Source organism: Photinus pyralis, unplaced genomic scaffold (genome assembly GCF_008802855.1).
Source record: "Photinus pyralis isolate 1611_PpyrPB1 unplaced genomic scaffold, Ppyr1.3 Ppyr1.4_LG10, whole genome shotgun sequence".
Taxonomy (NCBI): Eukaryota; Metazoa; Arthropoda; class Insecta; order Coleoptera; family Lampyridae; genus Photinus; species Photinus pyralis.
The window spans coordinates 20,522,319-20,666,497 of NW_022170250.1; the positions used below are offsets into that span (position 1 = coordinate 20,522,319).

At 35.8% G+C, this 144,179-nt stretch overlaps 2 protein-coding genes and 1 long non-coding RNA gene across 7 annotated transcripts; 2 read left to right on the plus strand and 1 right to left on the minus strand.

Annotated features, from left to right (window-relative positions):
• Nucleotides 1-4,937: 4,937 nt before the first annotated feature.
• Nucleotides 4,938-5,706, minus strand: LOC116161377. The gene is made up of 2 exons (XR_004143396.1): nt 5,442-5,706; nt 4,938-5,380 (listed from the first exon to the last, which is right to left on the minus strand). It is a non-coding gene; the product is annotated as an uncharacterized LOC116161377 (long non-coding RNA).
• Nucleotides 5,707-7,378: 1,672 nt separating this feature from the next.
• On the plus strand, nt 7,379-91,203 carry LOC116161903 (hemicentin-2-like). 5 transcript variants are annotated; one of them, XM_031475393.1, is made up of 8 exons: nt 7,379-7,666; nt 7,913-8,145; nt 19,873-19,917; nt 77,870-78,081; nt 78,493-78,594; nt 78,660-78,768; nt 89,798-90,082; nt 90,315-91,203. In XM_031475393.1, exons 2-8 carry the CDS (start codon nt 8,070-8,072, stop codon nt 90,428-90,430), a joined length of 945 nt encoding a protein of 314 aa, XP_031331253.1. In that variant the 5' UTR covers nt 7,379-7,666; nt 7,913-8,069; the 3' UTR covers nt 90,431-91,203. The 5 variants fall into 5 exon arrangements, with proteins under 5 accessions (XP_031331253.1, XP_031331255.1, XP_031331257.1 ...); XM_031475395.1 differs by having other exon boundaries at nt 7,944-8,145; XM_031475397.1 differs by lacking the exons at nt 89,798-90,082; nt 90,315-91,203 and adding exons at nt 83,695-83,734; nt 83,797-84,273.
• A 21,499-nt stretch (nt 91,204-112,702) lies between these two features.
• On the plus strand, nt 112,703-114,111 carry LOC116162329. Its single transcript, XM_031475940.1, has one exon. The coding sequence runs from the start codon at nt 112,835-112,837 to the stop codon at nt 113,942-113,944; it is 1,110 nt and encodes a 369-aa protein (XP_031331800.1). The 5' UTR covers nt 112,703-112,834; the 3' UTR covers nt 113,945-114,111.
• The last annotated feature ends 30,068 nt before the right edge of the window (nt 114,112-144,179 follow it).

Below are 144,179 nucleotides of genomic sequence, written 5' to 3' on the forward strand. Positions count from 1 at the left end.
TCTTTAACCTTACATAAAACAAATTTTGGTGTAAGTTTACTCGAAAAGTTTTTACTGGCGTCCGACAGCACCATATTTTTCCGCCAAACCTTTTCACCTACTTTAAAAACATACTCGCGCTTCCTCAAATTATAGTGACGCAAGTTGCGTTCATAGCTAGTTTGTAATTTATCTTTAATATGTACATATATTTTTGATAAATTTTTGATGCGGGACACATAATCTTCCACATTTCCTTCTACCGGCATGGTACCGTTATAATAATTACCAGATATTGGTACGTAACGACCAAACACAAGGAATGACGGACTGTACTTTGTTACTTCATGCTTAGCCGAATTTATAGCGAATTGTATTTTTGCTAGCTCTTTATCCCAATGCTTGTGGTTCCCTTTAATGTAACTTCTAATTGCAGTTCCCACTGTGCGATTGGTTCGCTCAATAAAGTCACATTGTGGAGAATACTTTGGAGTAAACAAAATTTTTTGGACACTATATTTTTCTGCCATGTCGCGAAAAACTGATCCGGCAAATTGAGACCCGTTGTCACAAATAATGTATTTAGGAACTCCATAAATTAAAAACAAATTTTCCTCCATATGCATTACAATTTCGTTAGCTGTCGCTTTTCTAAGGGGGAACAACAACGTATATTTGGTGAACCAGTCGCCAACTACAAGCAAATATGAGAAACCCTTAGTGGACCTGGGTAAAGGGCCGATAATGTCTGCAGCTACGATCTCAAAAGGATATTCCGCTCTTTTAGGTGCACCCATCTTTCCCATTCGCCCTTTCGACGAAACTTTCTGAGACCCACAAATGTCACATTTCCTAATATAATTCAAAATATCGTACCTCATTTGTGGCCAGTAATACAACTCCGAAACACGACCAAGTGTCTTATAAAAACCAAAATGACCACTAGTTGGAGGACTATGACATTTATCAATTGTACCGACTCTCTGAGCTTTTGGAACCAAAAGTTTCCACTCTCTAATGTTTGATTTAAAAGGCAATTTTGAGGGAACGAACTTATAGACTAGATTTTCGATCACTTTCCACTGAGGATACTGTTCTGGGGATGCGGATATTTTATTTCTAAGGTTCAAGTACCAACAGTCTAAAGTTTCATTGACGATGTTGAGGTCATCATCTACGGTTGTACTAGTACTACCGCTTAAACAGTTGATTTCTGCAGGATCGCCTTCCTCAGGAATAGCTCGAGATAAGGCATCTGGGACTATATGGTCTTTACCCTTCCTATGAATTAAATTAACTGTATGTTGACGTAATCTCACCGCCCATCGCGCAAGTTTTCCAGATGGATTTTTCATGTTGTTAAGCCATAGAAGACTATAGTGGTCTGTGATCACATCGAAACTGACACCTTCAATGTAAGGCCGAAATTTATCTATACTAAACAACACTGCCAAGCATTCTTTCTCAGTTGTGGTGTAATTACGCTCCGCACTAGATAATGATCGACTTGCGTATGCTATAACACGTTCTTCTCCATTAACAATTTGGGTTAAAACACCGCCTAAACCGGTATCTGAAGCATCACACTGTATGGTAAATTTTTCTGAAAAGTCGGGCTGCGATAAAATTGGTGCTGAAGTTAGAGCCTCTTTGATTTGAATGAATGCACGTTCTGCTTGCTCAGACCATAAAATCTTTTCTTTCTTTTTGCGCCCCTTTAGAAGATCATTCAACGGAGAAACTAGCGAAGAAAAGTTTTCGATGAACCGCCTGTACCACCCACACATGCCAATAAATCGTTTTATTTCAGTTGTGGTACGAGGACGAGGATAATTAATCATTGCGGTGATTTTGTCAGGATCAGCTCGTAGAGAATTCTCTCCCACAATAAAACCAAGGTATTTCAAGGAAGATCTGAAGAACTTACATTTATTTAAATTCACCGTTAAGTGCGCATCTTTTAACCGACTGTAAACTAATTTTAACAACCTAACGTGTTCATCGAAGGTCTGGGATATGACAATGATGTCGTCAATGTATGGAAAAATAAAAGGTTCAAACTCAGGACCGAACATGCTATCAACCAATCTTTGTTGAACTTGAGCAGCATTGCGCAAACCAAATGGTAAAACTGTAAATTGAAAGAGTCCTCTTCCCGTAATCGCGAATGCCGTCTTTTCCTTCGAAGACTCCTCGAGAGGGATTTGCCAAAAACTTTTGCGTAGATCTATAGACGAAATGTACCTAGCATTTCGAAGACTACTAAGAATCCTATCGACGTTCTGAAGGGGGTAGCTATCGTGCTTTGTGACTTCATTGAGTCGACGACCATCAAAGCAAAAACGATACTGGCCATCCGACTTTTTCACCAACAAAACAGGGCTACAATAGGGGCTGTTGGAGGGTTCAATAACACCTAATCTTAACATATCGTCTAGTTCCTTATTCAAGATTTCCATCATATATGGAGAAAGTACATACTGCTTTTCCTTGAAGGGTTTGGAATCTCCGGTGTCTATAGAATAACGAATTTTGTTCGTCCTACCTAACACTACTTCATCCCCGATTTCATTAAATTCGTTAATTACCTTTTTTGCAACTCTGATTTGATCTGCATTTAAATTACTGAGTTCCTTTCCGTCACTAGCGAGGAAAGAAAACTTCGGTTTATCATCATATACCATCAAGATTTTATTTGAATCTTGAACTTCCCACTTGTTATTTTTAAAATCAATTTTTAACTGAAAATTTCGACAAAAGTCACTACCAAGTATGATTTCATGATGAAGTGATGGAACGACCAGTGCTTTAATAATATGAAATTGGTCATGCAAATAAAGGGGGAGGTCAACGGCGCCTGACACCCTACGTTTCGACCCATCTGCAGTTACAATAAATTTCATTTTATACGGAGGTGCAAACAGTTTGAGTGCTTTGATAAATCTTAAACCATCTCTACCTATAACAGTGGTAGTAGCTCCACTATCTAGGAGACATGCCACTTCCTGATCAAATATTTTAATTGGGATGTAAGGGCGATTGTCATGATGTTGCGTAACGAAAAAAGGAGCAATTTCCCCATAATTATTTCCCCTATCGGTATTATAAAAAGATTTCACCTTTTGTAGCCAATTGTTCCAATCACCTGGATTAAACATACTTTTAGAATTAACTGGAAACTTAAAGGCCATTTTGGATATACGCATGGAATCAGTTCGGCCAGGCAACCGATTCCAGCGACCTAGTTTTTTGGATTGTTACACTTGGGACAATTGGTTGACAAAAAGTCCCTTTCTCCGCAACGATAACAGAAGGTGCTCCGTTTGGCTTTACAAGAAGTGTAAGTATGATTTGGTAATCCGCAATTCCAACATACTATCTCTGAATTATGGAAGACCTTAGTTCTGTTCGTTTGAGCTGAAGAGGCGTTATTGCTGCACGAAACTGTTGACACCCGATTAGGTTTAAATTTAAAGTTAATTTTATTGGTAGCTGTCGGAAACTCTTTAGAATTGGGACCCTTATCGATACTTAATTGACTACTGTATAATAATTCGGGTTCTAAAAACGAAAAGCTATTGATTTTATCTTGGTTTTGACTCTTGTTTTTAAGATACGAGGCGTTTTCAATTTTTTCGCAACAATTAACCAACTGATCTAGATTATTAATTTCAGTTAATGCTAAGTGTGTGACATATTGAGGTAGCAAATTCTGTCTAATGTATTTGATCTTCGTTGCCTCCGCGGGAGATCTATCCAAACGACTAAACAGTGTCTCCATAACAGCAATAAAAATTGTGGTTGATTCTGCTTTGCCCTGCTTTCTAGCTTTTATGTCATTCCAAATTTCTTCCTCAAAATCTGGAGGTAAAAACTTTTGCTTTAATAATTTGACTAAATCATCCCACTCGGTAACTTTTGATTTGATTGTACGATACCACACAAAAGCTTTATCAACAAAAAGGTCACCGGCAGAAGCAACCAGATCTTTTTCTGATACTCCACGCGATTGGTGTAATGCCAAGACTTTTTCTAAAAAAGGATGCAATTGCCGCGGATCACCATTAAATTTCAAATTCCATTTATAAACCGGAATTACCTTATTACTAGTATGTATTACGGGTGGCACTGTAGGTTGGGCCATAATGGTGTTATTTAAGTTCACGATTTCAGGAAAGGTATTGGTTGCATTACCAACGGTCGCCTTATCGGATAAATCCGCTTCTAACGCAAGGCAAGTCGCATATGATTCATTTTTAAATTTTTGGATTTTTTCCAGTTGATCGTCATCATCATCTGGAATTAGAATGCGCGAAATCCTACCAGAAACATGATTGAGACGTGATATGCCGCGCTTAAATGCGGAATCAATCTCATTCCCCTCAAATTCAGTTACTAAATTAGAAATGGATTCTAGCGTTTTATTAATCGCATCCTGCTCACGACCAAAATCATAAAATGGATCAATATGAGTTAAGTGACGACCTCTTTCTTTAGCCAACAATTTGTTTAGAATTTTTCGCTTGTCGTCTACTGGACGATCTGTAACTACTCCTCTAATTCTTAATTCATATTTTATTTCATCAATTAACAAATGTGAGGGCTTAAAGTCCTCCATGCCTATTGTTGCACAATTTCTTTTTTTTTTTTTTGCGATTTCAACACTGAACAATAAATGGACACATTAACGAAACCTCAAAAAAAATTTTTACACGACGCATCAACAATCTCAAAAATATCAGCGGGTATTTTGCTAAATTGGTTATCTACAAACTTGGTTTACAGGAATTTCCAATAACATAAATTATTTAATACATATAAACCGCCACCTGCGTTCAAGGCCCCACGTTGGGCGCCATTTGTAACATTTTAATTTTTAGTTGAATTTTTAGTCCAAAAAAAAAAGGAATTGTTACGTGCGCCGGCAGCTATCGTCGGTCTTGGGCTTATCGGTTCCCTTGAACACTGGGGCGTCTGGGCGCCACTCAACCTTAATGATAATAACAAATTTACGGGGTTGAGACCGTAACACAAAAACCAGTTTATTTACATCAATTAGAGTAGTATAAAAATGTGAAATTTTTTAATACTAAGAAGAGTGTTAGTAGATTGGTGATACTATTTACTATTGTACAGAAAAAGAAAAAAAAGGGGCCAATTTAGCAAACGATACCGTCTAAAAAAATGGAACGAACTCGCCTTATTTTTGAGTCGCTATCTTATCTTCTGTGAAGTTGGAGTTGAACCATCCGCAATGTTGGCGTGAGATTCGGTGATTGGAAATTAGACAGTGTTGAAAAGAAACGCTGCTGTTTCTGTCGCAGTAAAAATCTGGATTCTCTAATTATTCTTGTGCAGGATATAGGCTCAATTCAATTTCTTATAGTACAAAAAAAAAACCCTGAAATAACGTATATTTGTAGTTGAATGCATTGTTAGTGAAAAAGAGGATCGCAACTCACCTCGATGAGGGTTTTTTCAAACACAAAAAAAATTACTACAAAATGTGGGCAGCTTGCGGCCAATAAAATCGGTATCAATCTGGTACGCCAAATACAATATTCGATCTCGTTCTCGTGGATCGCTCGCATTCCTTTTTCATTTCCACTTCTTATCGAAGTATATGCGCACAGTTTCATAAATTGATTTAACGTTATTTGTGGTAAGGGTACCATTGGTATAGGCAACCAAACTTACATAAAATTAATTATATTTAAAAATAAATACTACAACATCACGCTAAGAATATTGGTATCATTCAACCTGCATTATTTAGTGTTCGGAATACTTGGATACGTATACGTCAACAGTGCCGAACTTGATGCGCCCAAAATATTTATAAGGCTTATGTATAGTAATGTGTGACTGACTAAGTATGGTTCACTGACGAATCGGGATTGGACTAATTGTGGAATTAAATTATTATAACCGACATAAATTTATAATCGAATTTTACAAACTGGAAAGGCGGCTACTGCATTAAAAATTAAGAGCAATTCGTATCATATACCTATAGTAGGGGAGCTAACACGAAATCCACTGAACGAGAATGATCAAAATTTTAACCGATGCAGTTCCATTTTGCCCTATCAGAGTATGCTAAAATCGATCGTCTGCCACCTCAGGTCATACGACTTAAGGCGCTGCGGGTACTTTTTGTGGTACCAATTCTGAAAGGTTGTTTTTCGAGAAAATAAGTTATACACCAAATGAAAACGTTGATAATAGCTCTTAAAAAAATATTTAAAAAAATCGCGCACACTTGATAACTCCGTAAAAAAACAATTCTTAGTCGGTTTTTCACGAAATTTCTACGGATATAACAAGGTTACGGTTGGAAGAATGAAGCTGATTTTTTTTACAAACTGATGATAGGTACTACTAATGACTTAACGGTGTTTCGTTTTTAAATTTTTTCTCTAAGTACAAGATTATCTTATTATCTTAACATTATAAGATATCTTATAATTAGAGAAAAAATTTAAAAAAGAAACACTCTCGTAGTCATTGGCTGTACCTATCATTAGTCTGTAAAAAAATCTCCTACTACTACTGTTGCCATTATTATTAATCTTAAAAATTACGAATCAAATCTCTTTTAATAACGCTACCAGGTGTAACGCAACTCAAGCGAAGTAATGATGCATATTCTCTAATCATATGATCTTGTTCACATAGAAGATGGTACAAACTAATATGGCTTTTCTATGCTGTTTATGTCTGATTTCGGAGCATGTGTCTTTATAGTAGGCCTACTTGTTCCGAGTAAAGGATACTAGAGATCGTGAAAGCCATTAATGACGTTATGCTTTACCATAAGCAAGTATGCCAATTTTAATATAAGCTATTAGCACTTACACATTATTCGAATTCTTGTCGTATTCGCACAAACGTACGGATTTCAATGCTCCGAATTGCCCCTATATCAGGAAGCTGACAGGACAGTCTTTGCAATTGCAGTGAAGTTAGATTTATTTGTTGTCACAAAGAACCGTAAGGAATTTCCCCTTTCGAGTTGGGCCAATATACTTGACATACTGACATCAGAATTCCTGCTGGTGTAGATTTTATCTTGTAAAACACATAACCTAACTTTATAAAGCTATATTGTCTTTTAGACCGTAATTGGTCTCTACTTCTACAAGTGACGACGTGTTACATTTTCCAAAGGATAAAGAGAAGCCGTTCTACCTTGTAAGTCGCTAACGCTTTAAATAAATATTGCGTTGAGATCCCCGCGCGCTTTTCCTCTTTGATTATCCCTGATAAGAGTCTTTTCCACGTAATTATATATAAATGAGATACATCCAGAAAAATTCGACGCAATTTAAACGAATCTTCATGTGATTCCCGCAAGCGCAGGGCTGCGATGCTTTACTAGTCGTCTCGACGCCGCGCTACTGTAAGCGTGTTTATTAAATGCCCTAGTGAACGATTATCGTAATACCGTTAGTCGACATACTGTAACGCTGTTTTACAGATATTAGTTAAAAGTACAGAATTCGCGTGTTATTCCAATCCACTTGGAATTTCCGATCCAAAGCACCTTTGCGGTGTGGAATTAGTGTTATTAGTAAAATTTCCATAGCTTCTCGCGTTGACATGACAACTTCTATCTGAATTTGCCTTCCTCAAAAATAATTACGAAGCATAAAAAAAGCAAAACGTCCTTAGCTAAAGAGAACAGGTTGTTACATGCTTTCAATTTATATTCTCTGTTGAAATATCGGTATTGAAATTGTCCTTTTTAATTAAATCTGCAAATGCACGTTTCTTTTCCATACAACGCTACACGAATGGTCTTTGTAACATATTATTGCCTTTTTTTATTATCTCGGCTTGATGCGCCACACTTCAACATGCAATCTGCACGTTAGTGCATTTTGCTGATATGAATTACAGAAAAAAGTAATTTTACGAAACTTGTTTTTAGATTCGGCGGCTTATATAAATAACTCGTTTAGATATGTGACCCCCTGATAATAGAATCTCGACATGTGATCCTTGAAGGAAATAACTGCAAAGTGATCTGTGATGGCGCAACCCAATTTTAGGTTTCTGCATCAAGTGTAGTTGAAATCCTTCTCACAATGAAGATCAAGTTCGTACTTCTGATTGCTATGGTGATTTTGTACGTCGTTGGAGACGACCACTTCATCCACACAGGTGACTAGATTTTTCTTTATTGGTAACGTGTGTGACATTGTGCTACTGTTGAAGCCGGAATTAATCAGAAAGCTGCTGATTTGCTGTAGGTTGGCAGAACACGACCCGTCAGAATTATTTATCTCCCACTTGAAGATAATAATGATTGATTATCGTGTCTCTTTCTTGTGCCGCCTTAAGAAAGTTTTTGACAATTTTTCTTCTTTCTTAGGGCAATTTCGTGAACGAACACTATTTACACACCAATTAAGACAGATGCATTTATCTATACGTACATGTATAAAAGCTCTTTGGGATTTTACTTTTGACCCCACCTTATACTGACATTTTCCTTTAATGCTTATCCCCTAACTCCCTCGGTGAACGTATTTCCCGTAATCATTTCTGTAAATATAGAAATACATCAATTACCGCAAAATACCACCTGAAAGTTTCTAAACGTCAAAGTTTGCGTTTAAAGTTATTTACCTAAAGCTGTTAAACCCGGATAATCTGCAATAATTCAAAAATGCTTTGGAATAACTCAGAAACGGCTAATGTTCCTCTGTTGTTAATTAGTAAGTTTACGCAAATATGTTTGAGATAATGACTACACAAAACTGCTTTCAAACGGAATTTTTTTGTTTCTGAGTTGCAGTGAAAAGGAAAGAAATGTATTTTATGTGAATTGCGAAACGCAGCTCCAAAGCTACACCCTAATTAAAGATAGATACTTTTGTTTCTTCTAGCTCATCTCAAATTATTTGTTTTTTTCGGTAGGTGAACTGAGGTTCTGCGTGTAGTTAAATAAAAACCACCGCTGACTGGTGCCAAGCGGTAGTGTATAGATTCCACGGGGAGCGTTTTATGCAATTTCAAATTTAACACGTCCTTTTACACTTACCGGATATTAAGAAATTAGGACTTTTTCGATCGGCTCGACTATTAGCATCTACCTGCCGATACTACCAATAGAAATGCCTTGCTTTTTATTTGACGTTGATGGATAGCACAAAGTAGCGAAATTACCACAACGACGCTTGTTCCCTGTCATATTTAATCTTTTAGGCATTAGAAGTAAATTGAATGCGAAAGGCGCAAATAAATTGTATATTTCAAACTTTATAATCAAACTCTGAAATATTCAGTTTGAAAGGTCTGCTTTCAAAAACATAAATTCGTGAGCTAAATCAAGTTTATATACAACTAGAGTGTAAAATGTAACCATAATTACCATTCGTTGCTTGGTAATTGTCATTTAGAAATCTCGAGTTAACCGAGTAGTTTTTGTTGATGTATAGTAAAAGCATTATGTTATTGACAAGTACAATCAGGTACCTACAGGTGTTTTCACAAAACGGGTAATAGTAACTTTGGTATTTATTATAAATAATAGAAATTGCTTGAGAGCTCTCCACTTTATTTAATTTAAACATAAGCCAAAATTAAACATTTTATCCATAATGTTTTGTTGAATTTTGTACATTGAATGTAGTTCACATAAAGTTTACAAGATATACACTGCAAATGAAAATTCAGATTGTTTTTCAAAGGAATTTTGTTGCTAATTGGTCGCACAGAAAAAAATGTATATCCCTCTACCATATTGTTTAAACACTGATCTTATATAATGATCTTTAACTAGAAAGAGTGGATGTCGTTGGGGCTATTGGGGAGTAAGTTATCCTGTGGTAAAATTAGACGACAGCTCAAATACTGATGTAATCGGGACATTTGAAGGGATGCAGTCTCACATTAAAACAAAGAATAACTTACTCTCCTAGTCTTCATGAGCTTAGCTTAATAAAATGAAACTGATTGTAGAGATTGTTGTCTGTTTCTCATTTTTGAAAAATCGTTATTCCATACTGTGTAGTAAAATAATCACGTACGTCGATTATTCAATAATCGAATCGTCGACAATCTAGAACAAAATTGGGCCCAACTACATATTCCTACGACGTGATCGAATTGCCATCAGTATAGTTGCTTATCTTGTTGCGAATTTACCATTGCGACGAACTTCGGTAGTTCACACACCAACGGTGAGCTTTAGAATTTAAGGGAAAGTTAATAAATAATGAACTTTTATTAAGAAGAAAAAAAGAATCAATAAACTTGGGTGCCACCAAGGGATGCGGTAACCTTGCCCCTGGAATAGTGTGGTGATGCGGTCTGGGAAGCCTCCAGCAAACTTAATTAGACTAAACAACAGGAAAGCGAAATAATATCCCCCTTTCCCCTATAATTTATGAAACAGAAAGTAACAAAAAGCTTACCTTGCCATTAAACGGAGCCTTAAAAATTACTATGCCAAAAAGCGCGGCAAACTGTAAAAGCAAAAATTAAACGATATTAATGCAAAATAAATTGTTACGGCTCTTGAAGCCGACACAGCATGTTCGGTTAATACTGACCAAAAATGTAAACTTCTTTTAATTAATTATGCGGCCTGCTAACGGCCTAAAAAACTATGATTTGTCACAAAATTCAAATTAATTAAGGGCGTTTTTTTTGAGACCCCCTCACGACTTCATCAGAAGTGTACTGCAACACAGCACAATAATTTAGCTACTGTTAATGGCACTTACTTAATTAGCCGGCACCTCTATTACTACTTTTTTGTTTGATATTTTACAGTTAGTAAAGACTAAAGCAAAAAATCCAAAAGTTACTATTATAAAATATGAAGGAATCTGGTGATAAAATGTGAACTTATGGCGCTGATGGTGTTCGCTTTTTGGTCCTTAATATTATTGTCGTATTTTTGAAAGATGTGCCCTCATCTCATTCTCAAGGGTCTTTCTCTCTTCTTTGTTGAAGTGAGTACTTCTTATTGCTCGGTTTGCACTATGGGGATTTACGATAATTCAACCGGTTAAACCGAGTTGGTAGATTTTGCTATGGTTACAATTATTGCCACAATTGTTTCTATGGTGATTTCTACCAATCCGGTTAAAACGGTTGAATTATCGTAAATCCCCTCTATGTTTTGGATGGGAATAAAATCAACTTATGCGTAACGCCACAGAATATAGCGTACGAGTCTATATTCTGTGGTCGTCACGCGTAACGCATACCTCACAATTGTTTAAAACACATTTCTCTATTTAAAAGAAAATATAGCATTAAAACCGTCGACGTGTCTTCAAAATTGACTAATATACAGATTAAATCGTATAGATTCGGATTAAACATGCATTAAGATTATTGTTCATTATACGTATTAGTTTGTCGCTTACAAACGTTATTTTAGTTATTAAGGTATCAAGGGCGTTATGAACTAAATAACGCCCCAGGTCAACAGTGTAGAACCCGAGGGCCTTCGGCCCGAGGGTTATACGTTGACCGTGGGCGTTGTGTTCATAACGCCCGTGGTGCCTTCAACGTTTTATGTCATACTTGATGATTTTCCAAGAATTAGCGGTGCCAGATGATTAAAAGAGAAGATAATGAGAATCATCAAAATTAAGTTATCCATGGTCGTAACCGAGGTCGTAACTATGGAGATAGATATTATATTTGTCAAAGTCAAACATTCTAAAAACTGTCTGAAAAATGACAGACGAAGCGTCTCATTTACCGGCACACGTTCTTGCGCGAGCCGCAAAAGCGAATGAAGCCATAGTGCCACAAAAATCGAAATCCTCTTATGAAAAAGAGTACGCTATTTTTGCAAAATGGATGGTGAGTAATTCTGTGGAGACAATAAACGAAACCGTTATATTGGGTTACTTCCAAGAGTCGGTATGTTTAAGTAATTTTATTAGTCATGAAACGGAAAGGTGATTTACACTCAGAGTCATTTTCTCCCAATTCGCTTTGGACGAAATTTTCAATGCTATACGTATAAAGAGTTAATGGTAAAGAAGAAGATTAAGAGTTTCGAAAAATTTGTGCATCTACAAAGGGTATTTAAAACAAGTTCAGGAAAGCTATCGTCCAAAAAAATCAAAAATCCTTACTTGCGAACAGATAGTCGCCTTCCTTACAGAAGCACCTGATCCGCAGTATCTGATCTACAAAGAGGAAAGAAAATGTATGGGTCTGGGCCAAGCTGGTGCGGTGTTCCCTGGACAGTCCCAGAATTGTTCTTTTTTACTTCAAAATAACAGTAGGATAATGCGACATCAACACAGTTCGTTTTATTCAGTTGTTGAAAATAAAAAGTGTGTACAGATTCATTATTCCATATTTATAGGATTTACAGAAATAACGCCCTTGGGCGTTATAGAAATAACGCCCGTTGCTACGTATAATTGGGGTTGTCATGGTGGAGTGCATTATTTGTCATTTAATGTATCTTGATTTAGGATTATTATAACTGAATAATAATCAAGTATGACATAAAATATTTAATAGGCCGAAGCATGGCGCAATTGCAAGGCCGCCACTTTTCGATTATGATGACATGAAATTTTGTTTGCAAAACTGGAAAGGACATACCCCAAAACCCATTCAATGACGTGTCACTAGTCTTTCTAACTCTTATATATTTCTGACAAAAAAATTAAAGAGGAAATGTAAATTTCATTTTTTTAGGGTGGCTTCCAAACGAAACACGTTGGAACCTTTGGAAAAAGTGCTTGTTTCGATCCCCTCTACCACCCAATTTTTTTTCATCCTTATATGTGACACCCTGTATATTAAGATCTTATATATCAAGATTAGTGGAAACAACAGGTGCAACAGCGCACATCCACAGAATGAACAATTTCGCTATTCGTGCATGTTTTAAATTACTTTCGTAAGTATTCGAGTGAAAAGAATATAATTATGTATTAGGTACTTCATTGACCAACGTAATATACATAAAAAAGAAAATTTATCTTCAAAAATTGATATGAACTCAAAAAGCCAGATGAATTCGCACATAAAAACGTGTTTCATACAAATTACTGTGGAGAACGCTTTTCCAAATACAAAAACATAGCAAAAGCAATTCCCTGTACAAACTTATAAACCTCGCCCATATATATTCGTTAATTAGTAATTTTCACCCTGCCTTTTCTTTCTTTAGATCTGGGGAGCGTGGAGATTTATAAATATGCATATAAATCATCTTTATCACTTAATACACAATGTATTATTCATCGTAACAACGTTTTATTTGAACGGGTACTAATATTAATGGTGTGCTGAACAATACTATCTGCACCTGTGTGCATTTCATGCAAGGTGATTTGTCATCGCGTGGCCGAGATATAAATTATAGAGAGTTTTTTTGTCTAATTGGTTTACTGAAATTAGAGTATAATTATCGTCTTTCGCTGCTGATTACAAAGTCTTTATGAATCTACGTGCACTTGAATTCTTACCACTGCGCTATAAAATGAATGGCATTTCCATTTGGCTGTTGTTCGTTGAATCCATTTTACAATCGACTATGCGTTCAGTAAATAAGGTCGATGTTCATTAGGTATAATTTTCTGCGATAAGAAACGAACTGGGTTTGCGTAGCTTAAAACCACAACCACTTTAGAAAGTCCCCAAAAGAAAATCGTAGATAAGGGTATAGAGGTAATATCAAACGGATACGGAAATTAATTTAAAATAGTAGGGCCGTGTAGTAAATTGATTTGTCTTATTTGCGAGACTTAAATCTATATCAGCGTAAGCCTAACATTCGAATATTCAAATTGGATTCTTCGCTGAAACTGATGTAATTTAGTAGAGTTCGGCTTCAATAATGTTAAAGGCTATATTTAAATACCCATTGCGCTCAGGAGGGTTATTTACTTGAAATCACTGGAAACGGTCTAAATCATAAAACGTATTGAGGTATTAGCTTTATAGTTTACAGCCGGCTATTACCGTCATGACTCATGATGTTACTCACTAATGGAAAATTAATTTTAATTATCTAATCCACGAAAGCGTAAGATTAGTGCGCGTATCATCTGAAATTGTGTTGTATATGTTACAAGGTAATAAATGACCGGGAAATTGCTTCTTTTCAGAGAAGCGGTTATGTGAATACTATATCTATAAAATCGAGTTTATAGTCTGAAAATCATGACGCTTTTCTAACTTATTCGCAGCCCTCAAGTTTCGAGAAGTTTCTAACTAGTCCATCGGGCATGAGATGAATACGAATGCCGAAAAGCCTTTGACCAAATAATGATATACCCAATTCCGGTTTTCCAGGACCAGAATCCAATATTTTCCCGTGATTTTATTCTTGAACTGTTTTAGAGTTTTAGAATGTTCCATGGATTGTTAGGAGACGTTTGTTTAGATAGCGTCGAGAATTCCATTTACAGAAGTATACGGTTTCCGTTGATTAAAATATCTTTTATTCTAGTCACAGTTGAACTTTTATATTCTCAACTTAGTTATTGATACGCGCTGTTGCATTAAAAGTAAATGTGGCTTCTACCGCCTTTTTAAAGGGAAGCTTTGTTAGACTAACAATTTTTATTAGTTCTTATTATTAGAAATACCTAATATTGAGTTTCCCGTTCGCTATGCGAGAGATTTGCTTACGTTTGCTGGTTCTAAATTTTACGCTATTTATATTCCACATGTTACCTGACTGTTTCAAAGGATTATAGCAATATTTATATAACTTATTTATCGAATACCTACAGAAAGGGTATTAGAAAAAGCCCTTGGTGGCGATACTGTAATTAGATCACTAATTTTAGAAAAAGGAAGGGCTTCCTTTTAGCTTAGGTATCGGAAAGGAATATTTGTTGCTCCAATAACACCTAATGAACTCGTACTGATATCGACAAACGAAAAATGGGTGTTCCATTAGAAAAAAGTTCGTTTTTGTCGATAGTTCGAGTATGCGACTGGCAATTGTTGTTCTGTTTTCACAATTTTAATCAGCGTAAAAAAAGCCCCCCTAATAACCGACCTTGTATCTCTTATAATTACCAAGTTCGCAATAGTACATAGATACGATGTGTACTTATGTACCATTCGTATATGCGGTATTGTGACAGTCGGACGTGATACGGTTGCAAAATGGACAATGCGCAATTTGTTCCAAAGATCTACCCTTGGAAGGGAATTTTATAACTTGCAGTCCATGTGGTGGGTAAATTCTGTTGTATAAACTACGACATGCCGACGATTCATTTACTTGCAGTAATGTTGGGTCATCCTGTATGTGTCTAATTTCAATTAATTAATTTGAGTTGAATACAATCCCGATCATTTAGTATGAATTTGAAGTCATTGTTGATTTTATTTAGAATTATTTACTTAATGATGTCTAATTTTGTATAAATAATAGAATTTTGGTTTTATTTTATTCTTCATTTAGAAAAAAAAATGCACGTTTGGAAATTTGTTGTCGCTGCATAAGCTAATTAGTTTGAAGATAAGCACGTTTCGGCGGAAAGAAAACGCAGATATTTAATTTCGAAAACGCAAATTCAAGTAGAGGAGAGACGGATACTGGGAGAGGGAAGAATGTTTTATATAGCAGAGAAAGACATGCACCGTTGCTTTTTTTATGGTGGACGCTGAAATTTAGCCGCTTATGATTTTGATGTTTTGCGCACTTTTTTACTGTAATTTTTTCGGATATATCATTCTTTATTCTCTCTGCGTTTGCTAATGTTGCCTGTATCATATTCTTTAACTTTCCGCTTATTTCCAACTCCGTGAGTGCTTCGTACATTTCTTTTCTTTATCGTAGGCTTTTTTAAAGTCAATTTTAGCTTTTACGAAATCGATAAACGGTATATATCCACCTATCGGTAACTGATTTCTACATCAAACGCTTTATTCGAAATAATTTAGTTCAATGCACTGAAAAATTAAATTTTAATTTACAAGTTCTACATAAAACGTAAAACGTAATCAATGGTCAATTGAAACAAATATTTACAGAAATATATTGGTTTTACCTTTATTTATTTCAAATGCTGAAATTGCTTTTCAGTCCTCAATACTAGCTATAAGCCGAGGGTAAATCACTAATTGCGTCCCTAGTTACAATACGAGTCTGTAATAGGTAACTATGTCATATTATATTGAGCATCGTGTGAATTACCGAAACCGAAATCGGTAGTGGTTCTAAGTGAATGGTCTTGTAATAAAAGTAAGGATTTAATTCACGTTAACTTATTAATATGCAAATTTTGAGAGCTTCTCTTGAACAACCCAATACAGGCAAAACAACACTCACCCCGAATTTAATAAACAACATTTCGCTGTACTTGAAAAATATGGAAGGCACAGGCCTAAACTCATTTCGTGTTCAAAGTTAGGTATGCGTAAACCTCTTTCTATTATGTGTATGTTATTGTGTACAATTTCTAAGCTCTAATTTTTCTGTTTTTAGTGAGGCAACTTTGTCGAAACTATTAGTAACGTTTCATTGCAAAAATTTTCTTCCTTTCAACAAGCAGTAGTTATTAACTTTATTAGCCAACGTCTGTTAAATTTTAAAGAAATTTGGGGTGCCTATAGGGTGATATGGGGAAGCGAAAACGTCCTATTTTGGTTTTGCTTCATAACCATCTTCATGGTTGTTGAATGTTGATAGTGTCAAAAGTTTAAAATAGCCATAACGGCTTGACAAAATTTGTTTTAGTTTTTTTCGCATACATTGGCCAAAATGGCTTAAAAAACTCTACAAAAAAGTTCATTACAATTTTTTGAGAGTTCCTTTGTTTTTGAGAAGTTGAATTACAAAAAAGATGTGTCTTGATGAGATCTAAAAAAAAGGCTTCTATACTTTTTTAGTCGGCTTCAAAATAAAGGCGGTAGAGAGCACTTTCTAAATGTTATACTATGACCAAGGATAATTGCAATGTCTATTAAAAGTAGTCCGAAAGTCAAGGAGTTTACCTGACAACTAGTTTCTAATCAGTCATTATTTTTAAGTAAACTTTTACTGCCCAAAAAATTGTTTTATGGTTTCAGGTAACAAGTTGCTCCTGGGATCCAAATTTTGGAACCATCGAATTCAACTGTACTTGGTGCACCTCTCACTAGTGAAGCAATTAAAACAATCCTTCGGAAGAAAGCACAAGATTTCAAAACACTGCCTTTTTTGGGGCCCGAAAAAAAAATTGTCTCAGATCGACTCGGAAAATAATTTTCTTATAGAATGTGGCCTGTAGAATCCATAATTTCAAACAGTTCCAAGAGGGGGTACTAGTTTGAAAGTTACAGCCCTTTGAACTTTCTTTCGAAATTGGTTTCTAGCCTATAACTTTTGATTGAGAAGTCTAATCGAAAAAGTACGAATTGTTTTGGATTCTACGCACCAAAATTAATAAGAAAAAGTGTTTTCCCGAGAAATTTTGGTGTAGTCGATTTTTGGTAAAAAAGGAAGGTTTATACACTGATTTTCAACTGACTCTCATCACGTCTTTTCTTACTCCCTTCGGACTGCGCTTTCTTCTTACTTCGAGCATCCATATCCTTACTTTCTTCGATGTTCACCTTCTTGGAAACCCACAAACACCTTGAAGAATTATGATAAAACTCTCTTGAAGAAATCCTAAATATTCGCCTTTCCGATAATATTTGGCTACAAAGTGGATTACCTGTAATAGATGACGGATCAGGAGTTCCATATGCCATTGATATGGTATTTAAGTTTCTCCTGCGCATCAATCCTGAGGAAAATAATTCCACCGCACACTGACATTATAGACACAGATGTTAACAATACTATTGACTGTCTTTAAATGTCACTTTACTGACGAGTTTTGTATTAAATTTGACCGGAAATCGTATTTTAATATAAAATTTCAATCTTTATATATAACTTTTGGTTAATGTCAATCTGTCAGTGATGACAAGAGTCGCTATAGACGTTTAGCAATGTCACAGATGCGGCCGGTAAAGTGACAGGTGGCGGAAAAGTAGTCTGATCTGTCTCTGTCATGGAAACCAAACTTTCCTGACAGAAAGTAGGCATGAAAATGAAGGTTTCAGGACGATTTTGGGTAAAAGTTTATTTTTATAAACAATAGTGATATGACGTGACGACACGTTGACAATTAGCAAATCTCTCTATATTTTTTTTAACCAAATGCCATCTTTAATTACATTCTACATTCATAACAATGTAGCAACGTCTCTTTCATCATAAAATTTGATCCGTTATACAAATCATCTTCAAAATCTAGCATGGCGTTTGTGTAAATGGGGTTGAATCTCGTTTGTAATTCTAACTTTCAAATTTGATGCAAAAACGTTATATTGCACACCAAGTACCTTTATACTTCTTGCATTTCACCCTGTCTCTATTTTTGTTCTCGCCTCCATATTTCCATAGTGACTGCGGTATTATAATTGCTCGTTCAACATTTTTCCCTTGTTCCCTTGTTAATAACTTAATAACGTCTACTGAATATAAAGGTAAAGAGGGTTAAAAGTACCTAAATCGTTCATCATGCCCCCTTTTTATTAAACAATTGTATTAACAAATCCAGACACCGTTTTAACACTTTATTAACTGAAGATAAAAGGAACATATAAATTAGGAACGCCATAAAATTTGGTTATAAATTCTCCTTATTCTCTAGAAGAACTAATAAACCAAATCTTTAAAATGATAAAGTGCCTGAGAGTTTGATATGGTACTACGCTGATAACATCTTAAATAATTTCTCTTTGGTGCTCCGCTTTAGATCAAGGAACAACATTGCAACGTACCCAAAGATAATAAATTTTTGTTAAGATAAGATTGAACTAACGGGCACTGTGTCTCTTAAAGAAACACCCTATAAATAAGGGGAATAATATCCAACAAAATAAAATAAATTGCCCTATAAAACGGAATCTCTAACCGGAAATATTTTACTCTTGTACAAACTGAGAATTATGCCATAAATTTTAATAGCATATGGTCTTGTGCAAATTGAGCTTTAGAGGAAAATTGAAATGGGAAAAAGATGGCCCATTAGAAAACGATAACTCATTAAAGTTGTAGAATTATTTTAAAAACTGACATTTACTCAAAATCCGCATTGATTGAACCTCTAACGCACCTTGTAAGTTTTATCATTGAGTAAGAGCTTTCGGTGGTTTTATCTTAACTTGGGAAACTGTCTAGGCATTGCTATAAAGGGGTGGATGAAGAATGCGATAGTTTTGACTACATGACACTTAATGAGCCCTAAAGTTTGATTACTCCCTCACTGTGAACATTTCCCCACCATTTTCGGTGACAGTTGGGTAAGTGCAATTAAACATGAAACGCGTGATTGGTCGGAAATACGCATACATCTACCTAATTATCGTCAAAATTGAATCAACTGTAAACGCTTGAAGGCTCACACGACGAAATATAAATTAGAAATTTCGAACCTCCTTTCCTTTATTTCAGTACCTAGCGTTAATTAACATTTGTTTTGAATCATAGAGCCATCCATTAATTGCACCCTTTAGAAGACAATTGATCCACCCTAGGCGGAATTGAAAGAAAGAAGTTTAACTAATAACATAAAAACCTCATTCGCACTTTTAATCCTACAAGCAGGCAAAAGCAGAATATAAGAACAGCACGTAATCCAACCCACTACATAAAAATGTTAAGAATACGCCGAAAACTCTTTTAAGCTAAAACAAAATTGTATACTGCATCCCTTTACACGTTGAAGTGGATGAAATTGGTTTCATAAAAGTTAAACTGCTCAACTACCTACGTTAGGAAACATAAGCCCTTCTGTTTAATTAATTTCGGAACGTGCTTTTATGACAGTAGCGCAACTTTTTTTGGATATACCGATACCAACAGGGATTGTTTTCCTAAAATTATTTTTCTTATTTCAGATCACCACAGAAGACGTAAACATCGGGTGGCGAGCGGAAAAAGAGGTAAAGTTTATTTTTCATTATATTAGGTTTTGTGGTGGGGGGTCTGTATTTAGAAAGGAAGGAAGAGTAAAGATAAACGATCCTACAAAAAGAAATTAGCCAGTCATAATAATTGGTTGTTCACGTGGTGATTGTGCACATTAGACATGTTAAGCTCTACGTCAGGTCAACAATTTTGGTTTCGTTTGATTCTCCATCGCAAATTACGTGGTCGGTAATTTCAAAGAAGCAGCTTTTAATCTCGTTAATACTATTTAATTCGAGTCGTCCATCATAACTAGCAAAGGCACTTTAGGCTGATAGGAACAAGCACAAAGCTCGACCTTTCACAATTAAAGATCCCAAGATAAACTCACATTTGTTTCCACTAATGGCCGAAATAGAGAAAAATGTTCTTTTTTGTTTGAAAGTTAACGTTAAAGTTCTAATTGGAGTTTAATAACTTGTATAATTTTCAAATATTGCTAATTATTTGATTATCTTAAAAGCGTAATTTGTCTACGGAGTGCTTAGGTACATTACGTAACTTGTAAACTTTCCTTCTTTCGAGATTATAGTCGCAAACTTTCTGTATTTGCAAATAATTACCAAAATCTGTCGACGATCTGAGAGCACGACATCAAGGACTTTTGCAACTTTAAGTATTATTACAAACAAAATTTAATTACGGGTTTTTAATAGGTATGTATTACTTCTAAAAGATATGTAGGTACCTATTTTTCAAGAATGCCTGGACTACATTTACTTATAAAGGCAAAGTAGTAGCAATGTTGCCAGGAATATTTTAAATGAATATAGTAGTATAATGGAACGATTCTATGGGCGCCCACCGAACCGACTGCATTCTATCCTATCCTATCTTTTATTGGATTTTATTGGATCTTTTTGTGCTGAATTTTTTGATTAACAAATAATATCCAACTAAATTTTGTGGCCGTATCTGTAAAGTTTAATCTACTTCAGTTCGTCAAAATATTTCTTTGCCACGTCGAGACTCTGAAGTAAGACATTATTTTCGATTAACGGGAAAATTTCTTAAATTTAAATTCTCAATGGTTCTATACACCTCCGGATGGGAAAAAAATATTCTACGAGTTCACTTCATTTTTATATACCTACCTATATCCTGAACTTTTATCCATGCGCTTAAGTTTGAAAGTTGTTGGGGCTTTTGTATGACGATTTATTAATTGAACTTCTTTTCTGATTTCCTTCACTTCTGTCCGTACTTACCAAGTGCCACTTTAGAATGTTTTTCTTTTTTTGTATTCAATCATGAATCATATTCTAGAAAATATGGAGTAGAACCCTTCCTTATATAGTTTAACGTAATCTTCAGTTGCAGTAACTACATATTTTGATTGTAAATAATAATTCTTTATACTTATTTCTGTTTTCAAAGATGCAAAAAAAATATTTAATAATACCAATGCGTTATACATTTTCAAAATTATTATTTTTTTGTAATCATAAGTTGGTAATACAATATTTTTGGTTGGCAATATTAGTGTGTAACGATACCAACTAAAATAGCACTGGACACATATTAAACATTTGACATCTTGTGTAGTTTTTAAAGAATTACGTACAAAAGTCAACAATTGTAAATTAGTTGTTTTTCTAATCATGAGGTGGTAACACAATAATACGTTTCGTTGGTAACATAATTTTGTTACTACTTCTCACTTCTGAAAAATAATTTGATTACATTATACAGGGTGGTGACTTGCGTAACGCATCATATGGATTTCAATGTAAAATTCATAACATGCGATTATTGGCTCCCCAAATTATTTTAGAGCAAAAATGTATTCAAGTTTTTTGTAGAAGAATTTTTTTTACGCCAATCAACCGTATTAGTTTTCAATTTTTTTCATATAAAGACGGAAAATTGGAAAAATACAACCCGCATCTTTTTCAATAATCTGCTATGCCATACGATCTAGATACCCCGGATATATGTCTCAATTTTAAATGTCATTATTAAGATTAACCCAGTAATTGTTTTTTACTTTCCTTACTAGGGAGGAAAATTACATTTTCTTCACCCTTTTTCGAGACAAAAGTAGTTTTTTGCTAAAGTAGTTTCAGAAAAAAACGTTTTCGCGTGCATCGAGAATACATGCGGGAACATTATCTTTTCACACAATGAGTACAAAAAAACTACGTTGCACAGAACCGATAGGTTATCGTCCGCCTTTTACATTAATATACTATCTTTGGAAAAGAAAATTAGCTTTCTACAACAGAGCCAGTTTTTCATTCAGTGGATTGTCTAAAATGATTACCCGGTTCACATAAAAATTGGTAAATATATTGTATAGAGGAATTATTCATTTATATTTTTATATTGTACCCTTATTCGACTCTCCGGTTTTAACCATATTTAAAAGTAGAAGCTGTAGATTATTTTTGAATTTTTCAGAATTGTATATATCTAAAGTCAAAATTTTCACGTAAAAGACTTTGTTAGTATCCGAGTTTAATTGAGCTATTTGGACAGGTCTTTATTTGGGTGGCTTAGTTACCATTTGCAATATATAATATATTTTATATAATATATGATATATAATATCCTATCTTAATAAATGTACTTAGTTTATACTTCCATCATTCTCTCAACTCTTATTTAGATCGTACACAGTGTGTTGTAAAAACTGCGTATAGACTTGCATGTCTCCTAATGATACAGAGTCAACTTAATTTTACCAGAAATTAGATTTTACAGAACTGTTTCTGCCGAAGCAAAATACCTATCACGATGATTAACTGACATATACGGATATAACGGTCTACTAATTCAAATGGAATGCGTTTCGTTATCATGTTTCTCCTTTAAAACCAGAACCATAAACAAATTTTCATTTCAATGGTTTTGCAACGAAATGAAATGGAGATATTTATTAAGAGAATTAGATCACTTTCGGTATTGTATAATGTGATAAATGATGGCTATGTGTTGTACGTTCTCGAAAAAGTCACCTAAGCGACAACGGGAGCCGACGCAAAACTCCGCAAAGATAAATGAATCCAATGTGTATATTAATGACCACAGGATCTATCACCCGGAACCGTTATTTCACCGTATAAAATTCGAATATTTCCTTCACGAAAGGTAACGTAAAGATTTGTGATTTCTATGTCTATCACGTTCAGAAATTTGGCTTTTTTCTCTCGCACTCAAACCCTCGTCATATGAATACGAGTCATTGTACAAGGTATGAATTTGAGAGTGTGGAGACACACTAAAGGCTATAAAATTATGCCTATGGTACGTCAGGACATCATTTTTTAAAGGCGAAGGAAAAATACTAGCAAATTGGACAGCAAGCATGACGTTTACCGAAAAAGTACATTAGGAGCAAGCAGCGGAAGATTAATGAAACGTATAGCATAAGAAGATTATACATTCTTGGAGCAATATACCTTTCAAAAACGCAAAGAAATTGAGTTCGTTTAATGCTAAATAAACCGTACTAAAATTCTGTTTGTATGCACATTTTTGTCTTTATTGCCCGGGTGGTTGTAATTAGAGCACTTCGCATTTATAATTGCAAGAACAAGTGGGAGATAATACTCGTATAATTCAACACCCAATTTCTGGTTTTAAAATTACTGTGGTTACTGTTTTTTCTGAAAACCCGCCGCGTAAACGGCCATCTATCTCAGGGATGATAACGTATAACAGAGCATTAGATACTCCACCGTTACTAGTTTGTGGGGCATATAAAATCTCCGTAAGCTTCCTCGGGTCTAACTAAAAAATGGAGCGCCACTCAGTTTCTGATTGGAGCTTCCTCGTATGAAACTGAGAAGTATTCGAGGAGCGACAAAATACAAAAGTTCCATTTTCCCGCAACAAAATAATTGAGTGATTTAATTAAAATTCCCAAAAAATGTACAATAATTAGTCAACTTGTTACAAAATTAAACTTGACATCCCTATTTAATTCGTGACAAATAGAATTCCTCGAAATGTAAAATTATTACGACAAAATGGCGGTGATAATGAAAGTACCCCATACACTAAAAGAAGAAATTGCCAGCATAGGAAGATGGCTCTGTTCCGACGCTTCCAGCAATCCACATTATACAAAGAAAATAAACGAGAAACCACTCGGTAATTAAAATGATGTTTGGTTGGGGAGCCAAAATACTTGTACTCCGACCTACGACGATTGCGTTAATTACGTGTTGCAATCCTTGACGGAGAAGGCACAGTCAAATTTATACACCACCAAAATCAATTCAATCATCCATCAATAGGGTAGTGAAACTAAGTACTCTCCTTTCACTAATGACTTTGAGAATTCAAAGAAAATTAGCATTAGTGTTGTGGTGAAGAGGAATTACCCACTAGTTAACCTACTTAATTGATTGAAAGAAAGAAAAGTTAACATAAATAACCCAATTTCGTTATCTCCGTTGAAAGTCCTGTTGTCTCTAAAGTGCGGTCATTCTACACACGTCTACATTCCTCAAATTATTATACGCCGGATAGGATAAAATGCAATGAACATGTGCCAATGATAAATAAAATAAAGTATTTGAAAACCAAAACTAGATCTGAAACCCTCCAAATTAATAAGAGGGTTATTTAGGAAACAATAATACTAATACAGCAACGGTTGAAAATTAAACTTTACTAATGGAGAAGTAAAATATTAAGAAATGGAAAGCATCACAATAACTGTTTAATTGTGCAAATTTTCCCTAAACCATCGTCATATCTTCTATGGGTTTCCGAGATCCCCAGGACAGACAGTCTTATCTTGGTCACAATACATACAAAACGGACGTTTCACCCCAAAGAAGATGAAAAGGGATGGAGATTAAAGCTAGCTCTAAAATTGGCACATCTCCTCAATTCTTTAGGTTGTTACCTATTTACCTCATGTTAAGCCGATAATTGTTGATTGTTGACTGGAACGAACGTAATTTGTTGATATAATTATTCACATCTACTAGTAGATACCACGGAGATTTTATATGGTCAAAATATCAGAACCCTATTCAGACTCAATCCACGGTGAGGAGTTTAAACTACTTTACTAGGATTATTTTGAAAATTTATTATTATTATGTGCTTCAAGCTGTTTCGAAAACATCTTTAATAAGGGAGGCAGGAGTTTTAGATCAACTTTCGATTTTGTTTTCATGGAAATCTGTTATAGCAACAAATTTCCTTAGATTGTACATACAGGAACTGAAATGTTTCGATACTAATATTCAAACGAGTGTGAATTACAAGTCTTCCAAGAAATGGAAAACATTTTGCCACTTTTATTTGATGCGCCATCCCACCATTCAAAGAACTGATTACGAGTCAGAAAGAGCCGACATTAATAAAATTCGCCTTCAGCTGTCACTTTGTGCATTAACTTTTCTAATGCGACCGCTAATGTATGTGCCTATCGACTGGTTCTTAAAACGAAATAAGTTCCTCATGTTATATAGAAACAGAAAACCTCCCCCGAAAGAAACATTTGATGGCAAAACTTTTGATTAAATTTATAAGAGGAACTATTGTTTGAGAGTTATGGCGTACGAACAAAAGGTAACAATTAAAATCGAATCACGCTATCAACATACAATATATCGTCCATTACGAAGGGGAAATTATTTTTTAAAAATACTATCTCATTTATTAAACCTGTGTATACAAAAAATATTTTGAATTACCTAAACATAATCCAAAAAGGACTGAAGATCGTATTTCAAACAAGCAAAGTATATTATTTATGTATTTTAGCGCGAATATTGCGGAAAAAAGAATTTTGCTGCATCCCTTTATCGATTTTCTATTGGAGAATGTAGGTAATATAAATTGTGAAAGACAAAATGGTCCATTATCTTAATATCGCCTGTAACAGCATTTATGTACCAATAATAGATTCGTACTTTTATCTATTATCCATAAAATGCGATAAAGAGGAGTAGCGTAAATTATTGCACGAATAACAAGGAACGGGTCACGTTGACTAATTTTAACCCAAAGTTTCGATTATCTCTTCCGTTAATGAATGTAAATTTTAGTCAATAGTCAGCACCTTAGCAAGCAAGAAAAAATGAGATAAAAGGAATGGAAGGCGTGGGACAGTACCCATCCATTTTCGCTAATACTTGCTTTTAAATTGTAATTAGATGTACATTTAAGTTCAAGAAAATGTTCGTTTAATGAAAATTTTAAAATTCGATTAATTAAAGGCAGAAGATCGTGTCCTGTATCATTTTAGGCGTGGCAGCAGTTCCAACGAGAAATTGGAGAGGATAAATAAGATTGCTTAAATAAATAATAATGATTTAATGTAGAAATTTACCTCTTTGTGTATTGGATCGATACTATCATTAATATCAAAGAAAATGTTTATTTTCTGTTTCTTTTTTATTTATTTACCTACTGTAGAAGTTTTGCTTACGTTTATTTTGTGAATGTCAAGTTGGTAAACATTGATTCAATAAAAATTCATTTCTTTAGTATTTATCTTTGTTCATTTAGTTCTATATTACATTGCTCTAATTGGTAATTACGGTCCCTTCTGTGACGGGCTCAAGACGCACTAATAGTCACGGAGCGATAAATTCTGTTGAAAAGGTGGTGAAAAATGATCTAGTTATCAGAATAGCATAATATTTGCCCAATCGTTGCTACGTTTTTCCCTTGCAGGACTGGATCCTGTATGTGGACATCTTTTCAGTTAGTCTTTGAACCCTGAAAGGTGTAGTTTTTTAACTATACCTGTAACCTGTGTACGGAAAGGGTTAAAGGTGCGTAATTTCATGTAAATATAACTTTCGAATAATTTAACGACGATCTAAATTTTAATGACATGAACATTTATATTATGATTATACTACTTGCAAATATTATCTCTATTTGAATTAAACAATATTAATTGAAAGGAATTTACCTTGGAGTGCAGTATTCCGATACTGAGTTCGCACTTTGTATCGATTTTTAGAAACGGTCCACTCATTATAAGACCGAAGTGTACCTTTCTTTTACTAAGTAAAAGTTTCCCGCTTAAGTTGCATATTTCTACATATTTCCTCTGTCAAGAGATATCTTTGACTCCACGCCAGAACGCTTTCTTTACAAGTTAAAAACTAACCTTTCCTTTCGACCCCTCATTAAGCGATTTGCCACGCATTACTATTAGTGTTTTTGTTGCACATCAAATTCTGTGTATTTAGTCATGATATGCATTAAAATAATTTATGGCTTCGAAACCGTCAACGCCAATATTTTTTTCCTTAGAAAAACTGGTTTACATTTCAACTACAGGATCGGCAATTTTTTACCATACTGTAGGAGGTAATAGTTATTTGTTTCATTAGTACAAAAAATGACAGTTTTCGCTGACACATAGAACATATGATTTCAAGAAAGTGTTTGCAAACTAATTTTTCGATAGCGGTTAAGGTAATGTCGAAAGTAAATTTGGTCATTTAGGTACATTAATGAATGAAGCAGGTACACAAATACTTTGGGCTTTTGGTACATTGAATTTTTAAGATGATTGATATTAATAATTTGGTGATTTTGCCAAAACAGTAGGAGTACAATGGAAGAAAGTTTTCGGAGATGTACATTGATTTATGAAGAAAGCTATTCCGAAAACGGCAAGGGTACAATAACAATAAAAAACTTTGGTTATGGAGTACATACAGAGCGTAAAAACGGTTTACACGCTATAGGAATTTCAACGCTAATTTTTATTTATATNAATAATTAGGGGGGAAAATATTTCAATATAAAGAAATTACCATTGAGATACTCATGTAGAAAAAACCAATTCTGCACCCTGTAAAATTGAGAACCATACACATTCGTTCACTTTTCGAAAAATACATTTCGACAATAAACCTGCCATCATCAACGACCAACTTTATCTTCTTTTAAATAAGGTTATATTTCCTAGAAAATCGATGATATTGGTAAAAGTTTACACGTGTTTTTAGCAGCTCGATAAATGGATTGTTAACTTGGTATATCAACAGAAACACAAAAAGGTGTAAAAAATATTTGATCAGTAGAGTACCTGAGTTATGATTCTTAAAATACTTGTTTTATTGGCAGAGTGGTGTATGTCCAGTATTCTTGTATGACCTTTAATTCCGAAGTGTTATCCGAATATGATGTGCTACCAAAGTATTAACAAAACTCACAAAACTAAAAATCCCAATTGAGCTAAAATGTTCCATTCAGAAAGCACAAATCTTTATACCACATCCACCATATTCATCATCCTAGTACCCCCCTTATTCACACTTATTCACGTCGATCCGCATTTTAGCAAGGAGATTATTAAATCCCACTTCAATTTTGTATACGTGCCATTCCGTATTTCGCTTAATTGCACGAAATGCATTTACGTATTCGCCTGAAACTTCGACAGTGCCTTTTACGGTAGAACAGAATCCTATAGCGTTATTATTTTGAACTTCTAGCGATCCATCTAGATGCACTCGTAATTGCACGCCCTATTTAATGCACCTACTTTCAATCTTAATTTTAACAAACCAAACTACTGAGATGATTCTATTTGGATTGTTGTCCAAAATCCAATTGAAATTTTAATCTGCAAATCAACATGCGCAAATATGTTGAAATCTGAGCTTCTAGGCATTAGCATTTTGTAACAGTTAAATGAATAGAAAGTATCAAGTGTAATTTTACCCACATAACTATGACAGGTACTTACTAAATATAACTTTATAAAGGAATGACCACTAACACTCTTGATCCCCCTATCCGGACCTATCCGATTATGGTTACGAATTTGCGATGGCAAAGTTACGCTCATGTCATTCTCTTCATCAATTATTCACCTTTCTAGCTTCTCATAAATTATTCTCTTAGTTGTAGATGGCCAAATGTTATCATGATTTGCCATGGGAAACTATTATTGAAAGGCTTAAAAAAATAATCGATCTCGTCTTTATAGCAATTTAGTTTTGGAAACAAAACGGTGACAAAATGAACTTTTGCGGAAATGTAAAGCAAGCAGTTTTACATAGTAACTAGAAGATCCGCTTCCTAATTTTAAGCTAAATCAAGCCAGGAAGCGGCTTCAGAGCGCATAACAATTTGTTAAAAATTAAGGTTTTAGCGCGTTCCTGTTTCCGTGTTCGGTTATTGCTTTTAACACCGAGAACTAGGTTAACGACAGTAACGTCGAAGTAGATAATGCATAAACCACGCCAAACTTTGTATTCTAATTTTTATATTAAAAACAGACTACAAAATTTTGCACTTACACGCCGATAACAGACCTTTAGAGCGTCTATTGTACGGCAGTGATGAAAAATGATTAGCGAACTTACATTTTTCTACCAGAAGGTTCCTTACAAAAGCAAATTAATGTCCGTTGACCCGTTTATAAATGATTGTGTCAACCGGCTGTGGCTTTTCAGAAAACGCGGAGATTCAATTTTCACCCCCGGTTTCTTTTATTTTTATTTACTGCACAAGTGCTTGGTGGACTTGAACGAGCTGTGAAAATGGCATTCCTTCTATCGCATTTGAATTTTCATGGTCCTTTGTATATTTCATGTCCTTGTGATCGCGCAAGCTTTGGCTGGTAATAAATTCCTCTCTCATCAATCGTAAAGAATGGCGGGCAATCTCGCGGTTAGTGGAAATTTCAATTTTATTATCAAATATAGAATATGTCATACAGTTGAGCGCGCCCATTTCTATTCTTATTTGTGGATGGTATACGCGGTTATGCGAGAATATGAAAATTAATTGTGGAAATAAAGCGACAGACAAGTTTGTTGTGGCGAACGTTTAGTGTGTGTTTGTTCAGGCAAGCACATCAACAATGAAAAACTTTCGTTAAGTAGCGACAGCCGAAATACAGTTCATTACACACTTTTTGTCAATTTTGTTTGCAGTATTTAATCACTTGTAAAGAAACTTTCAAAAGTAATTATCCCTGACGTCTGTAGCTCGCCATAAAACTTTTATTAATAGAGAATTTTAATGATTTCTTTTCTGCTCCATCGACCCTCAGGAATTCAGTGTTTGACAGTCCTGTGTGAACCACCTGGTCGTCCTGTATGATTAAACAAGAATACAAAATACTGAAATGTCATGGAGAACTTCAGGGATGACACTTCAAAAGAAATGAGACTGTTACCACACTATTCGTCACTGAAAATAACGCCTACTCTATGACATTCCTCACCCTCCTGCTCTTTCAAAACCTTGCCGTCGGAAAATAAACATATTTCATATTTTCTTGTGTTAATTAAAACCTTGTATTCATCTCTCTTAATTTGACTCTTGTCCTAAAAATACGTCCTCAACATAATTAATCTTTTGAAAACTACTGCTCAACAGAATCCCTAACTTTAACTGTATTACAATTACTTTTGAGGTTTTCCTCTTCCATCTTTCTTACTTTCTATTCTATCAAATTTTCCTTTACATTCCCTAATTTACAAAAACGTTTTTCAAAATACCCGTAACCCGCAACCACCAATAATTCCTGTCCACCATCTAAAATTCCTATCCTAAATTCCATCCAAACTTCCTTTTAATCACAGTAATACGTTTGCTATTTGCTGCACTTAGCTTCACCTCAGTAATTCCCACCGTACATTCTCCCACTTTCCCAAAATTTTCCTTAATTTTTCGTTAGTTCTTTTATCTGCGCATTTGCCGACTTGTTTCTTAGCATTTGGTGCCATAAATATTTAATTTTTTTGACCTCTTCTATTCTTTCCTTCCTACATTTCCATTCTATATTCCTTTCCCTTCCTCCACTCTTTCCCAAATCACATCGTCTTCGATTTTTCTACATTTAGCTCCACTCCTTACCTTTCCCATTCTTCCCATGACCTCCTTCATCCGTTGTACACCTCTTGCAATGATTACTGCGTCGTCCGCGTATGCCAAAGGCCATATCTTTCTTCTTGCCACTACTATCCCTCCACCTTGTCCATATCTTAATACTTTTTCCATGTCTCTTAAGTAGAGATTTAACAAGGTTGAGCGAAATAGGCATCCATCCATGTCCATGTCCACAAAAAAACGTCTCGTTCCCTTTTATTCTTACCCTTGTCTCTCCGTATAGTTCCTCAATTCTGTCCTCTAACGGCCAGTTGCACAAAAAAATAATCGAGGATTATTGTTTAATCCGGTATTAAGACATTTGATTGGCTTTATATTGCAGTAGGCAGCCAATCAAATGTCAAAATTCTTGTTTAAACTCAGATTTGGCTAATAATGTAGGATTTTGATTATAATTCGCTTTCCTGCAACCGGCCGTAAGTTTATTATCAATTTTCCCATATTTCAACATCTTCCATAGTTTTTCTCTTGCCACTCTGTCCAGCGATGCCTTTGAGTCCATAAAAATCGCGGACACCTTTCCGTCATTTTTTCCAATTCCTTTTCCACCAAACTGTGTAATACATATATGCAGTCGGATCACTCCCGTCTCTTTTCTGAAACGCATTCCAATATCCTCTTCTCCTTTTTAGCGCATTTCAACAAAAATAAAAAAAAATGCGCTATTGTGGCCACTTTGTCCGTCCGTCCGTCCGTCCGTCCGTCCGCTCGTTTTGCGACGCATTTCCACAAAAATAAAAAAAAAATGCGCTATTGTGGCCCCTTTGTCCGTCCGTCCGTCCGTCCGTCCGTCCGCTAACTTTGCGACGCTACTAGTTTTTTATCTTAAGAGCTATTGTTCTACTTTTTTCGCTATTTGGCTCGTTATGGTGTCGAGTCTTGTACCAAGGAAGGAATTTTTTCTGTACCGCTTACAAAAAAAGTTATTGTAAAAAAAACAAAAAACCGTTTTTTACATGTTCCATAATTTTACACTTTGCCGTTTATTAACGATCCTAGAGATCGTTTATAATTTTGCATTGCTATCTGTCGCCTGCCGGTTGGTCTCTCCGTCTGTTCCTTTGTCTGTCTGTCCATCTATCTGTCCGTGTGAACGATAACTTTGTTTAAAAATGTTCGATCGCTTTTACATCTCCGTTAGTTATGAACTGAATTGCATGAAATTCAATATGGGCATAGATTTAGCCATATAATACGCAATGCCAAAAGTTGGATCGAATCGATTCAAAATTCACAGTGCCCTTTTCGCATCTCGACCATTTATAAACCGAATTGCAAACTTTTTTTACTTATAAAAGTATTTGAATGAAATTTGATACATAGGCACTTGAAATAAAGGAAAATCAAACGCCAATTTCAAAATTTGGTTTTGCGCATGCGCAGTGCCACCTTTTTTATTTATGGAAGAATTTAAACGAAATTTGATACATAGGCACTTGGGATAAAGGAAAATCAAACGCCAATTTTAAAATTTGGTTTTGCGCATGCGCAGTGCCAACTTTTTTATTTATGGAAGAATTTAAACGAAATTTGATACATAGGCACTTGGGATAAAGGAAAATCAAACGTCAGTTTCAAAATTTGGCTTTGCGCATGCGCAGTGCCAACTTTCTGATTTATGGAAGAATTTAAATGAAATGTGATACATAGGCACTTAGAATAAAGGAAAATCTAGCGCCAGTTTCAAAATTTTATTTTGCGCATGCGCAGTGCCAACTTTTTTATCTATGGAACCATTTAAGTGAAATTTGATACTTAGGCGCTTGGAACAAACGAAAATCTAACATTAGTGTTAAAATTTAGGTTTGCGCATGCGCAGTTCCAACTTTCTTATTTAGAAAAGCATTGAAATGAAATTCTTCTCATAAACTGGAATTGAAGTAGCACGTCAAAAATGGATTGCCCATGTGCAACGCTATCTTTCATATTTGTGGCCGGATTTTTACGATTTTAACAGAAGTTGCATCTTACAGATGGGAAATGAATGCAAGTGGAAATGCGCTTTATGTAAATCGTTTACGATTACTTTTTAACTTGTTTTACTGTTATATTTAATAATTGAACACCTATTTTTGAACGTGAACCTATTAAAGGTGTTATTTGTTTATAATCGAGTATAACTATTAGGTGCTGTATTTTTATCTACATAGTACCGACACTGTAAGAAGTTTTAATAACCTATAACCGTGGCAACTTCGTCAAATCCTGTAACGTAAGATCCGTGGTCTTGTCCCAGAAAGTTATTCCTGTTAATTTCATTTTTGCCTTTCCAAACCGAAGTGTACATTTCCATTGTAAAAGGAAGCGTTACAAAACAAACCACACAAAGCAACACCTAAATTAAACGTACTAATTGCCTTCTCTCTTTTTTTATTGATATACATTTCTCAAACAAATTTCCCTTTAGGCCACACGTGAAAAACACAAAAGCTTCAAATCCCGCCGCATCTATTTGGCTGCCAGAACTAATTATTTTGTGGATCGCCTGGTAGCCCGCGCAGAATTTCAGAGCTAATACCTAATTATTTTGAACAACTATTTTTAAATATGTTGTCTAGTGATGATGTCGCTATACGTTCCGAGTTTGGATTTATTGTGTGGTGGCGCGGGAAGAAGACGCCTCTCTTCGAGTAGTATAAGATAGTTAGCGTAATGAGAATGATGTTTTGTGGGTTAAAGGATTTGATTGTCTAATATTTCACAAGTTTGCAGTTCATTTGTATCATTAACGCATTGAAAGAATATGAAGATATAGATTGAGTATAAAGCGTCATTTCATACTAACGATCGTTGGATAATTAAGATTCTACCAACATGTATTCACATTTGAATGGATGGAACAAGTCTCGTAACGAGCTTTAACTGTTTCAAATACGAGCAAATGATCTGCTATTACCATTCGTATTGACCCCGATGTGCCGAAATATTATACTATAAAATAAGTAACACTATTATGTGATAACGATTCTACAGTTTGGGAAAAACACATTTATCAACCCAGTTGATATTTATAACAATTATACTGTTATGAATGATAGATTCAGATCAGGTGGAAGTTCGATGCTCAATCACATTAAGATTAACGTACAGTACGTACATACGTTCGCTACATGACAGCTTCTATCTAAAAATGAGTCTTTTTAACATTTTTAGACATTGCTATTCTCTCCGAAATGACAGTGTCAACATATGTTTCTTCCGACGCTGGGTTATTGTAAGATGTTCGCCATCAAGATTTTTCATTTTACATGTCCACGTGTTTACTATACTTTCTTGTTTCTGATATTTGTTTTCACACAGAGTTTATAAGAGGTATAGGTGGACAACAGAGCTGTTCAACGCACCCTTGCAGTCTTGAGATCCTTTATCCGAGTTCGCTTCTTTCCTATTGGCACAACACGTAAATATGTGAACTTTGCAAATGTAAATATTCCTTACAAACTTACACCCATATCACATAACATTATACCAAACACATCGAAATAAGGAGAAATTTTACTTTCTGTAATAACATCCCTCCGATAGGCAGTGTACATAAAGAAATCGAATATATGCCATAAGTGAAAACGTCTCAGTACGTGAGAGAGAATATTGGGTTTCGAACGGAATTGTTCTTAGATTGCTTTCGATTTATGTTATAGTTGAGATATTCCACCTATTTCTATTAGATTATTCGAAAATGACTGTTTACGTGCAGTGGATTGGAAAGCTGATGGTTGGGCATGTCATTTAATTCGAATCGTTGAAATAAGCATGAAGCCACTTATCGAATTGTTGTCATGTCTCTGAATAGGGTGGGAAAACAGGATAACACGGTATGTATTTCGAGTGCCTTCAAACTAAAACTAATTTTATTGATTTCTAATTAAGCGAACATTAAAAATGGACGCTTGGGAAGTTTGTTATCGTACGCATAATGCTGTTATTTTTCGGGTAGGGTTTGTTCTGCCACCAAAGTTTACAACCTGCTCGCGACGGTTAATCGGCAAGGTTGATGGCATTGCTAACGTTAATTATGTAATATTGAATAAATGTACGGAAAAGTAGACCCTATCACACATTTGCTCGTTTAAAGGATTGTAGAGCTGCAGGAACTATCATCCGCAGACATAGTTCGGATGATTACATTTGAAGGTGCCTTAGTTTGGTAATATTAGTGGAATGTGTAAAGGCTTCTACACTTAAAATGCCCCCTTCTGCTCTGCTCGGGAATCCATCTGCCCATCTCAGCAGTTACTTGCGAGTGAAAAGTGTTATCGAACTGAAACGGAGGCAACACATTTATTATATTCTCGTGGGACGTGGATGGAAATATGCGTTTTGTCAGTACTTTAAGATTAGAGACACTACCTATTGCTTATTCAGTCAATATGGAAATTGTAATTGAAAGGGATTCCCAATAATCACTAAAAGGAAAATCAATATCTGACCATATCGGGGTACCTTCCATATCTATTCAAAACAATTCTTATTTCAAACATAAAACAGTTAAAATTGGCCGACACTGCAGTAGATTCCAAGCCAGTTCATAACAGCGATCTACCAGCATCTACATTTTAAGAAGAAAATTAGCTACATCAACGCTCTACTGCTAACTACCGGGTGATTCATTAGAAGTGATGATCGCTTGAATTTCGCGCGTAAGGTTTTAGTATTTTTCGCATTATTAGATTGACGGTTTGAATTTCGTTAGTAATTTTTTTCTGTCATGACTGTCATTTAAGAAACTAGTGTCGCCGTTAATTGTTGTGTGCCATTTGCGGTTTATTACTTTTTCCATTTTGAACAATTTTTAGAGTTGATGCACTGATATTTTGGTAAAAAAACTGAAACATTTATACAATTTCAACAACCTGAGCTGCGCCTTAATTGGATCATATTTGAAGGGAAGGTTTCAGTGCGTTTCGTACAATAACACTACTTCCCCAAAAGTCTCCGTGAAATGTGGTGTACCCCAGGGGTCCATCCTAGGGCCCTTGCTATTTCTGATGTATATCAATGATATGCCAAATATATTATCACCAAATATAAATTGCATATTATATGCTGATGATGTCACCTTGACTAGCAGTAGCAAGGACCTTCACACAGCTTACGCCAGCATTACGGAAAACCTTAAAAAATCGAAAGGTGGTGTTTTCTGCATAATTTAAACCTTAATTCTAATAAAACAACAATTATCAATTTTTCATTACGCCAACCAGACGATGGTGCATCCACTAGTGTCCGCTCTACTTACTTTTTGGGGTGTATACTGGATCACCGCCTTAATTTTCATCTACATTGTGAAAACATCTGCAGACATATTAGCAAACTCACATTTTTGTTGAGGAAATTAAAACTCACTGCATCTATCAGAGTTTAAAAAAATGCCTACTTCGGCCTGGTTCATAGTACACTCAGCTATGCGGTTCTCGCATGGGGTCATTGCTCATCTTGGAAACATGTGTTCAAGCTACAGGGCAGGTGTATTAGAATTATAGCAGGCTTAGGTTACCGCGCCGACTGCCGTAAAACATTTGTTGAGCTAAACATTTTAACACTACCATGTGTATACAAATTAGAGGCAGTATGTTATGCTAGGTCAAATCTCTGTAATTATCGTTACCAATCTGACGTGCATTATCACAACACTCGACATCGGAATGATATTAGGAAAAAATTTTGTCGACTCACCATCACTCAAAATGGTTTAATTTACCAATCTCAAAGTTTGTTTAATAGCATTCCGATGTATGTTAGATCTGCAAGTTTAAAAAAATTTAGAACAACAGTAAAAAACTTTCTGATGTCTAGTGCTTTTTACTCCCATGAGGAGTTTCTGGAATCTAGCTATAAGATGCAACTGATATGATTGTATTATTGTGATTTATGTAGTTGGTTATTAATATTAATTGTGTTATGTTTTATATCGTTGTTATCATGTTATATTGTTGACAAGTGTAAATGCCTCCTAAGGCGTAATGCATACAATAAATTCAAATTCAAATTCAAATTCTAAAATATGTAAGAAACGTGACTGCGTTTAGTGTTAGTTTATAATTTGTGGTAAAACAGAAGCAGTATTTGTAGATTATAAATAAGTAAACGATTTACTGAAAGCATGATGATACACCACTGCAATTAAATAAAAGGTTATCAGTTAGTACCAACTTCATAATTTTTTTGATTTGCGGGAAATTCAAATTGTCCTCACTTCTAATGAATCACCCGATATTACCTCGCTATTGTAAAATGTGCAGAGTGTAACGGTTTATGGTTGAAAACTCCACTTGCTTAAAATAAATTTTATTCTCTATGGTGCTGATAAAAATTTTTCTGTAACAATAAATTTTTTGCAATGAAATAATTAAATCCACAACTAGCTCAATAATAGTAAACCCTCATCACCTTGCGCAAAGTTGATTCTTTATTTCCCTTTACAATCTGAAAATCAAAACCTGATTGATCACTTGCAAATAAATATTCATGTAAATTGGATCGTTTGAATATATTAATGAAAATAATATCATAGCAATTCCATTTTTCTTTACATTTTCGTGATTTAAAATATTGATGTAAATCATGCAATAAATATAAAATAAAATTTCGATTCCTGTCTCGTAATTACGTTGAAAATCTAATTAGTTATCTAATTTCCTTCTTCACAAACAAATTTCAAATAATTTGCATTTATCGATTAGTACAAGTTTTCTCCAAATTACGGTCGATGTTCTCCTTTGAAAGGTGGAAAATTGGATGGTGCAATTGTGCAATACAATTGGACCTTTTGTATCGCCTGCTAAAATTTGACTACTCGTTGGTAGTCAATTTTGAAATATGGTTGCCGACTCGAATTAAGAACAAACTGAAAATGTAAATCTTCCCTTTGCAAACTTAGGGTTTAAACACCTAATAAAAGTACTAATTAATCGGCTTTAAACTTTTTACTGGTTGCCGTTGAATCCCGAATCTTATGATCATCCCGTATAGATAAGGTGCACAAATTTGGTTAATAAACTTGTCTTTTTTTGTCGTAACTCGTAACTAACCGTTACACGTATAAACGCAACGATTTCGTGGCAAAATTTTTTTCAACAAAATTTTCTATACAGGCAAATGTGTAAATTCAAAACCTAATCTTTCTAAGCCTAAAGCGACCTCCTGTTCCAAGAGCCAAAGAAAGAGTGAAATATTGTTGTACCAAGAAGTACTTGAGGTAGGAGATCAATTAGAGATATCGATACCTGAACATCCCTTTTCACAGTATAGCAACGTTGGAGTACCCATACCAATATCTGTATAAACGAACAAGAAAAGAAGTTATACTTAATACTTGACATATCAATAGTTAAAGCCCTGAATTTGAAGCCAAATTTATCACCATAAAATTGTGTAATTCCTTTTTTTTTTGTTTAAAGCAGTGTAATTTTATAAACACCACATAATCAATTGTCTTGATAATATTTTTGAAAATCTTAATCCCCTGCCACCCTGAGTACAAGAAACATGCCTGTCGAGTGTGGGATCACATGGGTGTTAGTGCTTGTGACTGAAGAAAGAGCCGGCAAAGGTTGTGATAAAATACAACTGTAATGTGTTTTAATTCCATTTTCATGTAAATTAAAAAAGTGGTGGTTACAGTTAATTTCTGTCAGTAACATTTTAGCGCACTTACTTTGAAACGTTAATGAGCACGATCTAGTATAAAAAAAACCAATAACGCGTACAAAAAGTATGTATATACAATACACATCCCTTTTTTCCAGTAATTTCGAAACAAAATTATGGCTGCCCGTACATTTGAAATACATACATCCTCTGTACATTCCTGTACCGAGTGATTCAAAATTACTGCAGATAGTTTAATATACCTATAAGAATCAGGTGTAACAGTAATTGATTTAATTTCTACAGTTGTGTTTCAGCCGCCGCAGTTACCGTAAACAAAAGCTATAATTAATTCGCCGTTTGCAACCGGTTTTAGTTTTTCTATGGTAATTTAAAACATCCTGAGAATTTCCAAGAAACAATGGGTGTTAATTAGAATTATGGATTTACAAATATTATCCGGCAAATTAAGCAAGCTCAATTAGGGGTAGCTAATTAAATGAGATGCCCTAAACAGCATCCGATTAAGTCGTGAGGGGTCTCAAAAAAAGCTTTCTTAATTAATTTAAATGTTAAGACCAATTACAGATTTTTGGAAAGTCCGTTGGCCAAATAATTAATTAAGGAAGTTGAACCTTTGCCTTTTGCATGTTTGCAGGTCACCTTAGCTTAATCTCTATCACAGTTGCGTTAAATTAAAAGGTAAGCGTTTGACCCTCTTAATTCTGTTAATTATAAAGTGGGTACGGCTATGCGTTTCCTGTATTAGATATCTCGTAATTTCTCTTTATTGCTTGAGTTTCCGTTAGGGCAATCGCTACCGTGTCCATGTGCCGTAACTCTACTTTCTGATCCTTCGCCAGAAATCGGTGAAGTGTCGCAGCCGTTCCGACGCCTTGTCCAGGAACAATCCCTTTATGGCGCTCGAGCCGTCCGTCCCGTTCTGACAGCTTCCTTTTGAGTTGGAAGTGATTCATACTTAATTTAATTGTGAATGTAGTTTATTTATGCTTAATTAAATTTAATATTATGGCAGAATATGCTTGTAACTCCCAAAATAAGGGAGATGAAATTATGGTGCTAATTAATCCTTACTTAGCTACGTAAGTAATACAGTTATAATGAATTCTAAAAATTAGGGTGCAAATTGGCACTTATTTATAGTCTATACAGGTGCCCACTATGTATGGAATATAGTATATATCTCGGTAAATGTCGAATGTATACAAAAATTTTCTATATGAAAGTATTTCCCATAATAAGGCAGCATTCAGTTGTTTTTATTTCAGAAAACAAATGGGTAACGAAAAACAACTGAATTTTTTTAAATGGCAGTGCACCTTTTCATTAGGCTCATTTGATAGAGATGTCTTTCTCTTTTCGATGACGTAACATATTAGAACAAGCAAATTAAAAAAAAATTATTATAATTACATCAATAACATTAATCTAGATATCCTACATCAAAATTAAACAAATGAACGTGTACGTTTCTTATTAAACTTTGAAGACAAAATGAGATTAGCAATAAAATGGTTTTCACCGCAATAATTGTTCAAAATATTTTTGTTATTAACTGCGGAAATGAATGTCTGAGTGTTCTGGGAGAAATTTCTACAGCGATTATTGCTAATTTCGTGTTGTCTCCAAGAAACGTACACGTTCATTTGTTTTATTTTACACGTTCATTTGTTTTATTTCGTTTGTGATGGCGGCTGGTAGTGCGGTCGAATCGAATGCGCTCTCTCTTAAAATAATATGCAAAAGGTGCAACAAAATACCACAATCGTTTCTAAGATGTGTTAAATGTGGTGCAGTGTTTCATCCAAGCTGCGCAAAGCATGCAAAAAATGTACACATAATTGACGACAAGCAGCTAGATTGATGTACTAATGGCAGCACTGCGCAGTCCGAGGATAACTCACCTGAACTGAACAACATATCACAAACATGTAAGTTGTATGAAATTGAAGTATTGTATTTGAAAGAACTCATAAAAGAAAAGGACAAATTAATTAATAGTCAGGCAATTACAATAAGCTCATTACAAAGTCAAGTTCAGCTTTTAAACAATCTGCAAGCAGCAAATGTTGTTAAGGCAGATATTAATGTGACGGATGCGACCTCGACCTCCAATGCTTTATCAAACAAACAAACTTTATCAAATAAGAAGGTAAATAAAAGGATCACCAATTGTAAGGATAAAATGAAAAACCCAAATGATATTACATCAACTGCTACTTCTGGTAACCCTTCATCCCCTGAAGCAGTAGCACAAGAAGCTAAAGTCAGCGGAAACGCCTCCACTCTCGTTGCCAGTGATAAAACCACTTACTCAAACGTAGTTCAGCGCGACTCTGAATGGAAGTTAGTAACGCGGAAGGCTGACAAAAAAGCCAACAAGCCTATTGTGGGTAATAATGATCAAATTCCTTCCTGCAACATTAAGGCGGCTGTACAGAGGGCTTACCTACACGTTTATAAACTAGATCGGTCAACCACCGTTGACATGCTACAGCAGCATCTACGACAAAAGTTCTCGGAAGCTGTATGTGAGCAGCTAGAGTCAAAACACCCCTCATATTATTCTTCTCTTAAAGTTACTGTTCACCTTGCAAACCTTGAACAAATATTAGATCCATCTGTTTGGCCAACAGGTGCATGCGTGAACCGGTTTTTTCTCCGAAGACCGACTCTACCAGCAACCTCGTGACATGGAACGCTTCAAATATCGGTGCAGTAGAGGTGACTCTCAGAATATTCCACATCAATATCCAATCTCTTAACAACAAATTTGACGATCTCGAAGCATTTATTTGTGATAAAACATTTGACCTGATTTGCATTAGCGAACACTGGATCACCAACTCGGACTTTATCCAAGTTGCTCGACTAGGCGATCTGTCGGTACAATGCTACTTCTGCAGAAAATCATCAACTCACGGTGGAGTAGCAATTTTTATGAAGCCTAACGTCCGTACTAAACCTATGAATTTCATCAACGAATTATCTCTTGAGAAACATTTTGAAATATGCTGCACACTGGTGAATAGCGACATCGTAGTGGCTTGCATCTACAGATCACCAGCTGGGGACTTCACTATCTTCTGTAATCGTCTGGAGGAGATGCTCGAAAGATTAGTAAACTACAACGCGGTATTGGTGGGCGACTTCAACGTACACTTCGGCAGCGACAGAAAGTCTCAGTTTCTTTGCGACCTTTTGGAATCAAATGGTTTTATACGTACAATTTTCACCCCAACACGCGGTGTGCACTGTTTAGACAATATATTTGTTAACTTTTCCACTTCTAATTATCGTGCTTCGACACTAAATACAGGTTTATCCGATCATCTAGGTCAACAAATTGAACTTGTAAGTGCATCGAAAGGAAATGTAGTGTGTGCAAAGAACTTGTATCGTCCTTTGACTAGGTCGGGGATGCAGGACTTCTTTAAAAAACTCTCAAACTGTGATTGGAAGACTATTGTTCGTTCAGAACACAAAAATTTTAATAGTACGTTTAAGAACTTTCACGATATTATTTATGATTTTTACATTGCTAGTTTCCCAATTAGAAATACAACTAAAAAAAATGATGGCAAGGTCGTAAACTGGTTTTCGCAAAACCTATCTCGTTTAAGAGATCATTTACAACTCATTAGTGAATTGTATAACAGGTACCGCTCTCAGAACCTTTATGACCTAAAGAAATCCTTATCTTTAACTTATAAAAAGGAAATAAGATCGGCTAAAATGAAAGCAAATGATACGTTTATTAAAAACTCCTGCAATCCCACTAAAGCGATGTGGACAGTAATCAATTCACAACGAAATTGTAATATTGTACCTCAATCCAATTTATCTTGCAATGAATTTAATATGTATTTTGCTAATATCGTAGACAACATTTTAGCCAATTTACCCAGTAGGAACACCGACTCCATGAACTATTGTAAACTAAACTCCTCTCATACGACCTTTGATTTTAAAAATGTATCCCAAGTTGAAATTCGCGACGCAGTAACCAGTCTGAGAAATAGTCACTCCAGGGATATTTACGGTCTAAGCATTCAGTTGATTAAACTCAATATTAATTCCCTTGTCTACCCACTAACCAAGTTAGTCAATACTATCATTAGCACAGGAGTCTTTCCACTTTCCAGATATAATGAAGGTAGCTTTAGTACTTCCTCTCTATAAAAAAGGTTCCAACGATATGAATAATGTAAGTAACTACCGACCGATATCTATTTTACCCATATTCAGTAAAGTTATAGAGAAGATCTTATACAAACAGCTTATAAGCTTTTTTGAAATAAACAATCTGTTCTATCGGCATCAATATGGTTTTAGGAAGGGAAAAAGCACTTCAGATGCAGTTATTACCTTTATCAACAATGCACTAGATTGTTTTGAGGATGGTCGTCACATGGTTGCTGCCTTTGTGGATCTCTCCAAGGCTTTTGATTGTGTGTCTCATAAAATCTTAGTGAGGAAGCTCAAGGAAGCCTACAAATTTGGCAACACCAGTGCACAGCTGGTTAAATCATATGTCACCGATAGGTACCAATGCGTACGTTACGGTCACTCCCTATCTGATAGACTGCCAATAAAACATGGTGTGCCGCAAGGGTCAATCCTTGGCCCCATATTGTTTCTTATCTATATTAATGACATGCCCTTGACCCTACCCGCTGATGTTGGGTGCATACTATATGCTGACGACGCTACTTTGATGTGTAGCAGCCCTGATATCAACTATGCGAAACGTCAAATTCAACTTAGCATTGAACACGTTACAAAATGGTGCACTGATAATAACCTGATGCTCAATACGGATAAGACAGTGATCATGCCGCTAACCCTGAAAAGAGGAATTGAGGTCCTTGTTACCAATAAAATGTCATTATTGGGCTGTACGATAGACAGTAAATTAAATTTTAATTACTACTGTGATCATCTAACAAAAAAAATTAATACAGCTATTTTTTTAATGTTACGATTGCGGAATAGTACATCAACAAGGATTGTCAAAACAGCATACTATGCTCTCATCCAAAGCATCCTCTTATACGCAATATTAGCATGGGGACGTACTTCACATTGGCGATGCATGTTTAGATTGCAGCGCCGAGCCATCAGAATTATAGCTGGGTTGAAATACAGGGAGGATTGCAAGAAGGCTTTTATTGAACTGAACATTCTTACTTTTCCTTGCATGTTCATTTTCGAAGCAATTTGTTATGCTAAGCAGAACTTATCAATGGCAAAAAAACAATGTAACGTACACGATCACGATACTAGGCTTAAGCATAACTTTCGAACTAAGTACTGCAGGTTGTCAAAAACACAGGATGGTGTAGTCCACCAATCTCAACTTCTTTACAACAGCCTTCCTAATAATATAAGATCTATGCCCATTGGAGCTCTTAAGTCACACCTCAAAACATTTCTTTCAAAACATGCTTTTTATTGTCAGGAAGAGTTCATGAAAAACTGTTATGCGATATAATATGTAAAATTGTACTCTGTTATCCTCCTCTGTTAGTTAGTCTCTGAATGTACCTTTGTATTTTGTTTGTAATATTTTTTTTCCAATGGCGACCGTAAGTGTACCCACACGGATAACGGTATAATAAATATTATTATGGTCGGTGTATCTTGTGAGAACTCAGGTCTAGCCTGGTTAACTAATCGCACGGATTAAAATCAAGTAACGATTAGTGTCTGTGTCTGGTGAAGTTAGGTAGGGTCCTAAAAAAAAATAAAAGAAATAAATAAATAAAATTATTATTATTATTATTATTATTTGATTTAGAATATCTAGATTAATGTTATTGATGTAATTCTATTTTTTTTTGAAAAATTTTTTTGTACGTCATCAAAAAGAAAAAAAAATGAGCCTTATGAAAGGATTGCTATTTAAAAAAAATCAATTGTTTTTCGTTGTGATTTATTTTCTGATTGCTGCCTTATTAAGGGAAATAAAATGTTAAACAATTTTGACGTAGAAAAATGTTTATACAGTCGAGTATTTACTAAGATGTATACTATGTTCGATACAGGATGAGCACCCGGTATAGTGATATCTCTGGATATTTCTGGGCCAATAACATCGTAGAACATCTCCTTCGAAGGAGTGCGGATGAAAAATGGTGTAGATACCGTTCGCTTCTTGTAATTACGCATTTTAAATTAAATTGTATACATTTAGTATTAACAGCATCTCAAATAGCTGTATTTATGAATCCCACTCTTAAAAGGGCAAGTTAACCGTTGCAGTGATCATGTCCATAACATAAACGCATCCTAGCTTCTGGTTACCGCCGTCAACTATTTCAAATTAAATTTTAAGCATCCACCACGAGTTAATGAGGTGTAATTTTCGTGTTGAATGCCTGAAAGAATAGCCAGATTGCTTTTAACTTAACCCCGCTGTGGTTACGTTATACGATATAAAAAGTGAACTAAATATTATGAATAAAAGCTCCGGCATATAACTAATTGTGTGTTTCCATCCTTATTGCTAAAAGAACAAAGGTAATTTACACTCTAGTACGAGACTTAAAAATTTAAAAAAACCTTTTGAGAGATTTAAATGGAATTAGCCTGTATAAGTTTGTGCTTTTTGCGTTTGTCGCGGTACATACAGGTTCATAGTTTATGTTTACTGTGATATGCCATGTTTCAATATCTAGGCACGTAATATATCGTACAGATTTTTCTATATTCGTTTCTGAGATTTCACGAATACACGTCTTATTTCTGAGATATAAAATAAAAGCATTTGGCACTGTGGGTTTGTGGTCGATTATTAGGGAAATGCGTTTGCGAAAGGTATGCAACTAATAAAAGTGAAAGAATTTCTGCTAACCCAGGACGAATTCTTTGTACATTTTCAAGTGAACGTGTCGGGTCCCTGTCCGCGAAATTACCGATATGTCAAGGGAAGCGACAGAAATTAATCTGCCCCTCACAGTAATTTATTATTATAATAAATTCGTTCCCTCCATAACATCCCTTAATAAATCTTTATAATACATCTTAACAGACTGTTGCAATTCCGAACGTGCCACGCTAACAGAACTAAAAGTGCGGGTAGAACCACGTCATGCCACCGTAATGATCGCATGGAACCATTGTCGTTAATTGTTTCTGACTTTAGTTATCTCCATCTCAGATTCTTGTCGTCACTAAATTATTTATGACAAAACTCCGATTTGTAACGTTTCTTATTTTCTGTACGAAATCACTTCTGATATATTATTAACCTCACGTGCGTCGCTTATTGATCTCTTTGAAATATTCCGTGTTTGTTTCTTATATTTATTTACGACGCCCTCTTTTTCACAAATGAAAATATACATTGAAATATATTTTGCACATTTTTCTAACGAAACGTGATACTCACGAAAATTGGGATTCGCAAATCGGAAATAATCAGGAATAGAGTGATTACTGCAATACCTAAGTATGAATTTTTCGCACATGCACAAGTATAAAGAGTAGCAGTAACTTATCACTGCTAGAACAAAATCACTAAAACTTTAATAGTACGTTTGCGAAAACTCCAGTCTAAGTTGAAGTGATTTTTTTAATAGTAAAACTCCAACTTCACGTGTATTTTGGCCGATGTAAAATTCGCAATCAATTCGGTTCTCAATTTTGCGGCTATTGCCTGCCGTATTCTACAAATGTTGTGTTCTTATAGTTTTTGAGCGCCCCATTTCCTAATGGGACCCAAATTTAAGGCGTAAATTTAATGCTGTGAAATTTCCAATCTATTCTTCTACTCAGATTTTGCCCAAGTGATACAAAGCTTGTGCCTCTATGGTTTTTTTTAAATTTGAAAAGGTAATGTGAGGATTTGCTGTACCGGATTAGATGTTCAGCTACCTCCAGGAGACTTCATGAATCCGGGTTCGGGAATGTATATTGTGGGACCCGGTCGATAGAGATGTAGGTATCAGTTAAATCTCCATATAAGGTAAAAATTAGAAGAATGGATTCAATTCATTATGATTCTTGAAAAACTTCAATGTTGTCATAGATTCTTTGTAGATTTTTCTGGAATAATTAATTTTTTGCTTTTGCTTTCGTAAAGGGCGATGAAAAATGAGTTGCTGTCGAGTCGCCTTTGGAAGTTCAAGTTAAGTAAAATTCCAAAGGTGACTCGATAGCAACTCATTTTTGATAGCATAGTAGATTTTTAGATATGCTTACGAATCTTTAAAGATTTTTTAGGTGTCTTTCAAGTAGCATGTTTTTTCGTCAGAAATGCTACATTCCCATAATGAATGACAAACAATACAAAATAGAAATATAATTTTCAACGAAATTAATTGGATTGAACTCTCTTTAAAATTATGGAAATAGATCGGTGCAATGCTACAATTGACTTGTAATACTCTTCTGGTAACTTGAACTTCGTGGTGAATGTAAAGCAAATATATCCATGAGTATTGCAAACGCCAACCAACCAGCTCCAAATTCACGAAAGTAAAACACGATATTGTTATTATGCGCCAGAATAAAATGACGATGTTCCACTGTATTGATATTAAAATTTTTCCCAATTAATTGCGCATTATTGTGTGAGTAATTGCAATTTATTTCAAATTTCTTGCCGAATGACGTTGTGTACAGAATTTTATTTGACGCATAAAGCGCTGCACAATGTTTTACACAGTTTTGATCCAACAGTTTTTTAATTAGCCGTTACCTTTAGCGATGCGTATGAAGAAAAATCTCTCACATCATCACATTACATTCATCTACTTCATTCCGTTTGTTTTAGTTAATTGAAATAGGCAAAAATATATCACTTACCTGTCGTCGTTCAATTGCTATTTTTTTTCTTTTTTCTTTTCTGGTACAAGGAGACTATGGCGAGGGAAAGGAAGAAAACAGGATGGAGAAGATTTAATTGATTGACAGATAAGCGAATGCCCAACACTACCAATGACGACGCCAAAAGACCAAAAAACACCTCACACGCAATAGAACTTTACCAACAATAACTATTGAATTGAAAAATGTTATCAGTAATGTATCACAATTTCCCAAACTAAAAATTAAATCAACGTATGCATACTCCATCTACACAAATATAAATAAAACTATTTTAACTGAAATTTATTCAACGGCTTCAACACCGTTTCTACGTGAAGAGCGAGTCTCCAAACCGAAAATGTTCTCTCGCGTAAATTTTTATCGCTCGTAAAATGAATGACCTTGCTACCAATTAGTTTTAGATTTAATAATTTTCCGTCTGTCTTTAAGCAGCATTAGAATTCATACATATTCCCGTCACCGTTGATAATAGTGCCATCTAAAGGAAACTAATTTCAAGGAACCGAAAAGGCGGAGGCGGTTATAATAATATTATTCTATATCTCAGTGGCGACCCCATCTACATAACGATTATGAAAACAATAATAATATATTAATTAATTTTTTCCATGTAAGTGATTGTAACGTACACAAAGGAAGCGCACAGAAAAGTACGTAAACGTAAACAGATTATTTAATTGGTGTAATCAATACTTTCCGCTGTTAATACTTGAGATTCGAATGGATTGCTTGCCAACATGAATTACACATTTAAGTTGCTAATTGATTACCGAAAATATATACTAGTCTTCCCGACTGATATAGTAGCGCAATATCCATTACCTCTTTGATTAAACCAATAGAAAGTAAAGGTACGAAACAGAATTCTAACATAATTGAACGAACTTAAGTTTATTAAGCAGGACTTGAAAGATTCGAGAAACAAAGAAAAAAAAAACAAAAACTGGCACCCAAATAGATTATTGGTCGGATACTCGAGCGCATCAATATTGAAAGCTTTTCAGCGATGTTCGGCTCCGGGAGAGCTTGTAATGTACTTTTGGACGAACACGCTGGAAATGGAATATTGTAAGTGTAATATCCGGATCGTGACACGAAGGATGCTTACTCATCCTTGAGTAGGTTAAAACGATACTTATGGGGAATGTAAACATACGAAAATATGAAGAGATAAAATATGCAGAGCTGTATGCTTTCGCAAGGCGAAATTGGTATTATAAAATTTTAAACATTTCACCACAAGTAAGTAATTTTTAATAAGGGAAACGGTTTAATACTGGGTCTGCTGTGCCTAGAATATGTACTTAAAAACATGTAAAGGTAAGAACTTGTAACTTGAAAGTAAGTGCTTTAATACCCTTTGTCTTGACATGAAATAAACGACTGCTTTGATGATTACGTAAAAGTCTCGTTAAGGTTGTGTGCCTATTTGCTTTTTGCAGCAACCCAATTTCACTCCGTGTGCACAAATACGTTATGCCTTTTATGTTTCAAGGAACGATTGCGTACAGTTATTTAAACATTATTAATTTTACCTTCGCCTTTGTTCTTCTTTCAGGCGTAATTCTTCCTTCCCCTGTACAGTTGCCCTTGAATTTTGGCCTCCTCTTTTGGTGCATAATATGTTCTTCAGCAATATAATTGGTTCTTCAAAAGTGTAGTAGGGTTTTCTATTCTGTTTTGTCTAAGAATTAAGCTGTGGGTGCGGATTTCGTAACGCCGTATAACGTGAGGTTAGTTCGGCGCTGTAAAACTCAAACCCCGCCGCATAAACGGCCAGCTAGCTCAGATTCTTAATTAAAAGAAGGGCTCGAGATGAGAATCTTCCACAGCGGTTTGTTTGTTTGGGCATATAACATAAGTTTTTGATCTTTGGTAGTTACTAGAAATGATTAGTTGAGCGCCACCCAATTTGCACAAATTCTGACCTCTCCTGTATAGAAATTGGGAAAACACAAGAGAGCCAAATAATAAATTCACTACGAGCAATTCTGATTTATTAATCCTGGCAAAAACGGTGCAGGATCGGCAAATAAAATGTATCTTCAATACGACAATAACAAATACTGTAAATGACAAAAATAATCCCCAAATAAATTCATGAACACTTCCTTAATAATTACGTTACCAGACCCCTACAACAATGATCGAGCAAAAATGTAGTTAAGCTTTCAATGGATTCAAAGATTGAATTAAGTTAGCCCGAATAACAACTCATATAGGCAACACTGGGTACAAGTAAATTAAAAATCTTACCTTGAATAACACATACGCTGTCTTCTCCGAAAAAGAGCTCTCCTTCGAAGTTCCAGTTCTGTAACACAAAAACAAACCCCAAGCTACAACGCTCGGAACGATTATATGAGCCGGAAGGGCCAAAAATAGCTTACTCGTAGCCGGCTCGTTTACCCATACGTTAAATACAGGTGCGTTGCTCTTGAAGAGAGCCACGACCTCAAAACACTAGATGCGAACAAAATACAAAGCTCCAATCATAAATCGTCGGAAGGTTACACTAGATTAACGGTATTGAAGCAAATAAAAAAAAGGTTGTGTAAAAGATCGTATCTTCCGAAAATTCCACCATCAGCTGGTCGCTCCCGGTATCGTTTAGGTGTTAGCGCTTATCTACTCGGTGGTACGCCGGATAGCTGCCGGCAATCAACAGGTGTTCGTACTCCGGAATATTCGCAAGATGCAAATTCATTTACATACAAGGATTCGTCTGTACAAGGATTGATCTACTACATGGATTGACCGGTACAAGAATTCGTCTACTACATGGACCCCCTAAAAGTAATGAAGATGTAACACTCCCTTAACGAGATTTTTAATAACATACCTGAAATCGTCAGGAGGGTAATGAAAAATACTTAAATCAATGAAATATGGAAATTATCCAAGAGGTTGTGAATCTGAAAGAATTTTAGATAACATAACGTAAAAGAAAACCAACGCCATTTCACTTACATGTAGGTAGGGCGATGAACTTCAACCAGATATATAGCCTCGCAATGGAGAAAACGGCTTCTGAGTTACACTACTCGACAACGCCAATGAAAAAAGGTAAAATTGCCAGAGATTTCACGTGAATGATGGCAAATATTACCCACTGGTTTAAGAAGAATTCACAATGCCACGCTCTACAACAAGTACAACCTCGTTGGCTTTAAAACGGAAATGAAGTGAAAAATTAACGCGATTCTGCGCGAGGAAAGAAGCACGCGTACAAGTGACGCCATCTCACCTATATCCTGCCTAACGTAGCAAGCGGTAATTTTGAAATTTGAATATGAATAAACTAAACTGTTACAGCCGTTTCGTCTACCATATGAAAAGCCTTTGATCTGAATCGTTTGGATATGAAACGTTCTCGACCCTAAAAAAAGGATAGCGGAGTAGATCACCTATTGCTTGCTCTAAAGACACAATTAATTGGTTAATACACCTAAAAAATAAAGATTGCAAATCAGTGAACCATGTTATCATATTACATAATCAAAGTTAAGAGAAAAACTCAATTAAGGAAGAGGGGTACGAAATATGTTAACTTGAGAACTCTTATCTGAGTCGTAATTGGGGCTCGTTGTTTAACATTTTATTTCCCATAATATGGCCGCATTCCATTTGTTTTTATTTCAAAAAATAGATGAATAACGAAAAACAATTGATTTTTTTAAATAGGAATGCACACTTTCATTAGGCTCATTTGATAGAGATTTTGTTCCCCTTTTCAATGACGTAACACGTTAGCATCCGTGCAGAAGAAATTAATTGTTTTCTGAAATAAAAACAATTGAATGCTGCCATATGATGGGAAATAAAATATTAAGCAGGTTTCATGTATATGCAATGTCTACTCGTATACAGGTAATTGAAATATGGAACCAAATATCACTCACCTGTCGCCGTTCAATCACTATTTTTCTTCGATTGTAAGGATACATAGATCGAGGTAAGGGAGAATAACAGGATGATTAACTTTCTTAATTGATCAATAGATAGGTAAACCACTAATATTAATTAATAAGCTGTAGCGATACACCTCACACGCATCAATACCTTTACCACAATAATTCTATTGAAATTGCATGAAATCTTATCTCCCAAAATTTCCCAAACTAAACTCAAATGAACGGATACACACTCCATCTATATAAATGAAGTAAAACTACATATTAAACTTAAATATTTAACGGTTTCAACTGTTACTATTTACAAATCCACAAAGGTGTACAAAACAAAAGTTATGGACAATTCTATTTCATTTAATAGAAAATGTAAAACAAAACCTTACGATTTGCCTCACCTCCTAAACGTAAGGTCTTTTACACTGTTTACTTTCTAACCATCTTAAACAAGTTTATGAAGTGAAGTAAACTTAGCGCCCAACTTACATACTCCGCAACCACTTTATTGAACGGAATACATCTACTTTAACATGTATACAACTTTACTGAATATCCAGACACTTATTCCTCAAGAGAGTCATAATAAGAACGCCTATTCATTTCAAAGTAAGTGACCACGTATAATATTTCCACACTACACATCTTTTATTTGCAGAGGTAGCAATTTTCGCTAAGGTAATAGACGCCAAGTTCACTCGACTTGGTGCTAGGTAGCGCAATAATTTTAAAAGATTGCATCTCCCCCTAATAATGTGGGAGTAAATGTTCTCCGGCACTAGCATTTCGTTTGTTACGGCGACATCTAAACCTTCTTTGTTCCGCTGACTTAGATCCACTGACCTTTTGTATTTTACTTTTGGTTATGTGGTTCCGCTAGAGCCGCCAACCGCGCGTATTGTGATGAAATGTATCCTTACTCTGAACTAATCTTTCTGGGAGGATTACAGCAGATATACCAATTACAATAACAAAGAAGCGAAAGCTCTCATGTTTTTCCGACTTTGCTCACCTACGAATTCATTCAAGCGACAGACTTAAGCGATCGATCGTCGAAAACGGAATTCGGAAACCTGTATCTCCTGTCGAGCGCCTTTGTGAGTAGTTTCAAGTACATACACAGAAATTTCAGGTTACGAAGCTTTTACTTCTCAATGCTAGACCATTACAGCATGCAAATAGGTCGAAGTTCCCGCAACAAATGGCGCTAAATTAACTTTAAGTCTAAAACTTTTAAACACAACAAGGAATACTTTCCCAAGTGCCCTATTAGGTAAGGAGGAAAAATATCCACGCCTTCGTCACCATAGGTTTGAAGATCTTAGATACTCCCTATTCCCCTACTATTTGAACATTAGGGCTACGACGGCGAAACAATTATTATTTTTGACAAAAACTAACACATACAATTCATTTCATACTGGAAATTTCATTTTAAAACTGAAAATATATCAAATAACGGAAAAGCTCGTCAAACTTTCACTATACACCAATTTAAATGTACTCGAAACTTTCCGTTTCGATTGTAAGAGCTGTTGGTATATATTGCTCCCTAATTTAAACATTTATTCTAATTTATTGGGGGGGGATTAACCTTAAGTAAATATAACGTGGTATTTACCTACAAGTACAAAATTAGAAATATCCTTTTATCTTGTCTTCTCTATCTTCCAATATAATAGTGCGCATTAGTTACGATAGAACACTAGGATAACTCGGGTGAAAATTTGTTTATTTGCTCCCCCCAATCAAATTAGCTTGTTTAATTTAGGCACTTTCCAATTAACGCTATATAATCCCCACTCACCTGCGTAGATACTCGTCTGTATGGCATTTTCAGCCCACGGACCTATGACGAGAATAGGAATTTAATCTGAAATACCGTCAGTGTGTTTAAATAAATCATCATATAAGCTAATCAGCGTGACAAGAATTGCTTAATTGTAGCCGACAACTTTCATGTAGAGTTTGATTAGTGTACTGAACATGTGACGGCAACTTACCTAGTTTCAATTAGAAAACCCAATTATTTATTAACTTCTCTGCATAACTAAGTAATGTTAATTTCGGAAAATTACTTCCATAATAAAAGATTGTACCTTTTTTGATTTCAGTTCATACATTTGATATTCGATTAATCATTTTAACGAAATTTGTAATATTGCCTGTAAACAATCAAGTACTTGAGTACTTGAGGGTATAAAATTTTCTAATCTGAGGTTACAACTTAATGCCTATATGTACTTCAATTTGAAATCAAGTGACAATTTACATGGTGACCTGTATTGGTGTAGTACGCCAACTTCCACGTTTTGTGCATCATAATTAGCAGTGATACGGAGTTACCACTCAATGCTAATTAAAAGTTTATCTTTTATTACTTTAGAATCGCGTACAACAGAATTTCGCATATTCTCTAATACCCAAAGTGAAATAATTTCATTCCAACTCTTGTGATGGAATTAACACATGTAGCGACATGTTAAAATTTTACGCTTTTTACGCTTGAGGGTCCAGAAATTAGTTTTGCATTTTAAGTACCTGTAGCGCACATTTACCGTGTGTGTACTTTGACACAAGCTTTCCACAGATTTGAAATGAGCTCAGTGTGATTACATAAACTATTATAAAATCATTAAAATCTATTTTAAACGCCACCCGTTAAGACAAGTCTCCCAAGGATTTTAAATGTTTCCTGTGTCATTATGAAACTAATATCAGATCCCATTTTGGTCGGCTCATGTTAACACAAAACACTTCAAAGAAATTAAAATGTGTACAGTGTGACTATGTATTCCATTGTTTAATAATTAATGTTGTTAAATATGTACAAGTATATAAATTATAAGTTCGTCTTTTTTAATAAAAAGTTTTTGATCAAATTTTTTCGTACCAGTTATTAAACCAATATGATAAAAAACATTAGAAAATATATTATAATATGTTATTATATAAAATATAATAACGTGTGTATAATACTTTAAAAGTTATACTCATATGATAACTTAGATATATCAAGTGAATATCATAATACTTATACACTGATGTTATCGCATCTATTATACTAATGTTCTAATATACAGTGATATTGATGTAGAAGTGGACATAGGGATTTCCTATGTCTACTTTTATATAATAAAAAGTCATCTGAAAAACGCCTAATTCTATGCAACCAAAATAACAATATTGTTGCTTTAGCTTTACAGAAAATAAATCTATTTAAACTCCTTTCACTGCTATCGGCACTATACCGATTGGAAATATCAACTTTTTCTTTAGTTGAACACATCCTACACGAACCGAAATTATAATACGGAAGTCAAAGCGTTAATATTCAAATTAATTAATATGACAAGCAGATCCTCATTTGTTGCAGGTAGTTACTTTGGTTGCATAAAGTTAGGCGTCCTTAGAAGACTTTTATCGAGCATTTTATCATGTAAAAGTAGACATAGGAAATTCGTATAGGAAATCCCTATGCGTACTTCTACATGAATATCACTGTAAATTAAATATTTTATACAATAATAATAATAATAATAATAATAATAATATTTATTGTGCAGAAAGCTGTACACAAAAGGTAGGAGTTCAGCTTATAGCTGTTCTTCCACTCCACCAAAAGCAACTGTTACAACAAATAGTAATTTGACAAGAGGTTACTTATTAAGCCTACCTATATCTATACAGCATATAGTTGTAGCAAACGACTTTTTAATTTGTTTCTAATTGTGGGTACACTATTTCCACTTTCTAATATGGACTTAAACTCATTTATTAAGCGAGGCGCTAAAATGGCAAATGCACATTGGTACTTAGAAGTAGTATGAGAAGTTATTTATAAATTTCAATAAAGGTGTTCCGCGCTGGTAAAAGGGATTAATAAATGAACGATTAAGTGGACTGTATGATGAAAGGAAATCTTTCTCGTGCCTTGTCTAAAAGGAAATTGAAAAGAAATATACGTAAACAAACTATTTATTACTTTAATTAATGACAAACATGAATGTGTAGTATGAATTATATATTTCTTGGCGGACCGGTAAGCGCGGCTCACTGCAAAACTGAGGTTGACAGGACGAATTAATAAAAGGGAACTTACTTGTGTATCGACAAAGACGAGCGCTGGTGGTTGTTCAATTGTCCACTGCGGTGGCTGGACAGGCGACGAAACGAAGGGGTTGCAAGTACGACGAAATTGTTGATAGGAATTCTTGATTCCAAGTAGTAAATTGTTGAGCGTTGAACGACGACGAATATATATGCGAACGAACACCAGTTGGTGGCTTGTGCCTTTTCTTAATTTCGAACGAACTCTGTGGTTTTCTAACGCGTTGTCCCTACAATCCACCCTTCTCGATTCCCTCCTTTTCCGCGCAGGCTTGCTTTTAAGTAAGTTGGAAAGGGAAAACGGAGGGTAACGAAGTAAAGTGGAAAATAGGACAAACGAAATGTTAAGGAACAATTAAAATTACAATGGGACGAAACAAAAGGTTTAATAAATAATTAATAAAATATATGTAATACTCCGTACTAATAAGTTTTATTGTCTATATACGTATCAAAAAATATGATATGAATCATTAGATTTTTAATACCAAACAATAAATATTTCTCTCCGTGAACCAATTCCAGATCCCAGTAATATCAATATTATAGCACTAAAGTCCAAGACAATAATCAGGACAGCTGTTCCTGTAAGACCTTGTTTCAAGAGAACCAATACAGTAACGAGTAATGAAATTACCTTTGGAATACAATCGATAAATGCAATAGAAAATCTTATATGGACAGTATAGCTTCACACACGGAATACCCGCTACAATAAATACATGCAACGATGCAAGGGCATAAAGATACGCAAAAAATTTAGGCTTAAATTATTGTCATGGAAGAGGGAGGGGCTGTGCAAAAAACGCCGCCTGTAACATAAATACACAAATACGCAATAGCAGTTAAACGCTTAAATCAGTTTATTAAATAAACCGGAGGAGTGCAGGTACACAAATTTGTAAAAAGAGTTGACTTGTCTGCATCATTGACAGGAAAGAGCATTGAAAGCACTAAACTCGAAAAGCAAGAAATGCGAAGTTTTGTTAACAAATTAATGGTATGTAATCAACATTACAGCTATACGCAAAAAATACATAGGCGTTATGCTTCTTCCTTATTCAATGGTGTGGCTTTATAATACCGGTCGTAAGAGTTATAAATAGGTCCAGGCTGATTTCGTTACCAATGATGTCATTTTCAAAATCATTTGGGAATACACGTGACTTCCAGGGTTTTAAAATTTGGTCAGTGTCATTCCTTTTGGTGGCATTTTGAAGGGACGTCTCGTATACAGTTAAATTCTAGGGCCGCCATGGGGACCTCGGAAACTGTAAGAGATAGGTAGGTAGTTTAAATCTGGCAAAGTTGCGTATTTTGATGCTGAAAAAATCCGACTACTTTACTTTCAGAGATATCCGGAAAAAAACGAAATTCTGCAGTCGTTTTTATTTTTATTTCAAAATATATGACACATTATTATGGCTACTTTTTTCCCTCTACCAGTTGCTAGCTTTAAATTTCAAGCTGACGTTTCGTCTCTCGTTAACCATCATCAACTTTGTTTTTTTCTTATGGAAGTCATTTTTACTTTTTGTGTCATTTGATAGACCATTTTATTGTGATTTCAGGAATAAATATCACTATTTTATTAAGAAATGGCGTTATTAATTGCCTCTCTCCGTTAGACGATTAGATTGATAGAAGGAACAGTACATACAGACAGGAGGACAAATCCCAGATAATATCTTCAAGAAAATACGAAAGCGCCGTCTTGTAAGATGACATTATGATAAGTTCCCTAAAATAAATTGAATATAAACATAAAAGCAAGCGACGGGAATCCGAATTCTTTGCACAGGTAAATGATTTATAATGTTTAACTGAGTTTTTTTAGTCTTGATGCGCTAAATCCCCGTTATTTTAAAGGAACATTTTTTGTCCCAATCTATTCATCACTCTCGCGCGTTTCAACTACGTGGATTGCTGGCTCCCAAGTAGCGAGATTTTCCACGATGTGGCTTTGAATGAATGACAGTTATGCCGGAAACCTATATTGTAACAAATTTTAATTACATTTACCACTAAAATGCCTATGTAATTAAAAATGTCCTTGTTACCGCCCACACTTATTTCTCTACATGTTCAAAATACAGGGTGCGGCAAAGCCGACTAAGCAGTTTTGAGGAGCAATAAAAAACAATTCTTTATATTTAGAGACAATGTATTTAAATAATCTGAATTAGTAGTACATACCATTTTACATCCACTTATGTTTTAAAAATAATGTCGCTAAGATGGCGGCCGTTGGCATCAACACATTGTTGTAAGCGATGTCTGAAGTTCTCTGTAGCTCTTGCACAAATGTCTCGGGGTATGGCGTTCACTTCTTCAATAATCCTTTGTCTTAGCTCTGCTATGGTGTGGGGTCGTCTCTTGAACACCTTTTCTTTTAGATACCCCCAAAGAAAGTAATCACAGATGCTCAAATCTGGTGAGCGTGCAGGCCACCCGACATCACCCCTCAAAGAGACGAGACGTTCAGGAAAGATTTCTCTCAAAACATGAAGTGAAGCTCGAGCAGTGTGAGCTGTAGCCCCATCCTGTTGGAACCACAAGTCCCCCAATTCATGTTCTTCAACAATTTCATTCATCCTGGGTTGCAGGAAATTTTGCAACATTGCAACATAACGTGCGGAATTAACAGTCACGGTAACGCCTTCCTCCTCAAAAAAGTAGGGGCCTATCACGCCAAACTGAGATACGGCACACCACACCGTCACTTTGGAAGAATGAAGCGGTCTTTCATGAACAATTTGAGGGTTATTTTCAGACCAGTAGCGAAAATTTTGTTTATTTACATACCCGTTGAGGTGGAAATGAGCCTCGTCGCTACTGAAGAAAGCTGCATTTGGATGGATGGCTGCAAGCATTTGCTCACACAGATTGCGACGGCTGACATAGTCATCTGGGCGCAATTCTTGAGCAAACATTATTTTGTAGGGATGAAACTTCAAATCAAATTTCAGAATCCTCCTCAAACTGCGATCCGACATCCCCAATGCGATAGCATGTCTTCGAGCAGAACGTGTCGGCGAATTTTGAACAGCTGTTCTCACCTGTACAACATTTTCTGGCGTTCTGACGTTTTTGAATCGGCCATGTTTATTTCCTCTTAATGTGTTTCCAGTTTCCTCCAATCGCCGAACCCAAGATCGAATCGTGTTTGCATTTGGAACATTGTCATTGCGCGGAATGTTAAACTGTCGCCGGAAAGCGCGCTGTGTAGCGATCACAGATCGGTTGTTTTCGTAATAAGCCCGCACGGCAAAACCACGATGTACACCGGTCCAAACCATGTTGCCTACTAAATGGGGTCAACAACCAAACAAAGGAATACCGGTTGCAGCTGCCTACCCCCACCACACTCTGAGCGGTAATCGATCGATACTGCGTAGTCGGCTTTGCCGCACCCTGTATAAGCATTGTTTATCGATCGCGTGCTTGAAGGAATCTTCATTACTTTATCTTACTGGCAATGGGACTACGCATCCTACAATGTTAATATCACTTAGAGTTAAACCTGGTTATAATAATATAGATAATAATAAATCGCTTTATGGATGTACTTTAAATTAACAGTAAAATTTTCAAAATGAATTTCGGTTTATGGGTTTGTTGGCTATTTCCCTTCAAATTTTATAACTGCGTAGTTTACTTTAATAGCTATAACCATTTCGGGGCTGCAATCGTAAATTTAAACTTTATAAGCTGGATATTTAGTTCATAGGAGTGCTATTTGCGGTTACTAAGTGCTCAGTTATTATTCTACTCCCTTAGTATTGTTATCGTACAGATAAAGTTGCTGAGAGTACCGAGATGAAATTGGTCACGTTGTTCACTTATTGTGTTAAAAGCAACTACTTGGCTAGTAATTAAAAATAACAAACAATTAAGCTTAATGAATTATTGACAAACACGTACTACTGAAAGTCTTTTGAGTTCGGATTTCGGCTTTCGATTGTATTCTACAGATTAATGGTGTAGTGGTAATTATAATTTCCTTTTTCTTTCAGTAGATCCCACCTGTTGGTTTTCATTGTGATATTGTAAAGTAATTAAATCCTTGTTTTTTTAGGAAATCCTGTATCTAAAACACAAAATTGCTGATGGAGTACAGAATTAAGCGTTGTTGAGAAACTTTGAAAGCTAACTATAACAAAAGTACTTATTGAGGAATAATTTATGCATTTAGCTTTTTCGCTTAGTTGTCTATCAAACCTACCCAAGTGAGGTTGAGTTAGTAATATAAATTCGATATTATCTTACTTATCCGTACAATTGTTATTATATGCAAGATATTAACTTAATATGTAATGTATTCAGTCAATATTGTTATTTAGTCTAACAAGCGCCGCAGTAAAAACAAGATAGCTGTTTATTAATACAGGCTGTTTCACAAAAACCGATACCTAAAAATATTCAGACTCCCATTAAAAATTTCAATCTGAAAATTTGCATGCCAACACAGGTTTTTATGGTCTATCGAAGAAAAATATTATCATGATTATTTGACTTCCGGTTTTGACCTTTCACTGTTTTTCTTTCGCGCCCTGTACATATGGCTCCGTTGACTTAAATTTCAAAGAGTCTTCCAAAATCAACAATACTGACGTGATGCTACATGATTTAAATTTTGATCGCCCTTCGACAGGGTACTTTAAAATTAATGGTCCAGTTTACTAACTTAGAACCTTAAAAAGTTGATTTTTTAATGAAAAAGGCAAAAAGAATTAACTTACTATTCGGTTAAACGCCAAAAGCGAAAGTTGATGATTTAAATACGGTATTACTGTTGCAAAAGAAAAAAAGTTCCAAATTCATAGTGCATTTCCTATTTGTAATTACTGCCACATACACACCGATGCATTCTTGTCGGAGTGGATTTATCAGGCGAATGATAATTAACGCACATGTTTGCGTGCTGATATCGGAAACGCAGAAAAATTGCCCGTTTTATATTGAGAAGTGGGGACGACTGCTGCTGTTAGTTTTCGCGACGCTTGAAAAGCGTGTAGGTCAGAGTAAGGTACTTGTTTTGTTGAAGACGCAGTCCTTTTTTTTTATAATAAATCTGTGCAGAAGCAAGTTCAGCAAAGTTGTGTTAGAAATTTAACGCGTGTTGCTCGGTTATGGAAAAAGGTTTTAGAGTTGAAAAAAAAGCATTGTAGTACATCGAGGCCTTTTGTGAAGATTCAATTTTCAATTTTGATTTGTTTTGAGCTTGACAGGTCACTTTAAACTGTTCTAAGTGAACACAACTCAAAATTAAGCAATAATTCTCGCGCTTTTTTGCGTTACACAAACGTTCATGTCACATCGTATTCACATATGAATTTTGTACTCCAATATTCCAATTTTTTTTACACGGTCATGCAAGAATGAACGACATGGGAATCGTATTTCTTCTGGTTTTAGGTAACTATCAAATACCAACTAAAAGACCTAGACAAAGTACAGCTTAAAAAACAATTTCCCGCATTTCCATAAATGGCTCAGTTTCCATAATCTTTCTAGAAATCTCTTTCTTATAAAGCAATGATAAAAACTAAAGTATAGGCTAGGGCCGTGTACGGAATACTAAGCCTCCCAGGTGTGTACGACAATCGAATTTTAGATTAAACTGAAATAAATTCAGCTCCATTTTCTGGGATTAGTGTAACGATACAACATTCATAAACATTTGCAATTCCAGCACTTATTTTCGTTTTTTTTCTCGATTTCGAGTACTTTGCATTAATTATGCCGCCATTAGTAATCGCATTCAGTCTATTTCGAAGTACCTATAACTCTAAGACACAATTTATCCTATTTAAACAGTTGCGCTCAGAGCTTAGTCGGGAGATTATTTATTCATCCTGTTTATGCTTATTACATAAACTGTGCCGAAAACATAAATAAATCTTGGTGAACCAAGAGATTCATAACCCTCTCCATTTCGTGTCGGACGCTGAAATAGAATAAAGACTATAATCTGTATTCTGCCGGAATTATTCTACTTTTACAATTACAATGCTAGCGTAAATTAGGCGCGAGAACATTTCTGGATCGACCGTGAAGTTGAACACGAAGGATTTTACGCACTGGCAACAAATAAGTTTTCACTTATTTATGTGTCGTTATGCATTTCCCGGGTAATTTTATTCGTGAGGGATTTTAAAAGTTTCTTACTTCAGTACCTCATTGATAAATTGATATTCAACCGTTCGGCATTACTTGCGATCGTTACCATAAACTACAGAACAGTTTACCGGTAAGTGTACCGAGAAAATGCATATCTTACAAGTAGTGAAGCGTTTAGTTAAAATAACATCCCGAAATTGAATTCGAAGTACTTCCTTTGCTAAAGTAGCTATGTTTGTCAAATATAAACGGAACATCAGATAGGAAAACTTATCTGCAACAATATAGCCATTCTGCAATAACCAAACAACTACTGATAAACGAGACGTCCATACTTAGAACAACCGTTACCCAAACAGTAATCAACGTTTGTTTGAAACTATCACAGTGTGCTTCAGTATTTATGAGTTTTGCCTATACCCCATTTTATTACATAAAGTACAGTAACTAATAAGCTATAAGTAGGTATTCATCACACGTAGGTTGCTGAAAAAGTTTTAGGAAACGATATAAAAAAATAAAAAAATAAATATTAGTATTGACCTTTGGAGTTAATACGGTTTTGCATTCGTCAGAATCAATTTTCATTTAATTTGTCGGTTGTTACCTGCAGGGTTACCTGTAATTGTCTCGGCGTAAAAATTCAGTCTGCTTCAGACGGTTAAATATGAAAAGAATATGTGTGTAAGGTCTTATAAATTCAAAACGCAAATCAGAAATTTTCCTTTTTTGTGATGTTTTCAAAACTATTGAAGATATTTTAAGAGAGATCTCTATAGTGACACTAAAAAAATGGACACACTGTATATGCTGATCAAGCAGCTATATTTGGCATATTGAGGAACATCGCGTGCGTCTTTTTTTTTGTACAATGGGTAACCCGTTTGTCTATTCGGGTTACACTTCTTTGAAGAGCATTGCATTAACTCATACCTCTCGGATTTTACGTAAAAGGCTGTCAAAGGTTTGGTGGATTTCTTATAAAGAATCCAAAATTATTAAATATTCTACGGAAAAGTGTAAGTATATTTCACTTAAATCAAAATCAATTATCCTGCAAGGAACATGGCGGTTAAGGGGCCGTTGGTTAGAGGTTGTATTTAAAATATAGCAAAAGATCCTTTAATTTTTGTAATGAAATAAAATCGAGTTGTTTTCCAGTTTTATTTCTGTAGTCGTCTTAACTTTAAAAGATTTCTGTGTTTCAGATTGTACGATTCAATTTCAGAATATTTCAATTCAATTGAGTTTAGTCAATTTAATTTCAGAATGGGTGAATTGTATTTGAGCGCAATCAATTCAATTTTATTTGTATATGGGAATGACTGTATTGTTACACTCTTCATTTAGTAATCAAGAAGATATAAATCGGGAGCAACACAAACTGAAATATTTATTCAAGGAGACAAGTATTATTACGTGTATTGTGTTGCCATTACGGTATTATTTATCTCAGTAAAGTGGAGTTGAAATACATTTGTAATTCGACAATGAATCACAATAATGTACAAAGCCTTGCCTTGTACACACCTTTTATAATAATAGTTATTTATTATACAAGGGAAAAAGTATTAGATTTTAGCTCGAGGCTGTGTTGCGAGCTGTGTGGTCTCCCGACGCGAGACGGAGGGAGACAAAAATCCGAGAGCTAAAATCTAACATTTTTCCCGTGTATAATACACTATTTTTTTCTGTGACGTTTTAAGCTGCAGATAGTGTGTTGTACTTCTCGCGACAATACGAACTGCGTTGCTAAGGAAACCTTCACTCAAATATCTGTCAATTCAGTTTTATCCAGGATTTTGTCATTTGATGCAGTGACAGTAGCATCACAAAAATTGAATATCTATCTTTACTTATGTGTATATGCGAGTATATCCTAATTTCATAAAAAGTGACATTTTGTTACCTGTCAACAAAGATAAAATGTCAAACGTTTTTCCCGTCACAGAAAAAAGGATCTTATGGCCGTTTGCACCGACATATTTAAGCGGAGCTTAGCTTAAGCGTAGCTTAAAATCCATGACAACGATTATTGAGACAATGGTTGCCATGGATTTTAAGCTAAGCTTAAGCTAAGCTCCACTTAAATTTGTCGGTGCAAACGGCCATTAGTCTTTAATTAGTCCTAAATTATACGCATGTTTTTACGCGATTTGGGCAAAGGTGTGGCCAACTTTATCGACCCATATTTAAGAAATTATGAATACGCTTTGAAAAATGTTAAAGAACAGAAACCGATTTCTCCAAAAGTGTGCATTTGAAAGACGAATGGAAATTGTATGCCCTAAACTTGATATCACTGAACATGCAAAGATATTGTGAGGATGAAATAACCTTCAATTCATCTGATAGTAAAAATAAGTCATTGATAGTTTATTCGTCAAAACTAGAGATCTATGAAAATGGCTTTCTGCTCTTTCAAAGCATATTCATATTTTCTTAAATTTCGTCATTGGCGTGGTCATCTTCACTTTCTGATACTTCACTTTACCTTTTCTGCTTCCTCTTTTGCTTTCTAGCAATAGAATAACTTATTCAGTAACCCCTAATTACCACTATTTAAAACCTTTTTACTAATATAACAACCTTTCCACAAGAAAGTTTATTGGAAGAAATTAATTTCTAAAAATAACTTAGAAGAATATTTTACATCTTTGTAAATTGGTCTTTATTTGAGCATACAGTGAACTTTAACTGAACATACAAATGTCCTATGTTCAATTCCTAAATATACGAGTCAATTAATTGATATGCCTGACAGTTATGCAACCCACCTTACAATTTTGACAGTGCTATTCAATGAATTACCAGAATAATTTTGATATGCCCTCCAAAACTGCTACAATCATTGTTAGCCCTTTGGGACCGTATAAATTGTCAACTAACGTTTACTATGCTGCAACTAACGAAAATGCAAGACGCAAGCGTATATTTAGGGGCAGTTCTGGCGACGTAGGGGCTTTTGTGAAATTGGCCCCCTGACTTTCATTTTTTTTATTCGTCATCTTTTACGATCTACTAACGATTACAACTAAAAATATTGTTTTATTTTTTTATGCTGGGGCACAGACGTCATTTATCGTCGTTAAAAAGAGCTTAGCTTACATCTCAGGTGCTCCAAAAATTCAAATGGATATAGTAACTAAATACCGTTTAGTTAACATTTAGGGAAGGTACAAATCTATAACATGCTAAAGAAGCGAGCGAAGGAAGGAACTGTGAATTAACTGAAATTGAAATATCCCACTCGTAATTAAAAAATTCGCCAGGAAAAGAGATATTCCACCCAGTATAAGTCTACCCAGGAAGTTCATCCAATGGAAAAAGAAGGAAAGAAAAGTATCGGAAGTTGAAACAAGAATGAATGGGAAATGTTCGAAAGAGTATTAACGTGAGCAAAAATCTCATGTGGTACTAGGGGAAGAGGTTGACAACATACAGATTCTCCTCATTTGAACCTAATGGACGTTTAAAAACTTCAATCGAGACAAATTGTATAAATCTGGGGAGCTAAATGAAGCATCTCGATTTTCCCCCTACCGTTATTAATACGTCTGTCAAAGTGTAATTCTATTATTATGCTGAAACGTCTTTCAATTTATTTAAATAAAATTCGTTTGCCTTTAAAATAAAACCGTATTCCGCGAATCATTATGAATTTAAATGTTACACAAAATAAAAAATGTATTTCCTAAAACACACCCAGACAACTTTAAAGAAACTTCCCGCACGCCGAGCTTTTGGACATTTTATGTAAATAAAAATTAATTCAAAGCAAATTAACTTTCACGAACACAATTATGTGCGACCTTGTTTTATAAGGAGTGCAGTTGTGTTTTTTAAGAAAATTTTCAGAATTACTGTTTACCAATTGTGCTCGAGGTTTGCCATTTCGACGATACAAATGTAATCAAAAACGGGCAAATGTCGCAATTAATCGTGAACGCGACGGATGGTGTTATAATAATATTCACCGCTTTTCGGTTTTAATAGGAAATAAATTTCTCCTGCGGAAATAAATTTCGCGCGTGTATTGATTGATGAAATTATATCGTGCTCGCGTAAGCTTTTTCGCGAAATTAGCGGTGGAGTGTCGCATGCGATAACAGTAACCTTTTCAAAATTCAGTCATTAAGCTGTATGCACTTAATGCACTTCGCAGGTTTAACGTGCTGGTTACTTGTGGATAAAATACCAAATTTATAAGACATTTGGAGGAATGTCTTGGGGAATTAAACTTTCAGTAATCTGTGAAAATATTTTTGGGCATATTTTGATGTGCAACCACCATAACCAGTATGAATCATATGTGCTTGTGCCTTTTCTCGCTCTTACAATGGTGTTTTATATATCACGGAATTTATACGGTGTTGACAATAGTTATTTGTTTGTACAAATGGGAATCCTTTGTAAGTGATTGGCTTGAAACCTTGCCACACATGATGAAAGGATATGATATGGATATAAGCACAGATTTAAATATACTAAATCTGTGATATAAGGTTAGGATTTTAGAGATTTCCTAATGGCGGGTTGTAGATTTGCAAATTCACGCTTCCTCCACAAACAAATCGGAAATTTGGGGGAATAATGACCCCTAATTCAACGCGGTTCACAAACCCCATGATGTACAGCCGTAGGTATGTATAATAATATATACATTAAAATTCGTTTTCTAATAGGTATTTAAGTACTACCCCCTAGTGGGATTTTGGTGCATGCACTATAATTTTATTTATGCAGTTAGTTAGTTTTTTCGACATAGACACGTAAATACCGTGAATTCCACTCAAAAAGTTAGCAGCTAGTTTCAAACGTAATTACACAAAAGTATGCAACTTTCGTTATTCTAAATTTTATTACATGGGACGGGCAGGATAGGCACTTCCGCCAGTAATTACTACAAGTTGTATGTATTTAACGCGGTCGCATTCCACTGCTACTGATAATAGCAATCCTCAACATTGTTGTCGAGTAATGCGATGTGTGTACCACATTTTTATTGAGCTAGTGAATCCATATCAATCTAATTAGATATATTTCACCGTAATTTTCAAGACACGTTCGTGGGTTACGTGCGGTTATGTTTCATGTTATGTTAATTCTACTGGCGTAAAACACTGTAATAACCCAAAATAATTGTCTTTATTTGAGAGGTTTTTCATTTCTCGGCACACAAAAATGGTTTTAGTGTTGAAAATACTTATAGGATGCTAGTTTCGAAGTTGTATTTAACGAAACGATGAAACGCTCAGATGTCAGCGAGCGGAACATGCGATAGTGGGGAAACGCGAGCAGCATTGGTAGTCCCAAAAACCGTGATTAGTGATATGGTTACTTCTACTAAGTGATTTTCACGTAGAACCGACCAAATTAACGATTTTATTGCATAAATTACTTTTGTAGCGGTAGTTCAATTTTCTACTAACATTGAAATAAGTTGGGAACTACCCAAGTGATTAAATCTTAACAGTGATACAGAGAAGTCGTTGTTACTCCTGCAAATCACCAAATAACTACTTGAAAGTAACTTTTACTGCAAGTCGCGGCTCTAGTTCCCATGAGGTCGGTAGAATCTCACTTAAAAAATTAAAATTACGGAACTTAGTAATCGTGTGCAATTACTCATGTAAACAACTATACAATATTGTTGACTTATTGGCTAGCGTTAAAAGTTACCTTTCAGTTAATTTTACGTTTGAAAACGTCCCTGGCATTGTGACAGCCATTCATGTAAAGATGATGTATAATGGCAAAATTATAATAAACATCGATATATCCGAACTTAAACATGTAAAATTAAAGTATTTGCCAATACTATAATTGTATAACTGCCACTATAGGAGTAAGACACTGAGGCACCCACAATAGATCCAAGGTAGGGTTGCCATATGTCCCGGAAAACCGGAATTGTTACCGGTTTTGCTCTCCATTTCCCAGTGTCCCAAAAAGGCGCATCGGGACACGATATTGACCCGGTTTTGCAAAATCCACGAGAAGAACGAGGTTTCTGAAAAAGGAAATTTTTTCTTTACGCTAAGAATATTTCGTGCGTGGAGCCGTTGCGGGTTGGAAACTAACTAGCGCCTACTGGTACCGTCAATCTGCCGAATTTTGATCTAAAGTGTTTAAAATATTGAAATGTCACATTTAATAGCCCTATGTCCTATACATTTTTGTGGTCTGAGAAAGACGTAAATTAGTCTAAACACGTACAAAGCTACCAAAATTCTACCCCCCCCCCCTTCTCCTGGGGGGTGTTATTAAGTATTTAGTATTAAGTCACTTCATTTACAAAGACTGTGATTTTTATAAGCAAACGTCAAGTGACATTTTCATTGCCATCATGGAATTACGAATAATCAGCTTACTTAATTAGAAATATATTCGAGTATATCGTCAATATGATTTCATTTTATATCTCTTGATTTTAAATTAGATTGCAGTGTAATAAAAAAATACAATAAAAAACGCGTTTAAACTCGTGCGTGCTTTAAAGACTTGATTATACACTTGTTTCATAATATACTATACTTAATTCGCATTGGTGTAATTTTAGAACAATCGACTTTATCAAAGAGCAGTCGACGTTCTTTTCTATGCACTTTGCTGCATTTTCCCTCTTCAATCATTTTTGTTATGGAGTGGAAAACCGAGGTGATTAGGATTATGCATTTTTAGGTCCGGACAAAGAGTACGGGAAAAAAACCGAATCTGATCCTTATATCCACATTATGTCCGTACCTAGTAGCTTTATGAAAAAATTAATTAAACCGCTTATCATCTATAAAAATTCATGTTATGTTTTCGGGGTCTAACTCATTTATTTTCTAGAAAAACGATAGTTGCACAGTTTCCATTTGTTTCCATTGTTTTGTTTTTGGTCTTTTACCCCTCTTTACCCAATAAAATCTACGTTTGTTTTTATGGCGTTAACCACCATATTCTAAAATAACTCTAGTTGTAGGTACTAGTTGCCATTTCAGTAAAAAGTATTAAGGTCACCAACCGTCACTCAAGTCTAAACCAACTTTTGAAATAACCTGCTACAAAGTTAATAAAGAATCCACCGGTAAAATTTTACCGTAATCGGTCGATTCGTTTTCGAGATATCGTGGTAACGGACAGGGGGTCGATTTTTGAAACCAGTCGCATCTATTCGTATACGCTTAGATGCGAAGACTTAAAAACGTATACGTTTTCCAAATGCAATTTTTGACTACTGTTCGTAACTGCCTGGAACCGAAACGTACAGTGCATATGACAACGTCGCCTTTATTGATTGATTAGAACTAAAACGGACTATTTGACGTTTGGGTTTGAGCTTAGGTGGTGAGGTGAAGATATTGCTCAGTCATTTCAAATTAAAGAATATTAATATTTTAGGCACTGATTAGCATGAATACTGAAAACATGATGAACACGCCAAAGCGAGGGTGCAAGTGCAATACCATGCAAAACCAAAAAGGGTGGCTAGTAGAGTTTGCTAAAAACCTCCCCGATATAATAGCAGGGAAACAAACTACGATTTTGACGTGCAAGAAAATGCAAGACTCATGGAAAGAAGTAGCTGATACATTTTGAAAATTGTGCTTCATTTAAGACTTCTATGGGGTTGCAAGGACTATGGTTCCTATTCGGGCGATAATTGCGTTCGGCATTCTCTAAATTGTCTATTACAAACACATTCACAGCTTCATCCATTGTTGTTAGTAGATACCTTTCAAGTCTCAAGAGTCAAAACTTCAACACTAACCAATACATAACCCACAAAACGTCAGTTGCGAGCGTTTGCGAACGCCATTTACCCGCTCGCAGAAAAACGAACACAATTGAACGTATACGCAATATAAACATATAGTCAAAAATTGCAAATATACGTTTCTTTACGAATACGTATATTTTAAGGAAACGTACGGCCAAAAATCGACCCCGTGACACCACAAAATTATGAATTCACTAGGAGCTCGTTAATGAGTACCGCCGTATAATGGTTATACTTGACGATGCGCTACTTTTTGATATATCCTTCTGAATGACAATGCAGAGCAGACACAGAGGGATCACTGGTCACAAAGGTTAACGAAAGCGTATCTTTCCTTTTTTTTCCTACCCTTACTCAACGGTCCTCTATAAGTCAGCATCATCAATAGGTTCACTTTCTACTTAAAAAATGTGGCTATCGGCCCTCCGTTCGGAATATCTTTTCAAGAACGCATTTGTGCCGATCAATGTTTCACGTGATAAGGGTTTATCGATACGTAATTCACACAGACAGAAATTTCTCCCACCAGGCAAATTAACCTCCCCTACTCACTTCATATTATGTAAATTTTATTCTGTAGACGACGATTTAATGTGAAAGCTGTAAAAAAAATTCGCATTGATGCTAATCTCGTTTTTGTCGTCGGGCTTTCTTAAGAAATAAAAAGCACCCTATTCAGAAAGTTTATTTCACAGTCGAAACTCCAAAATAGGTACGTGTAAAACTACGGCGCGTCAGTATAATTATCATAGTCTCTCCCGGAGGCATGGATTTGCATCATCGGATGTCACGTTAGTCACGAAATTACCTACCTATCCCGATCCTGTGGGAAAATTAAATCATTTTCTTGAAATGCAATATAATTCAATTGTATTTCCAACAAAAATTCGTCATTAGTCTACATTCACGACTCATATTTCTGTTTGAATGTTCACCTGGTTTCGTAACCATTTCGAAATTAGTTGAAGTGTGGTGGAATTATGGTCGTGTGGCATACGAATAAGTTCCTTCTACACCCTAATTTGACAAATTGTAATAACGTTTGTGAATTGCGAATTAAATTTAACCAAGTGCGGATTAGTATTAAATACGCAAAGGTCGCGTCTGAAGCAACTGCGGAAATGTGGGTGGGCACATTTTTTCAATTTTTAAATCTAATTTTGATATATGTGTGGCTTTTGGGATAGTTGCCAGCTTGAAACCACAAAAAAGATAGGGACGCAACCCTACCTCTCTGATGAATGAAAATAATACGGACATGTTTATTAAAAAATGCCTATGTGAAATTAGGGCACGTTATCGGAAACAGTCTATCCCTTTCTCCAAACGAAAAATGTTGGCTTGTTCAAACGTAATTGGGTTTAGAGAAATTATGCTCGTGGTATTCCATTACACTCGAAACTTAATTACCTAATTCTAAACTTTAATACAGCTCTCCGAACTAATATTTCTGGTAACTGGGGCAGCACATGTCCAAGTGAAAGTCATTTTAGGCATATCCAAAATTACGCAAATTTATTTTATATGATACAGCAGAAATGTGGCCCAGATGTTTCCCAATTATAGCACCACATTTCGCGCCTTAAGTAGAGTAAAAGTGGGAAAATTAAATTAACCTACATGCAGTGGATAAAAATTTAGCTGTTTCCAATTATTTAAAGTAGATTATATTCAACACTGTTTAAATCCTCTCTTATACAGGAACCTTTGGAGTGCGGGTAGTTGCTAGACATCCCTTAATATTTTACGGAGTATTTTAGTATATACTCGTACATAGTTATGGTAAAAAAAACCTTTCATTTTTCTTCATGTTATTTTCTCGAAACTCGCTATAGTCATACGAATTCGCACCATCAAAAAGTGGGGAAAAAATTGATATGTCAATGCACCATAAAAATAAAGTGGTCTTAATCCACTTCTCTAGGGATTAGCGGCAACAGGTCTAAATGGTTTTCGAAAGGAAATAAATAAGGAGTCCTCACTAGCGCGGATGTTGGAGTTCCTTTCCAGGTATGTTTCTAGTGCTGAAGCGGGAAAAATATTTTTTTCAGAAAAAGGGTAACTTGTTTTTTCCTGATGACGTTTTGATTCTATCTTGAATTTTAATTTGAAAATAACCTATTGATTTTTTGGGAATAAGTGAGCTTTTATTAAGGTTCAATGTTTGGAGTTTATGTGCCGTTACCAAAGCCAATAGGGCGGCGAACTTGTTAGGAAGGTTTACCAAGGGTAAATCTTTGATGGATCTAAGATCATACAAAAATTGTACAACGATACTAAGGTCCCAAGTTTGAACCCTTTAAAAAATCCTCTAATACAAGAGTCATTCCCAACCTGACCGAATTAAGAGTTCCTACTGAAGCTCCTTTGTTAAAATGGAATGAAAAAGGACAAAATATTTCATCGTCGAGAGATGGATAGGTTAATACCACAACCACAACAACCGCAAAATCACTGACACATCGCCACTCTCCGCCCTGGTTGTTGTGCTTTTCCTTCCCTCCGTGCTCTGTGCCCATTGGCCCGTCTCTGCTAAATGTCGTTACACATGAAGCAAGCTGTCTCTTCTTTGAAGTCCCTAACTTAGTGCCCAACTTTGGCACAGTTATAGCATTTGTTGTTGATGTGGTACCCCTTGCAGTCGTTGACCATGTGCCCCATCTGCCCGCAACGCTTGTATCACAGAAAGTCCTGTTTCACCCCCCACTCTGCAGGTCCGCCGTCCACGTGCACGTACGCAATTTGTTGCTCCCGTTTGACTTGCAACATTCTTTCCATCCAACATCTGGCCTCCGGATATAATCTTCGGATTTCACTCGGGGATGATCGCGGCATCCAGATTCCGGCTTTCCAAAATCTTTTTAACTTCCAGAAGCATGTTTTCCAGATCACTAGTGGTCGCCTTAATCTTATTTAACATGAGGGTTGCTTTTCCGACCCTTCCTCCATTCTGAGCAACAAATCACCAGTTCTCGTTCGACTAATGATCTCGATTTTTGTATCTACGCAGTCCATATCAATCTGCCGTATCGTGCGTAAGACTTCGATAAGATGGTTTTCGAATGTTCTCATTACTAACGCAACATTAAAGTTAATAATATCGTAAAGTAATTATTTAATTTAATTTGAACGCGAAAATCTGCCGACTAATGTTGACAAACAAGAAATTTCTATTAAAATTTCCACGCAAATTTCTTACAAGGGTTTTTGTGCCATTAACATTTTAATTAAACTCCGAACTTTTTTAGTGCGAGGAAACTGCCCAAAAAGTGGTTAATGTAAATTTTGTGGCCATTAACATACTCATAAGTTTTTCTGCGTCCACCTGAAATTGTCATGAAGCAGATTGTAACGAAGTTGGAAATGCGGAAACTTCTAAATGATGAGAGCGGTTTCGCAATTCACATTTGATGCGCTATGCAGAAAAAGTTTAAAAACGGCAGAAGTATATTACGTAGGTATAACTACGACGGTATTCCAAATTGCTTACGCAAGAAGTGGATAATAAAATAACTTTATGGAGATGAATATTTCTGAAGACCTTCCTGTGCCTGAGGTATGCGAACGTACCAGGCCTAATTGAATGAGTGTGTCGCCAGCTGCCGTTCATGGCAAATTTAAACTTCAAAGCTTTTTATGTAAATATGTTTTGGGCGTACTTTGTATTGTGAGCAAGAAAAGTTAAAAAGCACTTTGGGATTTGTTGATGCGAACCCATTGCCTTTAACAAGTGCATTTAACTTAACCTCACCAAGAGAACAATAAATTTCAAACTCTGTGCTTTATTAGCAAATTACAACTTACTATTTATTACATTGCCGCAAAAGACGAACGTGGCCCATTATTAAAGTTTTGGATAATCAAATAAGAGCCGTTCCGAGTTGCAGTCTCATTAGACTTTCTTGTTTACAAAGTGTTTGTTGGTACACGGATGTCACTTTGAGTGGCTTTCTAATTGATTGTAAACAAGTTAATGCGCTCATAATTTAATTTACAGTCCTTCTTCTAAGAACTTGAAAGTGCTTGCGGTTTCATTTCGAATTGTTTTGCACATAAATTAGTCTGAATGGACCACACCAATTACTTAATTTGTAAGGAAGGTGAATCTTTTATTAATTGTTAAATCAGAGTCGTATTATAAGAAAAACCAATTCTAGCCGTGGAGGAATCTACACGAAGCAATCTAAATATCAATTAGGGAAACTATTTCAGCTGCACATTCGCCCCACGTTCATGGCGGTTTTAAAGCTTTAGAAAGTAATAAGTAATAAGCTCGAACTAAACTGCTAGCAAACTGAGACCCATCAAGATTCTTTAAAAACTTCATTACACCTTGTTCGAACCGTTAAGTGACATCTTGACGAATCTTGAAATTGACAAGAAATAAGATCTTTATAAAGTTCCGTGAACCGAGAAGTAGGTTAAGTTAGAAAGTGTAAAGTATACCGAAAGTCGTGAAACAAACATTCATTTTCTTATACCTATACTTGATTTTCATTTCGTAGTAAATGTCTATTGTTCTAATCCACATCGCAAGCGTATTAAATCTGAACACTGTGGTTTATGCATTGTACAGTTTGGAGGAAATCTTGACAATAAACAGAAACTGAGCATATTTCCTGATTAGCCATAAAAATATATTGCAAACAAAACCAATAAATACGGCGGATGAGCATTAAAATACTCCCCATACAGTATTTTACGTTTACACTTCATTTGACGTCGGGCATATTAAGATGCGAAGAACGTTTCCATATTAATACAAGCGAAACAGATGCACAAGCAGCCTACGGGTTTTCAAGTAGAGAGTTTGAACGAAATAATAAAAAGGCATTATCGATACAATGGCTTAGAATAAGACCATTTAAAAGAGAATCAACAAACTTGGAAGTATTGGTAGAAGTTAAAGAGGATTGCGGAAGTAATAAAAAGGTACTTGAAGTTTTATTGGTTTTCCACTGTGCAAAATGTCACATATGAAAACAGTTAGTCGTGTTTTTAGTAGCTCCTACAGCGTTTTCAATGAATAGATAGGTGATTGATCACCGATTTGTTTAATGAGGGTTATTCTATAAAACGAGAAAGGAATTTGACAACGTATTATGTACAATGTTTGATAATGCACCGATTTGTGCTAATTGTGCCCTCACTTATGGCGACCTCTTACCTAACCGGTAAGGTCGTTGTTTTAAATCGTATCTGTCACCACCTTGTCGGGAGTTTGTTTTACACGTTAAAAGAAGTCATATTATGCTACATATCTTACGCTGCGAATTAAGCATGCATTGGGAAAAGATAAGTAATATCTCTTAAGTCAGCTTTTTTATAGACAGCCCTGAAAGTTAACGAACCAATGAAAATTAAGCTATTACCATTCTACCATTAAATATGCGTTAAAAATAACTTGGTATTGAGGGAGGGAATTATTTTTGCACGGAATTAAGGAATCGTTGGTTGGCGATCGAGCGGAAACTATATGAGTTTCGTACAACGGTCTTTGAACCAGTCATTTTCTGGAAAATTATCATTTACCTCAGCTGATAGTTACGTGAAAAAGTCCAAGTGTCATTTTGAATTATTATTAGAGGAAAATGGCGTTATAGTTTTCGAGTCTATCAGCGTAATTTACCTGTAGGTATCAATCGCGACCGATATCTGGCAAAATCTCAACAACAACTGCAATACAATCGTTTTCCAAATTTTGGATAAGCTGTCATCAAAGCCACTGTTTCTGTGGTGACGTCACCATTAAGAAAAACATTTTGAAAGCGTTCCAGAGGTGATTACTTTTGTTATTGGAACAAATAACAAATAAACAGATAATAATTTTTGCATTTCAAAATTATGCAAATGCAATGTGCCAAGTGAAAAGTTGCAAAGTTGCTTTATGAAATAGGCCCCATGTGCCTATATTAAAGCATCTACTGTAAATTGAATAATTTACAAAAGCGATAAAATCTAAACAAGAAATAAAACCAAAACTACGCAATTACAAACAAATCTAAAAGGAAAAACAAACACTGAAATACAAAGTTAAATAAAACAAACGAACTCTGTGCTTATTTCGTAAATAATCCTCCAGATTTATTTAATACCTAAATTGAAATATTCTCATATACAGGATGTTCCGTCATTATTTTTGGTGTTTAGACAGAAATAACTTCTACATGGCGTTGTTCACACCCAGTACTCTATAGGCAATTAGTGCAATGCGTTTTGACGATTTTTCCACGATATAATTTCGATGCAAAAAACTGCTCTGGCCTACCATTTGTAAACTCTTGGAAAATATAATGCGTCATAAGTGGTGGGGTCAAAAAAATTATTGATAGCGGATTTTGCGAGAACTTTAGATCCCAATGAAGCATTATAAAATCCTTTCGTTTGTTTCGTTCGTTATAAATGAAAGGTATCGACAAAATCAAAACTGCAGGAGCAGATATCGTGTACATGAACTGAAATCAATCACTCAAATCTATATTTTTATCCTTCGCATTCGAATAGTCATTAAGCTCATGATGTGCCTGAATGATAGGTACGTTGGCTATTGTGTTCAAAATCAGGTACTAATTGTGTTATTTACTTGAACATTAATTAAAATAACTAAATTACAGCGATGGATACGTATTTTCTAATAGATTTACCAATTTACATGGTTTCAATCACTCCATAAGAGCCTTAGTTATGCAAATAATGAGTCAAAATTACCATCAAGTCAAATCAAGATCTTTGTTTATACACAGATCTTGTCTTGAATTTCTATTTGCCAGCGATAGTTAAAAATAAAATAAACTCGTAGCTAATGGACTAATGAAGAAGCTAGAGCGCTAGGTTTTTACAATTTCGTTCTGTACTAATTATACAAATAACAACTTTTTATTATTTATTACCCAAATAGGAGAGTAATGTAAATAAATTAACTGAACATAAATTTTATGTACGTTGGTTACCTATTACACAGCATTAGAGTGAAATAATAAGTGACGAGAGGATTACTGATAAATTTACTAAATCGAGGGTAATTTTGGTTTTCTGATGTTTTGATACTTTGTTTATAATGAACTAAAAGGAGTAGGTATGCATAACTCCTAATACGTCTAATGTAAACAGGCGGTTGATTATGTACACATCCGTACATTAACATTATTGTTCATTGGCAAAGCAGTAAATAGTACATCCCTTTATTAATATTTATAATACCTCCAAGATATTTTGCTCTATCTAATTGCTAGTTTAAAATACAATAATTTATTAATGAATGCAGACATTAAAGGAATGTGTGTGTGAATTTAATTACGTTCGGTTTTGGTTGCTATGTTTGTGGATGCCGCTTCCCATTTGTATTTAGCAACATTTAGTTTAAAAGTTATCTGTGTGTGTTGGAAGCATTTCGGAATACGAGTATCACAAACAAAGCTGGAAAATTTTTTATCCCTTCTCATCCTTTATAATAAACACAATTATATTTGATGGTGTTTTACTTAAAGGCTTAAAACGAGTACCTACAATGATTAGGAGATTCAGCAATCAGCACCCCGATTCAGGGTTTGCCAGCCTAAGCCACCTGTCCTAGATTAGACTAAAAGAATACAAGCTTTACAGTCATCTGTCTACGAAAGAGGGCGAATGGTTCAAACTTTCCAGCAGGATAATTCTCTCATTGGTAAGGAGAGATATTTAAGCATCTGATGACCACCTTAGCACAACGCATTCATGCCTTTGAACCTGTTGCTGAACCTTGCTGCCTTGAACCCCTGTAGGGCATGAACTACCTACTAAATGCTCTGGTTCCTAATCTACTCTGTTATTTATGGGGGTACCAATTAGAGGTATATATGACACGTTACCTTTCTACAGAATTAAATTTTCAAAAGGATGAATAATGGACGACGATCACAATGCAACACCTTCACACTTACGAAGTTGACCCCATTATTTCTCTTGCATTAAAGTGCGTTCTTAAAAATCATGTCTGAATTGTTTACATAAAGTGTTTTCTTTTGCTAAAATCATGTCATTATTGGTTAATTTGTTAAACTTATGATATTTAAAGTGAAAACTGCATGATATCTTAATTATCCAACCAATTAAAAAGTAAAGCGTTTCGTAATGCCAATGTATTCGAAAAGACATCCCTTATTCGTTAAAATTAAGAAAAAGGGATTAAATTCGTTTGGTCCCCGAGCTTGACAATTCAAAACGCTGTGCGCCACCTAACCGACGATAGTCGCATTAATCCAAAGAACCCTTTCAACGTAAAATTACTAGATATAAATATCCCCGGAAAGGGTTTCTCACGCTTGTGCAACGTTCTGTCGAGTTTTCGGGAACTGTTAGCCTTTTAGGCGGTAGATGGCATTACAAACAAAATCAATACGTCGCTTTGCCCGGAGGTAACCATCCGCGTCTAAGATTATCCGGAGAAAAGGATCAAAATTAAATTATAGGCTTTCTTGAGTACATTTTCCTTTCAGTCGCGATTTCTGTTACCCCCTAAGATTTTAATTCGGATATTAGGTAATTTACTTGGAGAGGGGCTCCCTAAAAGAATTGCCTTGTAAAAATTTGGTTACTTCCCTTTTATTTTTTCCTTATAGAACGTAAAAAATCGTTTTTATCTTGTCAATGTACCTAAGCATCACATAATTAGGCAAACATTTTATATGCCTTAATGAACCGTAATTCATATCCCCACATTTATGTGGCATTATTCTAATAAAGCTCAACATTTTGCAGATATTCGGTACGATTGGAGGACGAGAGAGTTTATTTCCGGTCAGAGAAGAAATTCGAAGCTCGATTCCGGTCTCAACGCCATTTCGACGGATCCCGAAAATGAGAAAAATGTGGAGAAATTGTTTCTAAGCCCGAATTATACGATCGTTCAGGCGCAAATTGGAACAACCGCTGTTTTGCATTGCGAAGTTATCGATATTGGCGAGAGCACAGTATGTACAAGTTTCTCGTTTATATTTTTTTTTGTATTTACGATCTTAACACGTACTTCATTGTATTATTATATCGGATTTATGGCTCAGTGGTAAGAGCATTGGGTTATAAATCCGAAGGTTGGGTGTTCGAACCTGGGTTGAGGTGAATTTTTCATCTGTGGCGGAGATGGAAATTACCTTAGGCCAGTTCCGAGCATTCTACCGGCTACTCCGAATTAGGTTTTCCTGCAGTTTTCCTAATTCGTAAGGTAAATACCGGAGTAGTATAGACCATCTTAAGACCTTCTGCAGAGGCACCTCTAAATAGCATTATGCGGGTCACTCTGTAATTGGGCGGCATGCCTGTTGAGGGCCCAAAACAAGAGAGGGATAATAATAATAATAATAATTACCACTTTATTCTTGTAGGTGTCGTGGATTAGGCGCCGGGATTATCATTTACTAACTGTAGGATTACAAACGTATAGCAGTGATAAACGATTCTTCACCTCTAATGGGAAAAGTGGGCAGGTAATTTCTACAATGTCAATACGACCACAAAGCATCACTACTGATTAATCGTGCTATTTTTACAGGACTGGAGTTTACATATCAGATACTCGGAGTTAAAGGATTCGGGATTATACGAGTGTCAAATAACAACTCATCCCGCATCTAGCCTCTTTGTAGAACTGCAATTATTGGGTACGTAAAATAGATAGAGCCTGATGATGGTCCTCGAAGTGGACGACTGGTGGTGTTTCTGATTATTATGATTAATTACGGGATGGAACATCTCAAAAACTTTTGCTAACACGTCATATGCAAAATAATCGATTGGGAATTGTCAATTTAATTTCAAAGGTGCTTCCGGTGAATTTGCCCCGGAAAAATTGCCTGTATGAATTGCTCCAAAGGAGGAGACAATACGAACTTTCTCTAAGGTAGAAAATTCATGTTTAAAAGGCTGCTCTATAGGAAACTCGTTCTTTATATTATGCCCGCAATTTTTGAGGTACCCTCCATTCCTATGACTTTGATCAAATTAAAATTTTCCCATGTGAACTTCATTCGGAAGGTTCGCCTTGGAAACGTACATACATCCCCCCTAGTACCAATTAATTTTGTCTGTCTAATCCCAGATATTTTCTTTTAGCTTTAGCCCCACCAACAGCATTAACTTCTGCAGGAAAAATGTTTCGTTTGTTTTTATTTTTGTGACACTAAGGTTTTTCTTGTGTTTTTTTGTTGCTTTTATTCTAATGGCGTGCTATCCATCAGAATTTCTTTTGGGTTGTAAATTATATATTCCAAAATTCCTCTCTTACCCTAATATAAACCTTTTCCTTGCCCTACCTGTTTAATTGCTTATTATTGCGTGTATTTTCCGTGTCTGATCTTTAGTTTTCTTGTAGCAATATTTAGTATTATTCTCTCGTATTCATTTTTCCGCGCTTTTAGAATTTTTTAAGGGTGGTTTTTGAAAGAAATTCCCCTACATCGCACGCCATTCTTCGTATCTTGTATTTCCGCTTAGTGTTATTACGTTCCCTTTTTTTAGGATTCTTTCTTTCTCTAACTAGCACTCGCGAAGGTAGAGTGACCAACTCTAAGGAGAAGAAACGAAGTTCCAGTCGTGTCATCGTCTTCGTTCACCCTTCAAATGTTAAATGTCCTTTTTTCTACACGTTGCATTCCCTACTTTATTATATTTGTCCCATGATCCCATATAGTCCTAATTTGCTGGCTTCCTACCGTCCGTTCAAATTGTTTGCATCATTCATTCTTTCCTACCTCACCTATTTTTATTAAAACCCGAGAGTCTTTCCGTGAGCAATCGCAAGCTGTGGTTGGGGCTATTAGTCATATATTTTCTATTTTTTCCTATTTGTGCCCTTTGACCCTTCAACCGGAATGATCATTTCCCCGAGAAAAAAATACTTTCTAACAGAATGCACTGGAGATAAATTCGTTCCACGAAATTTATTTTACCTATTAATCAATCCTGGCAAATTTCAACATTTTTCGTACTTGCTGTTGTACTTCATTCGCTCGCTTTTCGACAGTAGAGACGACATTTACCGTTTATTAGCAGAGGTTGCTTTTAAGATCGTCACGTGGTTATGCGCGCCTGATTATTCACTATCTCTCTGACTTCTTAGATATACAAACACAATCACCTGCCGATTATCGAAATGTGTACACTGAATGATGGTGTAATATGCGTACCCAATGAACACGATTACAAATATTATCCAAGGTGAAATAGTGCACGGATTTCGTTGAAAAAATGACTAAACGCCAAAGGATATGAAAATACCTTTAGATTGTCCTACTCAATCGACTGTACTTTTTTGTTAAGGTACTAATAAGAGAAGGTGATGAAAACAATTTTTAACCAAGAGTGCAGTAAGTTGTAAGTCTTCATATGGCTACCTTTGGAGATGAATATGTGGAATTCAAATTTGTACAGAAATTTAAGGAACCACCAAGTTCCTGTTGAGCGAGTATTTCGGCGGGGCGGAGAAGCAAAAATGTTGGGATCAAGTGTCGATTTTCTTAGAAAGAGAGGGACAATTTTTTCTTGGAGACAGTGACCCCGGTGTCGAATAGGTGAATTCTCTTACAGAAGTAGAAGGGAGCTTTAAAATCGAGTACATAGCAGCTATTCCAAGGACGATCTATATCTTTTGGGATAGAGAATATTCCAAATGCAAATTCTATTGGAGCAAGTTTACTTGGGGCTGACATTCCGGGGGCCCATTTATCGGAGCGGAGCGGAGTCTTCGTTTTTTTGACAAAGTGTGCCTACATTCCTACTCAATAGCTAATTGTAATATGGAGGAAACGTGACTTTTCTGTGTCACTTTAAGAGATAAAGTTACAGAAGGTAACGGTCCCAAACGGATGAAGTCTGAGGTATTAAAATTTACAACAAAGAATGATATGGCAGTGTAGGTGTTTTTGTTAAACTTATCAGCCACAGAGGCACTTAATAAATAGACATTGTCGAGACGGGAACTATAGATACATTATCTGCATGAACTATTATTTTTTATGAACTGAATAAAATCAAGTTCCCCTTCTCCGTGCCCTCGAGGGAGATTCGAGGGGAGATTAAATTTAAAGGCAGCAATAATAGGAAAAACTGTAGTAAATACATAACGTAGCAATGCGATCTGATCTGTTCAAAACATGCTATAGGTACATTAGAGACGAAACTCCGAGAATATAATAAATCATTTGAAATAAGTACTCCAATGACTGTAAAAAATTCGTGGACACCTCAATTTTATTTGGAAAGGGAGGGACACATTTCTACGTAAAAATTAACCGCTTATGCCGCCATGCCCTAACAAACTCACATGTCAAAACTTTCAAATGTATTCATACAGCAGGTTGTCCAGCGGAAATTGAACTGAGGTAGGAAAAACAGTGAATTAAAAAAATACTTTGGAAAGTTCACCTCAGATAAATGAAACTGTATTTTTAAGCATCGCAATCAAGCATCAATTCCCCCATTTTTTAACTCTGTGATTGTTTAAGAAATGAGCTCTGAAATAACACTGAAACTGCTATGTCAATCTGTAAAAAATTAAGATCTGAACCAGCGAAACGTGAAAGAAGTTGAAAAATGAACCAAATTTAAACTTACTTACGTTTTTGGATGTCATCTCTGCAGATGGCACAGCTTCAGCAACTTCAATTGGAGGAGAATCGGATCAATTTAAATTTTTAGGTCTGCGTTCAACGTATCAAAAAAAGGACGCGATTTAGAATAATTATACTTCTTGAAGTAGTGCCTTCGGATACTGGTTCTAATTAGAATGTGAAAGTTTTAGTTAGAAATGTATTTAGCAGTTAAAATTGGGTTGTGCCATTGAAGATAACACACTGTGAGGGTTTACCAGCGAAAGAAGGAGAAAAGAAAACGGATCGAGGATAAGATTTTAACATACAGCACCATTATTTATAAGACCTTTAGCTTGTCCTCAAAGATATAACATTGTAGACACGAGAAATCTCCGACTCATTGATAAAGTGGAAGGAAAACTTTCAGAAATCTTAAAAAAGCACTTTAGAAAATTGGTTTGTTTGTACGTGCATACGTAATAACTGATAGAATTTTAAATTTACTAACTCGATCGGAACTTCACTGAATCCATTTCTGAGAGATAAAATAAAAGTTTTAGCAAGTGACAAATGTATACCTAATAAATACATTATTTGCCGGTTGCTGTACCCTTATCTTTGTATAAACTAATTAATTAAGATGCACTCTTCAGTAAAATGACAAAGGAATACTGGATGGAGTCGCTTTTCAGGAGAATTTAATTCTCTTTCATCGTTAGTGTATTATACTTTTTTCCCATATAGCAGAGCAGACGTTGAACAGAATACGGCCGGATTTTAGTGTTTGTTTTATCTCTCACTGTGCCATATCGTTGTAGTCTAAAAGGCCTCTTCAGCGAGAAATTTAAATTAAACCTCTTCTTTTGTCACCAACTATTACTGGAAAAGAACTACTCCCGAAAGCACAGGCCTATTAAGTAATTTTGATCGGAAGGAACCCAACAGAAAAGCATGAGGATTTCATTTTTTGCACACATGAGCCTGCAAGTTGCGGAAAATTTGACGCTTGCTCCTCAACATTCCACGCAATGTAGGTTGTTGAACACTTAGTCTGCTTACGTTAAATTTCATTCAAGAAAAGAAGAAAAAATAAAACCGCACAATTCTAGGTGAGTGCATATTACGGATATACTTCTTGAGTTGAGGAAAAAGATGTTGAAAATCTATCAACCCCGATATATTGCAGTGATCTGCTGTAGCCTCAACATTTTAGTGCAATAGATGCATGGAAGACAGGCGAATCTAAAATTCAAGGAAAAGTGTGAAAACGATTTTACTGAAAAAAAAAGGAATAATAATAAGCTTTGCATACATAAGTAGCTCGACAAGCCTAAGGAAATTACCTGCGAATCCCTCCGGTATTTAATGAGCACTTAATATAATACATTAAACGACTGCTTGCAGCATGGCATAATCTCTGGCCGCATATTTAACTTTACATTGACGTGCTGTTCGGCTCTAATTGAATTTTTGTCTTCTTGAAAAACGTGAAATTGGATTATGAAGTCGGAACAATATTATAATTAACTTCGAATTAAGTAATTACGATCCTTTAGTTTAGAGTTTAGTGGACGCATTGGCCGCCTTTATGTCGTTGACATTACGATAATAATCGTGGTGAAAAAACCCTTGGAAAAACCAGACTATCAACTATTCTATACTAGAAATTAGCACACTCGAAATACCGATGCTTGAACAAATTAATTGTTCAAGATAGGTACCTCGAAAATTGTGAAAATTATCGCGATCCTACCAACATTAATGCGGGTCCGTTTTTTGCCAACGAAATTCACCGGCTAAGATGTTGCTGGGATGAAATAAAATATCCATTTTTTACAACAGAATACAATGGATCGCTTTTACTTTCACTTACTGTACTTCGTTTGTAGATTTGAAGAGATAGGGAGTTCCTCAAACCCTTTGCGAAGGATTTTCAGAAAAATGCACCTTGTTAGAGGGCACAAACTTCTTAATTAATTAAATGTTTAACCCTTGCAGAAGATGAAGAGGACGTAGACGATGCTCATGGAAAGGAATTGTACGTACATCTGAATTGGACATTATCTTCGTTCACGAAATTTCATTTCACTTTTGTTGTAGGTAAAGTCGAACTGTAGAAGCATAAACACCCACCACACATGTCAATGATTCTTGAAAAAAATTTAATTCGCTACAACCATCCACTTGTACCTTACAAGTGAGCTGGAGCTGAAACCATGATTTTTTTTAAACATTGCTAATCTTCAAGAACCGCTGGAAAACGATGCAGAAGTTTGGGTTTCTATTTGACATCGAAGGATTATGTGCCGGCAACAGTGACGAGGTTCTGAAGATTAATCGACCAGATCTATAACTGCGATGTTGATACTAAGCAGCTGTATGAAGGAATGTTGGATTTCCGAATGTTACTCAGTACCAGAACCACCGTTAAATTATCACGACCGCAGACTTTTTCAATTCCTTGTGCAATACAACGATGAAGAGCTTGAGAATGCTGACTTCCACACTGTTATTGATACCTTTTTACGACGAACGCAGGGAAAATACTGTAACGGAAATGCTGCAGACATGACGTCGCCTTTGGCGCTCTGGAATTTTCTACGCGTATTCGAGAATGTACTGGACTTACATTGCTTGCGTGTATAAATGGTTGCGGACCGAACATCGCGGCAGTCTACTATCGAACGAGTACGGAAACATCGAGCGCGAAAAGCTGATATAAATTTCGAAGTGTGTGATATAAATAATCGATATAAATTGTACGGATTTTATAGTGTTTTAGTTTTGTTTAATAAATATTGATATAAATCGAACCCGAATTTATATAAATAACGTTACAATACGTTTGTAGGGAGCCTACAGATTGCTTTTGTAGTAGTTATACAGATTCCTAATCAAAATGTTGAAAAAATAAATGTTTATTTAGTTAGATAGTTGCTTTGTTGTGTTCTTTGATTTCTTTTAATTAATTTCTACTTTAAACTCATTTATGTTATAGTAGAAATGGTAGAAGTATATTTGGCTTGTTTGAAATGATAAAAAAGTAATAGGGGGGCAATTACTGTACTTGCCATGGGCGTCATTTTACTTCACTACGACTGAGGTGCATTTAATTTTGAAGAAGGTGCATTAATCATTTGGGAATTTATTCAATACCGTTCTTGGACCATAGGATCATAGGCTGTGCAGGAGACTGTTGAAGAGACTGCACCTGAGGAGCAGTAGCGTCCGCATCCGTGAGATAAGAATAGACTTTAAAAGGTCCGTTGGAAGGGTTTTTCCGACTCCGTTGACATCTAGAACGAAGGTGCGGTCATCAATCTTTTTGACGATTCGATGTGGAGCTGAGTAAGGTTGTGCCAATGCTTTTGTAAAGGGCTAGCAGGTCCGCCACAAAGTCTTTGGGGATCGGATGATGGAACGTCTTGAGAAATAATAAATTCATCGGGGATGCGTAAAGGATTATACAGCCAAAAACCATTTCTGCCTTCTTTGTTGAGAAACCTTTAAGACGCCCTGAAAGGCGGGCTTGAAGTTCGGCTGCGTATGGGACACAGTGGCGATAGTAATTGATTACGCGGAGGAATCGTCTAAGTTGCGAGGAGTCAACAGGTTTAGGGATGATGGCCTACGTTTTAAGTTGTGGATGGCGCAAACGTGGTAGCCAACGAAGATTGGGTTGGAACTTGGCTCTTTGAAGTAGCGTAAGAAACCAATTGAGAGTGCTTCCCATGATCGGCGGAAAAGACTAAGGTCCAGTTCTCTAAGGAGGTGGTTTATAATCCGTTGCAGAGATTGGGCACATTCCAACGAATGCCGCCAAAAGGCGTGGACACGGCCGTTTTACAAATATGGACAGGAGAAACTGAGATCTGGTAAAAGGCTCGTTGCAAATCGATGACCGAAAATACTGAACCGCTAGCTTCTTGAAGCAAGTTTTCAATGATTAACAGCGGATAGCGGTCTGGGCGAGTGATAGAGTGCAAATGTCGATACCCTACGGTGATGATGCCGGTCGTCAGGGACCAGCAAAAACTGGAGGTCCGGAGGTGACTATTTGATGTTGGATGGATAGATCAGGAATCGTTGCCATTTTTCTAAAAGAGGGACCAGAGTTAGACAACTGAGAGATAATAACTTTATAAGCGTCTTCTGCGCCATCCAGAGGTACTGGGGAGGAAAAGATACCGAGAATGTGGTACTGAAGAACTTGTAGAAAATTGTGAACTCCCCCGTAAAGGCTATAAATACATGAATTATTTTATTTACCAACAATTTTACAGCTTCAGCGCCACTCCATAAGAGGGTGTTGCCAGGAAGACAGAAAATATTGACCTTCATAACTTACTTTTTATACGATCATAAACGTATACTAACTTCCAGTTGATTTAAGGTTCATGCAGGTTCAACAAGGCTCTAAAAGGGCAAGTGGATACAAATATTAATAAAGATAACCAGGGAAAGGACTACTTTCGGTCACCCCAATGGTCATATCTCACCTTTCCATAGCGGAGGTAAATTCAACAGATTAGTGAAAGGGAGAAGTAAATTCAAGCAGCATCGGTTACTTACAATAAATTTTAGGTTCCTCCTCACCTAACAGCTTACAAAAATTGATACTACCTATGATATCAAAAGCTTTCAAAGGGCTCGTAATTCTGAGTTCTTCAGAGTCGTGCGGGTTGAAGGCGGTAGCTCCCAGAGGATAAATAAATACATTATCTAGGTATTTTAATCACTAAGTAACATTTTACGAGTTGTATAATACGAGTATTTTTGTGGATAATACAATATAAAATAATGTCTGCTGTGCACTTGATTGGAAGGTTACTCTTTTCCCTTTTTAGTCACATTTCGCTCGTTCTTTCGTTGACTGAACCATTTCTCACTCGGCACTCGACTTTTTTGCAACAGAATTACTCCAAGGGCCTGAAATTGGTCACCATTAGTTTGTACCGCCTGAACGACTGACGTTCTGTCGGATGACTGGTAGTAAATCTAAACATACGAGATTATAGGGTATCAATAAACACAATAAAAGAAATTAAAATGCATACCTTAGCTAATGATACATCATCCAAATGTCCAACGGTAAAAAAGGCAGTGGTTTATTACGGATTGTTGAATATGTTCTACAGCAGCGGTTCTCAACTTTTTTGAACCACTAAATCATTTTTTTTATAAATTTAATTACCACTTATACCACTTATACATGACAGTAGGTAAATAAGGCCGATTTCAGCCCACTTATGACTTTCCTATTTTACAAAAATTACCAGTTACCAATGTTCCTGTATTTTATTTTTCGATGCATTTATTTATTTGTGGAGCTTTCTTCTTTTGTTTGTTTTACTTTATGTGGTGCTGATTTTAGGTCTGTTTTACGTTTTAAGTCTGTTTTTGGCTACCACCACAAATAATAGTACCACAGGTTGGGAACCGCTGTTCTACATAAAGTGTATGCTCCATATTTTATTAGTATGTAGATACGTTATAAGGTTATAAAGTATTGGTTAAATTTTTCATGACTTCAGGTCAGCAAAAACTGGTTTAAAGCAAACTCAAACCGACACATACTATATTTTGCATATTTTCTGTGAAAAAAGCAAAATTAAAAAAAAATAAATAGCTTACTCCTTTGGTAGATTGTGCGGAATAAAACCCAAACGCTATTGTGGTCGATTATACATCCACGATTCCGTTTTCTATGTTTTTTAATAATTAATGTTAATTTTTTTAATTTTTAAGTTGCTTTTTTCATTTATTTTTCTGGGTACCAATCTGCTTGTTATAATAATTTGTTTTTTCTTTCTGTCAGAGGTGAAACCTTTTATAGGCACCACTCATTAGTGGTAGTGTGGTATAGTTTGCCCCCCTAACCTCACAGAATGTCGCTGTCTTTTCTCAGTTCTCCTAACTAGAGCACATATTTTCAATAATGTTGCCATGGTTAATCGCTTGTCCAAGTTCCGCCTTCAGTGTTCCTCTTTGAGATCTCTATCTTACACATTCAAACACCGCATGGTCTTTACTGTCCCTAGTCCTGCAATCATCTCCGCCTTTCCACCTTATTCTTTCCATGGCATCTCAAGAACTGACTCGGATAAAAATTTACTTCACCAGATTTTTGCTCAACTACTACTCTCATGACCGTTTGCACCAACAAATTTAAGCGGACAGATTATCGCGACAATGGTTGCCATGGATTTTAGGCTATTATTAAGCTAATCCGCGCTAAAATTTGTCGGTGCAAACGGTCACTAGTCGCTTTACGATAACCCTTTCCATGATCTTCCCCCCGAATCCAATAGACATATTGGTCAAACTGCCATTTTGTTATACCGCGATTAATTCCTCACGAATCGGGAGCAAGCGTCCGTTTCCGTTTCCGCGAAAGACTCATCCGACTATCCGCTTTCTACGTCTAATTTGCCTGTAATGATTCTGTATCCTTACCCTCCAATTTCGCTATCTATCCTCTAGCACAGTTCCGCCCAGCATCTCTTCTTGCTTTTTACTATTTCTTCCTACATTTCATATCCCAATTTTGATCGCCGTCTGTAACATTTCAACTGGGTTTAATGCTACCCCTTACAGTATCCAAATTACACCCGTTAGCGCCTACTAACCTTATCTCACCCTCACTGCGGCGTCAAAATACTTCTCTTCTTCTCCAGTTTATCGGCGTGGTCGCCGCCAATTTATCTCCATTGCTTAAGGCCCTATAGCTTTCGTAAATTTTATCACCAGTTATTTAGATAACACTATCGCGCCGATAAGATTGTGCCACCCGTCATTAGACACAGTTTTTCCTTGTAACCTACCCTAACTCCTTCGAGAGCCGCGTAAATCCCAACAGGGCAATTGTTTATCAAAAATCAAAAATTTATTGAATATTGCAACACCGGTAATCTGGGGAATTTAGTGTGCTTTGCGAGGGTTGTTTGCAACAAAAAATTATAGCAAGAAATTAATTTTATGTACCTATTGTCAAATTTACAAACTTCTCCTAAATAAATATTATTTAGTAGGGATGAGCTAATAACCTACACCAAAATTGAAAATTCAAAATTGAAAAAGTGCACTTTAAAATGGCATTGCAATGATTCTGTCGATGACGTGCAACGGAATTATGCTGAAGAAAGTGTATCAGGAGGTACATTATTATTCTGATCATTCTCCCGCCACAGCCATTATATTTACTGCAAGTACCTTTCAATTCATCCTCATCCTTGCGGGATAATTCTACAGCTCCCGATCTTCAAATAGTGCACTCTGAAAAACTATAAATAAAGTGCACAATTTAAAAGCTCTCATTTGAAATATATTTATACATATGTGATATCCAAGAATCCCAAATTCATTAGTTCTGAACATCTATCCTCAGATTATATAGTCCAGAAGGTGTGGGAGGTAATTGGAAGCAGGTGATTATCTCTCTACCCCATTATTCGGTGTATTCGCATGTAACAGACAGATGCATTATCATAAATTACTCGAAAGCAAGATATGGGAACGAAATACACCCTTGCTATTTCAAACTTAATGTAAAATTTAAAATAGTAAAGGCATACCTAGACCATCTACTCATAGCTGTTACGTGAAATTTAGATAAGGTATGTATATCGGTAGGTTGGTATTTCTCTAAAAAGAAAGTTCCACCGGTACTTTCAATATCTACATTTGATGAGATACAGCACACCTTCATACTAAAATAAATTTCTAATTGCAATTAGTTGCGAACTTATTAAGTTTGAAAGTGGGAGGATAGTTCAAAGGATGTATTTTATTAAAATTTGCTTCGGTGAAAGTATTTGCGAGTTCAATGTCTCGCCTTTACTTTGTCACAAAATAATTTCCTGCAAAGGGAAAAATATGGAATTTGCATATTAAGACAATGGAATGAGAATGTGGCCAAAAAGAAAAATTACCCATTCTAGCCAAAAGCTAGCTTCTCGTCATTCAAAGTAGACCTTTTTACGTTTCAACACACTAACTGACATACTTTGTTCTAAATTTTCGTACCCAAAGTGCGCATTATAATCACTCAGCGTCGCAATTTAGTTAAATATGAAACGGTAATGGTACGTATAAATTCCAGAGGCTCACGCGGATATAATAGGAGGATCCGAAAAAATTGTCAAATCTGGATCTCCGCTTCGTCTAAGTTGTATATTACGAAGAACGACGGAACCTCCTGAATATATTTTTTGGTATCACGGGGAGCACATGATCAACTACGACTTGAAGGGCGGCGCCGCAGTCCGACATGGCCGCCAGGGTAGCGAGTTGATCATCCCCAGGGCCGAGATGAAGCACGCCGGAAACTACTCTTGCGTGCCCTCAAACGCACGCCCTGCCAACGTCACCGTGCATGTGCTGCAAAGTGAGTGGCTCGAATCGATATTCCGAATTCGTCAAAGTAAATGGTTCTTTTTTAGTCAATTAAGATTACCTACCTTTCTGTCATGCAAAATTTAGCTCCTATCGCGTCAATTTACCTCTGAGCGCAGGATAATAAATCTCTCCCGCGCTTCATATGCACTTTTGATATCGATGCGCTTTTACAACTAAATGTTCTCGTAGGAGGGGGATTAATAAACTATCTTTTTGTGTAGGTGAAAAACCGGCAGCCATGCAGCATGACAGCAAGGGTGGATCTGCAGTTCCCTGCGGTAGAAGACGCGCAATAAGTATTTTGCTTTTAAATGTCATCGCCTTGCTTTGGAGATGATAGCTGAACAACACATAAATTTAAAAATGTAAATTGACTGTCTTCAATCTTATAATTGATACCGTATAGTTTCTGTTTGTACATATCTTCCTACGAAAATACCAATTGGACTGTATTTGTATCTAGAATAAGGCGATGTACAAAATGTATCATATGCGTGCGTTTCTCTATTTTACAAAATGTGTGGACAATAAGCCTATCTTAAAAATATTACATTGTACGAATCGAAATTTCTGAACGATGTTTTGTAGTTGTATTCCTCTATTCGTTTGTTACATTTGTAAAGGTTTATGTATATAGCATTAGGTTAGATGTTTTCAACTACCTAACTCGAGTTGCTTTAGATTACGGAACTGAATTACTTCATTCTAGGCACATTTTTTATTGAACTTTGTGGAGTTATTGGGAGACCGAGCTTAATTTCACCTAAACCCAATTCCGACATTTAGATTAGTGAGACGTAATCTGAAGCACTGATTCATCAGTCTATAGTAATAAATTAGTGGTAGGAGATTGAATTCCATTAGTGTCCTCAAACAGAAAGTGAATGTTTCAAGAAATAGAAGTTAATTATGCCAAGAGATTAATTGTACTATAATTATATTCATTCTTTTTGAACATGTACAGGGTACATATGTATATAAAGTATGGAATCTAAGTAAATCTGGAACTGAAGGTGCATTATTTTAGCTTTGGTATGAATTTGAGGTACGGTGCGCTGTAAATAAAAATGTATCTCCATGACTGCCACTTTGTGAATTTAAATAAAAATACACGTGGTTACATAGGAAACTGTTTTGACGAAAAGTATGTTTGAATTTATTTCGTCACTGCTAAACTCTTCACATCCAAATCTCCAATATATTGACCCTCCCCCTCCATTTAAATATTGCTGGAGTATAGGTTCAAAAGCATTTTGAACTGTTGAGCTTTCCAACGCGCGCACTTTTAACGTTTGGGTCAAAATTTAACACAACATAATACCTACTTGATGTAACCAGTGCAGTTTAACCTTAACAATCACCCTGGTTTTGAGATTTTCAATGCCAAAAATGCAATTAGTTCTTTAGATCTCGTAAAGTTAGTTAACGAACATACTTTCAGTAGATATTTGATTCATTAGCGTTTATTGATACCGCTAATCCAATAAAATTATACATCAGATCACGAAATAAGTTGGAACAAGTTAATTTCTTCTCTCTGTTATTACCTACGTAAGATTAATGATATATTTCTCAAAATTTGGATTTTGAAATCCTCAAGGATTGAAACTTGCTTTGAACAGTTTGCACTTTAACAAAAATCTATGCTTGTAAGAGAAACATTACCTATTTGAAAATCATTGGAGCGAACCAAAAGACTGACTTGCTAAAATTATTCTAGTTCCCTCATATAGTGGTGCTGGATGACTTGCTGTTACACAGTTACAGTTTCAGATTGACAGTAAACTAATAGTGCATAAAGCAGAGAAGGAAAGGAGTCCTCTTTTATTTCCAAAATGTTAACATAAATTGATTTCTTTTGGACTAATGTCTATGTTCTATGAGAAGCCGATATTTTATCGTTTGTCAACTAACCGTACACATCTTCTTTATTAAAATTGAATGAAAGCAATGCTGGGGTGAAAGTTTTTGAACTTTTTTTTTCCATAACTGGTGACACTAGGACTAATTCTTTGGGCGGGGTTTGACATTTCCCTTCGTTTCCCCAAAACTTCTTGAGATTTATGTACTAAGAAAAAAAATTGTAAACTAATTTGAATTACCTTTTGCCATCGACCAGCTCAAACCTTTCCAAAATTGTATACTTCTTTTACCTCTCCTGAGATATGAAGTGTGACTAAATGTGACTCTTGATTTTATTGTTACTGGTCAAATAAATAAACACAGAATGACCAATTGACTATATATTGAAAATCGATTCAAACTTTAATTGAATTCCATACGCACTTTCCTTAAATTCCTTTTACTAAGGTCCATGGTTGTGAAAACGTTTAGAATATTTGAGGCCGGCTACTGTGCCACAGGTAAGCCCATATGAGAAGGGGTTGTCTACCGATTCAGGCGATAACTAGCCGATTTCTATATCTATTTGACTTTTTCGGTGCTTTAGCTCCGTACTGGCATATGTACCTAGTCACAAAGATAAGTAATTAAATCACATAAAGTTTTTAAGGCACTCAGGTGATTCATATGATCCCTTTTAATGCGGGTTGCATGCCCTTCGGATGCTGCTAAGCACTTCTGTTTATGTGACTCGCCAGTCGCCATGCGCAATTCGGGGTTAACTGCTAATTAGGGATAAATGGGAAGTTATTAACCCCTGACTCCAGTCCCACTCCCGATACCCACACAAAATCCAGTTTCTGGCTTGTTGCCGACCGTCGTTGATCTGATGTTAATTGTGCAACCGATTGCATATCTTGGAGGGAGAGGGGAGTCAGTTAATTAATTAGGGTTTGTTATAACATTTAACTCGACCCTAAAAATATATGCCAAACTGTTTACTTGCACCTAGTCCTAGCTTAAAAAGTTTCAAAGATTATGAGCAGAGCGCTTGTTCGGCCCGTTTATTCCGAAGAATGCACTAGTGATACACATAGAATGGATGTCGTGTTGCTACACGAACACCAGTGATTCACACAAAGACTGTATACAAAAAAACAACTATCATTCCACGGACATGTCATTATTTACATGCATCCAAACAAATTCTTTACTTTATGCTGCGGTGAATATTTGACTGACATTTTACACTCGTGTCGTGACACACTGGAGTACCAAACGTAGACCCCTTTTCAATGCATTTTAAAGGGATTTTATTGTTAAGCATGTCCGATATATCCATTGGCACATAATCTTTCTCGAACTTTCTTTTGAAATACTAGTATATCATATAGGATTTGTTCAATATACTTACTATAGAGGAGAGAGAAGAGGAAAAAATTGAAATATTACAAATATATTTCAATAATCACAGGATTTATTTGCTGCTAAATATCTCAATAAGGAAATTTTGTTAATTGGCTGAATTCAGAACAGCATTAAAAAATTTCATGTTAGTGGTTGAATTGTTAATGAACATGTTGCCTTTTGTTCAGATTCCCATTATTCATCAAATGTTCTTAACTTTAAAATCAAGGCTGCTACGATTTATCAAAGTGGGGTGAATCAGTAAAAAATATACAGGGTGTTCCATTAAAAAAATCCGCTGTGTATTGACACCGTAAAAATGGGGACTCTGTACCTACATTCAAAAATAATTTCTGTAGATGCGCAACCATCAATAGTTGACATTTGCACAAAAGATTTTTTGATATTTTTCCAGGTATGAGCTATAAAAGACCGACGCACTGTTGCAGGACCCTGTATGACACCGAAAAAATAAAGACAAAAGTAAAATACCCCATTTTCGGCGGAATTTGTACAACATAAACTTACGCTAGCAAAGTCTTAAGATGCGACGCATTTTTACCATCCTATACGATGAGTTTGACTAAACAAGAGACTATCGATATATTGGTGCTTTTTTGAGCCGAATCAAATTTCTTTTAGCTTTTTTTGCATGTTATAAAATTCCAATGATACTTAAAAAACAACCCTCCTACATTCTTAAAGCGATCAAGCAAAAAAAAAACGTTAAGCCGCTTGTGAGCAAGAGGCGAAGAGTGCACTTTCAAATCTGTTTTTTCCATTTTAATAGCCCTTATGGGCATTTCGTCCCTTACCGAGAATACAACCATGAAATAATTTTTAATTTCTGATTGAATGCCACCATCAATACCAAGTCTGTAAGTGGTGTAGTTCCGGACCTTTTGTAACTCAGACAGACAGACATCAAGAGCGCAACAATGCACTTTTTATTTTTTGAAAGTGAAAGTGGACTAAAAATTAAAAACAAACGGTCATCGGTCCGTAAGGGACGACTATAAGAATAACTACATACTCTAATGCTATATGACTAAGAACGAGACTAAGAATCTACCCCCTCTTCTGTTTGTTGAAACAACCCACATAAGCTGATTAACCCCAGTGGCGATTTTAAACGTCAGTGATAAGGTGACTGGCATTTGGTCAGAGGCGTCCTTTGGCTTAGACTTGAACCCATATTACCATTTATGGAATTTATTTCATTGTTTAAAAGGTTAAAGTATTATAAAATAGCCGCTTACAATTTACAGTGAATCGACAAACTTCTCTGTAATTTTTTGGTGTTGAAATCGTAAAAATAAACTTGAATTCAACTTTTTCGTCTATCCCTTGTGCCGATCAATCGCTAAATGTCACCGGTAATTCCGTAATCATTTTTAGTTAAGAAGTAGAAAATTAACAGCCATTTTGCTCTTACGCGAACTGCTCACGGAAATTTCGCATTTTAAAATCTACGACATCTTCCGATTGTGACAGTCACTTTTGACCACAGTAGATGCATGTTGCCCTGTGAAGGAGTTAACACGAAATTGTGTCATTTTCCTTCTTTCAATAAAGAAAAATGTTTCATATTTTATTAAAATAATACTTTATACATGTATGCGATAATTACAGGATAACATATTATTTATATAATATAACAATAGAAACATATTTCCAGTGATAAAGTTCCATAAAAATTTCAACCAAAAACAATGACTGATCGTGATGTCATAATTATCTATTTATGTGATTCTATAAACAACATTTGATCAATTATTTATAAATGACATGTACACATGTATTCCTTATACTAAAATTGATGTATTTAGTCAGTTAACTCTCGTCCTTTACTATGATGTGATTAAAACTGGAATCCCACGCTAATACCCTTCTTAACAGCCTTCTGTAATTTACATAAAAATAAAATTTACACCACGTACTTGCTTTATTGGATCATATATAACGATTGGATGTACAAAGTATAAAATAGGTGGGTAGGCGGATAGGCAGGGTATTTTAGGTGAATATTTATAAAGTGTGAAGTTGATGTTTTATTCAATCTGGAAAATTGGTATACTTTCTATACAATACCTAATGAGCGCTTTTAGGATGAATTCGTATTCGTATCGCTGTACATTGTAAATGAATATAGTTACGTTTGTATGAAGCATTAAATATTTACTCGAAGCGTGGCGTAAACCTCGTACAAAATTCATTCATTCTCTTTCCATTTACGGTTTAGAGATACAGTTTTGGCCTTTTGATATTATTTACATTAACACAGTATAGTTTATAGAATTACTTTGTCTGCATAATTAAACAAAACCACTTGAAAGTCCCCATTGGCACTTATACGAATGTTTTAATTTCACTGATACAACAAATTCACTTTAGCAAATTTCTCTTACCATTACGATCACATGTGTCAAGTGGATTAGGAAGATGTCTATTGTTACACTGATAACTAGCAGAGCACCGCTAGCATTGATATTATAAGCAACCACGATGACGGACTGCACTGAAGCCATGATAATCCTCGCCCTCCATGTTGCATTGCGGCTGGATTTTCACCTAAACATACCATTTTAATATTAGTACTTTGGTAATTACGTTAAGTAATTAAAAAAAAATCGTAATTTACTGAGTAGGTACCTCTATAGTATAATGCTGGGGTTAATGGAACTGAATATTGCAGTTGAAAAAGTTGATCTCAAAGCGCAATTTACCGTTGGATTAGATCAATTCAGATCGTAATCTAATTATAGACCATGTAATTCAAATAAGATGGTCTAGTTGAAATTTTAGATACAAGTGTATTAGTTTGAAATTGTTGATATATAGGCTATTAAAATGTTAAATGCAGGTTACTTTATATTGGGTACAATTGAGGCACCCTACCACATCGACGAAATTAACTTACAATTACATATTTTTACATAATATATAATTAATTTTTGTTTAATTTGAATGAAATTAGACTGTATTTTATTTATTGATTGGGAAGCAAGCAATATTTGTGTTAACTAATATTACTCATTATAGTAAATATCATAATTTGAACATTATTGTATCTCAATTGCTATAGGTATACCCACAAGTGAGCATACAGCAAGGCTTCCAATAAAAGCGCACAATGCACATTTTGACGTGTTTTAATTAAAATATTGACGCACGAAGAGTTAAAACTAGGCAAAAAGCTGCAACCATTATAGATACAGACCATATTTTAATGGTGGCTATAGATACATCATTTAAAGGCCGCTTGGCATACATTCAAAATCTACGCTATTTAATGCAAAAAGAATCAAGACCTTAGAGGAATTCTCCTAAATATTGTTTTCCCTTTGTACCCACACTTTCATCCAACATTTTCAAGATATTCACAATTTAGTTTTCACACTGCCAGCAGATGTGTCTCGTTTAGACCACCTTTCCGTCCTTTGAGAGTATACTTCTTTCGACTCCGTTCTGCAGATATTTGCACTAAAAGTGTTGACACCAATTTATTGATATATTTCTTCCAGACGTCCTAATCTTTCTCTGTGAGGTCCCTCTTTCGACCATCCGCTCTTGAGATATAAGGAATGCTATCCACGATAAGGGGTCGAGGAGAAAGTTCGTAGAAATTAATTCTTTTCATTGAGACCTTTCATTAGAGTACCATGAAGCAAGTACCTCCAAACCCCTATTTTGATAAGGGGTAAAAAAGAAGGGTTCAGCATCATTTTACATATTTTTCCCCTTTTAACCGCAGCATTTAAGTAAAAAGAATGCTATTGTTCCATTTTTCTAGTTCCTTTTTCACTAATCTATGTTAATGTAATACGTAGATAGGGTATATCGTTCTTCTCTCTCTCTCACTTATTTTTTCTCCTATTCGTTCTCGTCTATTTCCTCCTTTTTTCTCTTTCCACCATCATTCGCCATATATTTTTCTCTTTCGTACAAATTATGTGCCACAGGTATTCAATCCCATCCTCATTACTACTTCCTTTCTTGCGCCCTCTATCACTCTCAAGGTTTTCATCCTCCGTCTATCGTTAGATTTTTCCTCTTTAGCCTTTCAAGAATATCAATTTAATTTACAAGTCACTATATAAGCAATTGACCGTAGATCAATTTTTTGGACTATTTAAATCACTAATCCGCAATTTTTCAGCTCGTGTTTATTAAGCTGCAGAGCAAAGTGATGTATGCTTTATAGGGGAGTCGATGGTGTCCGTCTGTTTGTCCGTCTATTCGTCGGTAAACACGATACTGCCAAACGCTTGAACCGATTCGGTTCAAACCTTGCACAGTTGACCTACATGCCACATGCAACACGCCTATTGAAAATGGGTCAAATCCAATGACCCCGTGGGGTTACGCCTCTATGTCTCTGGCAAACACTTGAATCTATTCAGTTCAAACTTTGCACAGATGACCTACATCCCACATGTGCATTTTTTCCCAATGTTGGTTAGTTGTTCGTTATATTTAAGAGGAAAAACAGGTGGGTAAGGCTAAATTCGTAGGATTAGGATATAATCTCATAATTGGAACGCTAATGCCAACTGAGTATTCATTTCGTAATGCATTACGTGTTTATGTAAGAAACTACTGAGTTTCTTTCATAGTTTTCATAAATATGATTATGGGGGAGAGTAAATTTGAGGTAGAATGCGTAATTCCAGTGCGTTATTGCCATCCTTTATGACAATCGTAAGAGATATTGTTGGTTTGGTCGTTTTGGAATGTTTAAAGGGGAACCACAGTACACAAGGATGTATTCCCATAATTGCATTTACATCCCGTAGATCAAACGATGAAAAACGTATACCGTACCCCAGAATCACAGATCTAGAACTGTAGGTGGTTACAATTATTAAACTTTATTCAAACTAAGAAAATTAATTCTCCTTGTTCTCACTATTACAAGTCAAAGTTTGTATTGAATGAATTTTAATTATGATTTCGTAGCAAGTTCATATTACCCTTTGTAAAGTTTATATCACTAACTAATGAATCACTTTTCTGAACTTGAACATTTCAACTCAGAAATCAAGGGTTCATACTCCTTACTTGTTCTTGTAGGTACTTATCGTTAAAGGGATGGGATTTACGTCCCACACAATCCAATCATAAAAGTTATAAATAAAAAAAAAAGCGGACAATGCAATAAAGTATAAGTCTATTATCGCACACGGTTGCCTGCGAGAGAACGTTTAAGAAAAAAAACAGCAACAAATTTTCCAGATATCAGTAATAGCTCAGGCGTATTAACTCTACAGAAATAGCCACGAAGTAGGTATTCGAAAACAATGACAAATGCTCTGAAATTATGTTCAGCCCTTGCGTGCGTTTTGGCATTTTATTGACAAATAAAATAATCGGTTCTACGGATGGTTAGCGATTGATGCGTAAGTGCAAGTAATCAAAACGTAATAGTTCATGTAAAAGTCCATGGGGATGCTTTTACGGGTAAATAAATCGAATTCTATTTTAAGCGTATACCTTTTGACCAATTTATAAAGGCTAATCAATAACTTTAAGCTTGTTCGCTGTAAGGAACGGGGCTTTAGATTGACAGTCGAGAATATTGCGGTATGTCTTTTACTTATCTTTTCAGAAAATTTTAATGGAAATTCGATGTTGAACATTTTCGACGGAGTAAAGCATTTGGAACTTTACATGATCTTGGGCCAGATATCTTACAATTTAAGTGTTGTTTCACGGGGCGAACAACTAATATTCATTCTATCTATATGTCAATAATTTTGTCGATTTTAATGTCACCGTAGTGTTTCTGTAATTAATCACAATTTGTAAATTCAGCAAAACTTTAAGAAATCTGCAATTTACTGCATTCCGTAAAAAAATCCCGCTAAAATGTAACATATCTAGTTTAAACCGAGCGGAAATCTAGACATAATGCTTTATTAGATCAATATTCGCATGCTTTACAACGTATACCCAGCATCCCCAAGTATGAATATAAAAAATTTGTTTAATCTGATTTTATTACGAATAATTTTCCTATTTCTCAAAGTTTCATTTGAATAATATTTTTGGTTTCGTGTGCGGAAAACCTTTCTTGTTATAATGCTATGTACTTTCGGCACAAAAACTGAACAGCAGGTCGTTTCCAACACCAAACCTATTTATTACATGCTGGCTATACGCGAATAAAATTTATACGTTATGTGTTCATTTGAAAATAGCGCAAAAAGCATCAATCGTATCAGCCCGTAGGTTAGTTTAGAAGATTAATTTCTAAAGTTACACACTGTGGGCGTTTTTAGCGCTTGATTAAAATTGGGTTTTTCGTTTAGCTGTCACAAATGACCTTTTAAAGTTTAAAAACCTAATTGGTTTGGCACCCACATTTTACATGCTTATCCGTATCCTTTCAATAAGTTGACATTTGTTTTCAATAATCTTTTAAAGTAGTTGAGCAAATCCAATCGTTTCCTTTTTGTTAGGGGAATTTTTCGAAAGAAAAAAATTCCCCTTGTGTAAAGGTTTATTCCGTCTCTCTGTCCACCTATTCCTCGCCTAACTCGAGAACGAAAAGAGATAGCGATGTCAAACCATCGCGAATCGATTTCTACGAGTCCAAGGAATTTAGACACCGGATAGTCTTCCTTAAAATTGTTGAAGTTTTAAAATGAGATAAAGAGAGCAATGAGTAACATTAGAAGTAAATTAGTCGATGGGGTTTTGGCTTCAGATGAAAACGAATTGGAGTGACGGGTGCTAAATTACAACCCCTACAAATGCGACCTTTGCAAATAATCCCATAATTCCACTCCGCGTATGAGCAGAGTACCATTGCATCGAATAGGTACTTTCTTCTTCTAAAATCATTCATGAGCACCCTCTCCCTAATTACCCAGACTTGTCAGATCGCCACCACCCCCTTTTTCATTAATTTTCTTATATGCGTATTTTCTCCATTGTTTCTTTGCATTTGGTACCCTAAATATTTAATTTCTTCTTCTATTCTTTCGTCCCTCCCTCTTTGCTTCTTCAACTTCCCTTCCCAAATCTCATCATCTTCGCCTATTCTACATTTAGCTCAAATCCTTTCCCAATACCTTTCTATTCTTCTCATCATTTTCCTTATCTGTTCTACTTCTGCTGCCTTGATCAGTGCGTAGCCCTCGTATGCCGGGGACCATATATTTCTTCTTCTACTATCCCACCACTTTGGCCTTGTTTTAATACTATTTCTATGTCTCTTAAGTAGAGATTAAATAAGGTTGGGCTAAGTGGACATCCCTGTCTTAGTTATTTGCATGTCAAAAACACCTGAGATCCCTACACTTCTATTCTCACCCTCAACAATGGTCTCTCCATATAGTTCCTTGATTCTACCCTTGTCATTCCATCATCTTCCATACTTTTCCATTCCCATTCCTTTTCCACCAATCTGTGTAATACATAAATGCAGTCGATCGTTCCCCTCCCTTTTTCTGAAGGCGTTTCCTCCAACATCCTCTTCTCTTCGGTTTCTCTTTCTAGTCTTTCGCTCAGTATAATTGCATAGATTCTATACGCCGCGCCGTAGTCATATAATAATTCCTCTATAATTTCCCACGCAATCCTTGTGCCCTCTTTTAAAGACCCGCACAATTACTCATTCCTTCCATTTTGCGGACAAACCCCCTTCCCTTCCACACCTTGTTTACTAAATTTCTCTTCATTTCCTCTGATTTTACGTAGGGGTATTTTCACCCTCACCTTTCTTCCCTGGAATTTATAATACACACGATTCTTTTTGAGAAAAGACAATTGAAGCTAGTGCGATAATCCCAGTGGAGTAATAGAATACTGCCCACGAAAATAAGATTAAATGGTCCTTTTCCCAAAATTATCTTGACCAGCTTGAAGGTTGGGCGCTATTTGTGCGAGAACGTAGTACCAGGTGGACTGAAGGGAAAAGAATATACCAGCATACGAAGATAGATTACTTTTGACTGCAATATGATATTGGTAGTACTTTTCCGTTTTAATTGCTGGCTCCGGTGATAAGGGCAACGTATAGGTTTGTAAGGGAGGGTCTATGCTAGAAAAATAGCGTTGGAGAGTATTGAAGAAAACGGATCATAAAATGTAGGGGATGTGATGAGTTGTGGAGGGAACTAATTTAAATAGGGTGACGGAGGACGTGGAAACGGATCTTTCCTTGGAAGCGGCGGTTAGGTCCGTCCAGAACCGTTTTACCGGAGGCAATCGCTGTGTGATTAATTTTATTAACGGGACTGATATATATTCTAAAAAATATACAGACTTAGAACAGAATAACTTAAAAAGGGAGTCCCAATTCAGAATTTCATAGAAAATTATGGTAACTTTCCGCACGTTTATGCATGCACAAACAAAAACGAACGAATCAAATATAGGGCTCCCTGAAGAAAGCGATCAAAGTAACTTAGTAAACGTAACACGATGACGGAAATAAACGGTATGACGGAAAAATTAGTAACAACAATCAAAACGATAAAGGGCCGACAAAAGAAAACAAAGATGCCGAACCAGATGTAGTGTAGAAAGCAGGGGCAATGATAAAACGTGCATGAATTACGGGGGATATATTAAAGGATAATGGAGCAAAAAAATAGATAAAGGGTGAAAGCGAAAGAGTGGATATAAGGGAAAATAAATAATAATAATAATATAATAATAATAATATTTAATTGCCCAACAGAACAAAAATTATTCCAATTATAGGACAATATTATGTAATACTACAGACGGCACATCAAAATAACATAAATTAAGCTACCAATACATATATATATATATATATATATATATATATATATATATAAATTGATTCAAAACCCATTAAAATCAACAATCATATTTAATACAATTATAACTAAGAGTATCTAATGCAAAATAAATGGATCAATGCAACTTAGTAAGTTGTTTAAAGCAGAACTGAAAATATCCTTATTTCCGCAAAATTTATTATATATTCTAGATGAATTAAAAATCGGCGACATAAATAACACATTAGTTCTTGGTAGTGGGAGATGAAATGGTAAACTATTGCGAGAATGGTAAGGCGGTACAAAAAAGTTAATTTGGGACAGTAAGTCAGGAGCATCAGTCCTGTCATGCAGGATGTTAAATAGAAATGCTATGTTACATTTTAACCTTCTAGCCTCTAAACTAGCGACATGAAACTGGTTTAATAATGCAATATGGGAGTATCCTCTAGGAGGGTAGACGTAATTCACTTTATAATAAAGAAATTTGAGGAATTTCCTTTGAATAGCTTCAAGGGAATGTCTGTTTCTTAGTTGTAGGGTACCAAATTGGTGAACAATATTCAAGCTTACTTCTAACTAGAGCAAAGAACAATGATTTAAGCGCTACAACGTTTTGGAAGTTTACAGTTCCTAAATATAAAACCAAGCGCAGACATTGACGAGCGAGATACTGCAGTAATATGATGTGAAAACGAAAACTTACTGTCAAAGTAAACACCGAGATCTTTCACCACATCAGTTCTTAGTAGTTGAGAGGAATCAAGCATATAACTATAAGCAATCGGCGAATATTTTTTTGTATAGCTAACTATTTTACATTTAGCACTATTCAGTAGCAAAGAATTAGTCAAACTCCATTGCACAAGACTATTTATCTGTTGTTGCAAAAAGTCACAGTCACTAGTAGACGACACTTGCGTGAATAGTTTTAAATCATCTGCGTATAACAGTGCACCACACTTCAGTATATCAGTTAAGTCATTTATATACAAAATAAACAAAAGTGGCCCCAAAATTGAACCCTGAGGCACACCAGAAGTAACCATCACAAAATCAGAAGAAAAATTGTTATATAAAACACGCTGAAATCTATTGCTTAAATAAGACTTGAAAAGCATTTGTAGATTATAGTTGAAGCCAAAGTTGTGGATCTTCGCAATAATGATGTCATGCGGAATGGTATCAAAGGCTTTACTAAAATCTGTATAAACGACATCAACTTGACCGCGTTTGTCGATATTCTCAGATATAATGTGCGATAGGCACGCTAGGTTGGTAGTTGTGGATCTGTTTTCCATAAATCCATGCTGGTGGATTGATATATGTCTTCTTACATTCGGGTATATCCTAGCATATAGAACGATTTCATAAATTTTTGCGAAGTTGTTTAAAATGCTCACAGGTCGATAATTTTTGACATCTCTAGAGTCACCGTGTTTTAAAACAGGCGTAATATTAGCACTTTTCCACCTATCAGGAAACACATTTGTTGCTAATGAAAGATTAATGATACGTGTTAAAGGTACAGCCAACACAGCAGAACAGTCTTTAATAAGAAACGCAGGGATCATGTCAGGTCCAGAAGTACGACCACTTTTCAACTTTTCTATAGCAGAGCACACTTCATCAACAGTTACATAATCAACTGAGACATCAGGAGCATTCCTAGACACATAGAAGTCAGAAACGTCCCTATTAGTTAGTGGAGAGTAGACACTTGCAAAGTATTGACTAAATGCCTGAACAATACCCTCAGGGCTATCCCAATTATCATCATTATACGTTACACTGCACGGGATACGAGAACTACCTCTCTTGGAGTTAATAAAATTCCAAAAACGTTTGGGATCAACAGTGATGGTATTTTGTACGTTACGAATGTGACTCTTGTAAGCTGCCTTGATTAGTATCCTGAGATTGGCACGTAGATTCTTGTAATTGTTCAAGTGTGCTAGAGTTCTGTGCTTCTTAAGCTTCTTAAGCGCTGAGAACTTGAGACGTATAACACGCTTAATTTGTGAAGTATACCAGAGGGGGTACTTAGGAGATTTGTTATTGAATCTAGGAACAAATGTATCCAATAATTCGTAAAGGTACTGGTAAAATTGTTCACATGCAGAGTCAGTACTAACACACGTATCCAAAAAGGACCAGTCAGTGTGAAATAGTGACGCATAAAGGGTAACGTAATCAGCTGAAGCAAAGTGGTAACGCTTATTCTTGTTACTTATTGGGAACCGATCAATACATTTATTCTTAAACGACAGGCTAATACTCAGAGCAGGATGGTACTTATCTTCAGTAACAGCTGGATCCCCATCGTGTATTACTTCACACTCTATATTACTAATAACTAAATCAAGTAGTCTGTCCATAGAGTTAACCACAGTGTTAAGTTGTTTTAAATTAAGAAGATGTAAAAAATTGTTCAAAGTAGCAGATCTATTATCCAAAATATGCACGCTGGCGTAATTGGGAATATTAAAATCCCCAACAATAAGAACATTAGGTATAAACTGAGTTGATTGTTCAAAAAGTTCAAAAAATTGTTGAAAGTTATCTAGAGTTGTACTTGGCGGTATGTAAATAACAAAAATAGAAAGTACAAAACTATCAAATACACACTTACATCCGACAACGTCTATAGAAGGAAAGGCTTCAGTTAATACAAGAAGATCAAGTTGTTCACAACGAATATTGTAATTCACAGCAATGAGCGCTCCTCCACCCCACTTTTGATTGGTAATGTGTAATTTCCGATCACAACGAAATATATTGAATTTGTTTGGTAACAGTTCATTGTCCGACATATCAGGTGTAAGAGCCGTTTCCACTAAGCAAATTATATCATAATCACAGACAAGACCGTACACATGCAATGAATCAATTTTCGATTTAAGACCACGAGTATTTTGATAATAACATTTTAAGTTACGTAATGTATGTAACTGGCTAAGGGGACCTACTCTTACTGTTGGGCTAGGGTTGCGTTTTTTTGAGTGACAATAGTCGGTACATTACGTATGTATTTGATTGTTAAATTAGTTTCACCGTTTTGTATACGAGTTTGAAGAGTCGCTCTCAACGACTTTAAAAACTCACGTTGCATCAATGTTTCGTCCGCGGATATAGATATTTTTCCAGTACGAGGCAACTTAGATTTATTTTTCAAAAGTAATAACGGGTCATCTCTATTGGCGAAAACAACCTTGATCGGACGTGGCTTATCATTCAAAAAGCGACCTAACCGATAAACACCGATATTGACCGTCGATACAGCTGCTACCTTCTCAATGACGTTCTTTACTTGACGCATATCTTCGTCCTTCTTATCTTCGATGGAACCTGGGGATTCCTCTACGCCATGAATGATAATGTTACGAGACCGAAGATTACGATCATTCATTTCACTAATTAGGTTCTCTCTGAAGACAGCATCATTATGTACTGCAGACGATGCTTTTTTGAGCGCATTGATTTCTTCTTTCATTTCCAACATCATCTTAACCATGTCGCCCAATTGCAAACGGTCGCTGGAACAATTATCGCACAAATACTTAATTCTGCGATCTTTGGAATTGATACACTGAATTTCCGCTCGTGTCAAACCAGAACAAGTAGTATGCACGGGTTTATCACATGCATCGCACTTCAGTTCTTTATCAGCATTTAGGTCACGAGCACAAACATTGCATTTTGACATGGATGGCATATTGCAGTTAAAAATTACGGAGCACCGAGGAAACGTACCGTACTCGACGAGAACTCGCGCAACTATTTGACGCGTTGAACAACACATCAATTTTTTCAGACTGTACTCCTACACACCACTCTGAAACTCGAACAACAAAATTTCCTTTTCCTTTAATTTTTTGCTGTATCATCAATTAGAAATGGTGTTTGTCACGTTATGCAGTTGTAGATTGAAGGTTATGAATTTCTTTAATTTTTCAGCACCTCACCACTGTGGGACATTAAATTGAAAATAGTGTTTTCCTATTAAAATGATGTGATAATTCATGTTGTTCTCTTAATTACATGAAAATTATACGACATAATTCTATGTTTATGGATGAGCGACTTGTCGAAATCTGATTGCAAAAGGTCGATCGATTAAATAAAATTTTAGCTTCATTTGAGGGTTAACTTGAACATTTCTGCTTCTAACTTTTAGTTGCTTGCGGTTATAACTCCGCACTTGTCACAAATCCTTTAGCAGCATTCAACGTAAGCATGGACGGGTTATTTGATTGAAGATTGCAATATTTTACTCAAATCTTTGGGATTGACATTAGAAGAAGAAGAAGTTTTCCCGCAAGATTTCAAAAAATCTCTAATTGTGATGCTTGCGGTATTTGCACCAGAAATTAATCTCGGGCCTTTCAATTACGTTGACGGCAAGGCACCATAACATATAAAATGTTGTGTACACGCATGAACATAGCTAGGTATACAATATGTAAGCTTGTTGATCCCCAAGACAAAGTTCAAGTTACAAACCAGCCACCTGCTCTTCCACTTAACCTTATAATGTCACAAATGTCACCCCCTGAATTTCAAGATGCACCATCTTGTTCTGATTCGATAAACCCAATTATCGTTTTAAATTCATTTTGCTGTAGGAATGCCAAACAGATTTCCAAACTCATTGGAAACGCCAGCCGCTTAGAGTGTTACTAGCTAGGTACACATGTTCCTGCTCGCAAACTCAAATATCCTACATCTCGAAATTTTTTGAATAGGTTTCAAATATACAGTGATCTATTTGGTATTTCGATAAAACTGCATACAAATTACAAAATATTAGTGCACAATTATTAATTTTTTAGGGCACAAGTGCATACATATTTACGGAATTTTATATTTATTTTATATACCAGGATGAATATCCCAAAAGCGAACATACGCAATTAACATGGGAAAGAGTTTCTTTGCAGATTGTTGCTCTCCTGTTAACGAAAGGGTTTATAATGACACCAATTGAAAGAAGATTTTTTATTAGCATCTAATGGTATACGAATTATAAATGACGGTATTTCTCAATTTTTTTATCCAAAATTCGGCAATAAGTCCAATTACCAAAAGTTATGTTAAGACAAAAAGCAGATTCAAACGTTATTCAAGTCGAAATCAGTATCAGTTTATACAGCCGTCATTAATTTTTTTGGTAAAAGGTATTTAACTGAGGAAATATTATTTATAATAAAAAAAAATATTACAGCGGAAATAGTGTCATTATTACCCTCTAAGTTAACATGGGGAGCAACAATCTACAAACATTTTTCATTCATTCAACCGATATGTTATTATTTTAACTCCTGATGAATTGTCCTTTCTTGAGATTATGCAACCAAAATATTTATATATTTAAAAGCAGCTATCACACACAAAAATCAATGTTTACCGTAAATGTATACGTATATTTGAATGCATTCATTTAGTTTGAGAACAATATATGTACTCATATATTTTAAATAAATTCCATTTAAGTCAAACAAAAATATTAGTTTATTTCCGATGTATGGTAGGTATCCTTATAAAAATTAAATGAAACAAAAATAAGATACATTTAAATTGAGAAAATATATGATATATGTACTTAAATCAAAAGGACCAATGCCTCATTTGTTAAAATTAAGTTCAGGGTTATTTGTCCTAAGGATAAGGTACAATTACGTGGAAGGAACGTCTTCTATACTTGGTTCAAAATTATAAATACTTCCATTGTTTTAAACAAGTATATATTTTATCTTTGGCCTAGGGACAAAGAAATCATTTCTGTAATTTTGCCACGTGATGATGCACAAAGAATGCTTCCACAACAAGCACTGAATAGACGGTGTATTATATTTTTCAAGCGAAGTCATTTTTATTACAAAGACAGTGATTTATAAAAGCAAACTACAAGTGAATTACATTGGCACTTGGCAGTTCTTAATTAATAATTCGGCACGTGCCGTGCACCCCATGTTCCAAATGTTTCCATGATAAAAGGTAAAAGTTCCTAGCTCTCTTTAATTTCTCTATGCGCCGCCATCTTGGATAAAAGGGTATGGAAAATCGGTTTTTTCAAAGTAATTCCGCAACGGTTGATGTTACGAAAAAATGGTTCTAATGAAAGTTAAAGAAGACAAAAATCCACTACCAACATTTCGGCCAATTTTCGATAAAAAGTAAATTCAATCCAAAAATGGTATGGAAAAAACCACGAACACAGGTTTTCAAATTTGGCAGCAATGGGTTTGTTCCACTGTCATGACAAAGCAACTAGCACCCGAAAACCTACTGAAATTCATTTCATGTGCTTGTCGAAAGGGATATGGCGGAACATTTGGTTGCGGGAAATCTGGGTTGAAATGTTCAGATGTGTGGGGCTGCTGCAGTGGTCAGCCATGCAAAAACGTACCGGCGACTCGACAGTGAGGAGGAAGATGACGAAGAAGCACTCATGATGATGACAATCAATATGTCAACATAAACCGACCAGGGCCGTCCAGGAAGAGACTGATAATATAATCGGATAATTCAAGGGTCATTTCACAAAGTTGTGGATTAGGTCTATCGGGGATAGCAGAACAACAAACAGGTATTCTGTACCTCAAGATTGTCGGTAAAGTACACTTTGAATGTACAACATTGTTATAACTATGTAATAAATAGCGAGAAACATTCGAAAAAAATCACAAAAATTGGAGGAAAATGTTCAACATATTAGAGGTACAAAAAAAGTGAGGAATTTCCTTCTTCACCTTTTATTTGAAACTGGTAGTCACAAGATTTACCGCAGCTGAAATCTCATATATTTGAATGTCACTTTAATTTATATACAGGATGTCCCATTTATCTTGAGACAGTCGATTATTGCAGAAACAAGCGGAGATATCAAAAAACAGTTTATATAAAATACGTATATGGAGAGGACCCATTTAATAATGCTATGCACATTTTCACATAACTGTCACTTAAGGGTGAAGGCTTAAGGGCTCGCTTAAGGGTGTAGGGCAACCTAATTTTTTCTTATTATTGGGTATTCTTATTCTATATCGGAAAATAATAAACTTTCGTGGGAAAAGTACACTTACAATTTTTGGAGACACTTTTCCAAGTTCGCGATTTTTGGTTTGAGCTAGGAAGCTGTTATGTCAAGAATTTTACAGATTTTTTATATATGTTCAAATAACATCAGAAAAAAATAAAAACTGGCAAGTTTCGGTTTTTCTGACATATCTTCGGAAGTAATCGGAATTTTCTAGTTTCCTTTAAAGCATATCTTTAATTGACAAACTTTTCCAACTTCACCAGAGGCTTCTCCATTCCCCGAAAGTGACTATACTAGTGTGACGATTCTAAACTTCGGGTTATTGGGCCGTATTTTTTTCAATGGGCGTTCAACAACCGTCACCGATCAGCATTATGTTTCGATGCTCGAACATAGTTTTGAGACAGAATTGGAACGGTTAGCTAAAAAACAAGATCTAGGAGATATTTGGTTCCAACAAGACGGGGCTATGGCCCACACAGATTTTAATGGCAAAACTGCGGCAGATGTTCCCTGCGCGCTTATCGTCTCACTGAGGGGAGACCGGGGGTGGCCGGCGAGGTCATCGTTGAGCATCTGAGATTTTTTCGTATTAGAGAGAAAATCGCCGCTATTCCAATCGATTTGTGCCAGAACGCACATGAAAATAATCATATTCCTGTCATGTGATCTTTCAAACTTAGAGAAAGAAATTGGGTGTAGCACCGAATCAAGCAGAATAAACTACTTTTTCGTCACTTAGAAATAAGAAGCAATAGCTTTGATGCTGAAAACCATTTACACTATCATTCAAGATTATTTTTCCACTTCGGGTCTTGTAAATTATAATTCTTTGTATGTCGTTATTTACTTTATATCGTGGAAATTGCAATTTATTTGTTAATTAAAATTACGCATATGAATAAAATAAAATAAAACTGTGGATAGCAAAATAAAACTTTTTCTTAACACACTGTATACTAAAATTCAAGATTTAAGCCAAAAAATTGACCTCCACTTTTTTTAAGCAATTCACCAACTTTTATTGCAAATAACGAATAGTTAAAAGATTTTTTAATAATGGACAGTAAGATGTTTGTTTAGGTCTTGGTTTTTTAAAAATGTTAGCGGCAAACATGATATACAGGGCAAGGAAAAAGTTGCAGATAATTATGGGATTAAAAGATGTTGATAATGGCGTATTTGTGCAAGACGCAATTTTGCGTCAAAACAAAAATACTGTACCTATTATCTTATGGAAACCATCGTCTTTTGGTTCATTCTCCCAAACTGTATGGCATACATCAAAAGACTCAGTCCCGTAGCCAGAATGAAGTAGCAGGGGTGGCCGATATTTTTCTGAAGTTTTTTGTAAAGGGACCATCAACCGTAATTTCCAGTGAGGGCAAGACCACGTCCTAGGTGGGGCTCAGCCCCAAAAAACTAGCAATTGTACTATTTTATTATACAATTACCGACAAATTTTCCCTGAACAGGGCCGAGCATTTCGGCAATTTTTAGCAGTTCGTTCGGTGTTTATATCTCTATTATTTACTACAGAAAAAAGAGTTGAAAGAAAAAATAGGCAATTATACGTACTTAATAATGCAGAGTATAGTTTTGACCCATACTTCTTATATGACATAGTTTTTTAGCAATGACCCAAAAAACGACTATTTCCATAAGGAAAAACAATGTTTTTGTCTGTACTCAGAAATTGTAGCTTCAATATTTGATTTTCAGTTCAATGGCTAAACTAATTATTTTTTCCTTTGTAAAACCATTGGAAAACCAAACGAAATGAGGAAAAAAAACTTAAAGAGGTATCTAGTAAACCGTGCATTTTTCCAAAACCCAAAAGCGAATCATCATCTAGTAAAATTCCCCATTTATCCGTCCGTTTACATATCTCTGCTATTTCACCCCGTATAAACCCTGGGCGCATCAACATCAATTCAAGAAATCTACGAATTCTTTCTTTCTTTATTTTTTAAAATTAAAGTTAATAAAAGCTTCAGAAAAGTACAATATGATCTCAGAGTTAATCCTAGTGATTCTTTCTTAGGTTCTTAAACGCTACACGTGGAGCTGTTGAAATTATGGATATGGCTGTCATTGTCATCCGTTGATTCTAAGTTAACAAAATGCTTTCTTTTTTTAACATTATGTGAATAAAAATATGCAATTAATGTATTCTAATATTCCAATTTTATTACTTCATAATGAGCAATTAATTAAACTTCAAAAATACGTGTATGAGAGATTAAGTAATTTTCCCCTTACAGTTTGAAAGGTGCCCCATTTAAAGTACCAGCAAGATAAAAACGTGGCACCTGCAATGTGGTTTATGAGCATATGGGCAGATGCAATTCAATGTGGACCCACCACTGCGAATGTGGGTTGATTTTGTACATATTGTCGAGTGTTTCATTATATCAAACCCCTTAAATTAGTCTTCAAAATGCAACTCTAAAGATTTTGAGTAGAATTACGTATTATGATTACGTAAGCGAGTAAACGACCGTATTTCGTATTTAGAGCTTGTTTTTGTCGCTTAGCCAACAAGTCCCTTTTACGCGATCTCGCCGTGAGGGTAGTTCAATTCGTATTGTATAGCGAATAAATACGTTTTGACAGGTCTCCAGGGTTATACATAATACCACTTGTCCATATGTTGCAGAAATGTGAACCCCTCGTCAAGGTACTTGTTACTACTTTGATGCGTCATGAATTATGAGTATCTAACCTAATTTCGACGAGGGTTAGAGGGAAATATATTACCGCTCTGTGCGCTGAGATGAGAAAAATATTAAAAAGAGACCTTGAAACAGATTTCCCACTCCTCTGACTTATGGTATGAGTTTGCAAACATACCGAAGAAGTCATTAATCATTTTTATAATGAAATCGCAATTTGCGTTACATCTTGGAACAGAAGATTAATTGCGAATTTTATTTTTAATGAAGCGTTATATCTTTTTAAAAGTCTTTCGAAAGTTGTTATTTGTGCCATTTGTTTGACGCTTAATGTACTTGGAGAATTTTAAATTGATTGTGCGCGAAGATTTTAAGCTAGCATACCAAACTTTTCGGTTGTACCAGGTAAGTCATCTTAAAATACTAATGAAAAATGTGTAATCTAGCCGATTAGGGTGTTTAAATATTTGAAAAAAATAAAATTCGAAAATAGAAATCTAAAACGGCGGCAAATCGTAGCAATAAAGCATATTCGAATTAGAATATGCTTTTCAGTGAAGCCGAATCGTGAAAATGTAGAGAACATCGGAATCGTCACAGTCTCGACTCCTATACATTGAAAACCGTATTGGATAACCGTATTTCAGCGCTCCTCCCAACTCCAAAGTTCTATTGGTCTGAAGCTACCCCTATACCTTAGCTTACCCCTATAGGGTGGTTTAAACTAAATAAACTGGCTTCGGCTGAATGAAAGTAGCGCTCCTGCTCTGCTCTGTAGCATCGAAAAACTCTATCTGGCATCGCCCTCGTTGCAGAGCGGTAGGTGATTTTCTACAGCGTTTAGTTTAGGGGGAAGGTTGTATTATCTAACAATATTTAGACGTTAGTAGTATGTTTTTCCACAATACGTATTTTGACTGTTGAGTGAGCGCATTGTTACAAAATCCTGTTACAACAACGTGTGTTTTTTTGGTCTGTGTACGTGTTTCTTTTGTGCGCGGCTTGCGTAAAAGTTTACAATGACAATGGACATTACAAGTAGAAGACCTGATTCTAAAGTTGACGTGCAGGTTACAAGCGATGTGCAAATTGCAACAAGTAAGACAATCAAGCGTTCGTTTGACGTCGCTTTCTTGATGCTACCTGATGACAAGTTGAAGCAGAAGCAATTGAAGGCATCAGAAATCGCGTATCAAGAGAATAACAACGTGGAAAATGCGAAAAATGACACCGACAGCGACGACTCATCGAAAGCTGTCGAACTGCAAAAGATGAAAACTCACGCTAGGTACTTACAAAACGCTATACACAAGCAGCAGGTTTTCGGTGATCCCAATTTGAAGTCAAAGCTCGAGTTCGATTCCGCCGCAACTTTAAAGCTCCTTCCACACATACACCACTCGGAACAGAAAAGCGCATTCACAAAGGTAAATCTAGCTAAGGACTCGCGAACATCACCTAGCCTATCGGCCAGCCCTGATATTAACTATCAAAGTTTAAGCCCTTCGCCCCCGATCATGAATAGAAACTACCAACTTCACCCAAACATCCTCACGCCTAACCAAATCTTTAAGCCCGCATATCAAAACAATTTCATTCCCGAAAACTTTGCCAATCCAAACCCGATCGTGCTCGACCACCCTTTCCTAACGAAAAACCCTTCGACGGACCTACTTCAGCCCAGTTTCGCAAAGATGCGCCCAATGCTCGGCCAATACCGTCACGAATTATCGTACAACTATCCGCAATTTCAACCACCCGAAATGCTAAAGATCGCGCAACCCGATTTAAAATTTTCGTCCGGTAATCCGGCCGCAGCAATCTTGAGCACCTTACTACCCCCTTCGCTGGCCGCTCTCTCGTTACCCGCTCAGAACATATGCGCCAAGTGCAACGTCAGCTTCAGAATGACCTCTGACTTAGTGTACCACATGAGATCGCATCACAAAAATGACACGGTCGATGTCACCAAAAAACGACGGGAAGACAAACTTAAATGCCCCGTATGTGCGGAATCGTTTCGTGAAAGGCACCATTTAACCAGGCATATGACGGCTCATCAAGATAAAGAGGACGACGAAGAGGAACCAATTGGCAAGAAAAAAGAGTTTGCGAACTTTACTAAGTGATCATTTTAACACGTAGGCCTTGACTGTTATTGCCGTTGTTTCATTTTACATTTATTCAAATGTTTATGTATAGTTAACCTAATGCTTTATGTATATTTGTCAAATAGTGTAAATTGTTTATAATTTAAGCATTGTTTAGTGCAATATTTACTGATGTAGTGTAAAAAGACGGGAAAATAGGGAAATAAAGCAATAAATACTTAATGACGCCGTCGGAGTGTTTTAAGGTTTTATGTTTTACGATCTTTATTCGGAGCCCCCTTTGCTAATGAGCTTAAACGCACGTCGATTCTTACGTCGAAGCGCTAACTCAATTATTTAACCCTCTCTTAAACAATAGGTGGCTGTGAAATGAAGCGCTTATTTTATAATGTTTGAATCTCTGTAACGTGATTTGGAATTAATGGTCTGCAAATGCCGTGATAAGCGACTTGCATCCGACAATATTCCACAATGCTTTCGGTTATATTGTTGTAAATATTTTAATGTCCTTTTTACTACTGATAAACCACATGGTGGGTAGGTATAGAGTTTGATTATTGAAAGTTTACCTACTGGTGCGTATTTTGTACTAAATAAGCCAACCCTGGGTAGGAACATCAAAAAATTTTGATAATGAATTACTGTGCTGACCGCATCCACTCATTTTAAGAAAAAAAAACCTAAAAGCGTTAAATTACTACTAACCCGAGTTTAAGCTCAATTTCTGATCAGTTTTACACACATCGCAATATTGTTATCGCACATTTTTTTATGATGGTGGGTGAAAATTGTCGCATAGAAAAATTGAGTCTTTACATTCAATAATCGGCGAATGTGCGACTTTTTGTGTTTTAAGAATTGCACATAATTGGAAACAACGTTTTGAAAAGTTTAGATTAGCGAAAGAATAGCACGGTGTGGGTTGAAGCTGCCATTATAATTTCATGGTCTCTGAAGTGTTTTGAAAGAAATTTAGGATGTCCGACACTGATTCTTGATATGGTGAAAGGCAAAAAGCTCACCACCGTTTGTAAGTTGTCCTGTGTTGTGATATGGTGGAGCGAGAACAGCGAGTACTCCACCATCTCTGCAGCTGATTTTAGTGCTCCTTTTAATTCGAAAGTTTCCCTGATAACCATGCTGCTACCGGGGTAAGCACATGACACAGGGAATTCAAACATAAAGGTTCCCCTAGTATTAATTTTGAGAACAAGAGATACCGAGGTTGTGACCACCGAAGAGGCACCACGACAATACCCGAAACCTGATCGATAACAATTTTTTGGAGTGTTCATAGTATTAGAGCAAATAGCGGGAAAGCATAAAACTTAAATTTTTTCCAGTTTAAGGTAAATAGGTTCCAAAGTATCCGAAATAGTACGAAATTACCATTGTAAGCCCCCTTGTAAAACCCGGAATGCTGCGTCCGGTTCTCAATTATCAATAACTCCCATACGATACAAAAACCGTAAGGTTTCTTTCTTCACAAAATATCCAAATTTTCCTAGCTAAATTATTCAACGTTACATGCTTATTTGTTGTCCATCCTAACTAAGATATTTATGTCTCTTCGGTTTTTTGCAAAATATTTGTGTCCTAAATAAATTTCGTGTAATTCCAGTATATTACTATGCTGATTGCTGAAAGCTTTCTGATTTTGACCACCCGCCAAAAGTTATCTCATCTCTACATATGTACCATTCCCCAGCCAGACAGGATTAAGGGGCCCCCGAGACGATACCAGTCTTTTACAAATTTCAAATGTAACTAAAAGAAATTCGTAATAGTAGGTTTTCTTTGTCCATATTTGTAAATTCCTTCCTTTAAAAACAACAAACAAGTTGGTTCCTATAATTTCTTTCAAGATACACTGTGCAGCCACGTAAATAGTTTAGAAAAGACACACGGAACCAAACAGAGACCGAAAGGTAAACAGTTAAACTGAAACAATTGATTTCTGAACTGAAAAGAGCAATGGACCCCATAAAACTATTACAACGTATTAAACCCCTAACAGTTCTTGAAAGTGCCATTTTAAAATGTGTAAAATAAACCGTTTTAGCCATTCGGTTTATCGGCTAAAAAATTGAGGAGATAAATTGACCTTTGTATGGACCACAAGGTGAAATGGTTCAACTGTAGCTTGGCAATTTCATTTTTTAACAAACCAAACTCTTTCCCCGAGGGTTGCCGAAAGGCAGGGGATGATAACTTAGTAGGTAATTTAGTAAAAGGAATTTTATATCCCTTTATCCAATTCAGGATTATGTAATTGGAGGTAATCTGGGCCCAATGTTCACCAAAATATTGCAAACGTCCAGTATAACTTACCGGAGCTATGTTTTACCATGTGTCTTTTCGGTTGCGGTAACGAGAATTCGTCTGAATCCTACCAATTCCAGCAATATTTTTTGGTGATCCCCCTTTGTGATCCCAACTCGCGCGCTCGTTGAGCATGGGGGTAGAAGCTTTCTCGAGCATCGACCCTTCTTCACGAGAGGGATATGAAAAGCTTTTTAATTGTTTGCAAACGTTTTCCAAAGTCTTTTCTCTACTAGGTAATTCTCGTGAAATATCGGATCTGCCTCGTTCCCCAAGTGGGGGGCGCGTGGCGTGATAAAAGTTGATCGGGAACGGCCCTTCCGTACCCACTGTTTATTTTTCCAAGTCCAATAACCTCTTTTTTAGGTCTACAATTAATCGCTTATGTTTCTTATCAGTATCGGAAAGGTCGGAAGACGAAGAAGCTCGTTTCCTATTTTATCTGTCCTTTTCCCCATACTGATCCTACAAAAGAACCAAATAAATCATGCAAAAAAGAACTTACAATACAATCTCCTTATAAAACTGCAACGTAACGATGTGAGCGAAGCGCGCTCAAAACGGACAATGACTAGTGCACTTACCGCTGACGGGGAGAGCAATTTGGGACCGGTTCGACCAACTTTCCCTTTACGTTTGTAGGCGAAAAGCAGGAAATGTACTTTTACACTGTAAATTAAGTGATATAGAGGAATGAAATCCATAAATGTACATTTTATAGAATTGAAAGTTCCAATAGTAGTCTTTCAAGAGACCAAGTGTCGGCAGTTCATGGAACATAGCATTGAATAAAAAATTCAGTTTTTTCAAGGATTATAGGAATCTGAGTTCGAAGCAGGACTCGCCGCAAACTACAATTTCACGTTGTCAAGGTGATATATCAGACGGAGGTGTATTTTGTGATACAAAATTTAAAAAGTCTAGAAGAAAATAGCAATAATAGCAAGATTCATTGAAAAGATAGTGCTGTATTCGTTTTCGTTGTCGATTATGCTTTCCCTCTCTCACGCCTACCTCTCTCACGCCTACCTACCCCTACGCTGGGCAAAATATGAGACAAATTGGTTGTTCCATGTAAAAATTATGCACGTTTTATTTTCCAAAAGAGCGTCTCGGGATATAATTAATGGAGATTCCACGTATAGGCTAACTATTGCAAAAAATTCCAGGCCTCAAACAATAGAAATGGGTCCGGACAGACGGCCGGACTGGCATATCACAAACAATAGCACATTTTTTTTATTCTTAAAAAAATGCGCTAAAAACGAAATTTTGTTGTTGCTCTAGTCTTTTGCTTTCGTGCCTAGTTCGTGAATATAAAAACGACCCCTCGGCTTGATTGTAAACTCACAAGTATCATCCCTTAAAAAACCACTAATTAAGTTCTTTAGTTTATCACGTTTTTGATAAGAAAATGTATTGTATTAATTTATTTCCTTCTAATATTGACCAGTTTTTTTATAAACCCCATAAGAAATATTCCCTGAAGGATGAGATTTTTATCTAGATCAAAGCACACATGCCAGGTCTCATGATTTCTTCAGTACATTGGTCATCTATATTGACGAAATTACTAATAATTTTATATAGTTAACATTTAAAAGAAGGTTTTGCTCTGCCAAGGTGTAAAAAACGTCTCTGTGTTCAGGCGGGTAATAGCATCGTTTTTCAACGCACTATACATTAGAGATAAATTAAATTGAAACTGCGTCAGTTGCCATTTAAAAATGATTACCTCGAATAAACAAATTCAATTCGCAAAAATGATTTAATAAATCTAGCAAATGACACTTTATGAAAATATATAGCCCTGCCATATTTCGGCCCCATAAACGATTTATCGTGTATAGAAAAGAGTTCCTTACAAAAGCTTTTGATAGGGGCGATCTATTAAGTTATTGGTATTGCGGAAGGCATCTCTCTATTAGTTTGATTAAACTGTGTAACTTTTTCTCGGTGCATGAGCTCGAATATGGCATAAGTGTTAGAATTGGTCGGGGAGGGTGAGGAGAACTGTCACGTTCCTTTAAATGGAGCAACGTTTGATTAATAACGGTGGAAAACCTTTTAAACGTTGATTTTGTTGGAGATTTATGGGTCGGGCAATATTTCAAACATTTTCCAACTGAAAATTCTGCCTTTCGGTACAGGACACGGGTCAGTTGATGTACGAGTGCTATTGAACGAGCGCCGAAACAAACGGAAACGAAACCATTAATTGCCAAGAATACAATGGTGGCAGGAAAGCACATGTTAAGTTTAGTTTGTTAATTATGGCGTCACACACAATGGAGACGCTTCCGACGCAACCAGGCCCGGAAATGTGACGCTCGTTCCCTGTTTCAAACTCTCACCGTTATGAGAGAAGACTTTAATACTCATTAAATAAACGTAGGTACCCGCTATTACAAATTGCGGTAATTTCGCCTTAACCAACCCGCGTGTTGCGGTGTATTTATTCGTATGTAACACAGGCGACATCCTTGCAATTTAAATTACGTAAATAACCATAAGGTTTTTTTCTGTGCAAAACGTTCACTTGATAGCAGTTTCTGCGCGTTCACGTAAAAACAAAAATTCCGGCGAGAAAAAATTTGCATTCCACTTGGTGCATCGATTTTCGAAACGTGTAATACAGCTGCTTTCTTTTATGTCTCTAGAGCCTTTTTATACGCCTAAAAGAGGTCCTTGTTTTATTTAAAACCGCTTGTTGCAATTTAAATTGCTCCACGTGTTAAGTGTATTACAATAGTACTTGATTTATTTCTTTTCCACAAGCCAGAGTTAAATAGTATTGCGTTATGAATATAATAATAAAGGAAATGTGAGAGAACTATACATTTGGATGTTGGGGTACATTTATCAAGTGCTCTCAATATCGCATGATAGTTGAGAATCTCAAAAAATGACATTTACGAGAGTAACATGTACATGTAAAGAGTACCTATATTTTGTACTGTTTGGTATAAGGTATATTCTGAGCTTTTCTCGTCTAGAATTTCCTTACAAACGAAGAATTACCTATACTATAAACATTCTTTTTCTTGTGACGTTTCTATAAAACAGTGTAATGTGAACAACTATTTTAAGAGTGGTACATTTACAAATATTTGCATAGTTAACAAAACAACTATTTTTACCACCCGTAAGTTAGTAAAGGAAGTATATAGCATTGGGGTAAAAAGTGGTCCTTCATTTCTTCATTTTTTTTACGCAAATGCACGTTTTGAATCACCTGTAATCCGAATCAAACAAAATCTTGATGATGTCTGTCTGTTTATACTCTCATTTCCGGCTAAACGGCTGAACCAATTGGAACCAAATTCGGTACACATATTCTTAGACATAAAAGAAAGAGCAGAATTGCTTTTGAGCAGAATCGCGCACACACAAGTGTGTCAAAGAAACTGTAAATATTTCACGTTTTTCCACATTATGGCTAAACTATTGCATCGTGCGGGTGGTATCTGTTAGCCACAGCAACTTTTTTCCAGATCTTGTATCTGAGCAGAAAATTTCAGAAAAGCTCTTCGAGGAAAATCGTCTTATGTAGTGTTTGTGATCTAAGAATATGCGAGGGTGGTTTGAGACGAATGCTTCTACAGTTATGTGGAAAAGATTAATTAGCACCTAGACGTTAATGAGGAATCTGGTCGGTTCTGGCAATCTGGTATGGTAAGGATTGAATTAGATAATGTGCTTTTCGTTCAAAAAAAGTTATCCTAATCCTAAATCCATTTTTTTTTTAAATGCGTGAATTTACGGAGAAAAATTGCAAACTCAAAAAATCGAATCGAGTTAACGGCAATTTCTAAAACTTCTAGACTATATATACTGACAATAGAACATAATCTCAAATTTCAAATGGCACTATTGAATAGGTCCTAATTCAAACACCGTTAAACAACATTTCTTTATACAAGGTACGGTTTGGTGAAAAATTAGTTACTGCAAAACGTTTTCTTCGTCTTGTTAGACACCTTCCCACCAAAAACGGCTGGCAACACTTAAAAATTCGTCGGAAGGGTGCATCACAATATCGAGGAAGTATTTTTGAACACAATAAATTCACAGTGCCTTTTGAAATTTGAGGGATAGATTGAGATACAGAGATCACATGTAAGTCGTAAGTCGATAATGTAGGCAGCTGTGTAACGGTAGCTCCTGATTTAGATTTAATTTTTCGAATTTTTTAGAAAGAAAGTTGTTGCACTTGAATATTCAATTTTTCATTGGGATCATCTGAAGACTATCTAACACTAGAACCGCGGAAGCGGTCAATTTGACCGTTGCGCGTCTTTTTTATCTACTTCAAGCGCATCGTTGATAATAATCTTAAGTGACTCTATGACATTTCCTAAAAACATGTTTCCCAATCTTATTAATTTTTTAATTTTTTTCCGATTAGTTTTTCTAGTTAAGCGAAATTCAAGATCTCCCCATATAGAATATACTGAAGTCAAGTTGCTTACAAAAGTTGTAGTACACGAACCCACAGGGGATTATTATTATTATTATAGTGAAAAATAGATTAGGAAAAAGTGCGAAAATGTGATAACGTTTTTCATGAACTTAAAGGCGGCGTTTGACAGAACGGAAAGGTAAGTATGGAATAAATTATGGGAGATCGGAAAATAGATAGTGTTTTGGACTAAGACAGGGATGTCTACTTACCTCAACCTTATTTAACCTCTACATAAGAGACATGGAACAAATTTTAAGACAAGGTCAATGTGGAGGGATAGCATTGGGAAGAAGGAATAGATATGCCCCCCCCTCCCCCGGCATAAGCGGACGACCCAATGATAATGGCAAAAAGAGAAGAATGGAGAATGGAGTTACATGTATAGAAACGCCGAAGATGATCCAATTTGGGAAAGGGGAAAAAAGCAAAAGGGAGAAGAATGGAATGGGAGGTATGAACGAGTAACGAGTAGAGAGACAGGTGTGAGGAATAGGAGAGAGTAGTTTCAAGAATGAATTCAGAATAAGAAAATACCTGTTTAATGTTATGGGGTGGAAGGAATGGGATGAACTAGAAGGATAGAAAGAAAATACTACTATAAATAGGTATTAGGGCTAAACGGAAGGACACCGAATTGTATAGGTATAGGATGAAACATAATTGGAGAATATAGAAAGAGCGTAAGAATGCAGGGTGGTAATATTCGATGAAAGGGGTGAAAAAAAGTGAATTAGTGAATGCTTGGTGACGAGAATGAAGTAGAGGCAGTATGTTATGTTCCTAAGTCCAATCTATGCAAATACAGTTACCAATCGGACGTGCATTATCACAAAACTCGACATCGGAACGATATTAGAAAAAAAATTTGTCGACATGCATTTAATTAATATATTTATTATTTCATATTGACCTTTTTTTGTGTTGTCAAAATTTAAAAAATTACATAAAAATATATTGGAAAGCTCAACAGACGTATGGCATACGTTTATATGCTAGTTCTTACCTATGTAAAGAGAAAATTGCGGTGACAGACGTTTTCTAATCACCGCACAAACGGTCTATATAAGCATCTTGTCTTTTGTATTACAAAATTTACCAAAAAAACCGGAATAAATGTCATTGTCTATGCCGACAAATATTTTGCTAGAAAAAATATTATGAAAGAAATGGATACGGATGGGCTGAGATGTAAAAGGGGCATGGATGCACAAGTACAACAACAGAAGGTGAAGATAAAGTGCTCTCGATTAAGGAACTAATAAGGGAGTGGTTGCCGCAATACTTATGGGAGGGAAGAAAAAATATTAAGATAATGGCCAGGTTCAGATGCGGAAATGAAGAGAGACAGAGAATCTATTGAGAGAAGAGGAGGATATAGAGCACATGCTATGGGTGTGCAAGGAGGTGGAAACGGCAAGGTGAAGCAGAAGTGCGATGACGGTAGAAAGAGAGAAGTCGATGCGGTTTATTTTGTACCGATTGATTGACTTTTCTAAATCATAAGCTAAATCGACAAATTTTGCAAATTTTTACGTTTTCGTCGTGTGCACTTCTCTCAGGTAACTATACAAATAAAGTGCAGAAGGAATCGACAAATTTTGTAAGAAGTACAGAAAACGAGAGCATTTTTTGGTTTTGTGCGCTGCTCTCATCCATATATAAGTAAAATGCAGAAGCAGTCAACAAATTTGGCAAAATTTATAATAAACATAGAACGGTTTTTCGGGAGGTGCACTTTTTCCATTTCCCAAATAACAAAAATAAGAAATAAAAGACGTTGTTGCGCCAGGTGCACTGTCTCATTTAAGGTCCTGCAAAAATGCAGGTCTGCTCTGAAATTGATCTAATTGAAAACAACAATAAAACTTTTTTAGTTATAACACGGAAACACCTATGGAAATGGGGAGAAGTTCGTCTTTCATGGCGAACGGACGTGTTTTGATCCAGCTCCGGCTGATTTTAGTGTCTTTTGTGACTGTATAGGTTTAAAAATGTTTGTCCTGTGTGGCCGGGAGCGCACAAAAATGTGTAATTGTTTAGTGCTTATTTGATCGAAATCGGTTCAGTCATTCAGTGGTTGAGATTTTACGAATTTTTAAAGTATTAAGTTTAATCTCAAGATGCATAACGCGCGGGACTAATTAAATCGTGAGAAGACAGGGCAGGAACCTCCAATCAACAGAACAAAAAGGGCGTAAAGTTAAGATAAGTGCTTGCTTGCTTACTTACTTACTTACTTACTTAGAATTAAGGCTAAATTTTATTTAAAATTGAACAAAGGGGAAAAGATAGAATAGAGCGGCCCAAGTCACTGGGGCTACATTGAATATACCTACTTCGAAGCGGGGCGGAACAAATTGACCCTTGGGAAAGGAAATATAAACTTGTCAACCGGAGACATATAAAGAAACTATAGCCATAATTACCTACAATATTTAAACTCTCAAATTTCGGTTTAATAGGCATGATTGACAAAAAAGGAAACCTTTCTTACCAAATTTAAGCGGCTTTTTTTTCCTGTTTTTTTTACACTTTGTTACTCTCGTTAGTACCTTTAGTTTAGAGTCTCACAGAATAGAATATACGGGGTGGCCAAAGATAGAATGAAGGGACACGTCTCAGTGACATAACAACTAACTTAACTAAATTATCTCTCCTAGATATCTCTTTTAGCGATTAACAAACAGCACCCACCACCCAAATCAAAATTAAGACCTTAATGACAAGTATCAGCGATCAAATAGAAGTGCGATCAAAGAACACATCCTAGAATGCATCAGTATAAATAAGGACGGAGACTGCCTGTTTGGAACGATTGTGCACCAACGGAGGGGATTGCCAGGGACATCAGAACCTCTCAGGAAATCAAGCAAAGGATTAAAAAAGAAATCAACGCATACATCAAGGAAAACCTGGAAGATTTCTACCCACAATTGGTAGGAGACGTAGACGGATAGATGGAGAGAACCAGCAGAGTTACGGAAATCGTAATCAAGAAGCACCGAGGCATTGAGGTGGAGAAATTTGAAGGAAAAGCAAGAGTATATCAATGGCCCAAATCAAGATGAAAATAGGAAGACTAACAATCACAGGATGCCACATCCCCTCGGGCAAAAGAGGACAGGCGGAACTCAGAAATCGAAGTGAAACAACAGAAAAAAGTGCAGACAGAACCTAGGTATCATACTAGGCGGCTTCAGTACGCAACTAGGCAGACTGGACGAAAGTGAAGAGGAGGAAGGGAACACAGCAGACATATGGGCAAAAACAGTAGGATCGGACCACAAAACGGTAAAGGGGAAAGTCAAGAGGGAGGGGGGAGAACAAAGGACAAGGAGCACAGCGGGGAAACCGAAGGGTGGGATGTGAAACTTCTGTCAGGGGAGAAGAAAAGAAAGGAGCACCGAAAGGAGCAGTAAGAGATTAGAAGCAAAAAGGGGGAAGGGATACCATATCGGAAAAGATCGGCGAAACGCTCAAAGAAACAACAAAGAATACACTAGGGAAACAGAAACGCCCATGTGACCGAACAGAAAGCGGGCCAAAACCCACACTAACCTGAAACAAAGAAGGAGCTAAGGGAAGCCAAGGAAGAAGAAAACGGAGCCTATGAGCAACACGAAATCAAGGAATTCGCCGTGTTCGCGGAGAACATCGCCAAACTCAGACCAATGTAGAGGAATATGCAAATGTAATGGTATAGGCACATCAAAAAATACAAAAGGAGGAAACAAGGGGGAAACAGAAAATAATATACCAATGACAGCGTGGGCGATGCTGGGATTACCCAAATTCCTAATCAACAGAATCATAAACGCGTGGCAAAGGGAGTATACTAGTATACAATGGTTTTGGAAGAAACCCGAACACCAAAGAAAACCAGGGGGATCAAACAAGGATGTCCGCTTCCCCAAGGCTCTTCGCGATAGCACTTGACCACGCTATAGAACAAACAAGGATGGTGGTGACGAACTTTAGCACAGGCGGCCAATTACTACTACCGACATTACTGGCGTACGCGGACGATCTATTTGTAATCCCGGATAATTTATAAGACACTGAGGACATCGTCCAGGCCAGCGTGGTACCAGGTACACCTGGAAATGGTGGACCTACAAATACACAACGAAAAGAGCTACATGATGATAAGAGTGCCAAGAAACAACACCCCCAGTACAAAGAAGGAGAGAAGACCATAATAGCCGAGAAGGAGATAACCATGAAGCACAAGATCAAATATCTGGGAACGTACATAAACAGCACCCTCAGCAGGCACAACGTAGTGCAAGACAGAATAACCAACGCATTCAGAAGCACACACGGAATCTGGAACTTCTTACGAGAGAAGAAAATACCGGGCAGCTGGAAAATGATGATTTACAACACGAACATAGCACCGACAATGTTATACGGAATTAACACTTCAGCGCTAACAAGGAGCAACAGACGAACATTGAGGAGGGCGGAGTGGAAGGCACTCAGGATACTGAAGAAAACAGCAACCTCACAAGAAAGCAGAGAAGAGAACTACTAGAAGGAAAGACGATTACCAGGAGACTGAAGATGATTCAGATGAGATACTGGACATACCAACAAGAGGAACAAAGACCATATCATACGGGCTGCCAAGATTCTGTGTGCCTCGGAATGGAAGGTACGCCGACCCTGCCACACATGGAGCACCACCATAAACCAAACGGTAGAGGTCTCGGGGATTACCATGGGAAGATGGCGAAGAAAAGAGCAAAGACACACATCAAGGAAGAAAGAAAGCAGAAGAATACTGGAGGTGGAGGAAGAAGCAAAGGGGAGGAGGAAAAGGGGACAGAAAGTAACGCAGGGAGAGGACAACAATAAAAAGGGCCTAACACGAGGGAAAACCGAGAAGGGAACGAGACCAAAGGATAGGAACATCGGAAGCCAATGAACGCCCGGAGAAGAAGCTATCACTAGAGTTCCCTCTAAGGCAGAATACCAGTGGCGAAGCTGTGGCCGTACCCGTTCGGGTCGGATAACACCCAGTTAGCCGCCCCCCCCCACAACCCCCCCAATCCACAAAATCCACCACATTGTTTGGCATATGTCGCGGCCCAGCGCGATGGCAACAAAGTAGTGGAGAAACGTCCCTGATAGTGTCTACCAGGGCCGCATCCTCACGACAGTTGACTAAATCCTGGGAGAGGCATATGTCAAAGTTTCAAGTTTCAAGTTTCAACACGGAAACACCTATGGAAATGAAGTCGTGAAGGGTGGCGACACAGTGCCAGTTTCTTATATCGTTTCTGATTAAAAAATTGTCATATGTATGAGATTGCATTTTTTTCCTAAAAAAATAATATGAATACTCTAAGCAAACAAAAATGAGTTGCTGTCGAGTCACCTTTGGAATTCATGTTTACATGGGAAATCGTACTTAACTTGAACTTACAAAGGCGACTTGACCGCCACTCATTTTTGATCGCCCGTTATAAGAAAGCGACCAAACTGTGACAAAATATAAGAGTTGGATCTTTACGATACAGAACGAACATTTTGGGAATTGTTAATTTAGTGCTTATATTGCATCGTACACCACTGGCACGGCAATAATACTATTGGCAGTTTGGTAACATTTTCGGAAAAAAGCATACTAAACTCTTTTAAAGGATTTGAGCTGTCGAATTTTCCTCACTTGTAATTAAGTTATATTCACACAAACGTTAATTTCGTTATCTTTTACGACTAGAAGTGTAAGTAGATATAAAGAAAAACTATAAAAACAAACTTCAACATTTTAGTGTGACCTACGGACTAAAATTCTTATTTATTTTTACAAAGTTGCAACTTAATTAAAGGGAAGTTGTAAAGGCTTGCAAGAATTCTGCTGAAAAGAAAATGTAATATTCATGTCAAATTTGACACGACATCATTATTAGTGGATCACCCTAAAGGGACATATTCTCCCATATAATCTAGTTTTACGGTAGATTCAAAATGCCCGCGCTTACAAGGCGTATTAAATCAATTATGATTGACTCAACGATTGTAAAGAATCACTTCCTAGACCGCGATTGGTTCCGCTCCGGCACGTGACACTTATTTGTTCCTCTTTATGTTACCACATTAATTCTAGATCATTGAGCTTGTTTTGTTTATTATTAGAAGAGTTCTAAGCTACGCTACGATTTTCGGTTCAAAAATTGAACATGAACAATGAAAACGGGGTGATTTTCTTCAGGCAATTAATGATGCCGAAATAGTAATTTATGAAGTTTTCCAGATAAAATTGACCACAAATGGTACGTGCAAATTTACATCTTGCAGGCGCATCCAAGAGCACCTCTATCGGCCGCTAAGATGAATGCACAAATTGGATTTCAAACAGAACTAAGCAGAAATCATATATCAAACGCAATAAGATATATGAATCACTGAGACACATTTTATGCAAATTACTTAAAATCTCATACATACAGATTGCAAACTCCGCTAATGTCACCATTACGGACTCTTTCATAAGGAACCCTGCGACGCTCTTGCTTACAGTTCGCTTTGGAGCATATATCCATATTAATGTTACCATATTTCATTATCTCATTCATATGGAAATCTCAAACAATTAGTCAAAATTCCGCCGTTGTTGTTGTTAGACGAAATTATTGAATAATTTCGATTAACGTGACGCGCAAAACTTTATTTCGATGAAATGACACCGACGCCGGCCGCCGAAAAGACGTGAATATCAAACAACCGTTTAACGAAATTAAAGATAACCAGATTTTTTGCCTCCATATGTAATCCGATTAGTTCATATTTAAAATAGGACGTCACACCCTTCTCAGTACTGCGCCTTGTCTAATAAATCAGTAATTACACTTATCTAATCTTCTTGTTCCAATGCGTTCATTTGGATTTTAGGTTTTAGTTCAATTTACGGCCAGCTAAACTTTAATCATATTTTCAAATCTATCGGATTTTACTTTTGTTCGCTTCGTGTAAATATTTAATTTATAACGAGTTTTGGCCGCTTGGGTGCTTGAATATCCTACAGAAAATGTGCTACTCTACCCCATTACTTTTAGAAATTATATCCCTGCATATAATTATGTACTGTAGTTGTAATTAGCTCTTTAGCGTATTGCAAGGCCACCCACGGCAGTTACAAGGGTGAAATTGTATTCCATACATAACCCCACGGATGTACCTTTCTAATACAAAAAAACCCGTTCGGAAAAATAACTGTGTGTTCATTATTTTTTAGTCACTTGAAAAGGCAACTTTATATGGGATCACCCTATAAATTTAAAAATCACTATACAGAATGAGGCTGGTTGAATGACCACTGGTCCAAACCAAATCAAAAAACAAAAAATTTAGCAGTATTAAATATAAATGTACAGTATCTTACTACATTAGAACTATTTGTACAGTAAAAAAAATTGTTGCTCGTTTGAACAATTATTTGACTATTTGTAAAATTACTCTACCTTTGGAAAAATAATTGCAAAAAATATTATGCCCATTAACAATTATTTCATTTTCAAATAAAATGCAGGCGGTAAAATGACTGATTGTACAGTAAAAGAAGTATAGTAGCACTGCACCGTGTGTTTGTGCAGTTACTCGAATACAGATAAAACGTGAATAGGCCATGAAGAGTGGTATATCAAGAATTAGGGGCTGATGGTGTATTTAAGGGCATGCCTTGGTACTCCTATAGTACTAACACTGCATTAGAATCAACCAAATGCGTTATAAAAGATGGCTGTCTGTCGCTGTCACGTTTCTGTGTATACTAATAAACTAAACAAATACAAAAAACGAGCTCCTGGGTATGGCCAGCATGTGCAAAACCAAATTTTAAACCTGATGTTAGTTTTGCTTTTATTTAAAGTGTATATGTATGAAATTTCATTTAATTGCTTCCATAAATAAGAAAGTTGGCACTGCACATCCTACACAAAACCAAATTTTAAAAATGGCAATACATTTGCTTTTATTCCAAGTGGCTATGTATCAGATTTCATTTAAATACCTTCATAAATAAAAAAGTTTGCAATTCGGTTTCTAAATGGTCGAGATGCGAAAAGGGCACTGTGAATGTGGATCGATTAGGCTCAATTTTTGGAATTACGTTTTATATGGCTAAAGCTATACGCATATTGAATTTCATGCAATTCGGTTCATAACTCACGGAGATGTCAAAAGGGCCTTCTTTATTTTTTAGGCTACATTGCCAATTCATGAACTCCGATCCAAAAATTTAATCAAAGAATCCATCTACTAAATTTTATCGTAATCCGTCCATTCGTTATCGAGATATCGTACTAACGGACGGACAGACGGACAGACACCGCAAAATTATAAACTAGCTAGGAGCTCGTTAATAATGAAAATAATCCAGTTCTACTCGAAGAAATACAAAAAAAAACATTTTCGAATTCAGTGACAATCGATCTCAATTTATGGACTGATGGTTTTCAGACCCCGAAAAAAAATAATCAGTATAATGTATTTGAAAAATACTTGATGAAGTTGCTATTTTGAAAAATCCTTGCCAGTGGGATACCTCTACGCTCACACTGATTGTATCATTGCAATTTATAACAATCAGAAGTGTGTGTTATTTGGGAAGAATTGTGGTGCTTTTCAATAGTTCAAATTGTAAAACGTAGGTCTCTATCATCAAGAAAAATTTTACCTTTCTTAGTTTACAGGAGTACTATAGGCAAAATACATGCAATTTTTGCATACAGAAGATATCTAACTGAAAACGAATAAAACAGTGCATATATCCCGTGATCCTAAACCGCTACCCAAAAACTTCCCGAAAGCACATCTGCGAACGTTGTACGCGAGATGTTAAAAATTTCCATAAGCCTGAAAGTCAGCGACTTGCTTCAATTGCAGGAATTAAAGAGGGACAATTTTTTACATTCTTGCATTTTATTGCAAAATACAGTGAACCTAGTAATTAACACTGAATTAACTTCTCTATTTACGTGCGTCATTTGAACGTTTGTTAAGCGACCCAGGAAAGCGATACAAGCTTTATAAGGGAGTCGATGGTGTTTGTTTGTCAGTCTGTCCGTGAACAGGAAAACTGCCGAACGGTTAGTCCGATTTGGTTCAAACTTACCATATTTGACGTACATATATATCACGTGTAACCTTATTGAAAACGGGTCAAATCCAATGACCCCGTAGGGTCACACCGAGGTGCTCTGCCGCTTTTTTAGATCCGCTTTAGGGGTTTATTTAGATTTAGATTTGTTCATTATAAAATGAAGGTAGGTAATTCATTTAGTTGTTTATTGCGTTAAAATATCTTAGAACAGTAGGTTTATTTCTATTGCATTTAGATTTACGAATCGCTCTTTTAAGGGTGTTGTCAGAATTTTATTTGGATTGTTTCAACATGTAAACGTACTTAAATTTGTATAAAATTTTTGGAAATTCTTGCTAGCCTACAAAAGGAAGAATAAAAGGAGTTTTTGTTTCAAAGAAAAGCTGGAAGGAAAATTACATACGCTCCAAAACATATTGAGGTATAACTTTCAAAATATTTATCCAAATTTTTATTATATTTTGATAATAATTAATGAGACACCAGTGAAAGTGGAATCAATTGAATTCTTCCCTTCATTTATACCATTTTTTTACCTGTGCTAGCTGGGAGCCAACGTACCAAAAAGATAAATTACAAGGGTACAGTAACATAAGACGGCAATGAGATCAACAGAAGAATTTACACCACGATCTTGAGAATGGGCACTATGGAACCACTGGTCTAAATCTATTCCTAATTTTTGTTACCCTTACCTTAGGACCATACTTAGCAGCTGCAATCTTGGTACCAAATGATAACGTCGTTACTATGGGGTAAATTTCCATATTTCCAAAGAAAATGTGGTTCCAAATAACTCGATAAAAAATGGATTGAAGATATCTTAACTTGATGCAACAACATTTAATCGACCTGATCTCCATAGTGTACCATCTTGATCGTTTTCCGAGCGTTAAGGGCCAATTTTCAAGAAAAGCACTCAAATACGTCAATTTTGGAATTGACAGAAAATCGAAGCTGCAAGAATGCTCGTTTCTGATCATTAAACACACATTTTGATTATTATGTCATATAACAGTCCTGATATAACAACATCGTCCAGATCAAAAGACTTCTTTCAAAGTCAAGTTAAGAAAAATTTTATGTCAAAGGGCGAATGATTTTTACATTGTTTTTGAGACAAAATACATCTTAATCTTTGTGGCATAGAAAAATAACGAATTTCTTTAATGTGGAATATTTTAGAAACAACGCGACCTTAAAAAAATACTTTTCCAAATTTGCACGATGAAGGGCTCTCCAACAATATACCATGACGATTTGAAAATTTAGTTTTAACTGGCTTAGTGTTGTTTTCAATGCCATCGTCTTGGAATAACTCCTCACGCTGCGAGCTTTGAAAACTGGTCTTCTGTAAGTAGAATGGGGTAATGGCAGTATGGTACCCACTTGATAAAGCAGTTTCTAGTTTCGAAATTATTCTTCACAATAATTACCCTTATTGTTTAAGATTAGCCATTATACCTAGCAACAGCCAAATTAATAGCTATATGGTTCGTAGCTGTGAATGGCAGTATGCAATAAAAAGGCTAAGGACAATTGCAATCTGAGCAGATTTGGACAGATGTCTTTGAAAGTTCATATCCACTTCCAAAATATTACCCCTGGATTGGCGTATTTCCACACAAAAAGACGGTATAATCAATAAACATTGTTAGAATTTTATTTTGATATTAGTGCCATAAAGTACTTTATAGCATTTTCATGTGTGCGATTCTAACATGTTACAGCAGAATGTGTTTGGGATACTAAAACTAACAAAAGAATATGAGAACTTCAAACGTAAAACATGGAAGGTTGAATCCACTGCTTAAATTAGAAGTTTTTGGTTATGTGATGATGATATATGTATGTAGCAATATGGCGGATAGTATGCTAGCTGAGAAATGCGGTCAGAATCCATTTACGAGATTAAATTTCTGATTCATTGTAGCGGAATGGAGAGTTGTCACATATGTCGACTTGGTCTTTGGCTAAGTGGATAGTTAGGTTATGAGGGAACGCTTTAAAGGGAAAAAACTGATTTACGTTTAAAGTGTGCCCGAGACGCACAAAAATTGAACGCCGCGCCGTACTTACAAGTTTTCAAGGGGCACTTCATAAAATTGGTGACGTGTCGCATCAAAACAACATATTTTTGTTTTTATTTTCAATAAGGCAATTGCGAAAAGCTCTGTAAATCATTTATATGTAGACGTATTTATGATACTCGCGCGCTGACAAACAATTTTGATTGATATTTCGCGAGGCAGCGCAAACATTTTTTTATTGCCAATTTTGTCACGGTTAACATTTTTGTTTCGTATATCCTCGATTAAATGTGGCGGCGATTTTGTAGCGTTTTTAATTTGGGCATCGCAACAATAACACTAAGTATTCTAATCTGGCCTTTTGCGGAGAGGACGTTCTCGTGTTAAGGGATGTATTCGAAGTAAAATGGGGTGCATACATTACTTCCCAAACATACATATGTATATCTTTAAATTGATTTGTCACAGGCGAATAAAGTCGCGGTTGTAATGTTTTTCAGTGATAACCATCAATGAATCCAGAAATTCTCAACATTTCCTCCCTAGCAAGATGTCGCCATTCAATTAAGTCGTTGAGGAGCGCTTCCTTGAACGCCCGCAGCTATTTAAGAGCCACGAGTACTAATAAAAGTGCAGCTTCTCAAGGCAATTGCGAGGGTAATAAGGGAAACGTTTTGAGACTCCTGTATTTTTGAAGGACCCCTAGAAGTATTGACGACTGTATTTAGTAATAGAATGTTATCGCAACCAAGCATTCTACTAATAAATTTCTGATATAAATCGTATTTAACATTTTATTTTCCTATTTTCCTCCCGCGATGTCGCCCCTCCATTCAATTTAAGATGCAATTTTTTACAATTTTAAAAATGACGATTAAGTAAATGAGGCGAATTTGTGTTGTAAAAGGAAATTGTGGCAAACAAACATTTATAATAAGGATGACGAACGTGGAATTAAGTCAAAAATTCTTATTCCGAATTCAATGCGGGCCCCGCTTAAATAATAGGCTAATGCGATGTTATCTTATAAAGTGATATTATGAAGACTTTGTATTAAGATACGCCATTCTTGCTTTAATTAAGATGAGATGCTTAATTGCACCGAGATTTCTACACTGTTATTTTTGCTACTACCCTTTTCTCCTGAAACTCGCCATAGTTTAGTTCAATTGTTGTACTTTCGCTTAGTTTTCTTCACTGAAAGCATTGTTAAAAAAATGAGCACAAACACCATTCTACTAGGCATCTATCCCTATGGAAATACTTGCTTTTGTAGTTACTTTTGATGAAGGAGATCTAAAATATCACAGAATAGACAAAAAAGGCAGAATCGAATGCATATCAGAAGCTTAAAGTAAAAGCTGCTTGTCCTAATTTTGCGATTATTCTCTTAGCTTATTCCGTTCATGACGTATATATTCTTGAAATGCAAAACACATCAGAAAATCGAAACCGAATAGTAATCTCGAATAGCTCATCAGAAACTAATTTGCAAAATTGCCTTAACAAAATTAAAAAGAGAATGGTGCTACTGAATACACAGTTTCTGATTATTTTAGAAGCAAACCGTAAGATTATTACAATGCGCATATTAAATCCGAAGAAATCAATGAAAGCCATCTTACGTTAATTATAATTATGACCATAGTCGATTTTCAGCCCTTATTATTTCTCATTAAAAAGTTTTAGTGGAACAATTCCAACCATCTGACATTATTCAATATTTACGCTTCAACATGTTGGAATGGTAATAAGGGCGTAAATATTGGGGGACGAAGAGTTGTATCCATTCGGTTTGCTGATGACACTCTCCTGTTTGCAGAAAATACAGAAGGTCTGAGTGTATTAATTAAATAACATAATAATTTGTATGACTAAGTGTGCCAATTGTGGTAGTAAATTTAAACGCCTTCCCTCGTATGTACCTAAAAATGTACTTACTAGAGAAAGAGAAACGGAACAGGTAACTGCTAACAGAACGAGGGTTGTTTTTCATATTTTCATGTTTTTCATCCGACGATAATCACTCGAGGGCGAAACATGCACTATAAAACAAACAAACGGGATCTTCCATACAATTTTCAATTCGAATGATATATCAAAAATGACACTATCATGGTAACAATTAAGAGATTTAAAAAAATGGTTTTACGGTAATTTCAATATTCTGTTTCCCTTCATGACAGACGAAAAATAATTGCCATTGTCCTTTGGCAACATTTATATAAAAAATCTTACTTCAAAACCATATATTTTGGGTAAACAACGTCATGTTAAACGTTATTTCAAAAAAATGATGCGACGCCCTGTGTATGAAAATATTTCAATTTGTTAAGTGAAAATCTGGTGGATTATTTATGAAATAAACACAGAGTTGGTTTATTGTATTTGAATTTGTATCTCAGTGTTTTTTTTTTGTTTATTTAAGGCGTCGACTACTTGGTCATTAGCCTATTGTAAATACTGTATAAATCATAACATGTCGAATATATTTGCAGACCTTAGGTATTTTATTACATTTTTAAGATGTTGTGGCTGTTTGAGTATTTCTCCTACTTCATCTATTAAATGAAAAGATTGCCTGATGGGCTCCAGTACCGGACACTCCATTAGGATATGTTCAACAGTCATTTGATTACCGCTGTGTACACAAACCGTAGGAGGCTCCCCGCGTAACAGATGGGCGTGCGTTATTATTTTTCCTTTTGGAATTGTTTGTAATTACGTTATTCTTGTTTAAAATTTGGTTCGCCGTTGTAAATTGTTTACTTAGATTTGTGTATTTAATTGTAAAACGTGAAACTATTCGTTTAAATTTAGGGACATCTGGTCGTTTGTTGTGCAGACGCAAGTTCACTAGGTTTGTGTGAGAAGTGTTAAGGTCCTCTTCTTATTAAAATTCCAATGTCCGTGTAGCCACCGAATATATAAATATCGCAAACCATTCACGACTGGATTGATTATTTGGATTAATTATGAAAAACTAAATTTTAATTATCACCCACCTGAGTATGGAGTATTATACCCATATAAGCTTTGTAAGCTTTTCTTTCAGAGATTTTGTTTTAATTGTTTCGTGTGTTTCGGCATAAATTGTTGCTATTGTCAATCAATTAATTCTGTATTTGTTCGAAACCTTTGTGCACCCAGATACAGTTTTCATGTCAGATTTTTGTATTTGTGCGCACGACTTACTTCAGGTGCTAATCAAAATTGGTGTAATAAATTCTTTGGAATTTTCGGCAGTTGATCTAGGTCCCCAAGTCTCTCAAATTGAAAAGTTTTAGCTAAGTATTAGGATTTTTCTTTATAGCAGATGACGGATGTGTACCAGGAGAGATTATAAAATACTAAGTTGCAATTTTAATTTGGCTGAAAACTTCTGTAAGAATTGCATTGTCCCAGGCAAGGTAGACTATAGTAATTCAAATAATATTTTGGTCATACCACCCACAGAGAGGCATGCGATAGGTATTCGAATTACAGTCATCACGTTTAACGGTCTAATTTCAGATCCCAAATACTTTTCTTTTTCAATATGAAACTGATGCTTCCGGATCCTCCAAGTGGGCTTGGTTTTCAGGATTCAAATCTTCAGCACTGTATTTGAATAAAGTGAGACTATCGGTAGATCGTATTTTCTTCCTTAACAACGGACATCCTAACCTAATTAGCACAATTTTTCCTGAATATTGAATTTTTCTCGCCGCACAAATCATCAGCATGGAATAATAATTATAATGTAGTGTGATTATGATGATAATTCCGAAATACATGATATACTGGTATCTAAGTGGTCGTAGTAAGTGCGTGCATTGAAAAGAAAATCATTTAGATTTCCTCTACAGGTATCTGCTCCTATTACGACGATTAATTATAAGCGCACCAAATGCATACGGTATAATTTGTGCAACAAGGACGCCTGTTGTGCGGAAATATTCTATGCTAAATTTCGCCCCGAACGTAATAATCTTTAACAGTGTAGATGTGATGTCGTCGTCTGTTTAAGACTGTTTGAATATTCCAAGCTTGTGCCGGGTTTAGCAACAATCTTAAACGTAAACGACTTCTCAGACTAATTGTTCATATCTAAACATTAACATACTAATTGCCATTTTACTTTATTACCTCCTTGTACGCGAACGTGTACGTGCCTGCTGGAATTTAAATTTATTATTCACGTGCAGGATATAAACTTAATTCTTCCTTGCGGAAGAGTGAGAGCGGGGATTCGTCTTAAATTATTTTTATTTAAATATTATTACTATTACCGCAGAGATTGAATCTAAAATATGTTTTTGTTTAGAAAACTTATTTGTTATAGGTTTAAGATTGGAAATCGAAAACGCCGTAAATCAATTGTTAAAGAGTCTCCTGAGAGTTTTCGAAAGTATACATGTTATATAAGGGTTAGTGATTTGAATACCGAACCTTCCACCAGAAACCAATATGTGTAGCTACGAAATAGCTTTTAAGAAAATATGGAGTTTGCTGGACACTGCCCCAAACAATATTGTATATTGGATGACGTTCGAGTACATCCCCACATAAAGTTTATATACCACCTATCTATTCCACCCTAAATCTCATTCAACATTTCATTTCATAGTAACGTTTGAATATATTATACCAATTTTAAAATATTGCAGGTGCACAATTAGTAATGAAACCCTTTCTTTCTCCCTATAAAAAAGCATAATATTCCAAAAAATGTGAAAGTAGAATGAAAAATTTCCCCATAGCTGAAGTCCTTAGGTCCACACGGGTTTAGCATCACTTTATGAACTATCAGTTTATTTGCAAGGGAAAGTTGTGATCGCCGTCCTATGAGCCACTGTAGTTTCCTATACTGTATGCCAAGCTGCTTTGTTTTTGCAAATATGTGTTTGCGCCATAGTTCTTGTAAGATGCCTATCCAAGTGAAAACCTAGCATACTCCTATTGTACATTATTTAAAGAAACTGGACAGTTGTCTCGACGTAGGGTAAACGGAACTTGCATGGAATACTTTTTATTTTATATTTCCTCTGGCATTCTTGGAATTCCTTCGGTGCTTCTTGGAGTGTATGAGAAGTCAGAACCAGATCGCTGCTGGTTGGTATATAACACCACGCATATGAATTGTATGTCAATGAGAAATAATAAACGCATAATATTCCTACAAGAATGTAGCAATATCCGCCGGACATTTATGCGTATTATACCTATACTTAGGGTTTTAGTCTACAATAAACGCTTTTTATACGGAACTGTGTTGATAAAAGATAACTTTTTTACCTGGCCCCGTATACTTATTTTGAAAACGACAGATTATACTACAGTCTGTACAAAGAAACACATTTCCTATAACTTAATACAAAAGTGATAGGTTTTTATCTAAAAATCGAAAAATGCAACTTTGCCCATAACTCAAAAATAAAAGACTGTATAGATCAGTTTGGTTTTCAACATTGATTTTATCTCAAAATATGATCAAGAGGAGGCTTTTTAAAAAAACGCAAGAGCTATATGCAACAGTTACGCAGTGTTTGGTTGTTCGATTACTCTGAATGATCTTCATTTTCAACCTCGTTTTCAACTATGATGCGAATCGATGTCTCATCAAAGAATGGCCGATTTGGTCTGTTTAGTCTTCGAAAAGAAAAAGACCAAAACTGTACTTATTGTTGCAGAAATAAGTGGACAAGTCAAGACAAGAACGAGAAATATGAAACGCTAGTAGTATTTAAGGCAGGCATACCTATACAGTGCGTTCGAGATAAGAGGGTCACCTCCATATCTCTTTTATTCGAGATACGAGAAATTTGTCAAATATTTATTTTATATGCGACATTACGATCTATCTGATTGTGTAATCAAACATCCGGCATCATGTCCAGTTTAACCGTAAATCAATGCAGCTTTTGTTTTTCAAATGCAATGCTTATGTTTTTTAAGACATTTGAAAAGAGCAATCAATTTCTGTAAGGCAACCTGAAATATGCATATGGTTGATAGACATAAAAATTGAGAAATTCGTTATTCAATATTTAGAAAATTTATAAAATCAAGCACGCCGTGTGCCATACAGTAAAGGCCTACAATAACTTGTTCAATGTTTCGTTTTTAAGATTTACTTTTGCACGATACATCTCTCCGTGTAATGCAACAGGCACTGTGCATCCTAACAGCACACAGCATGTTAGATTTCATAAATTTTCCAAATAATGAATAACAAATTTCTCTATTTTTTTGTATTTCAACCATATGCATTTTTATGTTGTCGTACAGCAAATTGATTGCTCTTTTCAAACATCGTAAAAAATATAAGCATTGGATTTGCAAACAAAAGTTGCATCGATTTCCCGTTACACCAGAAGTTTAAATATGCGATCAGATAGATCGTATAATGTAACATATAAAATTATATTTAACAAATTTTTCGTATCTCGCGAAACAAAAGAGATATTGAGGTGACTCTCTTATTTGGAACGCACTGTATACAACAAGCATCCCTATAAATATTTTTCCTAGCAAACAAGCAGCATCCCAATGAGCGAATGAGCACGAATCGTCACCTGAAACACTTAGAGGGATGCAACTCCACAGACCTATACACCTAGTGTGCCACGTGCCACCACAGTGTGATGGTAGATCCACAAATATTCACAAATTTGTGTGTATAAGCGGCTAAAAACTTATAAATATTTCCGTTTAAAATTAAAGCCACCGTATTACAGGGAAAAATCGTCAATAAGTAGCATTTCATAACTGTATAGAGAAATTGTTTTCACAATCTCGAAAGGATAACTTTGTTCTAAAAACCAACGCCTAGCTGGATAATTTCGTAAAATTGAAGTATAAAATTTCGCTTCGACTATACGCCGCAGTATAAGGTTGATAATAATAGAGTATTTTACATGTTTATTGGGTTGAAATGGAAGCTATTTAAAATATCCCTAGGCGCACGTTGTCAGTCCTGCGCCCTTAATACAACCCAATGTGCTAACATACCTAACTCGGTTTACTTGCGGAAGTTTTAATGCACAATTAAAATACTGTTTTCGTAATTTCATTAAGGAAACGTTTTGCTGTCAAATTACGAGATAGAATTTTCGAAATTCCTTTACGCCCCTAATTGCATTTTAAATTTCCAGTAACGTTAAGTATAAAAGTGGACGTAGTGATCGTATGTGGGTAGGTAATCCTTTTCGAGACAAGATGTGCAAACAAATCGAAGCGTAATACGAAAGTAATCGGCTTTAGTTAAACTAAACATAATTCCGTTAAGTGGCGAAATCTGGACGAAATAGGAAAAGCACTTTTCCGTCGAATGTACCCAAACGGTGGAACTCTACCGAATTGATTGTCAAGTGTTTCGCAACAATCTCGACTTCTTCTTCCCGGCCAATGAAAACTATAGCGAAAATACGTTATACTGCATTTCGTTTTCGCCTATTGCCGCCCGCAGTATATTGAAGAAGGATAAAGACGGGTTCGTAGATGGAATAAGAAACAAATTGTGTTAGGTTCATTATATGGCAGCCCGGAGCGGTACTGAGGCTGCTTTTCCGGTATATTACAGCGCGTCATATAACCCCAAATCGCTAAACGATTTATAATGGGAAAATGCATTTTCCGATACTTTTGACGCGATAGCGTTTCTTGGGAAATAAAGAAGTCCTAGCTGCTTTTTTGTTTCTGCTCTTTTGTTTCATTTAATGCCGGACGTGTTTCTAAAGCTTGTATAATCAATTTTTATTATTAAGGGATGTCTGATCACATCTTTCTCATTAACGTTATCGAATTCATTTTAAATTACGTTTTAAACATTCCACTACTAATTGCAACACACAACGTTATAAACACATAAAAAATTGTTCTCAAAACAGTGTAATTAAAAAATCGTGCCAAAAAGTTTACGAAACTCAACATTTTGGGTATCTCCAGTCAGTGGCGTAACAATGCAGCCACGGGCCCGTGTTCTAAAATGAGCCGAATTTCGTGGTTCTGAATCAAAAAGTTCCCCTACTAAAAATTGTATGCTGCTCTTCGTATCTCGGCACGAGTAGATACGCATTCGTTATGCAAGCAGTTTTGATTTTTTCCTTTCTTCTGCTGTTTAATTTATCCCCAGATTATAGGCTAACTTACTGTGGCGAACGTCCTCAAATGAGTCAATAAAAACGAAGCAAAAGGTTGTGCTGCTCCAGCCATGTACTAAGCTTCGATTAGACCCAATTCCGAGAACTGTGAGGGGCATATAATTTTAAACGACGACTAAATTCTAAGGATAAGAAATTGGCTGCCACTGTCCAATAGAAATATACCTTAATGCAAATTCCCAAAGACGTCTAATACGATAATTTTGGCCGTAGAGAATCACACCGTACTATCGTTATTACTTATGATTTAATAACAGGAAGAAGAATTTGCACTCAAATGATAGGAAGTTCTGCTACTAATGGGGGAATTGTTGTGAAGCGCAATTTCTAATTTACTATCAGAAAATTCAACTCTATTTGTCCTTGAAAATGTAGCAAGGTATGGTGCGTTTGAGATTGCAAATTCTACAACTATAATTGCTTTCGCAATTAATAATTTTATGAAAAGCTATAAGCAATTTAAATATAAATTATTACTGGGCTTAATTTTGTAGCGTTCTTCGGGAGTCTTTTCCAAAAACTTCGGACAAGCTGTACGAGCATGAGCACTATCCTACAAAATGCGAATTTTGAAGGCAAATTTTACTGTCTGTTGCTCGGGGTGGAATTACCCTTTCCATGGCTACCAAACGTTTTTGTTTCTATACTCGTGCACAAATTTTTGCCTGCTCCTTTATAAAAATGATCATATCATTATAAGAAGGGCATTTCAACATTTCTAAGGGTAGGCTAAAATATAATCTGCTGGTATATCCATTTTACGAAGTGCAGTTAGTGCTGGATCAAATTTTTCTGGAAATGAATTTAATGACTGTACATTTTCTATGGAATATGAAAACCAGATTGACAAAAATTGACGAATATTATCTTCAATCACACAATTGCAGAGAAACGTTATCCACAATCTAACCCATGAAATTTACTATGAAATATGCGTGTGAGAATACCTCTAAAACTATATCAAAAAAGAAAAAAATCCTGCTCGATTCGAACCAAATGTTTATGTATTCAATTGAAAGAAGAAACTAAATATCACTCACCTGTCGCCGTTCAATCACCATTTTCTCTTCGGTTATAAGGATGCATAGGTCGAGGACAAGAACAGGAATCATGATGGTTTAATCAACAGATCGGTGAACAATTACGTAGCTTTAGCGATACACCTCACACGCATCAAGGCCTTTTCCACAACAACTTTCTTGAAGTTGAACGAAATCTTATCGCACAAAATTCCCCAAACTAAATTCCAATACTCCATCTATATAAATGAAATAAAACTATTATAAACTTAAATATTCAATGGCTTCAACAGGTCCTTTATATATTTTTTTTATTTGACAAAACAGTATTAATTCAAAAGCCACAAAAACAAGTTAAAAAGTGATCGTAAACGATTTACATAAAGCGCATTTCCACTTGCATTCATTTCCCATTTGTAAGATGCAACTTCTGTTAAAATCGTAAAAATCCGGCCACAAATATGAAAGATGGCGTTGCACATGGGCAATCCATTGTTGACGTGCTACTTCAATTTCAGTTTATGAGAAGAATTTCATTTCAATGCTTTTCTAAATAAGAAAGTTGGAACTGTGCATGCGCAAACCTAAATTTTAAAACTAATGTTAGATTTTCCTTTGTTCCAAGCGCCTAAGTATCAAATTTCACTTAAATAGTTCCATAGATAAAAAAGTTGGCACTGCGCATGCGCAAAATAAAATTTTGAAACTGGCGCTAGATTTTCCTTTATTCCAAGTGCCTATGTATCACATTTCATTTAAATTCTTCCATAAATAAAAAGTTGGCACTGCGCATGCGCAAAACCAAATTTTGAAACTGGCGTTTGATTTTCCTTTATCCCAAGTGCCTATGTATCAAATTTCGTTTAAATTCTTCCATAAATAAAAAAGTTGGCACTGCGCATGCGCAAAACCAAATTTTGAAATTGGCGTTTGATTTTCCTTTATTCCAAGTGCCTATGTATCAAATTTCATTCAAATACTTTTATAAGTAAAAAAGTTTGCAATTCGGTTTATAAATGGTCGAGATGCGAAAAGGGCACTGTGAATTTTGAATCGATTCGATTCAACTTTTGGCATTGCGTATTATATGGATAAAGCTATGCCCATATTGAATTTCATGCAATTCAGTTCATAACTAACGGAGATGTAAAAGCGATCGAACATTTCTAAACAAAGTTATCGTTCACACGGACAGATGGATGGACAGACAGACAAAGGAACAGACGGACAGACCAACAGGCAGACGACAGATAGCAATGCAAAATTATAAACGATCTCTAGGATCGTTAATAAACGGCAAAAGTGTAAAATTATGGAAAATGTAAAAAACGGTTTTTTGTTTTTTTTACAATAACTTTTTTTGTAAGCGGTACAGAAAAAATTCCTTCCTTGGTAAAAGACTCGACACCATAACGAACCAAATAGCGAAAAAAGTAGAACAATAGCTCTTAAGATAAAGAACTAGTAGCGTCGCAAAGTTAGCGGACGGACGGACGGACGGACAAAGTGACCACAATAGCGCATTTTTTTTTATTTTTGTGGAAATGCGCTAATAATATGATAATATGATGATTTAAATGCAATAGTTACTTCCTCGGATTGTTAATTTTTGTATATTGTAGATATTGGTCCTGATTTTTCACCTCCTGTGAACAATTTTATCTCTTCCTTTAGTAACGCAAAATATGTAAATAATTAACACAAGCGTAACACTGAAGGAGTTCGGAAAATTTTCAATTCAGTATTTATATAAGAATTACATTTTTTGTACATTTTTGCCGGGGCCCCTTTTAAGTCGGGACCCGTGCTCATTGCGTACCTTTGAGACATTGTAGCTACACCACTGATGTTAAGCCCTACAAGAATTGTCGCTACGGCTAACATAGGAAAGTAAGCCAGGCAAAAATTAACAGGTTAATATTGCACGAAACGGAAAGCTCGCGGGTTAATGGAAAACAGAAGGTCTTGATGTTTTATCAGGAATAAACGGAATGATGAATTAGTGATCGGTTAATATGAGTTCTGGTAGAATGAGTTGGTACTTGGTACGTGATCTGGTGAGAAGTTTTCTGGTAAATTATAAAATGATCCTTTGCAACTTTTTTTCAATTTACTAGAACGCTTTGCTTTATTCGCATTCATTCATAGAACCGATAGTCATATAAGAATCTTTTTCTTCATTTGTTTTGTTTAAGGGTAACGTAGGTTTGCCATATGGCATCTTCCTTTTTCTCTCTACCCCTCTCTTTAAATCGCGTGCCAGAATTAGTTAACTAATCAAAATTAAAACCTAATTAATTAAATTAATCTGCAAACCCGCAAAAAGAATCGAGCAATGTCCTGTCGATACTCCCAACGCTATCTTGTCGTCCGCTTTTGATAAAATTTGAAATATGGTCCACACCGCGACCTTGCATCGCAACGCAAGTACGTAACCGGAAAATCCTTCTCACCAAGGTCACGCCTTAGCCATGTAACCGGGGGAATCCCCTTAACCAAGCCACGACCTTGTGACGTCACAAAAATGTGTGGGGAATTGTGTCTCACTTCTACTATTAAAAAATTCTTTTGCCCAGAAATATTCCAGAAGCGCTTCCTGCTGAATCCGTCGTTACATTAACATGAATTGTCGCTTTTTGAACTGTTAAATGATCAGACGGGACATTTCTTGTTCTACTTCGCTGATCTGAAAAACACAGAAAAAATGTAGCTCGTGAAACAACTGCGGTTATTATATCGAGAAAAACAGTCTGGGCAAAAGCAAGAATAAATGGACGCACGGAGATTTTTATTTTCATAAGCGCAGCGACGTTAATAATTTTTCGACAAATGGAATGGAACAATTCGACTGAAAACAGACTGCAGTGGAATTGTGTAATTAATTCAGTCAATATCGAAATGCAATAGTGACGCTCGTTTGTACCTCTACTTACCACCGCTGATTAGAGAGGGTTCGTAATCGCTAATCGACAACAATTGACAGCGGTTCCAGCACACATCGATTTAAACGAAGCGTAATTGCTATTACTAACGTTTATATGCAAGTTGACTTATTGCTTTAACGTCGAACCCGCGGGGGTGGTACGTCGGCGAGGGGGATCCGAAGCCATATTGATTGCATTCACGTGTCTCTATATATTATGTGACAATGAGGAAGACATTGGAAA

Bases quoted from the DNA above. Each gene is read 5' to 3' on its own strand.
- LOC116161903 (XM_031475393.1), top strand. From the start codon at position 8,070: ATGAAGATCAAGTTCGTACTTCTGATTGCTATGGTGATTTTGTACGTC. The intron at 8,146-19,872 runs GTGACTAGATTT...TTCTTATTTCAG, and splicing joins CGACCACTTCATCCACACAG to ATCACCACAGAAGACGTAAA. The intron at 78,769-89,797 runs GTACGTAAAATA...TATAAATTCCAG, and splicing joins TGTAGAACTGCAATTATTGG to AGGCTCACGCGGATATAATA.
- LOC116162329 (XM_031475940.1), top strand. From the start codon at position 112,835: ATGACAATGGACATTACAAGTAGAAGACCTGATTCTAAAGTTGACGTG.